The 144,179-nt window shown below is 40.4% G+C and overlaps 1 protein-coding gene across 6 annotated transcripts; it reads right to left on the reverse strand.

Moving 5' to 3' along the window:
* Window positions 1-3,343: 3,343 nt before the first annotated feature.
* Window positions 3,344-104,569, reverse strand: LOC139155651 (calcium-transporting ATPase type 2C member 1-like). 6 transcript variants are annotated; one of them, XM_070730869.1, is made up of 10 exons: window positions 104,266-104,568; window positions 103,524-103,708; window positions 59,621-59,731; window positions 57,484-57,600; window positions 48,206-48,295; window positions 39,440-39,475; window positions 36,182-36,243; window positions 24,086-24,194; window positions 23,017-23,172; window positions 3,344-7,089 (listed from the first exon to the last, which is right to left on the reverse strand). In XM_070730869.1, the coding sequence occupies exons 2-10, from the start codon at window positions 103,527-103,529 to the stop codon at window positions 7,042-7,044; spliced, it is 735 nt and encodes a 244-aa protein (XP_070586970.1). In that variant the 5' UTR covers window positions 103,530-103,708; window positions 104,266-104,568; the 3' UTR covers window positions 3,344-7,041. The 6 variants fall into 6 exon arrangements, with proteins under 6 accessions (XP_070586970.1, XP_070586968.1, XP_070586971.1 ...); XM_070730867.1 differs by lacking the exon at window positions 3,344-7,089 and adding an exon at window positions 10,997-12,805; XM_070730870.1 differs by lacking the exon at window positions 3,344-7,089 and adding an exon at window positions 17,417-17,459 and having other exon boundaries at window positions 104,266-104,567.
* Window positions 104,570-144,179: the final 39,610 nt, after the last annotated feature.

Below are 144,179 nucleotides of genomic sequence, written 5' to 3' on the forward strand. Positions count from 1 at the left end.
ATTCAACAACAGATAAGTTACTCAAATATATGCATGTAGTGAAAGAAAACCTTAATTGATAATAAGTAATTAAATATATCTATGTGCATATAAAGAACACTACTGTAATTGAATATGTTTTATATGTTGTTTAAGTTTATATGTTCATTTATCTGTTTTTGTTTCTTTTCTTTTTCTTTTCTTTTAATATGTATATACTCAATAAAGATTATTTTTTTAAAAACGGGTAAGTTATTCAGATCCATCTACTTATTAGTTGGTTTATAAAATTACATAATTCCAGTCATTTCTTCCAGTCTGTGTGGGATAATAGGAGGTTAATTGTTTTTTATGTTATGCTAAATCATGTTTTATTGTTTTTACAGTTTTAGATAGTTATTTTGGTTAAGCCAGTTTTACCACCTGTCCCAAGTTTTATAGAATTCAGTTTCATCCTTACCTTGGAGTTCCAAAGACATTTTGGTCAATTCCGCGCACTCTAGTACTTTATTGACAAAATTTAAAATAGATAAGTCTTCTGTCTAAAGATGCCCAAAAGAAAAACCTCCGGGTTTAGTGGAATAGTTTGTGATGATATTTGTTCAAGACAATTTTTTATTTTTATCCAAAAGTTTTTCACTCTGGGACACATCCACCACAAGTGATAGTAAGTTCCTATACCTTTTTTTTTTTTTTGCATTTCTAACAGTTTGGTGAGTGTTTTGGAAACATTCTGGCCAGTCATGCCGGAGGAAGATGCCATCGATAAAACATTTTATGCAGGTTATCCTTATAAGATGTTGCCAACATTAGTTTGTAATTTATGTTCTAAATTTTCCCCCATTCAATTAAATTTATTGAGTACCCAAAGTTTTGGGCCTATGCAATCATTGTGCCTTTTACCTCTTCACTATCATATCATATTGGAGGAGAAAGCTGTATAATTTAGATATCAATTTTTCATCCGTACCTAAGAAGATCCTACCCAGGTTACTGGTTTTTTTGAAATCCAATATTTAGTTTCATCCTCTTTGAATTTTGATTGCATCTGCAGGTAGTGCCACTAATCAAGGTTAATTCCTTTTTCCTTGAGCGTTTGTTTGGATATCAACTCATCATATTAATCTAAAAAGTGATCATATGTTACTATTTATTGGGATCTAAAACATTCGGATATATGATTGCTTTTGTTACTGATATCCATTTGGGGACTTTATGATAGTGATGCTTTTTTATTTTTATCCATGTATCCCACAGGCTTTTCCTTATGTAATATTGCTGAATGTAGGTGCATATTTTATAGTTTTCTCCCCATAGGAAGGCATGCCAACCAATTTGCAAGTCGAACCCTTCTAAAGTTAGTAGCCTTCTATGATTCCACAGATTGAAAACATAGAATTTATTAACTTTGAATAAAATCAAATCAGATAGTGATTATAAATAACTATTTTCATATTCAAATTTAACTTAACATTGATTTACGAAAGACTTAGTGCTATTTATAAACTTAAGATTGTATGGTTTATTTTGGAAATGTTTGGAATCTATTCAAGAAAGAAAATATTACATAAGTGGTATTACACACCCGTTCAACTTGCACACTTTCAGCAGAATGTTAAAGGTATCTGTTGGCATGGGTGCCAAGATAAAGGAGTGTTTATGCATATGCTCTGGGAATGCCCAGTGGTGCAGAAATTTTGGCAAAAAGTGCAAGAGGATATTAATAGGATATTAAATATAAGATGGACGATTACTAAAGAAATGGCAGTATTAGTAAAAAGTAGTGAGATGGGAGAATACAGAGAAATAAAACAAGCAGCGATAGAAAGCGCTCAGGCGGTAATAGTCTTGGGGTGGAAAGATGCGACAAAATGGACAATGCAAAATTGGTATAGGTATATGATGGACCACATTCAATTCAAGATTATGGATAAAAGGATGAATTTGATTAATGAAACTGATTTGCAACAGCTGATGGGGCGATGGGACAAGGTAAGACGATATATGGCAAGTAGGATCCGAGACCAAGCTATAAGAAACAAGTTGGAATCACTCTATAATATGTAAAGAAATATTTCACTCTTGGGTTTAAATGATTCATACAAGAAATACCCCCAACTGGTGGTGGGGTATGATTGATTGTCTGGTGGTAAGATCACTGAGCACATGTATATGTTATATGTGTGTTTTATATTATAAAAATCAATAAAAATATTAATATTTTTTTAAAAAATTCTGATACCCTGTATCTCATTGTTACCTCTAATCCTGTTTAATAAAATTTCTTGAGTTGTTATAAAAAGTAGGGGTGATAATGGGTGTCCTTGGTGGACCCCTTTGTTTATATGGAATTTTTCTGTAAAGTCATTGTTTACCATCACTCTAGTGGCTTGTTGTGAATATATGTTTTGCATAATCTTTATAAAATTGTTTCCGAAGTCTAATTTTTGGATTAATTTTAAGAGATATTGCTAATTAACATTATCGAAGGCCTTTTGTGCATCTAGGACGCCAATGCTATTTTTTTGCCTGGGTGTACATCACAGTATTCTAAAATGTCTAGAACTGTTCTGGTAGTTTTTAATTTGACGATGTGGAAGAAACCCATTTCGATCTTGGTTAATAATTTTGTTTAGAATTTTCTTTAATCTATCTGCCATGATTGTCATTAGCATTTTATAATCTGCATTTAATAATGATATAGCCTATAATTTTGTATTTTATCTCGTTATGTTTCATTCTTCGGGATAATTGTTATGTAAGATTTCCTCGAAGTGTCTGGTATATCTGCTTGGTGAAACGTTTCATTATACAATTCTAATAGTACGGGTTCAAAAATGTGATTTAACTTTTTATAAAATTCGCCCGGAAAGCCGTCTGGGCCTGGTGATTTATTATTCTTCTGATTATTAAGAGCTTGTGTGTACTTCCTGAATGGTTATTTCACTGTTTATTGTTATTCTACCTTGATCACTGATTAGCAAAGAGTTGCTTTCCGATAAATAACTCATTATTTTCGTTATGTTGACCTGTTCTTGTGTGTATAACCCATTGTAGTAATCATATATTATCTCCCCCCCTTCTGTGTATTGTAATGTACCCTGCTTATCTACAAACTGATGGATTATTTTTTCACTTCTGCTTTTTTTATTTTTTGGGGCTAGCCATCTGCTTGGCTTATTAGCTGATTCGAAGTAGGTTTGTCTAGCTTGTTTTATCTTTCTAGCATGTTACTGTTGGTGGGTCATGTTCATTTTATGTCTAGCATCCATCAGGGAGTATATGGTTTTTTTATTTTGAGGATCCCGTTGTAATGATGTTTCTAATTTTGTAATTGTATTTAAATTATAATTATATTCTTTCCTTTCTTCTTTTAGTTTTTTTGCAGTGTATGAAATAGTTATTCCTCTAATGTATGCTTTGAGGGTATCCCAAATTATTTGTATCTTTGTAGATTGTTTTTTATTTACTGTTAGAAAAAAATCTGTCTCTTTTTTAATCAGATCAATATATTTTTTGTCTGTGATTAATTTTGTATTAAAAGTTCATCTTCTGAAACTTTTCATTTCTACAAGGAAGGTGATATGGAGTTGATTGTGGTCTGCCCAATGATTCGGTTCAATTTCTATGGTTTTTATTTTATGGCTTAATCCTTTATCAATCCATGCCATATCGATCCTTGAAAATGAGTTATGTGGGATTGAGTGAAATGTAAATTGTTTTGGTTTTGGGTGTCTACTTCGCCATATGTCTAGTAGGTCCAATTAGTCTGTTAAATTGTTAAATGTTTCAGGGAGGGTTGGTCTTTTCTTTTTTTGTTTACCCGTTATTTTATGGTCCATTTTTGGATTGATTATTCCATTGAAGTCCCACACTAAACAAAAGTTCTTCTGGTCTATATTTGCTAATTTCTCATGTAAGTTTTTAAAGAATTTTTTTTGCTTTTGGTTCGGAGCATAAATATTAGCTATTGTCATTTTCTCTCCCATAAATTCAAATTCAAATTCCACAACTATATATCTTCCTTTCATGTCTTTAAGTATTTCTTTAGGATTAAGTTCTTTTTTGACATATGTGGCTATCCCTCTTTTTTTTCTCATCTAATGATGTGTATAATTCGCCTAGCTTGTCATATTCTAACATTTTTCTGTGGGTTTGTTTTATATGTGTCTCTTGGATGCAGATTATGTTAGCCTTTTGAGATAATAATTTTGAGATTTTCTTTCTTTTGTAGGGACTATTTAACCCATTAATATATTTATTGAAAATAACTTTAGTTCATGTTGCATTTCTGTTGTAAAAAATTAACAATTTGTTGTTGTTTCTTTACTTGTTTAGTGCTGCCGCTGTCTGAAATCTGGTTCTTGTTCCTTTTCCTTGTTTAATTTCTCTTCCGATTCTCTGCTCACCCTCTCTCTCTCCTCGTTTATTTGTCTTGAGTCATAATCTTCTTCTTTGCTCGATTCTATTCTGTCTCCACTTTCTGATTCTAGTTCTAATCTTGCAACCTGTTCACGCACTTCTTGAGCTTGTTCTTTATTCTCAACTTTAATCCTTCTTCCTTTCAAGGTGATTGTCATACCCTCTGGTATATTCCATCTGAAATTTATTCCTTTTTTATTTAGCAGTTTTGCCAGGGGTTTGTACTCTCTTCGTTTCTCCTGGACTCTCCTAGGGATTTGTTTCAAGATGTAAAGTTCTGTGCCCTTATATGTAAGTTTCCCTTCTCTGGAGGCTACGTATACTTTATCCCTTATGTTCTTCCTTAGGAATCTTAAATTGACAAAGTTTTTAGAATACAAACTAATTATGCCAGAAGACACCATCTCCCTAGAGAGGTCCATTTAAGATTCCTAAGGATCCTATGAACAAATTCTATATGAACAAAACAAACTAGCCACAAAACAAACCCTTACAGAAAAAGATATTTTACAAATCACATTGAAATTTAGAGCAGATAAAACCAAATACGGATTCCAAAATATTAATGATCTAGATAAAATCTTAAAAGTATCCAATCAGATTCAGATTTACTTTTTCTACAGCACTTCTCTAGACGTCTCTTCTGGCGCTTCATCACCCGGAGTTCCTCGGTGAACCAAGGAGCTATCCGGGGTCTGTTGCCACAGAGAGGTTGCAGCGGCACAATCCAGTCAATAGCCTCTGCTGCTGCCGTGTTCCAGGCCCTAGCGAGTGACTCTGCCGAACTGTGTACGAGCAAATCCGGTAAAACCCCAAGTGCCCTCTGAAAGCCCTCTGGGTCCACCAGGTGCCTGGGGTAGAACGACCTAGTTGGTTCCACCTTCCTATGGGGGAGTATGGAAGCCTTGAAGTCAAGCCAAAGCAGAAAATGGTCTGACCATGACAAAGGCAAGATATCTAAACCCCTTAATCTCAGACCATCACTAAACTGCTCCAAGACAAATACCAAGTCGGGAGTGTGACCCCCCTCGTGAGTCAGATCCTGAACTACTTGGGTCAGGTCCATGGCTGCCATGGCGGCCATGAACTCTGTGCTAACGCAGAGGATTCACCAAGTGACGGTAAATTGAAATCTCCCAAGATAATAAGTTTGGGGAATTCCACCGCCAGCCCAGCTACCTCCTTGAACAATACAGGCAGGGCTTTTGACATGCAGCTGGGAGGCAAGTACATGAGCAACAAGCCCACCTAAACCCGTAGATCCAACTTCAAAAAGAGGGACTCACAACCCGCAATCTCTGGAGCAGCGAGTGTGCATGGGCCGAAGGTCTTCTTGGCTATAATAGCCACTCCTCCCCCCCCGTTCCCTGGGATCGTGGCTGGTGCCATACCTGAAACTCAGCTGGGCACATCTCAGAGAGAGAAACTCCTCCCTCGGGGCTCAGCCAGGTCTCAGTCACACATACCAGGTCGGCCTCCCCACCCAGGATTAAATCCTGGATGAGGAAAGCTTTATTTACAACCGACCTGGCATTCAGTAGCAACAGCCTAAGCCTAGGGTCCAGATTTTGCTTGTCACCAGGACCCCAGGCTGAGCTCATGGAGCCAGAACAAGGGATTGCTTTCAGACAGCGAGCCCTCATTCCCTGGGAGCAGCCTACCCCATGTCTCCCACCATATCTGCCTCTCCCCAGCAAGACCGGAATATTCTGGCCCTCTGCCACCCCAGAGATGGGCTCCCCCATTCCTCTGCATTGCCAAGTAAACTGACCCTTCCATTCATAGAATTTATCTCATTCATTTCATACATATTCTCAATCCAGTCCCAGACATCCATCTCTAAAATAACTCCTCTATAAATTAATTAAAAAATACAACAATAAAAAGCACCATTCTATAAACAACCAGCCACTCACTCCATTCTCACCATTCTTATTCCTCATCCCATCCATATATCATAAAAACCCCACCCCAGTTAAACTAACTAAAACCCACCCATTAAACTAATCTGAAATTCAGTTAGCACTGGATAAAAGTATGCACACACATAATTTTGATACGGAGAGATGGTAAAGTTCTTGGGTAGTGTCTTTGCTGTAAATAGTCCCATCTAGGAAAGGAGAAAATTCTCAGACAGGTATGTAATATTCTAAATCTAATATAGATCAAGTGTTCTTTAAAACATCCTTTAAAATTCATTAAAATGGAAAAAAGTACAAAAAGTTAGAGAATCTGACAAAACAGGCCACTGCCATATTATAGTCCCCCAGCGAGCCTGTTAAAAGGTGGTAATAATCACAGTCTGCTCCAAAGCTCCAATTACAAAGAATGCTGAATCCTTGAGATGTCTGGCTAACAATAGAGGGAAGACTCCTCTCCGGCCTGCCCTCACTGGCAGCTCTCCCTGGCTTCTCAGCCAAGTCTTCTCGGTCCTCATATCCTCGACACTCCATGGCGTCTCCGCCAGCCTTTTTCATAGGCTGGCTCAGATGTATTTCCATCTCGTCCTCTGTGGACTCTGGCCCCGCCTCCGTCGACCCCTCTCACTAGTCAGTCTGGCAATGTCGTCTCCACGATTCCAAGCTCTCGCCACTCTCCTCAATCAGGAACCTGGCAGAAGCAGTGTTTCCGTCTGGTTTTCTATAGACGTAGATGTTCCTGATGATTGGAGAATGGCCAGTGTTGTGCCTATCCACAAGAATGGCAGTAGAGAAGAAGCTAGTAACTACAGGCCAGTTAGCTTGACATTAATTATAGTTAAAATGATGGAGACTCTACTCAAAAAGAGGATAAATCAACACTTAAAAACCAATATTATTGGACCCAAACCAGCATGGCTTTACTGAGGGCAAATCATTTCAGACTAATCTCATTGATTTCTTTGACTATGTCACAAAGATGTTGGGTGAAGGCGGTGCCATAGATATTGCCTATCTGGACTTCAGCAAAGCCTTTGATATGGTTCCACATAAAGAGCTGATAGATAAATTAGTGATGATTGGACTTAATCCCTGGATAGTTCAGTGGATTTGCAGCTGGCTGAAGTGCAGATATTAGAGGGTTGTTGTTAATGGTGAGTATTCTGAGCAGAGACTGGTTACATGTGGTGTGCCAGAAGGGTCTGTTCTGAGTCATATTCTTTTAAATATGTTTGTGAGCGACATAGGGGAAAGTTTGGTAGGGAAGGTATGCCTATTTGCTGATGACTCTAAAGTGTGCAATAGGGTTGATATTCCTGGAGGCATCTGTAATATGGCAAAGTCTGCGGAGAGGGGCGGCATACAAATCCAATTTAAAATAATAATAATAATAATAATAATAATAATAATAATAATAATAATGATAATAAATGATTTAGCATTACTAAATACGTGGTCAAAGGAATGGAAACTGCAGCTTAATGTTTCCAAATGTAAAATAATGCACTTGGGCAAAAGGAATCCTCAATCTGAGTATTGTATTGTCAGTTCTGTGTTAGCAAAAACTTCAGAAGAGAAGGATTTAGGGGTAGTGATTTCTGACAGTCTCAAAATGGGTGAGCGATGCGGTCAGGTGGTAGGGAAAGCAAGTAGAATGTTTGGCTGCATAGCTAGAGGTATAAGCAGGAAGAGGGCGATTGCTTTGGTGAGACCACATTTGGAATACTGTGTTCAGTTCTGGAGACCTCACCTACAAAAAGATATTGATAAAATTGAACGGGTCCAAAGACGGGCTACAAAAATGGTGGAAGGTCTTAAGCATAAAACTTATCAGGAAAGACTTAATGAACTCAATCTGTATAGTCTGGAGGACAGAAGGGAAAGGGGGGACATGATCGAAGCATTTAAATATGCTAAATGGTTAAATAAGGTTCAGGAAGGAAGTGTTTTTAATAGGAAAGTGAACACAAAAACAAGGGGGCACAATCTGAGGTTAGTTGAGGGAAAGATCAAGAGCAACATGAGAAAATATTTTACTGTAAGAGTAGTAGATGCTTGGAACAAACTTACAGCAGACTTGGTTGGTAAATCCACAGTAATTTAATTTAAACGTGCCTGGGATAAACATCCTAAGATAAAATACAGGAAATAGTATAAGGGCAGACTAGATGGACCATGAGGTCTTTTTCTGCCATCAATCTTCTATGTTTCTATGATTATTTTTCCTGAGGAAACTTTCCAGGGCTAATATGAAAATTAATGGGGTTAATGGGCAACCTTGGTATACTCCTTTTTTGATATCTATTTTCTCTGTCATATCATTATTTATTAATAATTTTGCAGTTTGCTCGCAATAGGAAAGGGTCCCTCGACCAAACAATGTCGGTTGGCGGGACCTAGGGGTAGAGCCTTCTCTGTGGGAGCCCCGGTCCTCTGGAATCAACTCCCCCCAGAGATTCGCACTTCCCCCTCCCTCCTTGACTTCCGAAAGAGCTTAAAAACTCATCTTTGCTGCCAGGCTTGGGACTTTTTAGATCTTCCCCTGACCACCGAATGCCTTAAGTATGACTGCTGAATGTTTGGTTAATAAGTTAATTGTTTGGTTAATCTTTTCTTTTAATTGTTTTTAAATTGTAGTATTAATTGGATTACATTATTGTTCTGTTTTTACATATGCTATGAGCCGCCCCGAGTCCTCGGAGAGGGGCGGCATGCAAATCCAATTAAATAAATAAATAAATAAATAGCTCTGATTAATCCTATGAATTTTTCACCAAACTGAATATTTTCTAGTTGTATTATAAAATATTGTCAGTGGGGATAGTTGAAAGCTTCTTGGGCATCAACAAAAATGATTGCTAATAGGGAGAGGGGTGTGGTCAACTGTCACAGTGCCATAGAGTTCCCCTGCTCTTGCAGGGGGGATTCCTGAATCCCCATCGCCTGGGAGTGCTGATTCTTTTTGAATCATCCCAGATCCTCCCTGAAGGGGAGTTGAAGAAGGGGACTTGGCAGGCAATCCATTTTGTGGTCGGCATACCCCTCGGAGAGTCTGCCTGGAACCTCCAGCGGCTTCGGTCACCTTAGCCATGGCAACTATGTAACAGAAAGAATTGAATCAAAAATTGGAAGTCATCTGGTAAGAAAAATACTGTAAGTTTTGTGCTGGAAGAGGAAGAGAAAGAGAGCACTTGGAATAAGGTGAGCTATTTTGCCGGAGGGAAAAACCTTTTTAAGAACTGTTCTTTTGGATTTGTGAGTTAAAGATAAAGAGAAGACGAGGGAAGTGGGTAATCAACATTGGAAATGTTCAATTGTTACTGAAAAGACTTGGAAAATTACAGCTCAACCCCGCGTCTATGCTTTATTTTTGTTTGGGACTTACAATGTGGATTTTAAAATAACCTTTTAAAAAAGGAAGCTTAAAATCTTTCTCTGTTTCTAAAATAAATATAAAAGGAATTTGGTCTTTAAATGGTGGTGCCATCTTCTGGTGAAATACTTATTCTGTGAGATGTGAATTGAGATTTGTCTAGTTGTGGATTGTGAAAAAAAGACTAGATGTGACCCTAGAGAAAGAAACCAGCTGGAGTGTTGACATGTAACAGGTGATAAAAGAAAAAAAAAATGAAAGAAAACATTGTGAATGCTGAATTTGAACTTTGAATGAACCTTGAAAAAAAACATAAAGCTACTTTATACTAAAAATGACAATGATTGGTGCAGAACAAATGATGGAAGTGATGTGTTAGGCTGTTGAAAAACTTCATGTTTAGCTGGAAAAGTTGCTTCCGCAGAAGAGATGGAAATGCAGAAGACAAGAGATTTATACAATATCTTCATAGAAGTATTAAAGAATATAAACTTTCAGTAAGGGGCTGTATTGAGCCTATAATTGGAATAAGTGAATTACAGGAAGCTGTGGATTTAAAGGAAACTTTCAGCAATGGGGGCAACAAAGTGATTAAATTAAACTGGAGAAGTAAATGTTACAGAATTGGATCAACAGATGATGGAAACAGAAGGAACCTGTGGAGATGGAAACAATGTTAAGATTGAAATTGGACAGATTACTACAAATTATGTGGATTGTCTAGCTTCAACTAATGATACAGTAGAGGAAACTGATGAGGGTGAAATAATAAAGAAATCTGAAAATGGTCTGGCTAATTAATGAGCTAATGGTCACATCTTACAATGTGTATGAGTATATTGATATATTTCAGCCTTAATAAAAAAGGGGAGAAGATGTGAGCAGAGGCACGGGAATTGGCAGGTTATGAAAGAAATTAAAATTAAAATAGAAATTAAAAAGAAAAGGAAAAATGGAGGGTTGATAAAGTCTGCTTACTTAAAGAGGAGAGGAAGAAAGAAGGGAAAGGGAATAAAAAGCTGGTAAAAAAGACAAAAAAGAAAGTTATTAATTTAAAACAGAAAGTTGTTGATTTTAAACAAGGGCATCAGCAGTTTAAGAAGGGTTGATTAGCTTTAGGAGGGTTGATAGTAATTTTTTAGAAATAGTTTTGAATTCGTGTTTAATATTAGTAGTGGTATTAAATTTGGTAAACTTATAAAGTGATATGTAGGAGTATTATAAATGAAATTTATTGAAATTTATTAATGAGACATAAAAGGATATATTGATAAGTAATAATAATGGTTAGAAGACATTGATGTTTATTTTTCTTTTTTGTTATTGTTTTTATTATTATTACATATGATTGCAGAGGGAAATTTTAAATGTTAATGGATTGAATGTTAATTGGGACTGGAGTAAATAAAGATATTTAAAGTTACTGATAAAGTGTACTATTAAAAGGAAGATGAAAAAGGTTTTTTGATTGGATGATATGAATTAATAAGTATTAATGGGTTGAATGTTAATTAGATTAGGAGTTAAATTTAAATTTGTAATTAGTAAACATATATTACTAAGAGGGAGTGGGGAAAGTTTAAATGCATTTGATTCTATTTGTTCTTTTTAGTGGTTAATAATAATGGTTATATAAGAGTTATTAGCTTTTTCAGAAAAATGTATAGAGAGAACAAAGAGGCACTATGGCTTAACATTTGACAGGTTAGAAATATTGTTTGTATTAAACACATGAAGGAATATTAATGGTGAAATATTAGAAACTAATTGGCATATCTGTATGATAAAATTAGAAACTTGGCAGCAAAGAGAAGTTATAGATAAATTAAGAACTTTTTTTGAGATTATATATGATGTACTAATACTATATTGCCTTTATTGTACCAAAAACAGATGGTACACTGCATTGTATGGATGTATTTGGAGAGGGGGGAAAATTAACACCTACCCCACCCTGCAAAAAGAGTGCTAATTGTTTGTCTATGTGTGTATTGTAATATTCAAGTGTATTCAATATTATTCTAGTATTGTTTCTTACATTTCTGCATGGTAGAAAACCCTTTTGATCCAAATGTATAACCTGATTAAGAATTTTTAAAAATCTTTCCAGCACAATCAATGTAAGCATTTTATAAATCGGTGTTTAATAGGGAAATCGGTCTATAGTTTTGGATTTGTTGTCTGCTTGTTTCCAGGACTCGGGTAGTTCCCCTTTCTCTAATATCTCATTCAATAAGTATAACATTGTTGATTCTAGTGGGCCTTGTAGGTTTTTATAAATTTCAAAGGGGATACTATCCAGTCTTTTGTTGTTCTTTTGTTTACCTATGGCATTTCTCAGTTCGATTAACATTATTTTATCATCTAACATTTTCCTATCCTCCTCCAGAATGATTGGTAGATTACTTCTTTGATTACTTCTTCTTTTAATACTCTGTTTGTAAACTTCTGTTTAGAAGGTTTGAATTATTTTTTTCCTGTAATCTTTCTCTGTATTTCTCCATTTTGATCTTGTAGAGCTTCTATAGTTCTATATACTTTTTCCTTTACAGGTTTATGGGCAAGCCACCTCCCAGGTTTATTGGCCGATTCAAAATAATTCTGTTTTTCTGCAACTTTTAATTTTCTAGCCAATTCCTCCTGTGTTATGAAATTAATTTTATGCCTAATAATGTTTAAGTCCTTAGAGTCCTTAGGGACTTCTATGTTGGAGTCCTTAGGGTCTTCTTGTAATGTCTTTTCTAGCTTATGCAATTCTATTGTTAATGTATCTAATTTGATTTTCCTTTGTTTATTGCGTTTGGCCAAGTAAGCAATAGAAAGTCCTCTTATATATGCCTTTGCGGTGACCCATAAATTTCTTAAGGTTGTACTTTTGTTATTAATAATTTGGAAAAAGATATTTAGTTCTTTCTCCATTAATTTAAAATAATATTTTCCCTTGACTATTGTTTGATTTAACATCCATCTTAATTTTGTTTTCCTACTTGGTTCCTTTCATTTTAACCAAAAAAGATTATGATCAGCCCAGGCATCTGAAAGAATTTCAATCTTGGCTAAGTAGTTCAAGAAGTCCACATTTGCCCAAACCATATCGATCCTGGACCATGATCTGTGTGGAAACGAAAAAAAGGTATATTGCATACTATTAGGATTAGATTAAATTTTATTGTCATCAGATCAAAGGCTGCCGATAGATGTTTTCTTGCTTTTTCTTTTGTGGCACCTTTATAATCTTTTTTTTCTCTCAATGACAGTGTTGAAATCCCCTATTATTAATAGCTTTCCCCACTGTATTCCTGTTGGTTCTTTGTGAAGATTAGCAAAAAATACTGATTGATTAATAGATGGAGCATAACTGCTATCATGATTGGTTTGTTTCCATTATTTATTTGTATTATTAATATTCTACCATCCTTGTATATAGAAGTTTTGGGTTCAATTTCTGTTTAATATACAGTGATCCCTCGAGTTTCGCGTCCTCGAGCATCGCGAAAGGGCTATATCGCGAGTTTTCAACCCGGAAGTAAACTCCACCATCTGCGCATGCGTGCCCTCCCACGCATGCGTAGATGGTGGAGTTTCCCCGCCGGGCAGAGGCTTCCCTGGGTCTTCCCCCTCTTGCCCCGGTAAGACCCCAGCGGCGGCGCGAGCAACGGCATGGGCTGGCGGGCGGCACGCGCGCGGGAAACCCCAGCTCCGCTTCCCAGCTGGGAAGCGGAGCCGGCAACAGCGTGGGCGGGCGGGCAGCGCGCGCGAGCTTGGGGACACCCCACCTCCGCCTCCCAGCTGGGAAGCGGAGCTAGGGTGTCCCCACGCGCGCGCGCGTTGCTGGGGAAAGCGCGCGCGCTTGGGGACACCCCACCTCCACCTCCCAGCTGGGAAGCGGAGCTAGGGTGTCCCCACCGCGCGCGCGTTGCTGGGGAAAGCGCGCGCGCTTGGGGACACCCCACCTCCGCCTCCCAGCTGGGAAGCGGAGCTGGGGTGTCCCCAAGCGCGCGCGCACCCCAGGCGCGAGCAACGGGGTGGGCGGGCGAAGGGCGGGCGGCAGTGGAAGTAAAAACACCATCTGCGCATGCGCAGATGGTGTTTTTACTTCCGCACCGCTACTTCGCTAAAAATCGATCATCGCGTGGGGTCCTGGAACTGAACCCTCGCGATGATCGAGGGATCACTGTATACTGTTATTCCTCATTTTTTAAGTAAGGATGATGCTGTAAATAATTTACCCAACTTTGGAAATTCCAAGATTTGGTTATGTTCCTTTTTAATATGAGTTTCCTGTAGACAGGTGATATCAGCATTTTGTTTTAGTAGTTTATGATTTTTCTTTTTGAGGATAATTAAGTCCATTTATATTTAAGGATAGTAACCTTACTTCCTCTACATGCGAGTCAATTTTTAACTTCCTTGGTTTCTCTCTCTTTGCCCCAGTCTGCGCTCTTGTTGTCGGTCCTTCCCTGCCATGGTTATCTGATACCATCCTATTTCTAATCTCTTTATTCAGTAGATTCTCTTCAGAGCTTATTTCCTCCAGATTTTCCATTTCTTTTTTTTATTTTTCCTTACTTTCTTGTTCTTCTGACCCTTTCATGTACAGTGATCCCCCGGTTATTGCGTCCCCGACCATTGCGAACAGGGTAATTTGCGATTTTTCAACCCGGAAGTCAAAACACCATCTGCGCATTCGTGCCCTTTTTTCTATGGGCACGCATGCGTAGATGGTGCCCGGCAGATCAGCTGCTGGGCGGCTTCCCTGGGTCTTCCCCCTCTTGCTGGCGGGAGGGCGAGCAGCAGGACTCAGCTCCAAAGCGGCCAGAGCGAGCGCGGACAAGCCGTTCGCTGGCGCTAGCTCTCGCCTGCCTGCCCGCTAGCGAGGAGCCGCCTGCCTGCCCGCTAGCGAGGAGCCGAAAATTGGGGGCGGCGCGGCTGTTTTAAAACGTCCCCGCCGACATGGGGGGCTCGCTAGCACACCCCCGAACCCCCAACCTGGGTTTGGGGGTGTGCTAGCGAGCCCCCCATGTCGGCGGGGACGTTTTAAAACACCCGCGTGACTTTCCAATGAGTCCCGAAGACAAACGCGTTGTCTTCGGGACTCATTGGAAAGTCGCGCGGGTGTTTTAAAACGTCCCCGCCGACATGGGGGGCTCGCTAGCACCCCCCCGAACCCTCAACCCGGGTTAGGGGGGTGCTAGCGAGCCCCCCATGTCGGCGGGGACGTTTTAAAACACCCGCGCCGCCCCCAATCTTCGGCTCCTCGCTAGCGCTGCGGAAGTAAAAACACCATCTGCACATGCGCAGATGGTGTTTTTACTTCCGCAGCGCTACTTCGCGAAAACCCGCTCATTGCGGGGGGTCCTGGAACGGAACCCTCGCAACGAGCGGGCGATCACTGTATTTTTGGAAGAAATCTCTAGTGTTGTCTACTGATGTGATTCTAAACTTTTTGTCCTTAAAAGGTATTGCTATTTATTTATTTATTTATTTATTTATTTATTTATTTATTTATTTATTTATTTATTTATTTATTTATTGGATTTGTATGCCGCCCCTCTCCGGAGACTCGGGGCGGCTAACAGCAACAATAAAGCAGTGTACAATAGTAGTCTGATGTTAGAAACAATTAAAAACCCATTAATATAAAAAACCAAACATACATACATACATACATACCATGCATAGAATTGTAAAGGCCTAGGGGGAAGAGGGTCTCAATTCCCCCATGTCTGACGGCAGAGGTGGGTTTTAAGCAGCTTACGAAAGGCAAGGAGGGTGGGGGCAATTCTAATCTTTGGGGGGAGTTGGTTCCAGAGGGCCGGGGCCGCCACAGAGAAGGCTCTTCCCCTGGGTCCCGCCAAGCGACATTCTTTAGTTGACGGGACCCGGAGAAGATCCACTCTGTGGGACCTAACTGGTCGCTGGGATTCGTGCAGCAGAAGGCGGTCCCTGAGATAATCTGGTCCGGTGCCATGAAGGGCTTTATAGGTCATAACCAACACTTTGAATTGTGATCGGCAACTGATCGGCAATCAATGCAGACTGCGGAGTGTTGGTGTAACATGGGCATATTTGGGAAAGCCCATGATTGCTCTCGCAGCTGCATTCTGCACGATCTGAAGTTTCCGAACATTTTTCAAAGGTAGCCCCATGTAGAGAGCATTACAGTAGTCACGTTTTGAGGTGATGAGGGCATGAGTGACTGTGAGCAGTGACTCCCGGTCCAAGTAGGGTCGCAACTGGTGCACAAGGCGAACCTGGGCAAACGCCCCCCTCGCCACAGCTGAAAGATGTTTCTCTAATGTGAGCTGTGGGTCGAGGAGGACGCCCAAGTTGCGAACCTTCTCTGAGGGGGCCAGTGATTCTCCCCCTAGGGTAATGGACGGACAGATGGAATTGTCCTTGGGTAGGTAAGACCCACAGCCACTCCGTCTTGTCTGGGTTGAGCTTAAGTTTGTTGACACTCATCCAGGCCCCAACATCCTCCATGCACCGGCTCATCACTTCCACTGCTTCGTTGGCTGGACATGGGGTGGAGATGTATAACTGGGTATCATCGGCGTATTGATGATACCTCACCCCATGCCCTTGGATGATCTCACCCAGTGGTTTCATGTAGATATTAAATAGTAGGGGGGAGAGGACTGATCCCTGAGGCACCCCACAAGGGAGAGACCTAGAGGTCGACCTCTGACCCCCCACTAACATCGACTGCGACCGACCAGAGAGGTATGAGGAGAACCACTGAAGAACAGTGCCTCCCACTCCCAACCCCTCCAGCCGGTGCAGAAGGATATCATGGTCGATGGTATCGAAAGCCGCTGAGAGGTCAAGAAGCACCAGGACAGAGGACAAGCCCCTGTCTTGGGCCCGCCAGAGATCATCCATCAACGCGACCAAAGCAGTTTCCGTGCTGTAGCCGGGCCTGAATCCAGACTGTTGAGGACCTAGATAATCAGCTTCTTCCAAGGACCGCTGGAGCTGAAATGCCACCACATTCTCGACAACCTTCCCCATAAAGGGAAGGTTGGATACTGGACGGTAGTTATTGAGTACAGCTGGGTCCAGGGAAGGCTTCTTGAGGAGGGGGCGCACAAGTGCCTCCTTATAAGGGGCCGGAAAGGACCCACTCCCCAAGGAAGCGTTGACAATCACCCGGACCCAGCTCCGCGTCACCTCTCGACTGGCCGAAACCAACCAAGAGGGACATGGATCCAGTAGACAGGTGGCAGAACACACAGCTCTAATGGCCCTGTCCACTTCCTTAGGTGTCACCAAGTCAAACTCCTCCCAGACAGATGGACAAAGATGTTTAGCCCCAGTCACCTCGACTGACTCGTTGTCAGTCGACTCTGTTTTACAATTGGAGTCGAGGTCCGCTCGAATCCGAGCAATTTTATCAGCGAAAAACATGTTAAAATCCTGAAGGAAATCCTATGCCTGTTCAATTTGGTAGATAAGAAGTGGTATGTATGGTCATCCATTTTCTCTTAGGCATCGTGGTACTTGTCTGAGTATGAATATCTCCTTTCCCATGTAAATAATGGTGTTTTTCCTCGATAGGTTCTAAATTTCATCTCTAATTATTATCTTGGTGAATCTAATATGTACTCTTTTTCTAACTTTTTCCTTCTTGCATAGCTGGTATGGAGTCTGTAAATGTCATCCAAGTGATTATTTCTTGGGGTGTCTTATTCATTATCCCAGCAACTGTTTCAGCCATGACGTCCAATAAGCTCTCTTCTTTAGTTTCTGTTATGTTTTGAAATCTTTAAAAAGAAGGGTGATTTTTTGAGTTCAAAGTTTAAAATGGCCTCTTCAAGGTTTCTGTTCACAAAATCTGTTTTATTCTCTTTTTAAAAAAATTAAAAATAAACTTTATTTATAACACACAAAATACAAACAACAAAACACACACACATAAAATAAACATTAAAATAAACAGACAATTTGTGACCTGCCTATTATACAATTCTAAATATGCTTATTTTCTATTACGCGGATTATATTTACATAATATACATCAAGTCTTAGCAAAGATGTTATTGTTGTATATCTTTTTCTTTGTTTTCCTTCTGAGCCCGATCCTCTGACATTTACTCTCCACATTATCTGACATTTATTAACTCTCTAATTTTCCTTTTTTTACTTTTTTCTGTGCAATCATAAAATCTACCCCAACAGTTAGTATACTCCTGTTCATCTATATTTTTTATTTTTTTAAACTATCCATTTCTGCACACATTGTAATCTTTTTGATTATATCTTCTTCAACAGGCATATTTTCATTTTTCCAATATTGTGTGAGCACTATTCTCACTGCTGTCATTATATGAAGGATTAAAAACAATTGGTTTTTTTCAAAATTTTCATGGGCTATACCTAACAAAAAAAATTCAGGTTCCTTTTCTGTTTTTCTCTCTAGTATTTCTTCTAATCATGTTTGAATTTCCCCCCAGTATCTCTTAATTTTCTCGCAATCCACCACATGTGATAATATGATCCAAATTTTTTATTACATCTCCAATATCTAAGTGAACGCTTTTTGTCTATTTTAGTTAATTGCGTGGGAGTTATATGCCATCTAAAATACATCTTATACCAATTTTTTTTAATAATTTGTGGCTAATGTTATCTTTTTGTTTCTACTCTACATCTGTTGCCATTCATTTAAAGTAATGGAATAGCCAAAATCCTGGGCCCCCTTAATCATATTTTCCTTCATTTTATAATTTAATAAATAACAATACAATTTTTTAATTAGTTTCTCCTCGGGACCCAATAATATTTTGTCTAATACTACCTTTGTTTCAATACCTTCCCCCTCTCTTTATCTTTTTCTAGTCTTGATTTTATCTGCAAATATTCCCACCATTCCAGGTAAGCCCTTTCCTCTTTCAGTTCTATTCTAGATTTTCAAATCCCTTCATCATTCATCTCTTTTTTGTATGTTATTACCTTACCAACCTTTCTGAAATTTGGGTGGGTAATTGCATCTAGGGGTGAAAACCAGTTTGAAATGTCTCTGTATTTTTGTTTTTTAATCCTTAAAAATAGCGTGGGATGGTTAGAAATGATGAAGTTATGGGGGATGTTTTTATTAAGTCTCCAGCATTTGGATGTCTTGTTCATTACCCAGGTTATGAATAAATGATCCTGAGAATAAAAATAATAGTGCTTTGAAAAAAGAGTGAGTGATTATATGTAGAAAAGCCAAGGTTGGTTGATTTAGACCAATTATAGTTATTATTAAGCTAGTTGACTTGTGGTTGATAGTGCAATATTTTTTTTAATATCATAATGGGTTGTTGCTGCAGTAGCAGCGAATATAGTTGTTATTGATCCTAAAATAAGGCAAGTTGTGGTTATGGCCTTGTTGTTGCAGTAGGTTGAGTAGAGTCGGATTAGAAAAAATACTCCTGCCACAACTATTGTACTAGAGTGCAATAGGGCTGATACTGGGGTTGGACCTTCTATGGCTGAAGGAAGTCATGGGTGAAGGCCAAATTGTGCGGATTTGCCCATGGCTGTGGCTAATAGGCCTATTATTGGAATAATAGTTATTGTTTCATGTTGGAAGATAAGTTCTTGTATATTAATGGATGATGAGGTTATTAATCAAAGGGTAGTTATAAGGCCGATATCTCCAATACAGTTATAGGTAATGGCTTGAAGTGCAGCTGTGTTAGCATCTGGGTGTCCAGATCATCACCCAATAAGGAGAAAAGATATAATTCCTAAGCCTTCTAAGCCGATGAAAAGTTGGTATATATTGTTTGCTGAAATAATGATTAACATAGCAATTAGGAAGATTAATAGATATTTGATGGATTTATTGTTAAATGTGTCTGAGATTATGTATCACATGGAAAATTCTGTATTAGATCATGTGATGAATAGGGCAACTGGTAAGGATATAAGGGATAAGGTATCTAATGTAATAGAAATATTAATGTTTTCTGTTATATCAATTAATGGTGAAAATGATATTGTAAGTTCTTTATTATTAAGGAGGGAGTTAGTGGGAATTAAACTTAAAATAATAGTATTATAAGGTTGTTTTTGGTATCTTGTATTGTTGGTGATTGTGTGATTAGTAGAATTAGGGATAGAATGATGGTAAGTATAATTGTTGGAGAAATAAGGTCCATATTAATCATTCATCTCTTTTTTGTATGTTATTACTTTACCAACCTTTCTGAAATTTGGGTGGGTAATTGCATCTAGGGGTGAAAACCAGTTTGAAATGCCTCTGTTTGTTTTTTAATCCTTAACCAAACAAACAACAGAGTTCCTTATAAAGTGTATGGTAAAATAGCGATGAGCTAAATGTTTCTTATCCCACAAAAAGGAGTGCCAACCGGCTTGTAGATCGTGTTTGTTTGTTTGTTTGTTTAATCAGATTTGTATGCCGCCCCTCTCCGCAGACTCGGGGCGGCTCACAGCAATAGCAATACAATGTAAGACAAATCCAATATTTAAATTACTTTAAAAAACACCACAAATTAAAACCAATCATACACACTAGCGTACCATGCATAAATTTTATAAGCCTGGGGAAGGAACATGTCAATTCCCCCATGCCTGACGACAGAGGTGGGTTTTAAGGAGCTTACGAAAGACTAGGAGGGTGGGGGCAACTCTGATATCCGGGGGGAGTTGGTTCCAAGGGGTCGGGGCCGCCACAGAGAAGGCTCTTCCCCTGGGTCCCACCAAACGACATTGTTTAGTTGACGGGACCCGGAGAAGGCCAACTCTGTGGGATCTAACTGGTCGCTGGGATTCGTGCGGCAGAAGGCGGTCCCGGAGATATTCTGGTCCAGTGCCATGAAGGGCTTTATAGGTCATAACCAACACTTTGAATTGTGACCGGAAACTGATCGGCAACCAATGCAGACTGCGGAGTGTTGGTGTGACATGGGCAAATTTAGGAAAGCCCATGATAGCTCTCGCAGCTGCATTCTGCACGATCGGAAGTTTCCGAACACTTTTCAAAGGTAGCCCCATGTAGAGAGCATTACAGTAGTCGAGCCTCAAGGTGATGAGGGCATGAGTGACTGTGAGCAGTGACTCCCGGTCCAAATAGGGCCGCAACTGGTGCACCAGGCGAACCTGGGCAAACGCCCCCCTCGCCACAGCTGAAAGATGTTTCTCTAATGTGAGCTGTGGATCGAGGAGGACGCCCAAGTTGTGAACCCTCTCTGAGGGGGTTAGTGACTCCCCCCCCCAGGGTGATGGACGGACAGATGGAATTGTCCTTGGGAGGCAAAACCCACAGCCACTCCGTCTTAGCCGGGTTGAGCTTGAGTCTGTTGACACCCATCCAGACCCCAACAGCCTCCAGGCACCGGCACATCACTTCCACTGCTTCACCGACTGGACAAGGGGTGGAGATGTAAAGCTGGGTATCATCTGCATACTGATGATACCTCACCCCATGCCCTTGGATGATCTCACCCAGCCGTTTCATGTAGATATTAAATAGTAGGGGAGAGAGGACCGACCCCTGAGGCACCCCACAAGGGAGTAACCTAGAGGTCGACCTCTGACCCCCCACTAACACTGACTGCGACCGACCAGAGAGGTAGGAAGAGAACCACTGAAGGACAGTTCCTCCCACTCCCAACCCCTCCAGCCGGCGCAGAAGGATACCATGGTCGATGGTATCGAAAGCCGCTGTGTTCTTCTAATATTAAAATTCTATTGTTTTCTAATATCATTCAATTCCTCACCCACAGGAGAACTGCAGCATTATAATATCCTCACCAGTCTGGTAACCCAAAACCATCTTTGCCATTTGATTCTTGCAAGTATTTGAGTCTTATTCTAGGTCTTTTATATTGCCAGATAAATTTATTCATTAATTTATTTAAATTTAGAAAATAGTCTTGGTTCAATTTAATCAGAATTGCCTGAAATAAAAACAAAATTTTAGGTAATATATTCATTTTAATTGCTGCAATTCTTCCCATAAAGGAGAGTTGCAGCCTTGCCCAATTGTCTAAGCCTGTTTTAAGTTTTGCATTTAGTATATCATAGTTAGCCTTTTTTTAGAGTTATGTTTCTGGCAATTAAATTTATTCCCAAATATTTTATCAATTTTGTAATTTGAATGTTTAATTTATTCATTAATTTCTTCTTCTGATCTTCTTGCATAGTGTTAAGAATCATTTTAGTTTTATCCTTATTTATTTTAAGTCCTGCCATTTCTCAACGAAGTCTAATTTTAATCCTCTTATGTTCCTTCATCTTTTTTATTCTTTGCTCATCAGAGTACCTTGAATTGATTCCATCCTTTCATCAAGCCTTCCAGCTCTATCATCTACTTTTCTGATGTCTTCTTTCATGTCGCCTATACTCCCTGTCATGATCTCATAGTTTCTGTCAATCAGCTCCTGCATCCTGAACATCATTTCTTGTAATGTTGTCGGTGATGTTTGTATATTAGAGGCTCAAACAACTTTGTCCCCCAAGACACTCTCAATATTAAGCTGGTTTGATGGAGTTGAGGGTGGGGCTGATGCAGGGTTTCCCACCCCATGATTTAGTTTGAATGGATGAGGTCAAAGTAGACATTTTGAAAGCATTCCAAATACTATCCCACTGTACCATACGCAGACTATTCAAGTTCTTATAATTTTAACTTCAGATCTTTGTTTAAATCCCACAGTCAAACCTTTTATTATTTATGCTGTCTTTATTTGATCTCTTTTCAAATCAACACTTTCTATATTTCCAAAAGTCCAAAAAAGCTATTTCTAATACTTATTACCATCTTCCTATTAAATCCAATTTAATTTAATATAAATTCATATTATTAAATGCAATTTAATTTATACAATTTATATTTAATAGAAATTATTTCTACCTAACCCACCAGAATTCAAAGGGTAATTATCAATCACAATTAAACATTCTATAGTCTGTAGATTATTTCTTGTATTCTATATAGATAGATATAAGTATTAATATGCTTTTTTTAAATAAATGTATGAATATATTTAATATAAAATCAATAATTTAGATATGTATTTATAACAGATACAACCCCGGAGACTCCGAAGACTGCTCCACACCGGCATGTCATCAAACTGGAAGTCCCATAAATATATACGTATTTCAATTGCCCCGATTCCATCTTAATTAAAATAAATATATTTGATAAAAAAGTTGTGAACAATTCATTTTTAATACTTTCAATAACTTACAGACAACTGAAAGTATTCATATTTTCTAGTAGACAAAGTAAAGAAACATTTAAAAATACATATTCTATCTCTGATTTATTTTTTTAGAATTGTTTTAATAACTTTTGAAGAAAACTACCTTGGCTTTTCCACATCGAACAAGTGTTCCCATAAAAGCAATATTGCTTCTTGATGTGAGATCTCCATTCATAGCAGCGGATTGGGGAGAAGTGCATTTAGAACATGGAGTTGTCTCACCTGTCAAACTCGATTCATCAATGGAGAGATCAATTGCCTTTGAGTGGAAACAGATAAAATTAAAAATATATATTATGCATTCTACTTTTTTTGAATGGTGGGGGCTGTATTCAAGAGTTTGAAACAACTGTTCTGTTAGGGCACAGGTCTTCAAACTTGGCGACTTTAAGACTTGTGGACTTCAACTCCCAGAATTCTCCAGCCAGCTATCCTGGCTGGAGAATTCTGGGAGTTGAAGTCCACAAGTCTTAAAGTCGCCAAGATTGAAGACCTCTGTGTTAGGGGATGGAGCATGTTAAGCGAAATTGAGATGTTAGAAAGTTCTTTCATTTGAAGTGCCCAATGTTGTACTTATATTAAATGCTCCAGGGTAACTTACTTTAGTTTCATTTCCTCTACTTTATATTATTAATAAATCATACCATAGAAACAACAGAAAAACACAAATTCTATCTTTGAAAGTTTTTGACTTTCACTTTTTCATTTACAAATACATAATAAATGCTATTAGGAAATTCACAATAAGTTATCTCTTTAAGTTGATTGAATAAAATTCAAAGAATCTAGCTGGACTTCTTAGATTGATAGTGAAATCTCTACAAATATTCTGCCTTGAAATATAAATTGTATCTTTTAAAAATAATCAACAATTAACTCATCTAAATACTCTAAATTAAAACCTTAGATAAGTATCATCACTGTTCCCCAACTATTTACAAGTATAATCACATTTGATATTTCTAGGGTCACTTAAAACCACTAGATGAAAATGGAATAGAAGTGGATTATCAACAATCACAAAAGGAGTATAAGTTGTTTCTACAATAGGATTACTTACACTTTTACTTGATAGAACATTATAGTATCCAGCTGTTAAAATTATGAGTGCACATTCTTAGAAATTTAAAGAGAAGTCAGTTCTATTATTAACTAAGTCATTGACTTCTTACCTCAAATAAGCGCAAATCTGCAGGAACTCTGTCTCCCACTGATAGGCAGACAGTATCTCCAGGAACTAAGTCTCTTGCAAGTGTATGTTCTACCCTTCCTTCTCGGACACTGGAGAGACATAAATAGATAAAAATCTAATATATGTGAAGAAATATATTATTTCTTCACATTTAGTTTAAGATAAATGAAACAGCTAAATAAGACCACAACATACATTATTCTGATCCTGTTGATATTCTAAAAAGCCCTAAAGGTATCTTGATCTACAGAACGAGAGGAGAAGTGGGAAGCATTTTAGATTAGGCCCCTACTAGTTTTCCAGTGAGTAGGAGGGGAAGAATACTTTCAATTGGCAAGATTTTGAAAATATAACTTTACAGTAAGAATAGTTACCTATGGCTTCTTCACTGGGTTACCTCTAAGGGCTAATAAGACTTGACTATTTTCCAAAGCTTTGAGTTAACATGTTTGGAACATGTCAGATACATTTGCATGTCTAGGTGTTGTTGACCAGATTTAGCATTTTGTTCTCGCCCCCCCCCCCTTTAAAAAAAACATTTCTACTTATATTGCATTTTCTACCTTGTTTAGTTTTATTTTTTTAATAATTAAATTTTATTATATAGACACTCAAAACATTACACGGGGCAAAACCCGAACTCAGAACAATCTACATACATACATACGTACGTACATTCATACATACATACATACATATATATACCGCTAGCTGATGAGGCCAAAATAAGGCCGAAATAGATCTATCCTAGTCTCCCTTAATTTTCAAATTCAGCAAAAAAACCCATGTAACACATATAGATAGAATTGTCGGCTATCAATAAAATTAACTGACTTGGAAATGGCCCTGGGTTGGGCCAAGAGGCAAATAAGGAGCTGTGATGTTCCTTCAATACACCAGGGTGATTCGACACAAAAATATGTAACCCTTCCCTGGTGCAGAGCTGAAAGGATTGGATACTGTAGCCTAGAGGATAATTCTCTGCCTTACAAGGCAAAGGTTGCAGGTTCAAGTCCCAGTGGGTATGGCTAGCTGATGAGGGCAAAATAAGGCCAAAATAGATCTATCCTAGTCTCCCTTAATTTTCAAATTCAGCAAAAAAACCATGTAACATATATATAAAGCGGGCGAGTGTGCAGCAAGTCTGTATAATGGTACTATGTACATTTTCTATTGCCTATTTTAAATAAAATTAATAATTATTGATTGAAAAGAAAAAAAGAAGAGTAATAATCTTAATTAGTATAAATATCAATTTTCCAAATTTCCATTATACATTATCACCAGGTAATTTTTCTTTATACTTTAATAACTTAATATGCTGTGATGATTTGGCCTTTTCTCTTGCCAGCAGTAGAATAAGTCCCAATAGTTATAAAATATAGATTCTTCTTTGTTTTTGAGTTCTAATGTTAGTTTGTCCGTCTGCATAGTATATGATTTTCTTCAAAATCTGCTCCTCCTATGGTGTTCCTTCATTTTTCCATATTTGTGCGTAAGCTATTCTGGCCGCAGTTGTTATATGGATGACTAAATATAGCTGGGCTTTATCCAGATGTTGGCAAAAGATTCCAAGGAAACACTCTGGAGTTTTTTCTAGTTTTATACCCAAAATTTCATCAAACCAATTTCCTATTTTTCCCCAATAGGTTTTGATCTTTTCACACTCCCACTATAAGTGATAGTACATACCATATTCTTTTTTACATTTCCAGCAATTAGAGGACTGTTTTTTGTCTATCTTGGCTAATTTGGCGGGTGTCATGTGTCACCTATACAACATTTTTTTCCCAGTTCTCTTTCTAAGTTGTGGCTAGTGTCAATTTATAGTTCCTGTCCCAGATTGATTGCCATTCCTCTGATTTTATCTCATTTAAAGTTTTGGTTCCATTTTTCTTTATTTACTTTTATTTTTGTTGTTTCTAATTTTGGGGTCAGTAGGTAGCAATAACATTTCTTAATTAATTTTTCAGATGTCCCTAATAGTATTTTGTCCAATATCTTTTCTTTTTCAATTCCTGGATCTTTCTTTACTTTGATATATCTTGTTTTGATCTGGAGGTAATTTTAAGCATTCTCTAATTCTATTCTTCTTTTTTATACAGTGATACCTCATCTTACAAACACCTCGTCATACAAACTTTTCGAGATACAAACCTGGGGTTTAAGATTTTTTTTGCCTCTTCTTACAAACTATTTTCACCTTACAAACCCACCACCATTGCTGGGATGCCCCGCCTCCGGACTTCCGTTGCCAGCGAAGCACCCATTTTTGCACTGCTGGGATTCCCCTGAGGCTCCCCTAAATGAAAACTTACGTGTTTTTATGATGCTACACAGAGGTCTGAAGGTGGGGTTTCGAGGACTTCGGTGTTTTTGCGATGCTGTGATTTCACTGATGCTCCCTTCGCTGGGAAACCCCACCTCCGGACATCCGTTGCCAGCGAAGTGCCCGTTTTTGCGATGCTGGGATTCCCCTGCTGGGATTCCCCTGCAGCATTGCAAAAACACAGAAGTCCGGAGGTGGGGTTTTCCATGGAGGGGAACCTCAGGGGAATCCCACCAGTGCAAAAACGGGCGCTTCGGCTGGCAAAAGGCGTGATTTTTGGGCTTGCACGCATTAATTGCTTTTCCATTGATTCCTATGGGAAACATTGTTTCATCTTTCATCTTTCACCTTAAGAACCTCGTCCCAGAACCAATTAAGTTTGTAAGACAAGGTATCACTGTATTTCCATTTTCTTTTACCATATTTTTGTATCTTATTATTTTACCCATTTTCCCTAAATTTGGGTGTAAAAACGCATCTAGTGGTGCGAACCAAATTGGAATCCCCCTATAAGTCTGTTTTCTAATTTTTAACCATACATTTAGGATTGAATTTCTAATCAGATGGTTTAGTAAAATATTTGTGTATTTTGGGTCTTTTGTCCCACAAATATGAATGCCATCCTGACTGGAGATTGTGGCCTTCTAAATCTAGCAATCTAGTGTTGTCTAATTGTATCCATTCCTTGACCCAAGCTAAGACTGATGCGTTATAATACTCCTTCCAGTTAGGTAGGCCCAATCCGCCATCTTCTTTAGTTTCAGATATTTTAGCCAAATTCTGGGTCTCTTGTTTTGCCATATGAATTTGTTAACGAGTCTATTTAAATTTGTAAAATAGTCTTGATTTAATTTAATGGGTATTGTTTGAAATAGAAAGAGAATTTTGGAGAAAATATTCATTTTAATCATAACAATCCTTCCCATAAATGAGAGTTGTAGCTTCCCCCATTTCCTTAAATCTTTTTTAATTTTTTAATTTAATTTGTCATAGTTGTCCTCTTTTAGATTTATGGAGTTGGCTATTAAATTGATCCCCAGATATTTTAATCTCTTTATTAATTGGATGTTTAATTTTGTAGTTAATCTTTCTTTTTGTTCCTCGTTCATATTTTTGACTATCATTTTAGTTTTATGTTTATTAATTTTTAATCCTGCCACCTTTCCAAATTCCTCTAAGGTATATAATAGTTTTAGGCCTGATTCTAGAGGTTCTTCAAGAATAAAAACAAGGTCATAGGCGAAGGCCTGTAGTTTATATGTTTCCTTTTTACTTTTCAGCCCCTTTATCTCTTTGTTATTTCTAACTATTCTAGTAAGAACTTCTAAAGTTAGAATAAAAAGAAGAGGTGAAAGAGGGAAGCCTTGTCTTGTTCCTTTTTTAATGCCAATTTTAGGTGTTACATCTCCATTTATTATAACATATGCGAATTGTTCAGTATAAATAGCTCTAATTGCTCCCAAAAATTTATGTCCAAAATCCATGAAATCTAATTGTTTGAGCATAAAGTCCCATAAAACGTTGTCGAATGCTTTTTGGGCATCTATGAAAATTAAAGCAATTTGTTTTTCACTGTGGCATTCATAATATTCTAAGGCATCGATAATAATTCTTAAATTTTGTCTTCTAGGTAAAAACCCATTTTGGTCCATATGTATAAAGTTGTTTAAGTATCCCTTGACTCTATTTGCCAGTAAGGAACTAATAATTTTGTAGTCAATATTCAGAAGTGAGATAGGTCTATAGTTAGCTATCAAAGTCTTTTTTGCCACTAGGGCCAAATTTGCATCTTTCCAAGATATAGGTATTTTACCTTCTTCTAACACTGTCTTGTAAACCTCCAGTAGCATCCTCCAACATTTCTTTATAAAATTCTATTGGGAGACAGTCTAGCCCTGAAGCTTTATTGTTTTTTTGCATCTTAATTGTTTTTCTTAATTCTGTTAATGAGATCTTTTTATTTAATAATTCTTTAGTTTCTTCCGGTACTTTTGGGAGATTGGCCAGTTTGAAGATAGTTTGGGTAATTTGCTCCTGTTCTTGCTTATCTCAATTAATGATATTTCCATATAGTTTGTTATAAAAGTTCCAAGCAATCTGTTTTTTCCCACCTAAATCATGACAAGGTTCTGCTTCAGTTTTAAGACAGTTAATCTTTTTTTTTCTTTCTGTTTATAAGCTGATTAGCCAATCATTTACTGGTTTATTTGAGTTTTCACAGTAATGTTATTTACTACTTTTAATTTGTTGAGCAAGGTTTTCCTTATCTATTAAATTTAATTTATGTTTTATTAAAAGCATCTGTTGTTTTATGTCTTCATTCTGTGGTTGCTTTTGTAACTCCTCTTCAGGTTTTTTATACTTTACTTCTAAATTTTCTTTCTTTTCCCTTTTCATTGTATAAAATAATATAATTATATATAGTAATCAATAATAAATAGTGAATATGTCAAGAGTAAATGTATCAATAGTAGTAAAGATAATCAAAATTAATCAGAAATAATCAAAAATCTTTTGATAATATAGTATGATCAAATCAATTATTAAATTATTAAATCAATTCATTAAATTCAAGAGCAGTCAAGATAAAGTCAACTAATTAACTTATCAGTCATTTAGTAATTACCTAATCAATTGCTTATTAAAGTTTCAATTCTTTCAGTTCTTACAGTTCATAGTCCAGATCAATAAATAATGGTAGATCACAGAAGATTACAGAGGGTAGAAAGAGTTCTAGAAGAATCTTTGTCTATTTAAACTTCCTTGTAGGAAGTCTCAGTTTTTCTCTATACAGTTTCAATCTTGCATGTCTTCTGTTGAGATATCCACAAATGTCCACAAATATCACAAATTCAAAAGAAAAAGTCAATCTAAAGTAAGTTAACCACTATTTACCATCCACTTGCTTCGTCAACAGGAAAATTTATTATCTTTTTTTTCTTTGAAAAACTGCCCGATCTTCTTAATGTTATTGCAAATTACTAGAAAGTTTTTTTAAAAAATCCTGTTGTTCTCAGTTTGCTTGCTGCTTCCAGAGGGGAAAAGATGGCAACTTCCTCCCTCCTCCCTCACAAATCTCTTTCAGCAAATAGACATGCCACAAGGGCTCTGTTTTCAAAGAACTCACCGCCACTCTCTATACCAGTAGCAATTAAAATCCCGGTGAGTATTCTTGTCAGATCTTGCTGTCACGATCGCCCCGCCAACTTAATGCTCATAAATCCTCCAGCTGAGAGCACATTCAGGCCGCCATTATGCTCTCCTCTCTTAGGCACTTGATCTTTCTGGGGAATTCCCTGGTCTGCCAATTGGGCTACCGTCCCAAAATCGGCTAACAGCACTCCCCTTTCTTCCGATCCCTTCTCATGGGATCTACGGCTTCTGGAAAGCTGATCGAACCTCTGAAAGTGTCAGTGTTTTGCGGAGCTCAGCTCCACACCGTCAACTCGGCCCCGCAGCTGGCTCCACCCCCCCTACTTTGTTTAGTTTTATGTAAACTACCCAGAGTCAGTCTGGGGTTATATAAGTGATGTGCCGGTGTGTGGAGGCTGTTAGGCTTTGGATGGGTGCCAACAGGCTCAAATTTAACCCCGACAAGACGGAGTGGCTATGAGTACTGCCTCCCAAGGACAATTCCATCTGTCCATCCATCACCCGGGGCAGGACTTTTGACCCCCTCAGAGAGGGTCCACAACTTGGGCATCCTCCTCGATCCACAACTGACCTTAGAACATCATTTTGGCTGTGGCGAGGGGGCGTTTGCACAGGTTCCGCTGGTGCACCAGTTGTGACCCTAACTAGATATGGAGTCTTTGCTCTTGGTCACTCATGCCCTTATCACCTTGAGGTTAGACTATTGCAATGCTCTCTACATGGGACTCCCTTTGAAAAGCATCTGGAAACTACAAATTGTGCAAAATGCAGCCGCGTGAGCAGTCATGGGCTTGCCCAGACACATGCATATCTCTCCAATACTCTGCGATCTGCACTGACTGCCAATTGGTTTCTGGACTCAATTCAAAGTGTTGGTTATGACTTATAAAGCTCTACATGGCATGGGACCCTCCAAGACCGCCTTCTGACACATGAATCCCAGTGACCCGTCATGTCCCACAGAGTCAGCCTTCTCCAGATTCATCAACTAGAAAATGTCATTTGGCGGGACCTAGGGGGAGAGCCTTCTCTGTGGGGCCCTGGCCCTCTGGAATCAGCTCTCCCCAGAGGAAAGCCAGGGGGCGGGGAGGAAAGCGGGTCTGCAATTGGCCCCTTTCTTTCTCGCCTTTAGGGAGAGGAACTGTTGCTGCTCTGCCATAGGGCAGCAACAGTTTCTATCCCTAAAGGTGGCAAAGAAAGGGGCCAATTGCAGGCCCACTTTCCTACCTGCCCACTGGCTTTCCTCTTCCTCCTTGCCATCACCAGACACTCAGCAGCAGAGTAGACAGGAGGTTCGGGAGCTTATTATATAGATCGGTAAAATCTTGTATGCTGCCGCGGGCCGGATAAATGGCCTCAGCGGGCCGTAGTTTGGGGACCGCTGGGCTAGATAGTATTGCTCAACAGCCCCAGGTCTGCTGGCAAAGCCAGATTTTCATGGCTTTCTGGAAGGCTAGGAGGATGGGCAGGGCCGCCATCAGGAATTTTGGGGCCCCATACAGCCTAAGTGTCTGCCCCCCTCCCGCCATTTTAAAACTACTTTTTTAAAGTTTTTAAGAAGATGTTAGATAATCATCTGAAAATAGCTGTAAATAAAACCCGATGTTCCCAGAATTAACTTTATTCATAAGATTATGATAGCAACAACTTGACCTTAGTTTTACTGGAACTATAGAATAATCATATAATAACCGCTGATGTTACAGGCCGTATAACTATATAAAGAAGGAACTGTGAGGATAACAGTTCAAAAGGGTCGGGGGTGGTGTTTGTTATGTTGTGTTGTTTTGTTGCTTGTCTTATAAAATGCAAATACAAAATTTAAACAAACAAATAAGTATATTGTAAAATGATCTTATTTTTTTAATGTTTACATAACTACTTTTTTTAAAAAAAAATCATCTGTCTGAAGTAGTGTAGGATTCCTGTCTAAGCAGGGGGTTAGACTAGAAGACCTCCAAGGTGCCTTCCCACTGTTATTCTATTCTAATTATCCAGGGGGTTGTGTAGTTATCAGTGGTATTAAAATAGGAGCTGTTAAAAAAAACCCAAATACAATTTCATATTGCTTCACATCTCAATATCCTTTTCGATCTAGTTTTTACGCCCATCTGTGAACGCAGGTCTGAACGAGCCCATGGTATCCAAGTTAATTTCAAAGTACACTGCTCAAAAAAAAGTGAAGGGAATACTTAAACAACACAATATAAACTCCAAGTTGTCAATCAGCGTTGCTTCCTAAGTGGACAGTTTGATTTCACAGAAGTTTGATTTACTTGGAGTTATATTGTGTTGTTTAAGTGTTTCCTTTATTTTTTTGAGCAGTGTAGATAGAGCAGGAGGTCTCCAATCTTGTCGACTTTAATACTTGCGGACTTCAACTCCTAGAGTTCCTCAGCCAGCGAAGCTGCCTGGGGAACTCTGGGAGTTGAAGTCCGCAAGTCTTAAAGTCGCCAAGGTTGGAGACCCTCTGATAATACAGGGATTCTATCGTTGTATAAGTCAGTGTTTCCCAACCTTTTTTGAGCCGCAGCACATTATTCATATTTTCAAAATCCTGGGGAACATTGAAAGGGGGGGGGGCGGGCTAAAGAAAAGTTTGGACAAAAAAACCCTCTCTCTTCTGCACTTTCGCTCTATTTCTCCCTCTTTCTCTCTTTTCCTTCCTTCCCTTCTTTCTCTCTATCCCTCTTTCTTTCTTTCTTTCTTCCTCTCTTTTTTGCTCTCTTTCTCTCTCCCTCCTTCCCTTCCTGTCTTTCTCTCTCCCTTGCTCTCTCTCTCTCTCTCTGTCTCCCTTGCTATCTCTTTCTTGCTTTTCTCTCTCTCTCTTTCACTGTCTTGCTATATGTCTCTTTCTTTCTCTTTGCCTCTCTTGCTATCTCTCTTTCTTTCTCTCTCTTTCTCTCTCTCTGTCTCTCTTTCTTTCTTTCTCTCTCTCTCTCTGCCTCTCTTGCTAAGTCTCTCTTTTTCTCTTGCTATGTCTCTTTCTTTTTCTCTCTCTCTGCCTCTCTTGCTATGTCTCTCTTTCTCTCTCTCTTTCTCTATCTCTCTTTCTCTGCCTCTCTTGCTTTCTTTCTTGCTCTCTCTCTCTCTCTGCCTCTCTTGCTAAGTCTCTCTTTTTCTCTTGCTATGTCTCTCTTTCTCTGCCTCTCTTGCTGTCTTTCTTTCTTGCTCTGTCTCTTTCTCTGCCTCTCTTGCTATGTCTCTCTTTCTCTCTCTCTCTCTGCCTCTCTTATATGTCTCTCTTTCTTTCTCTCTCTCTCTCAGCTGACTGCAAGCGGGAGCCCTGACGGCGGCAGCTGGACGTGCTGCTGGACACCGTATATGCCAGGCCCGCAGCGCCAGCATGTACGACGTCCAGCAGCACGTCCAACCGCCACGTCAGGGCTCCCACTTGCAGTCAGCTGAGAGAGAGAGAGAGAGCGCTCCCTCTAGCCGCCGCCTGGAGCTCTCTCTCGCCGCCGCCATCTCCCCGCGACTGCCTGCGGCCGCTGCAGCCACCCCCCCTCCTACTGCCAGTGCCCTCCCACCGGGCCACAAAGGACACTTGCCGCCGACGCCAGGAAAGTTCCAGCTGGGCGGGGCGCTGCCGGTACTTTCGTCCTGGGGCTCCCGCTCGCAGCTGTCCCCCGGCTTCTGCTCGATGCTGCGGTTTTCGGCGCTCTCCTGCTGGGCCCCAAAGAAGGAAGGCGGGAAAAAGGCGCGAAGAATGACGCTCTCCTTCTTCCTGCCTTCTTTCTTTGGGGCCCAGCAGGAGAGCGCCGAAAACTGCAGCATCGAGCAGGAGCGCACCGGTTGGGAAACGCTGGTATAAGTTACAACCGGGTTCTGAAGACCAGCCCCACACGACAACAAACCTCCCTTCTTTTGCTTTGGGAAGGCGCCTCGAGTTTCCCTCACGTCCATTCATCAGGGTTATTTTTCTTTTACCGAAGGGAAGCTCTGATTGACGGCGTTAATGTGGGGGCCCTCTAATCACCGGGCCCGGTACGGGGCTCCCTGTAGTACCCGTCTATTGGCGGCCCTGAGGATGGGGTTGGTACAGATCTCTGGGGGTAGCTTGTACCAGAGCTGGAGCCGCCACAGAGAAGGGCCTCCCACATGGCCCTGCCAGCCAATTCTGTCTAGATGATGGGACCTGGAGAAGGCCAATCCTGTGGGCCCTAGTCAGCCATCTCTATCATTCTGTTTCAATCTCCTGCTTGAGCAGGGGGGTCAGACCAGGTGGCCTCTGAGGTCTCCTCCACCTCTATCATTCTGTAACAGTCTCCTGCATGAGAAGGAGGTCAGACTATATGGCCTCTGAGATCCCTTCCACCTCTATCATTCTGTATCAGTCTCCTGCATGAGAAGGGGATCACTATATGGCCTCTGAGATCCCTTCCACCTCTATCATTCTGTAACAGTCTCCTGCGTGAGAAGGGGGTCAGACTAGAACTGGTGTGTGTGTGTGTGTGTGTGTGTGTGTGTATGAAAGAGCAAACTGTCCCATTCTTTCCTTCCCAAAGTAGCATTTTGTTAGGACCGTTCTGATTGGATGGTGGCCAAGTGTCCCATGTGGGCAAAAAGCTGTGGCTGAATGTGGATTTTTGTGACGAAAGGGCTGGGGTGAATAGCTAGGGGCCTTTTGGCGAGGGAGATAATGCAGCGGTCGATCAGCTGCTGCGGAAGAAAGAGCTTCATCTAACTGGTGGAGGCAAAAAGTCCCATCCCCTCCTAAGCCAGTTATAATCTTTGACTAGCCTTTGTATATACTTTGGGATAAAATTTGCTTGATTTGATATACTAAACATCTTCCCTTTTAGATGTTATTTGTTCCAGTCCAAGTAGAAATTGAGATTGAACTTCATCAATATGAACAGAAATAAAAATGCCAACTATTTTTTTCCTTTATTAAAATTCCTTTGAAATTTGCATCATGAATGTAGAATATTAAAAAGATAATTTGTTTTTAGCCCAATGATTTTTTCATATCTATATTTTGCCAAATATTTTAATGAACTCTATTGTATAGATTTAAAACTATGGTCAGGTGCCATCTTATGGAATCTCTATACAGATAATTGTTATAATGGACTTGATAAATTTGGAGCTGGAACAGAAGATGCAGGAGAATTTGAAGTGGGAGTAGAAGATGCAGGAGAACAAGATGGATTTGAAATATATAAAGATAAAATTATTGGATGTGGAAATAAAAATAATTTTAGAATTAAGAAAGAATTAAATGGGGGATATGTTATATATTTTTTGATGGTGTATCTTGCTCCACCACATGCTGAGGTGGAGCAAGAGAAATTTGGGGGTAAAACTATAGAAACTTCTGAAAAAGGTTTGATGAATAAAGATATTAATGCCCATGTTTTAAATGATGAGTATATTAAGATAAGCACTATTAAAAGAAGATGTGAGCAAGGATATCAGATTTTGCCAACCCAAAAATTAAAGAGAAGGAAATTTGCAAAGACGAGATCTTTAAAGGGGATTTTTTTATTTAAAGAAGAAAAGGGTGAGGAAGTGGAAGAAGAAGAAGAAGAAGAAGAAGAAGAAGAAGAAGAAGAAGAAGAAGAAGAAGAAGAAGAAAGCGATATAAAAAGATGGACGAGAAAGACATTAATCACAGAGAGGAGAAAGGGGTTTTGAAAAAGGTTGATTGAATTTAGAATATTTTATAATACTTTACAATAGTTTCTTTATTTTAGTAATTTTATTTTTATTTTTTAGTATTAATAGATTGATGAATTTTGATAAAATTTATAAATAAAATGAAATATATTGAGGTGATTTAAGTAGGTTTGATTAAGATAACTAAGGTTTGTTCAATTTGGGGATGAGGTACATAGATTTGAAGATTAAAAATATTTGTTCTTATTGTCTAGCTTTAATTTACCAAGAGGGGTCAGATGAAATATAATAATGGCATAATAATAAGTAATGAATTTATATGTTTGTATTTGTCTGTTTTTTATATTATCTAATTGATAAAATTAGGTATAATGGCTTCTAGTCTGTTTTGAAATTTGTACCAAGAGGAAAGAGGGCACTATGGCTTTGATATTAAGTTGATTAGATGCTAAAGATATTGATTTTTATTGTAGTTTAAGAAATATTAATGATGGACTTAATTAGAACTTAATGGAGTTTATCTGGATGATGAAATTAGAAAGAATGGGATAAGGGTGTGTGAATTAAATAGATGGGATTTAATTAATGCATAATTTGATTATATAAGATGTAGTAACTCAACAATATTTTATTGTAACAAAAAAGAAGGTATATTGTTTTCTGTATCTCATGATGTGGATTAAAAAAAAATACTTGGGAAAAAAAACCCCAAAGGGTCAGTTATCATCTGGTGGCATAATGACATAAGAACATAAAAACCACTTCTCATAATTTATTTTCAAAAAATATTTCATACTATTCTTCTCTGTAATCTTCAAATGGGATTACATTTTAAATTAAATTGAAATCATCAAAATAATTACTGCTAAACAGAAGCCAATTATAGATCACAGGTTCAGCCATTTTGCATAATATGATGTGCATTTTCAGACATGTCACATACATCTAAAACCAGAATAAGTTACTCTTTACCAATGACATCCTGGAGGTACAAGTTTACTCAATTCTTCAAGAGATTTTTCAGAACGATATTCCTGCAAATACAAAGCATAAAATTAAAGACCAGACTTTGGTATATACACAAAATTTGTGAATGTCTGTCCTTCCATAATTGGTATTTTCCATATATGCAAAATTATGTGCAAAATCTGGTATTTTCCACATATGCAAAATTATTAACTGATTTTCCCATCTAAAGGTCAGGATTAAATTTTCAGCACAAAATTTAATTGTTGTAGTACAGTAGTCCCTCGCTATACCGTGCTTCACCTACTGCGGCTTCACTTCATCGCGGGTTTCTGAGGAAGTCGATCGGCAGATTTAAACAGCCCGCCAAACTCGATCGGCAGGTTTTTTTAAAAAAAATAAAAAATCTAAAATTGTAAATACTGTACAGTATTTAAATACTGTATCTAAAATAAATACTGTGTGGGAAGGGTTCATAAACACTTAAAACAATGAAAACTTACCAAACAATTACAATATAAATACTTAAATAAGTACTATCAGTCGATAAATTCCCCATCGTGGATTTCACCTATCGCGGCCAGGTCTGGAACGTAACACCAGCGATAGGTGAGGGACTACTGTAGACCTTCCCAGGTCAGCCTAATCATCGGACAGCATGACTTTCTCATGGCAGCTGGCTGTCTTCTTTGGAGCAATGTGACTGGTTATAAAGTGAACTGCCCAGCTCATTCCATATAACTTACTCTGATTCCTCCACTCCAGAAAGCTCTTCCACAATTTGGGTAAAGGGGACAGTAAAATGCATCACTGAATTCTATTACCACTTCCAAAAGATCAGACATGATTCATTTTAATTACTTGACAAGAACTATGGGCAGTGTTAGCATTTCATGGCATAATCAAGAAATGACATCCACAAGTTTCATGTAGTACTAGTATCCTGTGTACTAGTATTCTTATACAGCGGATATTACTACAAACTGTATTACATGCTATTACAAAAGTGACATCTATTGATTATCAAGTGTTGATAAACATCATACTACATTTGATTCAACTATGAAAATAAAAATATGTTGCATTAAAAAACTGCTATAGGTGAATCTGGAAGAATTTCTCATGGGAAAAAGAGAATAACCCTAAGTTCTGAGGATTAGTCTCTCAATTCCCAAATATTCTCGTTGTTAAATTTTGTTATCCAATTTTGGGCTAGAATGAAACCTCTGAGAACCCAACCTATATTTTTCACTTTTAATTAGAATGTAATTTTTCAGTCCTGTTATAACTTTGAACGATCATTAAATGATATGAAACTCAAAAAATTAAAATATTGTTCAAAAGTTTATTTATTTCAATAGTGCAACTTAAAAGTGAAACTAATATATGAGACTCATTACATGCAAAGCAAGATAGTTCAAGCAAGATTTGTCATAGCATTAGCATTAACAATAACAGTTAGACTTATATACCGCTTCACAGTTTACAAAGTCAGCATATTGCCCCCAACAATCTGGGTCCTCATTTTACCCATTTCGGAAAGATGGAAGGCTGAGTCAATCTGAGTCATAATTGTGATGATTATGGAGTACAGTTTATGAAACCCCAAATCAACAATCTCAGAAAATTAGATTACGTGCAATCAAAAAACAAAGATTGTATATAGAACAATATCAGATCTCTGAAAAGCATGCATATGAACTCAGTACTTGGTTTGGGCCCCTTTTGTAGCAATTACTGCCTCAATGCAGCATGGTATGGAAGTTATCAGTTTGTGGTATTGCGGAAGTATTATGAAAGAACAGGATACTTCAGCTCTTCTGCATTGTTCAGTTTCTCTTGGCAATGCCCCATAGATTCTCTATGGAGTTCAGATTAGGCAAGTTTGCAGGCCAATCAAGCACAGTAATCCCATGGTCATTGAACCAGGTTTTTGTGCTTTTGACAGTGTGGGCAGGTGTCAAATCTGCTGGAAAATGAAGTCAGCATTCCCATAAAGCTTGTCTGTGGAAGGAAGCATGAAATGCTCCAAAATCTCCTGGTACATGGCTGCATTGACCCTGGACTTAATGAAGCACAGTGGACCAACACCATCAGATGACATGGCTCCCCAAATCAACACAGTGGAAATTTCACACTGGGCTTCAAGCATCTTGCCATGTTTGCCTATCCATTCTTCCTCCATACCCCGAGTCCTTGGTTTCCAAATGAGATGCAAAAGTTGCTCTTATCAGAAAAGAGGATTTTGGACCACTGACCAACAGACCAGGTGTGTTTTTCTTTAGCCTAGGTAAGATGCTTCTGATGATGTTAGCTGTTCAGGAATGGCTTAACAATAGGAATATGACATTTGAACTCCATGACCAGGATCTGTCTATATGTGGTAGCTCTTGATGCACTGACTCCAGCCTCAGTCCACTCCTTGTGAAAGTCCCCAACACTTTTGAATGGCCTGTTCCTGACAATCCTCTCTAGACTGTGGTCACCCCTGCTGCTTGTGCAACTTTTTCTTTCACACTTTTCCCTTATCCCTTCCACATAACTTTCCATTAATATGCTTTGATATAGCACTTTGGGAACATCCAATTTAGTTTGCAAATACCTTTTGAGGCTTTCTTGCCTTATGGAGGTTGTCAATGATGGTTTTCTGCACAACTGTCAGGTCAACAGTCTTTCCCATGATTGTGATTCCTACTGAACCAGACTAAAAGACTATTTAAAGCCGCTCCGAGTCTTCGGAGAAAGGCGGCATACAAGTCTAATAAATTATTATTATTATTGTTATTGTTGTTATTATTATTGTTGTTGTTGTTGTTGGCTCAGGAATCCTTTGCCGGTGTTATGGCTCAATTAGCTGATTAGAGTGGGACATTTTGAGCCTGAAATATTGCACCTTTTCACAATATTCTAATTTTCTAAGATTGTGAATTTGGGGTTTTCATGATCCCAAATCATCATAATTATGACAAATTATCACAATTATGACAAATTACGGCTTGAACTATCTTGCTTTGCATGTAAGAAGTCTCTCTCATGTATTAGTTTCACCTTTTAATTTGCATTACTGAAACAAATGAACCTTTGCACAATATTCTAATTTTTCTAGTTTTACCTGTATGTATATTTGAAATATAAAACACATTAAAGAGAAGGAAAAAGGAAAAGAATCAATGTATAAATACACTCTTAATTGTCTTAATTGCCATAAAAATTGTAAATACATAACAAATAGCGACTGGAAAGAACCAAATGAGAAATTCTTACCTGAACGAAGGCAACTGTAACAACAATAAGTATTGCCTGTTTGAAAGATAATAAATGCTATTTATAATATATATTTTAGAATCAAAGTAAATATGCAAATTAAATACTATCCAGAAGATATTAGGAACCAAATTTAAAAGCAGGTAACTTCAGTTACAATTTCAGTTGTTATTCTATTATTACTGAATCAAGTGAAAAATTAATTATATTGTCATTACGTAAAAGAACAGAAAATGTAATGAATTAATTCTGGAATCTTTTAGACTATATCATTATTCACATACTTAAAAAAAAGTGTCTTAGACATCACCATTTCAAATATATTTGAGTTTTCCCCAAAGACAAAGTTGGGGACACATCATTAATGGTTGTACACTATGAAAACCAAAAACATTTTTCAAGATTTTGTTTGCCAATATTCAGACGGAGTTTGGAAAGAAAAGGGAAAAAAAACCCTGAACAAATGAAAAGCATGAAAATTTTCTCCTTTTATACCACCTATTTAAGCTAAATTACAGTATAATTTAAATTCCAAAAATTGCTACTAATGCAAAACAATCACACATGAACCATTCCATGATGATTCCAGATAATCTGTTCAGACTGAATAGGAATAGGCAAAATTATTAAGGGAGAGGCAAAATAAGTAAAAATTAAGGACATTGGTATCTACCCATGCCAACTAAGAGAAGGAAAGGAAAGGAAAGGAAAGGGAGATTATAAGAAGATGAGGAAAACTGGTTGGACAGCCATGCCAATGTCCTTAGCTTCAGTTATATCATAACCAATTCTCTTTCTAAATTTTCTATAGCTGCTGCTAAAATCTTTGGGTAGATAGAAAAAGAAAAGTGCTTGGAAAAGTAGAAGCCCATCAATTGGAAGCTACATATATGAAGCCATAGTAAAGAAGGCAGAACGCAGGATGCAGGACTGGAAACATTTGACCAGAATGGACCTGGGGGGCTTTGGTTCCCATGGAACCAAGCCGGATCCTCCCTGAAGGGGAGGTGATACAGGAGACGCTGCCAGGGGGGCTGGTTTGGGGTCGGCATACCACACCAGTTGAATCAGTTTGTCTTGCACCGGCAGTGGGTGAAATCAGCTGTGCTGCTGTGCCTAAGCTGATGAAGCCGAGGCGACACCACAACGAAAGGATTTTAAAGTAAGCTGGAAGTCATCTGGAGAGAGAGGAATTAAGAAACGTGCTGGAGTGAGAGGAACCGAGCTTAAGAAAGGTCCTGGTGAGTGATTCGGCCAACTGGAGCTTGGATTGATTTTCTTGATTTTTAAATGGGAACAAAAGCTTGGGGGGGAAATGGAGAGGAAGCAGCTAATTGGCAATTAGATACAATAGCAAAAAGCTTCTGGAAAGACAATAAAAGCCCAAGATTGAGGATTTTAAATTTTATTTATCGGATTACTGAAGTATTTTTATGAATTTTAGCAAATTGGTTTTAATCAGCTGAGAAAATTCAGTTTTTATTATATAAATAAGTTTAAAATACTTGTTGTGGAATTAATAAGATTGCCACCTGCTGGTTGGGGGAGAACACAGGAGAAGATTTGTTGGACATACAATCTGCTTTTCGATCTTGGCTCCTGGAACACCTTATCTATGCTGATTGTGAATGTGAATTTTCTTAATTATTTCCATCTGGAGACTACAACATCTTGAAGAGATGTATATTATTCTACAAGAATTATTTTATAGAACTGCAGAAACATGTAGATATTACAGATTTTATTTACAGCACAGAAATTGAATTGAGAAAGGGGACTAAACATTTTAACCCCGCTGTTCGGTTCGGGTTGTATGTGACCTGAAGCGAAGTTTGAGACCCTGTAAAAATTTCCCCTGCATATCTGAAACTTGAAATTACATGACTTTGTGTTATTTGAGGAGTTCTTTCTATGAGTATTATTTTTTGGGGGGGCTGCTTAGTTTTTGCAGGGCGAAAAAACGTAGACTTGTTCTATTCCCGGGTCTATTTGACCCAGACTAAAAAAGGTTGATTTTAGCCACTTAATTTTTTTTGAATACTTTTTGCATTGGTTTACTAATTTGAACTTTCCTGATCACAACTAAATGAAAAATGAAATAAAAAAAATGTTTGTTTATTTTGCTCAGAAAAGCCCCCCCACCCGCTGTGTGTAATTTTGTTCATTTACCGTATTTTTCGCTCCATAAGACGCAGTTTTTTTCCTCCCAAAGTAGGATGAAAAATCAGCCCCGTCTTATGGAGCGAAGATGCAGGCAGGGAGGGGGGGGAGGCTGCGAACTCGGAAGCGCCATCCCGCCGGCTGGCTGGCTAGCAGCTGCCTGGACCCCTCCCTCCCGGAGGAGGGTCTCCCTCCGCACCACCAGCGGCGCTCCCCCCGCCAGCCAGCCAGCCAAGCCCCGCGCCCGCCGGAACCGGCTCCTCGCTCTCCCCCCGCCGCCCGCCACGTTTGCAGGTGGGGAGGGTCAGGTGGCCCGTCAAGGCCAGGAGGGATGCCGCTGCCCCCCCTTCCCTCTCTCCGCCCGCTGCTGCACCTCCTTGATGCCGAGAGGAAATGCCGGCAAAGGTTTTTCTCAGCGGAGGCCGGCGAAGGTGATATTCAATGTCGGGGGCGCACGGGCGGTTGCGCGCGCTCCCTATCTCCCTGCTAGCCCACTCGGAATATTCAAAATAAGAAAAGCCTTTGCCGGCGAAGGTTTTTCTTATTTTGAATATTCCGAGTGGGCTAGCAGGGAGATAGGGAGCGCGTGCAACCGCCCGTGCGCCCCCGACATTGAATATCACCTTTGCCACCGGCCCCGCCTCTCCTACAACCCCCTTGCTGAGAGCCTGGGACGAAAGTGCTCTCGGCAAAGGTGAGGCGGGCAGGGCGTGCGCACGTCACCGCTGAGAAGAACGGAGAGAGAACGAGAGTGAGTGAGAGCAACAGACAGCAAGATAGAGAGAAAGTGAGAAAGAGAGAGTGAGAGAAAGGGGGGGAGAGAAAGAGATAGCAAGAGAGAGAGAACAAGAGAAAGAAAGAGCGTGAGAAAGAAAACAAGAGAGAAAGAGTGAGAGAGAGAGAAAGCAAAAGAGACAGAAAGAAAACAAGAGAGAGAAAGTGAGAAGAGAGAGAAAGAGGGGGAGAGAGAGAGAAAGAGAGAGGGGGAGAGAGAGAAAGAGAGGGAGAGGGAGAAAGAGAGTGGGAGAGGGGGGAAAGATAGCAAGAGAGGGAGAGAAAGAGAGAGGGAAAGGGGGGAGAGATAGCAAGAGATGGAGAGAGAGAAAGAGAGAGGGAAAGGGGGAGAGAGGGGGGAGAGAAAGAGAGAGGGAGGGAGAGAGAGGAGATAAAGGAAGAGGAGAGAGAGAAAGGAAGAGAAAGAAAGAAAGAGGGATAGAAAGAGAGAGAGAGAGTGAGAGATGCTCAGTGAGCCTTTCTTTGAAGTTGCCTTTCTTTCTTTCTTTTTCTCTCTTGCTCTCTTGCTCTTTCATTCTTTTTTCTTTCTCTTGCTTTCTTTTTTTCTCTTGCTTTCTCTCCTTCCTTCCATTTCTTTCATTCCCCCTCTCTCAATCTGCTTGCCGGCGCATATACATAGAAACATAGAAACATAAAAGACACACCAGTTGCGGCCCTACTTGGACAGGGAGTCATTGCTCACAGTCGCTCATGCCCTCATCACCTTGAGGTTCGACTACAGCAACCACCTCTACATGGGACTACCTTTGAAAAGTGTTTGGAAACTTCAGATCATGCAGAATGTGGCCGCGAGAGCTTTCGTGGGGCTTCCCACATTCGCCCACGTCTCTGCCGATCAGTTTCCAGTCACAATTCTAAGTGTTGGTAATGACCTTTAAAGCCCTATCTGGCATCGGACCACAATACCTCCGGAACCGCCTTCTGCCGCACAAATCCCAGCAGCCGATAAGGTCCCACACAGTTGGCCTTCTCCAGGTCCTGTCGACTAAACAATGTCATTTGGCGGTCCCCCGGGGAAGAGCCTTCTCTGTGGCCGTCCCGGCCCTCTGGAATCAACTCCCCCCAGAGATTAGAACTGCCCCCACCCTCTTTGTCTTTTGCAAATTACTTAAGACCCACCTGTATCGCCAGGCATGGGAGAATTGAGACATCTCCCCCAGGCTTTTATAGTTTTATGTATGGTATGCATGTGTTGCATGATTTTTAAATGATGGGTTTTTAAGATGTTTTTTTTGTAATAGTAGATTTGTTTACATTGTAACACGGTTATTATTGTTGTTGTGAGCCGCCCCGAGTCTTCGGAGAGGGGCGGCATACAAATCTAATAAATTATTATTATATTATTATTAAAGGTACCAAAATTAATAGAGAAATTTATAAAACCCAAGCTTTTGCGGATGACTTGGTATTCTTCCTCAAAGAACCAAAATCATCAATAACCAATCTGTTAAAGGAATTAGAACTATTCGGGAAGGCCGCAGGCTTAAAATTTAATAAAGATAATACTAAATTCTTACCAAAAATTGCACTCAAGCACAGATAAAGGAACTAGTAAAAATTTCAGGATTGCAAGCAATAAAGAGAATTAAATACCAGCTGGCTTACAGCTAGATACTCATTGTTAAAAGAAGATAATTATATAAAATTACATCGCAACACAAAAGAAGACCTAGAAAAATGGGGTAAAATACAATTATCGCTCCTTGGCAGAATTGCAATTATAAAATCTAATATTCTTCCCCGATGGCTTTACCTATTCCAAATGGCTCCAATTAAATTAGAAAAAAAAATCTTCAAAAAAATTAATAGAGCTATATCAAAGTTTATATGGGCAGGGAGAAAGCCAAGAATTAAATATAAAAATCTGGGGGACAAACAAGAGGCGGTGGGCTTTGGTCTATCTGATCTTGAAACTTACTATTATTCAGCCAGCCTATTATGGATTAAGGATTGGATCACACTAAATAATCAAAGAATTCTCAAACTAGGAGGTTATAATTTACAAGAAGGATGGCATGCCCACCTATCAAATCAATATCAAACACACACAATTTCAACAACATGCAATAAGAAGTACCTTATTGGAGGAAAATTAAAAATAAACACTTTATAGAAATACCAAGGTGGTTATCCACCATGGAAACCTTGAAATACCCAAATGTCCTAGGAAAAACTAAAGTGAGAACATATGACGAACTATTAGATAAGGAAGGTAAGCTTAAATCTAGACAAACTTTAGAAGCTGAAGGGAAACATATAGATTGGTTTCCATATAGACAATTTCAAAAAAGATATAAAATTGATTCTGAAGAATATGGAATAAGTCCTAAATTAAATATAATAGACAAAATCTTATTAGGCCCACCCACTAAATTTATAACAAAGATGTACAATTATTTAATACAATTTGACAACTTAGAAGAAACTGTAAATATGAAGCTGGGGGCTGCCCCCTGGAGCCGGGGTGATGGGCCCGGGCTCGGCCTACTCAGCCCTGAACTCCACCTCCTCCCCCGCCACCATGCTGGCCAGCAAAGCATCAAGGCTTCTGAGGTGAGCTGCGCGGCGGGAGGCAGAGCCAAAGGGAGGGTGCGGAGCTAAGGGGAGGGCGCGTCGGCCAGCAAAGCTGGCTTTCCAGGAAAGTGGTGCGCTTTTCAAACACGCTGCATTCCTGCACCGCTTTCATGGGCAGGGGTGTGAGGGGGAGGCGGCCACCTCCCGTCCCACGGCACCAGGCCCAAGCCCTGCACCGGCCAGCAAAGCTGGCTGCCCGGGAAAGCCGTGCTCCGGCCAGCAAAGCCGGCTGCCCGCCGGAGAAGTGGAGAGAAAGAAAGAAAAGAGAAGGGAAAGAGAGGGAGGGAAAGAGAAATGGAGAAGAAGGAAGGAGGGAGAGGAGGGAGGGAAGAAAGAGAGAGAAGAGGGAGAAATAGGGAGAGGGAGAGAGAAAGGGAGGAAGAGAGAAATATAAAGGGAGGGAGGGAGAAAAAGAGGGAGGGAGGGGAAGAGGGAAGAGGGGAATGAAGAGAAAGAGAAAAAAGTGGAAGGAAGAGAGAAGGAAAGAAAAGAAGGGAGGGAGGAAGAGAGAGAGAGGGAGAGGGAGGGAAAGAGGGAAGAGAGGAAGGAAGAAAGAGAAAAAAGTAGAAGGAAGAGAGAAGGAAAGAAAAGAAGGGGGAGAGAGAGAGAGAGAGAAGAAAATCAAAATCTAGTTTGAAACTAACTCAACTATTTAAGTGGCATTTTGATACTTAGTTGCCCCATTCTGAGGTCACTGTTACAGACACACAGTATTTTATTTTGAAATTCTCTGAGGCAAAATATGGTGGGTTTTTTAAAAACCAAAATATCTTTACTGCAGATTAAGATCAGCAAAACAATATCAATCATCCAATTTCTTAATATGCTTTAATTTTCATGTTTCTCAGCTGCGTAAAAAGCTTTGGTAACTTATAATTAAAAAGAAAAATAACAAATATCAAAAGAAAAATGCAGGCTACTGAAATACAACATGGTTTCTTCCCTTTGGCAAGAGTGGTAGAAATTTGAGGAGGGATGATTGATTATTAAATATAGAATGATGGTAAAAGATATATTTAGATGTTGTTTAATATTAGGATGTATTAATTCGTAAAATTGGATTAGAATTTTAGAACTATACAGAATTACATAGGTAAAATTAATGGAAGATACATAGGATGAATAAGGGTTTTATGATACGTACTGTATGATTTTATGAGTTTGCATTATGAATTTAAAATATACTTGGAAATGTAGAAGATTGATGAAAGTTAATAATAGTAAATGCTAGATGCCTGAAAATTAATTGAGCTTGGAAATATTGAATGAAATTATAGAAAAGTAAATATGGAAATATATTAATTTATGCATTGGTGTTCAGATAGATTTTCATAGTATTACTAGATTACTATAATACTATGATAAATATTTAAGAAATTAAGATATTAAAGCATGGATTTATTAATAGTTGTAGTTTTGGTTTTGCTGGTTGTTTTAGTTTTAATAGTAATAGATTTTGGCTTTGTTTTATTATTAATTTATTTTAATAAAAAAAGAAGGGAATTTTTAATCAATTAATTAGACTTCTGTGCCGCCCAGTCCCAAAGGGACTGCCGCTCAGACACTATACTTTTCCGCCCACACCGGAAAAAAATTAGAGGGAACACTGCCCATGGTGTAACATCCCTGGTTTTGGTTTGGCTCTGAGTTTGTGGTCTGGCTATGTGTTTATGGTGTTTATCAGTTTGCTTTGTGTATGTGTTGGAGGGGGGTGTAGCAGTTGGAGATGCTGCCATGGTTTGGCTTCTGGGTTGTGGTTGTATTTTGTCTGTGGGGTGGGTATGGGTTTTGTTCTGATTTCAGGCTGATTCGTATAATACTTGGAATAAAGGAATCCTCAATGAATCTCATTGTAAAACATATCCTCTTTATTTTCTCCTTACTTTTCAACTCTGCACGCAGTTTTCTTTCCTCATCATTATTATCTCAGCAATTAAGTAGATAAGCTTGGAAGTAGCATGAAAGACATTCCACAAGTCATTCTAAAATTTATGGCTAATTAAGGCTAGCCAGGAGTCATAAAGAAAAAAATAATAAATCACACATCATGCTTACGCTTCGGAGCAAGTTTTGGGACGCAGCCATTATTTTTTGCAAGATTGAACAAATTCAGCGTCTCTTCCATTTCACACCCGGATGTGACATAATTCATGAATTAATTACTCTCTAATATCTCCACCCTCTTTCTTCTCTGAGTTTCTGCAACTTTCGAAAATGAGCATCCCTCCATTTGTTGTCTCCCCCATTTGAGTCACTCAAACTCATCTCTATATCATTAGCTCCATGGTCTACACTAACACTGCTAACTGTCAGTAGAGCAGGGAGATTTATGATCTCTAAATCCCAGTCATCCTCCAAATCTGAAAACTCCTCATGCTGCAAGGGAGTACACACAACAGGTTTGGGTCTGGTGAGAGTGATTGGTGGTGGTGTCCTGTGTTGTTCTGGGTCTGGTGCCAGTTTTTATGGCTGGGATTTGTTTGTTGATTAGGACTAGTTTCCAGAAGTCTGGTAGGCTGGAGGTATCATCGCATTTATTCATGTTGTGAGGGTGTTTCTCTACTTCAATGGCTTCCATAATTATTCTTTTGTTGGAGTGTTCAGTTTTGGAAATTTAGTTCTTTCAAAATCAATTTCCTGTCCCGTTGTTTTGAGATGTTGGAAAAGGGAGGAAGTTTTTTTCTTTTTTTCTGACTGCGTTCTTGTGTTCTGTGATGTGTGCATTTATTCTCCTATTAGTTCGTCCAATATATGTGGTTGGGCAGATTGTGGATGGTGTTTCATAGCCTCCTTGGTTTTCTAGTTGAATCTTGTCTTTGGGTTTCTTAAGATGTTGGCTATTTTTTGGTCAGTGCCAAAGGCTGTCTTGATATTATGTTTGTGGAGAATTTTGGTGATTTTATCTGTGGTGTCTTTGATGTAAGGGAGGAGGCCGATACCGTTCTCCTGTTCTGCATCTCGGATCTTGGGAGGTGTTTTGGATTAGGTTGGTGATTGTGTTTCCTTGGAATCCGTTGGAAATTAATACGTTTGTGAGACTCTGTAATTCAGTTTTCAGGTGGTCTTTGTCAGCTAGGCGTTTGGTTCTGGAGATGAGGACCTGAAACAGTGGTCCTCTAAATGTTTACTACAACTACATTTTTCATTATTGATAATCATTGGCCATGATAGATAATGTTGAAGGAAGTTTATCATAGATTCTATACCTTTCATTTAAATGCAAAATGATAATCTTACCACAGTGATACTGACGGCATCATCAAATTGATGCATTATAACACTGATGACTGCAGAAGCCAGGAGGAGCATAATCAGAGGATTTTTAAACTATAGAGAAAAGGAGAGAAAAATCAGAAATATTTTGGAATAATAAGAAAAATTCTTTTTTCTATTACATCGTAAATGATGGTAGCTTTATAGGAACAATGTACCAGAAAATAATCCCAAGACATAATGCCTCAAAAGAGGGGGCCTTAAGTGATATTATTAAAATGTAACTTTGCTGGACTTTAATATATTTTATTAATCAAATGTAATTAATACATTTCTAAATACAATATTTCCAAAAATGTTTTAAGCAGGTAGTCCCCAACTTACAAGAGTTTATTTAGCTCAAAGTTATAATGGCACTGAAATCGTGACTTATGACAGTTTTTCACACTTAACAGCATTAAAGCATCTTCATCGTTACATAATCAAAAGTCTGATACTTGGCAAAAAAACTCATGACAGTTGCAATGTTCTGGAGTTATGTGATCACTTTTTGTGACTTGTAACAAGAAAAATCAATGCACTTAATAATCATGTTACTAACTTTAAAACTGCAGTGATTAATCAACAATTGTGGCAAGAAAGGTTGTAAAATGGGGCAACATTCCCTTAAATGTTTCTCTTAGCAACAAAAAAATTGGGCTCAATTGTATTCATAAGTCAAGGACAACTTGTACGCACTTTTGTTATTAATCAGAATTTCATGTAGAAATATACAGTGGGAGAAAAAGTATTTAGTCGGACACCAAGTTCTCCCACTCAAAAAGATGAGAGAGGCCTGTAATTGACATCATAATTAGAGCTCAACCATGAGAGACAACATGAGAAAACACATCCAGAAAATCACATTGTCTGATTTTTAACGAATTTATTTGCAAATTATGGTGGGAAATAAGTATTTGGTCACCTACCAAGAAACAAGATTTCTGGTTCTCACATACCTGTAACTTCTTCTTTAAGAGGCTCCTCTGTCCTTCACTCATTACCTGTAGTAATGGCACCTGTTTGAACTGGTTATCAATATAAAAGTCACCTGTCCACAACCTCAAACAGTCACGCTCCAAACTCCACTATGGTGAAGACCAAAGAGCTGCCGAAGGACACCAGGAACAAAATTATAGCCCTGAACCAGACTGGGAAGACTGAATCTGCAATAGGCAAGCAGCTTGGTGTGAAGAAATCAGCTCTGGGAGCAATAATTAGAAAATAAAAGATATACAAGACCACTGATAATCTCCCTTGATCTGAGACTACACGCAACATCTCATCCCGTGGAGTCAAAATGATCACAAGAATGGTGAGAAAACGGGGGAACCACACGGGGGAACCTAGTGAATGACCTGCAGAGAGCTGGGACCAACGTAATAAAGACTACCATCAGTAACACACTATGCCGCCAGGAACTCAAGATTCTGCAGTGCCAGATGTGTTCCCCTGCTTAAGCCAGTACATGTCCGGGCCCGTCTGAAGTTTGCTAGAGAGCATTTGGATGATCCAGAAGAGTTTTGGGAGAATGTCATATGGTCAGATGAAACCAAAGTAGAACTGTTTGGTAGAAACACAACTCATCATATTTGGAGAAAGAATGCAGAGTTACATCCAAAGAACACCATACCTACTGTGAAGCATGGGGGTGGCAACATCATGCTTTCAGGGACCAGGACGACTGATCCATGTACATGAAAGAATGAAGGGGGCCACATATTGTGAGATTTTGAGTGCAAACCTCCTTCCATCAGCAAGGGCACTGAAGATGAAACGTGGCTGGGTCTTTCAGCATGACAATGATCCCAAGCACACGGCCAGGGCAACGAAGGAGTGGCTTTGTAAGAAGCATGTCAAGGTCCTGGAGTGGCCTAGCCAGTCTCCAGATCTCAACCCTATAGAAAACCTTTGGAGGGAGTTGAAAGTCCGTGTTGCCCAGCGACAGTCCCAAAACATCACTGCTCTTGAGGAGATCTGCATGGAGGAATGGGCCAACATACCAGCAACAGTGTGTGGCAACCTTGTGAAGACTTACAGAAAATGTTTGACCTCTGTCATTGCCAACAAGGGATATATAACAAAGTATTGAGATGAACTTTTGTTATTGACCAAATACTTATTTTCAACCATAATTTGTAAATAAATTCATTAAAAATCAGACTGTGATTTTCTGTATGTGTTTTCTCATGTTGTCTCTCATGGTTGAGGTCTACTTATGATGCCAATTACAGGCCTCTCTCATCTTTTTAAGTGGGAGAACTTGCACAATTGGTGTCTGACTAAATACCTTTCCCCCCCACTGTAATTATAAAAAATATCTGGTAAATATTTATTTACTGTATATACTCGACTGTAAGTCGACCCGATTATAAGCCAAGGCACCTATTTTTGCCACAAAAACTGGGAAAACTTATTGACTCGAGTATAAGCCAAGGTTGGAAAATGCAGTGGCTACTGATAACTTTTAAAAATGGAAACCAATAAAATTACATCAATTGAGGCATCAGTAGATTAAATGTTTTAGAATATATATTTCAAAGAAAACCAGTAAACTAGCTTTGTAAGCTTAAAAGAGGGTAAACAGGTATATGTCCCCCCAAGGCAGGTATAGAAAAAAAATGCAAGTACTCAATCCCCCACTGCTCCTGCTGATTGTTAGGGTTAGGGTACCTGGCCTCTCCTTGCCTCAAAGAGATACAATTTCCCTATCTATTTAATATTACTGAACATCCAAAATATACTTTTTAATTCTATGTATATATGCCATGTGTGTACATACACAGGCACACAAAAATATATATTATCTACTATATAAATTGTATGTGTATATACATAGAGAGAGAGAGAGAGAGGTATTGTAAAATTATATACATTCAACCTCACTTACTGTGATAGGAAAAACAAACCCAGAGTACACTTTCTGCCACACATTTAACCATAACTAGAACATTACACATACCTTCAGATTTACTTCTCTAGCTTGCACATAACTGTTAGAACTAGGAAATGTCATGGATTGAATAAAATGTGGTGATTCTCACTTAACAATGCTTTTGCTTAACAACCAAAATTTTGGGCTCAACTGTGGTTTTTCTTTTTCTAGGTTTTTCTTTCTTTCTTTCTCTTTTTTCTTTCTTTCTGTCTCTCCCTTCTTTCTTTTTTCCTTCTTCCCTCCCCCCTTTCTTTTTCTGTCTGACAGTCTTCCTTCCTTCCTTCCTTCCTCCCTTCCTTCCTTCATCTTTCCTTCTTCCGTCCCTTCCCTCCCTGCTTTCCTTTTTTTGTCTGTCTTCCTTTCTTCCTTCCTACCTACCATCTTTCATTGTCTGTCTCTCTTCCTTCCTACCATTTTTTTCTGTCTGCCTGCCTGCCTGTCTTCCTACCATCTTTCTTTTTTTCTTCCTTCCTTCCTAACATTTCTTCCTTCCTTCCTTCCTTCCTAACATTCCTTCCTTCCCTCCCTCCCTCCCTCCCTCCCTCCTTCCTTCCTTCCTATCTGTCTTTCTTCCTTCCTAGCATCTTTCTTTCCCCGCCCCCTCACCTCAGGTAAATTACAGTCAATACTGTACAGGTTTTTATTTAAGGTTACAAAGCAAATGAAGAATCATTTTGAGTACAGTAATACCTCATGATACGAACTTAATTGGTGCAAGGAGGAGGTTCGTAAGACGAAACATTGTTTCCCATAGGAAACAAAAAACCAAAAAACCCCCCGCAAAAAAACGGCTTTCGGCGACTGCTGGGAAGCCGCACGGCTGTTTTAAAAGGTGACAGCCAGCCTGGGGGGCTTGCTGGCAAGCCCCCCAGGCCGGCTGCGACCTTTTAAAACACCCGTGCCGCTTCGCAGCTGTCTCCCGAAGCTGAACGCTAAAGCCGAACTTCCGCGTTCGGCTTCGGGAGAAAGCTGCGAAGCGGCGCGGGTGTTTTAAAAGGTCGCAGCCGGCCTGGGGGGCTTGCCAGCACCCCCCCGAACCCGGGATTGGGGTTCGCGGGGGTGCTGGCAAGCCCCCCAGGCCGGCTGCGACCTTTTAAAACACCCGCGCCGCTTCGCAGCTGTCTCCTCCTCCATTCGGAAATGAGATGGAGAAGACCTGGGGGATGGGCATGAGATAAAACGTTTAGGAGGTATGGAAATAAACTCCAACTGAAGGCCCCATTCCACAGTAGCAACAGGGGGGATAGATCCTTCTGTGAGCACCATTGGTGGAATTTGGACCAGGTATGGTCGTGAATCCTGTTGGTGGACACTCTTCTGGCTTTTAGGATTATTTCTACAGTGTCCGGGTCGTATCCTCACAGGTCTAAGTTGTGCTGGATAATAGCCAAGCAGTGAGGTGGAACCACTCCGGATCTGGATGGAGAGAGGCCCCTTGCTGCAACATATCCTCTGAAACGGGGAGTCGCCAGGGGTCCTGGATGGACAGACGTTGTAGATCCGCGAACCATGGCTGGCGTGGCCAGTGAGGGGCTGTCAGAATCACCTGGGCCTTCTCGAGGATGATCTTGTGGATCACATCTGGAAGAATTGGAATTGGAGGGAAGGCGTAAAGTAGCCCTCGAGGCCAAGGGATTCTGAGTGCATTTGTCGCCTCCGCTCCCGGGAATGGGAAACTGGAGTAGAATCGAGGGAGTTGAGCATTGGCCTCGGTCACAAATAGGTCTAGCGATGGGTGACCGAACCTGAGGCAGATTTGCTGAAACAGAGCCGGATGAAGGCTCCACTCTCCTGGGTCTAGAGTCGACCAGGAGAGCCAATCTGCTTGTACATTGAGGATTCCCGATATGTGGTCGGCCTTTAACGACTGAAGATGCCTCTCTGCCCAGAGACCCAACTTCAGGGCTTCTCTCATCAGGACTTGGACCTGGTGCCCCCTTGTCTGCAAATATGACTCTTTGTGGCTATATTGTCTGTGAGAATCAGAACATGTTGATTGATGATATGCGGTTTGAATTGTTTGAGGGCCAAAGACACTGCTCTCAATTCCAGCCAGTTGATAGGTCTGGAAGCCTCCTCCGCTGACCACGTGCCTTGGGCTATCAGGCCCTGGGCATGGGCTCCCCAGCCCAATAAGCTGGCATCCGTAGTGATGGTGAATTGGTCTGGACACCTGAAGGGGGATCCCTTGTCCAAAGCGGGGGAGGTCCACCACGTAAGGGATCTTAAAACTGTGGATGGGATGGTGATGAGGCGTGTCGAGTTGCTGTTCCCCGATCTCTGGAACGGTAACAGAAGCCATTGGAGATCCCCGGCGTGAAGACGGGCCCAGGGGATAATGCCAATGCAGGATACTATCTTTCCCAGTAGAGAAGACAGGGTAACGATGGAAGTCCTTCTCTGAGATCGTATTTGGGAAATGAGCTCCTTAATACTGACTTTTCTCTCAGTAGAGAGAAAAACCTTAGAGAGATCTGAGTTATTGATGGCCCCCAGGTGTTGAATAGAAGTAGATGGATGGAGCTGACTTTTTTTGAGATTAATGGAGAAACCATGATCCTGTAGGATAGACATGGTAATGTTGAGGTCTGAGCAGGTGCCCTCTTTAGAGGGCCCATTAATTAATATGTCATCCAAATAGCATAAAATATGAATGGGCGTGGCTCGAATGTGAGCTGCCAGGGCTCTTAGGAGCTTAGTAAAGACTCGAGGAGCCGAGGAGACCCTGAAGGGCATGGCCCTATATTGATAGTGCTTGCCCTGGAAGGCGAAGCGTAGAAATTTCCTGTGACCTTTGGCAATGGGAATATGAAGATAGGCTTCCGTGAGATCCAAGGAGACCATAACGTCCCCAGGATGGATAGCAGTTAAAATGGATGACAAAGAATGCATCTTGAATTTCCTATATTTAATAAACTGGTTCAATTTTTTAAGGTCCAGGATGGCTCTCCATCCTCCAGATGTCTTAGGGACCATGAAGAGGATGGAGTAGAAGCCCAGACCTCTTTGGGAAAATGGAACAGGTTGGATAGCCCTGATAGACAACAAATGTTGAATAGCCTCCTCCATTCGGAAATGAGATGGAGAAGACCTGGGGGATGGGCATGAGATAAAACGTTTAGGAGGTATGGAAATAAACTCCAACTGAAGGCCCCATTCCACAGTAGCAATAACCCAGGGATCCTTACAGAAATGGCGCCATCTGGAGGAGAACCAAGCCAGGTGCCCCCCTATGGGAGTGGAATGAAGCTCACCATCTGGACTTTCTGGAAGCTCTGGTCGAGGAGGAACCTCTTTGGTAACGGGATCCTCTACCCCTGGAGTTTCTGCCAGCTTGGGAGCGAAAACGAGGGGAATACTGACCTGAGTTTCTTTGGAAAGTGAACCCTTGATCCTCTTGACGATTGGGACTTCGAAAGGGTTGAGTTTTGATGGACTTCTTGTTGGTGGACCCCAAAACTTTCTTTTTGTCAGCGGTTTCAGTGAGAAGGGAGTCCAGGAGGTCGCCAAGTAGGTGATCGCGCTTCAAAGGACACATGGCCAGCTGCCATTTTTGCCCCACTCCCGCCTGCCAAGGGCGCAGCCATAGAAGGCTTCTGGCCGTTGTTGAGGCTGCTACTGACCTGGCTGCAAATCTTGATGATTGCAGGGTAGCATCAGCTACATATTGGGCCACTGCAAAAACTTTGTTAAAATGCTGTTGGCCTCGTAGATCATCAGGGGGGATGTGCTGCTGGAGCTGTTGAAGCCATAAAAGCATAGCTCTAGAAAAGAAAGATGCTGCTGCTGCACTCTTGGTAGCCAAGGTATCCGCGAAGAAACATCTTTAGAGCATTTGCTCTAGGCGTTTGTCTTCGGGTTTTAAAACCTCCTCTGCTTCACCCGGCATAGCAGCCGCAGAGTGTAGTCTTAACAGGTTCATCGGGTTTAGGGCAGACAAGAAGAAATTCATAAGAAGGGGAAAGCTTATATAATTTCTTGTCCTTGGTTGTGGGGTTGAAGCCAAAGGCTGGGTAGTCCCACTGCTTGAGCAGAGCATCTTTAAACAATTTGCACATTGGAATGACTTCTTTGTCTTTCTGTTTCTCCATGAAGTATGGTAGACTTTCCTCAGGAGGATCTGTGGAAGGAGCAGACTGTTTATCTTGCCAGGCTAAGTCTGTAGAAACTCTTGCTTTAAATAGAAGAGATTTGAAAAGTTGGAATAGAAAGATCGTAGCTGGGGCTGGAATCTTAATTTGAGATTCCTCATCTTCTGACAGGCGATGAAATGGGTCATCATTTTCCTCTACGTCCATGTCCTCATTCTCATCCTGGGAAGAATCCGAATCTTCATTAATTGGAAGTCTGTAGGATGAGAGGGAACTCACGGGCCGGGGGGCTCGTGGAAGGGGATGAGAGTGAGAAGGCACATTGATATCCGAGAGCTTGGCATCAATGGCTTTAGACGAGGCAGAAAACATAGACTGAAACTCTGGAGGCAGATTAGTAATGGTTGCAGATAAAGAAAGAGATTCCCTGAAGGCCTGGGATGGGTCTGGCTCAGAGAGATCTTCCATAATGTCTGGCTCCTCTGGACCTAAGCCCCATAAGTTAAGTTGGGGTCTGTTTAGGTTTGGCTCATCCAGAGAGAGCACAGGGACCCCAGAGGGAGGCAGGTTAGAAGCCTCTGGGGGGTCAGGGCTAATGTGCACTTGGGCCTGCACCTTTGAACGTTTAGCTGATTTTTCATGGATTCTCTGCAAGGCTAGGTCCCTTCTCTTCTCAGCCCTGGTGGGTCTAGCCATTGCAGGGACTCCCGAGGAAGAGGAGGAAGAGGCCTGGGGGATATTATCAATTTCATCACCAGTAGGCCTAACCTCTCTGGGACCTTTAGATGTGCCTCTCTTGGGAAACAGAGCCCTGGCCTGAACAAATTACAGGGACAAGACTTGAGCCAAAATCTGATGGGAGAAGCTTCTAGGGCAATGTTCCCAAGAGGAAGGGGCCCCTGCTCCTAGGCCCAGGAGCGTCTGCAACTCACAGTCAATCTGGTCGGTACCAGAGTTCATGCCAGGGAGTGCAGAAGGGCAGGCCTCGCTAACCTTAATCAAAAAGTAAACCAAGGCACACTGGGCAGGCCTCGCTAACCTTAATCAAAAAGTAAACCAAGGCACACTGGTTTGGAGGCCTAGCCAGGGAGAAAAGCCCTGAGGGACTCAAAGCTTACTCCAGGGCCAAGTGGTGGACTTACTGGCACCAGATGGGACGCGCGTGGGCGATCTGCAAGGGCCGACAATTACTGGGCGCTGAGGGCCTTCGTGCCAAAATCAACCGCTCCGAGATTTTAAAAACGGAGGGGAGTCTAAAGTCCGGGGGACAATCAAGGGAAGCTTGCTACAGTCCCACTCCGCAGGAGGGAAAAAAGCCCTTTTTTTCCTTTTTAAATCAATCCTTAGCTTGCCAGTAAACCTCCTGGCCGAGTAGATTTACTAGTAAATACAATCCGGCAGCAGCGTGAGCAGGGCGTTTGCAAAAAAACCTGCAGGAGCCGCGCCGCGGCTTCTCCCTCGGCACCGAACCCAGTAAAGCTGGCACACAACCAAGGCAAGCTCTAAAGTAAAAGGCAATAATAAATTTTACTTATCTGATAGAAAGAAGATGAAGGGAAGGTGATTTGCGAGAGGAACGAGCCACCACGAGTCCTGCTGGATCGCAGGACTGAGCGAATTCTGGGGAAGGGGCGGATCCAGCAGGCCTTTTAAAGACTAGGCTCGGATCTCGACGGATTGGACAGCAAGCAACTCACGTGACTGCTGGACCCGCTCTCTCAGTACAGAGAAAGTGAGGAGTGCAGATGCAGCAGCGCAAGGAAAATAAGGAGAGCCAAGACTGATAATCCCGGAAGTGACTGCCACCGGTCAGCTGAAGCTGCACACAGCTTCATTTCCATCAGAAGAATGGTCCCATGCCCTGGTGGGTCCAGCCTACTCCTGCTGCCGGCGCTCGGGCCATTGCAGTGCCCGAGTGCTGTCCGTAACTTGAATATAAGCTGAGGTCAGATTTTTCAGCGCATTTTTGGTTTTGAAAAACTCACCCTATACTCAAGTATGTATGGTAAATAAGTTTTGAATGAAGAGAAGAAAAATTTAAAGAATCCAATCCTAAAGTAATCTGAGTAGTGGGTGGAAAGTTTGGAAGATTAAATCAACTGGAATACATTTCTCTATTTACCACCATCTTACTACCACACCATTAGCTGATTTTGATCCCATCATTTCTTAGCTTGCATGAAGGTAGTGTAATTCATTTGGGTACTTAAAATAATAAAAGTGTTATTGGATCTTACCTGAGACATATATTTTTTCCATAGTGGTTCATCTTCAGTAATATCAAATTCATTCCAACCATGAAATGCCCTTCTATGGCAAACTTCACAATTTTTCAAGCCATTCTGAATATTAGCCTACGATAGATAGATAGATTAGATAGATAGATAGATAGATAGATAGATAGATAGATAGATAGATAGATAGATAGATATTTTAAGAGATGTATTTAATTTACATACTCATGTGAATTTTTCTTTCTGTACAATCAAACAGTAAAATCCCATATAAGCCATATTATGTGAATACTGTACCTGGGTAAAACCCTTTTATCTAATCTTGTTTCACAATTGTGTACTTTAAGAATCCACACCCTTCCTCATCCCCTGCCCAGCCCCCAAAGGACAATCACAATGCTGATCTGGCCCTCAATGAAATAGAGATTGACATTTCTGTACTACAGGGTATGACATTTACAGGCCACCTGAGGGCTCCTTGAAAAGGAAAAGTGGCAAAAATAGGAATGACTTACATCCTCCTGATAGCATTGTCATTGATTTTGTTTATGGGAAGTTTGTGAGGAAAATAACAAATAGTGATCACATGATCTTGTAATGGCTGCAACTTTAAGACTGGTCTCCCTCCTATAGTGTCATTATAATTTTGAATGGTTACTGAACAAGTGATCATAACCCGAGAATTCCTAAAGTTATATATCACTATAAAATCTGAATATATTGCACCTCTCTAGTCTTATAGGAAGAATATGATCCTGGATCAACAATATATGCAACAATAAAGATGCATATATTGTTCCAGGTAAAAGTCCAAGTATTTGGAAGATACATTGCAAGTCTCCTTTGTCTTTAATCTTCACTGTAAGTCTTTTCATTTCTGCACAGTCCATAATCTTCCTTAGTACTTCTATTTCTGTAGATATTCCATCCAACTTCCAATTTTGTGTGTATACACAATTCTAGCAGCAATCACTATGTGTACTATTAAATATATTTCTTCTTTATTAATTTTTTCTCCCAAGATGCCTAACAAGAATATTTCAGGTTTTAAATCAATAATTTGCTTTAATATCTTCTCAATCTATATTTGGACCTCTATCTAATTTTTTTTTTGTTTCTGTGCAAGTCCACTACATATGATAAAGGGAGCTAGGTGTAAGATTACACTTCCAGCATTTCATTGATTTATTCTTAAACATTTTTGCTAATCTTTCTGGAGACATATGTCATCTATAAAACATCTTTAAATGCTGTTGCCATCATCGTTTTATAGTTCCTTTCTCATAGATGCTGCCCACATATTCATCTCTATTGTATGTCCTATGTACCTCATCCATTTTATCATTGTCTCTTTCACTTCAATGAACAACAATTATACAATTTATTTATTAGCTTTTCATCTAGTCTCAGTAAAATTTCATCCAGTTTTGTTATTACCAAATTAATTCCATCTTTTTCATATCTTGCTTGTAACTATATATTCATATACCAATCTATTTTTATGCCTTCATTCTATAATGCTGTTGCAGATTTAAATTTTATTTGTCTTCAATAAAATATCATTGTATTTCGGAATGTAGTTCCAATCTATTCTACTTGGGTGTGTCAACGTCTCTATTATCGATATCCAGTATGGTCCTCAAGGCTGGGTGTAATTCATTTGTCCCTCGTTGAATTTTTCCAAGTTGGCTAAGGCAAGTCAGCCATGGCAAGACAGCTGTGGCAAGTCAGTGGCAGCAAATTATTCCATTTCATAAACCAGGCCTTTCCATTCCTAGATAGTTTCAACAGTCCAAACTAACTATAGTTATAGATCGACAGTATCAAATCTCTATGTCAAGCTGAACAAATCTCTATATCAAGCAAAATTCTTCTAGTAAGACTAAAACCACTTCTCATAAAAACTCAAAATAGATCTGCTTTGTTTATAAATTTAAAGTTTAATCTAAATGTACAAATCAGTATTTACCAATCAACTATAAAGATATAATCTTTAACAATTTTTAGCAAACCAAAGTACTATTTGAACATCATAAAGAAATAGACTAACTAACAAATCATTAACTGATCAGACATATGAACTTAACAAATACTCAAGAATGTTAAGAAAATGCTCTTATATATTCACGTTGTTATTTACCTGAAGAATGCTTGCTATTTCATTGACTGGTAATTCACTTGCTTTTTTGGAAGTTAGAACAGGAATCATTATTTCTTTTTCATCCTTAGGCAGCTGTTGAAAATGTACAACCTAAAAAACAATGAGCTATCCATATCACCAGATACCATAGTTCAGCTGCTCCAGTAAGTTACAAAAAAAAGGTCTAGCAAAACAAAAATTACAATCAACAATCAACACTTTAGAGCATTAAAAATACATTTTTCTATATTGAGTAAATTGTCAATATATTTTTTAAAAATTAAATCATATTAAAATTTTATTTTATTTGAAAATAGTTTTTATTTAAATTCTTTAAAAACATAACAACCAAAAATAGACAAACATATTTACAAAATACAAAAAAGAAAACAACAACGACACCATAACATATAACAATCAATGTATAATTTACATCATCATGTGAGGAAGGAAAATGTAATTCCTTCTATTGTTAAATATTTCATGTTCTGGTAAATACAGCCGGTATCCACTATCAATCATTTTGGTAATCCATATTCTATCTATAGTAATTTATTTCCTAGCCGCCTTCTATGCACTCTTTATTGAGTATTTAATTTCTTAAAGATCTTTATTTCCATATATCTATTATACACATATCGTACCAGATTTGTTATACCAATGAAAGAAAAATGAATTGTTATTGTCATGTTTTAATTTAAACTTTCTTTCCTTCTCTTGAACCAATCGTAAAAAGAATTCCAGTTTTTATAATAAACGGAGTCTTCTTTATTTTTTAATTTAAGGGTTAACACGTCTGCTTCTGCGCAATCCATAATTGTTTTAAAGATCAGTGAGTCATCTAGTAAGTTAGGTTGCTTCCAACATTGAGCTACCTCCATTCTAGTTGCTGTCAATATATGTATCATTAAATAGTAATTATCTTTATCTAATTTCTGATCTATAATTCCTAAGAGGAACTCTTCGGGTCTTCTGTTTACTTTAATTTTAAGTATATCCATTATCTTTTCCTTCTAAAGGAGAAGGGAGGGTGGGAGGGGAATATTTCTCTTTTATTACAATTAAAAGTGGTTGAAAGTGGAGCTCAGTAGTGTGGGAACGCAATCAAGAGAATGTGCCTCATAATTGGACAAGGGTTTTTCTTGTCTTCCCCCCTTTTGGTGGGGGGAGCACAGGGGGAGGCATGACAGGGGTAAGGAAGGGGAAAAAAACTAAACCAAGGGCAAAACAAGAGGGGGGAAGGGTTATTTTGGTATATTATGATTGAGTTTAAGATAATGGTTTTAAATGTGAATGGTTTGGGATCAGATTTGAAAGTTTTAGGATATTAAGGATCGCTAAGCAACATAAGGTGGATATTATGATTTTGACAGAAACACCTAAAAGACAGGGAGGAAGGAATAAATTGATTAATGATAGAAATTGGAAATGGGTATATGAATCTAGAGGAACGCAAAATAGTAGAGGTACGGCAATTCTTATTCATCAGAGGGTTCCTTTCAAAGAGGTTGGGAGTTCAGAAAGATAGAGAAGGAAGGTGGTTATTTGTTAAAGGAAAATTAATCAAAAGAAGTTGACATTAGCAGTAATTTATGCCCCAAATGGGGAGTAGGGGAATTAGAAATGAAATTAAACTTATTTGCAGATGATGAAATTATATTGACCCAGATCCCGAGGAAGATTATTAAAGGTGTAAGAATTATTTTACAAGAGTTTAAACAGGAATCGGGACTGTTAATATGGAAAAATCAGAGATTATGTGTTTAAATACAGGTCCAAGAGAGCAGATGGAAATTAGGAAAGAATCAGGGTTGAAATTAGGACTAAAAAAATTAAATATTTGGGAATTTGGTTATTGAGAAACCCAGCAAAAATTGAGGAGGTGAATTATAGATTAATATGGAGAAAAATGTTGAAACAGATGAGGAGCTGGAAAGAGAAAAGGCTAAGGAGAATCTCTAAAATAAGAGCTTTAAAAATGATGATAGTTCCCAAAATGATATGCCTATTTCAGGTGTTGTCAGGGGGGCTATCAACATTTAAGTTTAAAGAGTGGGACAAAAACTTAATTCCTGGATTGAAGAAGATAGGAGACCAAGAATAAGGAAAAAGTGGTTAATTGTGAATGAAAAAGAGGGAGGATGGGGAGTTCCTTGTTTGGAGCTGTATAGGGAAGCTTTTCAAATGGAAAGGTTAATGGAGTTGCAACTATGTGAAAACAAATGGGTGAAATTGAAAAAACAGATAAAGGGGATGAAGGATATAAAATTAATTTTTACAAAGTGGAATAGGAGCAACTTAAGTAAATTAATAGGTCCCATGAAAAGGACTATGGAAATTTGGAAAAAATGGCAGGGAAAAACAGGATTATATAAATCTAAACTGTCATCGCTTTATGTAATAAATAGAGATAATGAAACAAATTTGAATAGGGTTATAGGAGAGTTGAAGGGAAGAGGGAAACTAAGACAGAACAGTTATATGAGAAGGATGGCAGGCCAAGTAGAAATCATATAGAATGATGGTTAGGTAAGGAAAGATGGCTACAAATAAATGCAATATGTAAATATCACAATGAAAGGGAGAATAAAGAAGTAGTATTGAGGGAGGAGACAGGGTTAGAGAAAATAATAAGAGAAAAAAGTGAGGGTATAAAGGTGCAAGCAACCAATATATATAAGTTGTTAGTGCAGTCAGATGGGGACACAATTAAAGGATTGACTAAATGGTGGCAAAATGAGATGCAAGTAGAGGTACAAGAGATGGAAAATACAGTAGAAAATATAAGGAAAATTAAGAATTGGGGAAATGAGAAGGAAAATATTACATAAGTGGTATTATACTCCCGTTCAACTCGCAGACTTCCAGCAGAAGGTCAGGGGTAATTGTTGGCACGGGTGTCAAGATAAAGGAGTATTTATGCATATGATTTGGGAATGCCCCATAGTGCAGGAGTTTTGGCAAAAAGTGAAAGAGGACATTAATAGAATGTTAAATATACAATGGACAATCACTAAGGAAATGGCAGTATTAGTTAAAAGTAATGCGATTGGAGAATTTAGAGAAATAAAACAAGCAGCAATAGAAAGCACTCAGGCAGTAATAGTTTTGGGTTGGAAGGATGTGACAAAATGGACAATGCAAAATTGGTATAGGTACATGGTGGACCATATTCAATTTGAAATGATGGATAAAAGGATAAATTTGGATAATGAGACTGAATTGAGACAACTGATGGGACAGTGGGACAAGGTGAGAAGATATATGACGAGTAGAATCCGAGACCAAGCTACAAGAAATAAATTGGAATCACTCTATAATATCTAAATAGATATATTGCTCTTGGGTCAAAGTGGGTTATATAAGAAACACCCCCGATTTGGTGGTGGGGTATGTGTGTGTGTCGGGGTAGTGGACACTTTTCACTAAGCACTGTTTTATGTTGTGTGTATATTAAACTTGCTAAAAATCAATAAAAATATATTTTTTAAAAAAGTATATCCATTATCCATTTTTGTATCTTAATCCAAAATTCTTAAAATTGTATTTTATATACATTTACAATAACATAAATTATACATACATTCTAATTAGCAATTAGTATATTTTTTTTTAAAAAGTGATCAATTTAATGCATGATACAAAAAGTTTTTTTCCCTTATCAATGCATTTTATATTTTCAAAAATAGATTGGTCTATCTTTTAACTTGAATGTTGTAAAGCTCCTACCTAGGGCAAGGAGCTAGAAGACCTATGAGGTCCTTTCCAACCCTATTATTTTATTATCTATGACAACATGGGGAAATTTGTTTGCCAGGAGATAATTAATGGATCTTCCTGGAGATAAATCTAAGCATTTTTGAACTGGTTAACAGTTAACTAGTTAAATTCATTGAATTTTTTTGACTTCCAGTGGCCGCTTGAAGTACAGCAGCTGTAGGGAGGGGATCTCTTGCTTTTTCCTTTGTTTTCTGAGATCCTTCGAGAAACAGATAGTCTGGAGGGTGAAGCGGGTAAAGAGGGGACAACCAGGCATTGGTGGTTTAAAGGCATTTCTCCCCCCCCCCGACACAAAGGGCACCCTTTCTATTGGGACTCAAAGGCGTCCATTGCTGCTGATCAGCATGGCGGACCCGAAGCTTTGACAGCCACGAAAAGAGGAAGCAACCCAGATTGACAGATAACCCATTTATTGTAAGCTGTAAGGTGAAGTTTTGTATTTTGTATTTTTGGAACATTTTACATAACTTAATAATCTAATAATTGAAAGAACTATAATAGATACAACTGATGGATTCTGAAAGAAAACCGGACCAGGTGATGGGTAGAAGGGACCCAAACACTACTTAAGCGGCGATAGTGAGTGGTGTGAGAAAGACAACACTCCGATCATTTTGAGAGGAGTTGTGTAGAAACCTGGTCCGGATGATTATGTTTCTTGTTCCCTCAGAATCCAGGAATTTAGTCGTTGGATCTGACTTGACCGAATGAGCTGAGGATTTACTTTGATTGATTGGGCAGCTCAGATCAAACTTTGGGACTGATTGACTGTGATTGAGATTGGATTGTGATCTCCCTCTGGTTTATTTTACTTGGCGGATTGCTATCGGGCCACTAATCACTATATCAGAGGGGAAGTGTGGTGAACCAGGAGAAAGACAAATTGGAACCTAAACTTCATGACTCCCTGAGCCAGTCAGAGAAGATTCAGATAGACGTGCTGACAGACGCCGAGTCCCCCTGCAGATCTGGAGGAGCACCAATCCCCCCCCCCGCGATCGATATAGAAAGGCAACAGGGATCGAGGAGGTGGCGTACAGAATTTGTTTGTGAATACAGTGAAGAGCCAAGAGCAGAAGGTTGGGGGACCTAGTGTGTAGCTGGTGGAGATTTTGGGTTCTGATTGTGCCTTAGACTGTTAGCTTATTTTCGGTTTTGGCTTCTTCATCTTTTATTTCCTTACCAAGTGACCCAAAACCAATCTGGAAGTGACGCAATGAGAGCATCGCCTCAAGAAATCATAGAGAAACCATAGAGAAACCACAGAGACTATAGACCACAGAAATCACAGATCATAGAGACAACAGACCATAGACTATAGAACATAGAGACTGATAATTAGAGAAAGACTAAAGCAACACCAACTAGGAAAAGCCTTTTGAACTTTTTTTTTCTCCAACAGTCAGATAAGAGAACTTAACTGGACTGATCCTTAAAAGAAATTCAAAAAAACCAGCAAACTAGCAAACGAAATAGGAAGATTAATTGAAATTATAAGATTAATTAGAGTGGGTATATCAATTTTGAATTAAATACACTTTTCTTGTTCCCCTCATATTTATTCCTGATTCTTTCTCTTTCTTTCCCCTTAACTTTTTCCCTGTTTCCTTTTTTCCCCTTTCACTCTCTCTTCTTTATTTCTATTAAAAATATATACATACATATTGTACTGGATAGTTAAAAGCCTTAAGAAACTTAAAAACCTAACATATTTTATAGGATTTATATCTATATCTATATTTAATATTTATATTTACATCTATATTCTAATGCTTAGTATTTAGACTTGTATTTATTACTATAGTTAATTAAATATCAAATGTTTAGAATTATTAATTAATAAATTACTGTGATTTTGATTGTACTAATAGAAGTAATACCTTTATTTTAGCTCTCCCTTTTCTCTCTCTTACTTTTCTTCCCTCCCTCCCTTTTTCTGGATTAGATTGTAAGTTTATAGCAAATCATATAATAACGGGAATTGTATGTATTTAGATATTTAAATTATTTTTATTATTAGAAGGTATCTGTCATTAGAGAACTAATACATTTATACAGATATATAAACTAATTCCTATAACTAACAGATCAGAAATTTTCATATGGTTATTTGGAACAGAATATTTAAAATACTTAAAAAACAAGATCAGATTCTAAGACAGATGGCTAGTTATCATCTGAAGGGTAACAAAAAATAAGCAGCAGCAACCTCTACAAGTGTTTCCTCTCTTGCAGTTCAGCAGCAAATTGATGAGATGCTGGGGGCAGAAAAAGAAAAGACCGGTGCAACCCTTATGCAAAACATGAATAACACCCTGAATATGATGCAGGAGATGATGGTGAAATTATAAGACTTAATAACCAGCAATCACATAGAATTGAAAGCGGATATTGCTGGACTGGAAAATCGACTAGAAACAACTCAGGCTGCTACACAAAAAATGAACTATACATAATAAAAGTAGAGAAAAGGACTGAGCAGAATGAAAAAAAAATAGATTATCTAGATCAAAAACTCAATGATACCAATAAAGATCTCAAAAATTCCTTAATTCATCTCGAGATGGAGAGGTCCGTCTACTTTTTAAGATTTCAAAATATAGTAGAATCAGAGGGGGGAATATATAAGGGAAATCAGGCTCACAATTGTTGCAGGTATTCTACAAAAAAATCATGAAGAGGTGATTAACGAGATTGATGAGGTGTACAGAATACAAACTAATTATGCTCGAAAGCATCATTTCCCCAGTGAGGTACACCTAAGATTCTCAAGGAAAAAAAAAAAAGAGATAAAGTTTACGCAGCATCCAGAGAAGGCAAACTAACCTACAAGGGTACAGAACGTAACATCCTGAAACAAATTCCCAGGAGAATTTGGGAAGGTAGAAGGGATTATAAATCACTGGCTAAATTATTAAATAAAAAAGGAATTAACTTTAGATGGACTATACCCGAGGGAATAATAATTATCCTAGAAGGTAGGAGGATTAAAGTAGAGAATACAGAACAAGCACAAGAAGTTTATGAGCAAGTTGCTGGGTTGGAGATAGAATTGGAAAGTGGAGACAGAATAGAGTCAAGCAAAGATGAGGATTACTAATCAAGACAAGTAAACAAGGAAGGGGAAGAGGAGAGGAGAGAATCGGAGGAAGAGACAAACAAGGAAAGGGAAGAGGGAACAAGAACCAGATCTCGGACAACAGCAGCAGTAAACAAATAAAGAAGTTTGAACAAACTTTTATTTTCTTTCTAGATTAAAATGCAACATGAAATAAAATTATTCTCGATAAATATCAATGGACTTAATAACCCTTAGAAGCATAGATTTTTTTTTCAAAATTATTAATCCAAAAAGCCCAAATAGTCTGTATTTAAGAGATACATATAAGACAAACCCATAGAAAAATGTTAGAATCCCAAAAACTAGGTAAACTATTTGCATCATTAGACGATAAAAAGAAAAGAGGAGTAGCCACATATGTTAAAAAAAGAATTAAAACCTAAGGAAATACTCAGATACGAAAGGCAGATTCATAGTAACTGAAATTGAATTCATGGGAGACAAATTGATATTAGTTAACATTTATGCCCCTAATCAAAAACAAAAAACCTTTTTCAAAAATTTGCATGAAAAATTGGTCCATATAAACCCGAAAAATATCTGTGTAATTGGGGACTACAATGGAATAATAAACCCAAAAATAAATCATGGAGTAGGTGGGAAACATAAAACGAAGAGACCCACTCTCCCTGATACCTTTAATAAGTTGGCAGAAGAACTAGATTTAATAGACATATGACGAAGTAGACATCTGGAAATTAAACAATTTACATTTCATTCTATACCACACAACTCCTTTTCAAGAATTGATATGGCATGGATCAACAAAGGATTCTGCCATAAAATAAAAACTGTAAAAATCAAACCAAACCACTGGACTAATCATAACTCCTTCTTATTACTTTCCAAGGAGAAAAGAAAAGTTTTAGAGGATGGACTTTCAATACGAAATTACTCTCTGCTGAAAATTATATTGATTTGATTTTAAAAGTGAAAGAATTATTTCTAGTGGAAAATAAAAAACAACCTACAAAAACACTTATAATATGGGACACTCTTAAGGCATACATCACAGGAATAAAAATATCATATATATATTTAATATATAATGTTAAATATATAAGATATATATTTTATATAAAATATATAAAATATACATACATATATCAAATATCTAAGGAGAAGGGCAGCATAAAAATCAAATAAATAAATAAATACAGCAAAAAAATTTAAAAAGAAAGAATATAACAATAACCTAAACAAAATTTAAAACTTAGAAACATCTTTACAGCAAGAACCCCAAAACAAGAAAACTTTATATTCTCTGATGGATGCTAAACATAGAGTTAATCTTATTGATCAACAAGAATATGCAAGAAATATAAGACAAGCCAGACAAACTTATTTCAAATCAGCAAATAAGCCAAGTAGATGGTTGTCCCAAAAAATTAAAAGGAAAAAAGTGACAAAATTATCCATCATCTAAAAGATAAGCAGGGCACATTACAACCCACTGAACAGGAGAAAAAAAGATAATTTACGAGTATTACAAAGAATTATATATGCAAGAACAGGTTGATATAACGAAAATAACAAACTATCTATCAGAGAGTAACTTCCCATCATTAGAGGAACAAGATAGGAAAGCAAAAAACAAAAAGTTAACAATACAGGAATTACAACAAGCATTAAAAAGTCAGAAGAATAACAAGTCACCGGGCCCAGATGGTTTTCCGGGGGAATTTTACAAAAAACTAAATCAAATATTTGAACCTATACTCCCTTGAACTATATAACGAAACATTTAAAAAAGCAGAAATACCTGATACCTGGAAAGAATCTTATATCATAATTATTCCAAAGAATGAGATAGAAAGAGATAAAATTCAAAATTATAGGCCCATATCATTATTAAACGCAGATTATAAAATTCTAATGACATTTTTTGCGGATAGATTAAAGAAAGTTTTGAATAAAATTATAAATCAAGATCAAAATGGCTTTCTCCCATATCGCCAAATTAAAAATTGTACCAGAACTGTTTTAGACATCTTGAATATTGCGACGCACATCCTGGGAAAAAAGTAGCATTGGCCTTTTTGGACGCACAAAAGGCTTTCGATAACGTCAACTGGCAATATCTTCTAGAACTGATTCAAAAATTAGATTTTGGGAACAACTTTAAAAATATCATGCAAAATATATATTTCATTGCAAACAGCCAGCGGGATGATAAACAATGATTTGACAGACAAATTTTCTATTAACAAAGGGGTCCGCCAAGGATGTCCATTATCACCCCTACTCTTTATAACAGTGCAAGAAATACTGTTAAATAAAATAAGGAATAACAATGAGATAAAGGGTATTAGAATTAAAGATCTAGAATATAAAGTTCAGGTATATGCAGATGACATGGTATGTTTTTTAAAAGATCCATTAGAATCAGGTACAAAGTTACTTAGGGAAATAGAGAAATTTGGGGAGTTTTCTGGGCTAAAAATTAATAAACAAAAAAACTAAAATTATGACCAAAAATATGATTCCAAAAAATGAAAAAGAATTGGAAAATATTTTGGATTTGCAAATAACAAAAAAGATTAAATATTTGGGATTACTCATAACAAACAAGGTGTCATTTATTAAGAGATAACTACAATAAATTAGGTCAAGAAACAAAAAAAACCCTTACAATTATTTACAATTATTCTTTCTTGGAAGAATCGCCACAATAAGAATGAATATTCTCCCAAAATATTTGTATCTGTTCCAAATAGCCCCCATATATTTAGATTCAAAATATTTTAGGGAATTGAAAAATATCATCTCAAAATTTGTATGGCAAAAGACTAAACCGAGAATGAAACTAAAATATGTTCAAGATAACAAACGAAAAGGGGGACTAGGTCTTCCTGATTTTAAATGTTACTATGTTACCCCGTCTTTAATATGGATTAAAGATTGGATCAAACTTCGGAACAAAAGATTATTAACACTTGAAGGCCACAACTTACAAATAGAATGGCATGCCCACTTGTGGAAGGATGAAAATAAAACACAAAATATATTCAACAAACATTTAATTAGAAAATCCCTATTAAGAACATGGCAAGAAATTAAGAGGAAATATTAAATCATAATTCCCCTCTGGCTCTCTACAATGGAGGCCATCATCTACCCCAACCTAGTTGATCCGACAAAATCGTTGATCTATAAAGATATACTATACCCAGATGGACGTTTAAAATCCAGAGAAGAACTAGAAATTCAATATAAAAAAATGGACTGGTGGACCTATACCCAAATTAGATCCAGATACAACTAGGACATAAGTGGGGTAGGCATAGAAAAATCCTTTAATCGACTAGATAAAATTTTTATAGGACCAGACAGGAAATATATAATGATGATATACAATTATCTCCTGGAAAATGATTACCCAGAAGAAATAGTAAAAGGACCCATGCTTCCATGGGCCAAAACTGTAGGTCGTAACATTCATTTAATAGAATGGGAGGAAACATGGAATATTTATGAGTCCTCAAAGAGGGGCGGCATACAAATCTAATTATTAATAATAATAATAATAATAATAATAATAATAATAATAATAATTTATTTCTTTGTACTCCTATAGATGTAAATGCTATTATTATTATTATTATTATTATTATTATTATTATTATTATTATTATTTCAATACAACACAGCAAACGAGATCACTATGCTGGATTTCGTATTTCATCACCAGTCGGGCACTTCCCAAGCACCTAGCACTGCGTGATGTAGTGGTGAATTATGTTTGCCGATCCCAGTAAAGCGGCCTTTTGCAATTGACAGATGGAGATTTTGTCAATTCCGATGGCTTTCAAGTGTCCGCTAAGATCCTTTTGCACTGCGTCCAGCGTGCCAAGTACCACTGGGATCACTTTCACTGGCTTATACCAGAGTCGTTGCAGCTCGATTTTTAAATCTTCATATTTCACCAATTTCTCTGGCTGCTTCTCCTCAATTCTGCTGTCCCCTGGGATTGCGATGTCGATGATCCATACTTTCTTTTTCTCCACAATCAGGATGTCTGGTGTGTTATACTTCAGAATTCGGTCAGTCTGAAGTCGGAATTCCCAAAGTAGTTTTGCTTGCTCATTTTCTACCACTTTTTCGGGCTTATGATCCCACCAGTTCTTTGCCACTGGTAAATGGTAGTTCTGGCACAAGTTCCAGTGGATCATCTGTGCCACAGCATCATGTCTATGCTTGTAGTCAGTCTGTGCGATCTTTTTGCAGCAGCTGAGTATGTAATCGATTGTTTCATCTGTTTCTTTACAGTCTGCACTTTGGATCGTCTGTTGATTTTTCAATTCTGGCTTTAACAGCATTTGTTCTTGTGGCCTGTTCTTGTGCCGCCAGTATTAGTCCGTCTCCTTTTTGAGTGTTCCACTTGTAAGCCATGACCAGGTCTTTTCTTTATCCACTTTGCCTTCAATCTTCTCCAAGAACTGGCCATGCAGCTACAGCGGCGAGAACGTCCCCCTTGATCTCATCTCACCCGAAGTAAAAGAAGGCCTGCTGAAAGCCGAGCCGGGCACAACACAAGCACACATACATGCACAAACCTGCCTCCTCCTCCTCTTTGAGTTGCCGGCTCCCGTTTTCTGAATAGGGATTAAATGGGAGTCCAGGGTCAGAGGGTGGAGGCTTGTCAGGCGAGTCCTCCATGGGGAGAGAAGAGGGAGGGTGAAAGAGGGAAAAAGAGAGAGAGAGAAGTAGAGAGAAAGAAAGAAAAGAGAAAGAGAAGGGGGAAAGAGGGAGGGAAAGAGAAATGGAGAGGAAGGAATGAGGGAGGGAAGGAAGGGGGAGAGAGGGGGAGACAGAAATGGAGGGAGGAAGAGAGAGAGCAAGAGAGTGAGAGAGAGAAAGAGAGAGAAAGAAAGCAAGAGAGAGAGAAAAAGAAAGCAAGAGAGAAAGAGAGAAAGAGAGAGAAAGAAAGAGAGCAAGAGAGAGAAAGAGAGTAACAGAGAGAGAGAGAGAGAAAGAGAGAGAGAGAGAGAGAAAAGGAGAGGAAGGAAGGAGGTAGAGAAGGAAGGAAGGAAGGAGAAATGGAGGGAAAAGGAAGGACGGAAGGAAAGAAGGGAGGAAGAAGAAATGGAGGGAACAAGGAAGTAAGGAAGAATGAAATGAATGGAAGGAAGGACTTTTTGGGGGGAGGGTGTAAATTTTTTAACTTTTTTTTTCTCAACATACATTCAAACAATACAGTGTACTATCTAATTTTCCATGAATAAAATGTGATATTTTGTTAGTAACTAATATCAATCATCAAAAAAGTTGCAAAAGTTTGTTTTTCTAATGTTGTCATCCAGGTACATACTTTTCTTTTAATTAAATTCCCTCCCTAATGTTCCTTCAAAAAGTACAACACCAATTATATTTCTAACTTATTAACCATTATGCCAAAGTGCTTCCTTCCTTCTTTCTTTATACATTTTTCTATAAACCAAGAAAACTTTGTATAGCCAATCAGATGTTAACAAAAGAAAATTAAAAACAAAACATAAACATATATGAATTTCAGACTTCTTCCCCCCCTCTAAATAGTATGTTCCCATTTTGTTTTTTACTTTAAAATAAGGTATGTGCAATGTGCATAGGGATTTGTTCATAGTTTTTTTTTAATAGTCCGGCCCTCCAACAGTTTGAGGGACAGTGAACTGGCCTCCTGTGTAAAAAGTTTGGGGACCCTAGTGAAAAGTTTCACCTGGACATTGCCACAAAGGAAAAACAGTATCATGACAGTCTGAATCCATCAACGCTGATTGTTGCTGGATACAGAAGACAGATGCATTACTACAAACGAAAATCAGCAGCAAAACAGTTTCAGCTCTGCTGAACTTATGCAGTGTTTTGGAAACATTATGTGATTAAATACATTAGAGTCATTAAAAGTTAATTTTATATTTCTCAAAATTCATATCTGACACAATCATTCTGATGTTATATCTGCGTTCATTGATGGGGTCTAACATAATCACCAAAGTTTTTTAAAAAGCAAACTTTTGAATAAAGTTCTTATCCTGTATTTTCTATTCAATTCTTTCATTTATTTCAATTAAGAGAGTTTCAAGAAAAAAGTTCCGTTTTATTCACAATTTATAGTTACATTAAAAACAAAATTCAATTGTTATTGCAAGCAGTCTAGAGAACCATATCAAATGTTCTGAATAAATAAACATTATTATTCTATAATCATGTGAAATCAGGAATGTTATAGCAATAACAGTGACAATTTGGATAGAGTACAAGCAGTAACCAGGAATCATCACACAGAATATACAGATATGTGGAGGAACTAATACCTTTATACATATCATATACTACAAGGTCTGTTCTCCAAGCTTGTAGTTAGTTTCCAAATGTTTCATTTCCAGGCTAGATTACATCTTCAGCAGGGTTTAGGGCAGTGATGGTGAAAACCTTTTTGGTTCGACTGCCAAAAGGGTGTGTATCAGCGTGCTAGCATGCGTGCATGTGCATAAACAGCACAACAGGCAAGCTCAGAGAATGAATATTCTCACTTATCTTTTCAGTTTCTTCAATATATGACTAGAATATTTTTATGAGTGAATGCAAATATCATAGGACTTTTTGTGGAACTTACTTTGAAAAATATCTAGAAAGGAGGTGAATGAGAGGGGATATGACAATAAAATTAAACCCTAGATATATCAAAATTAGGTGTTGAACACCTCTTTTCATATGCTGAGCACGTACAGCAGTCACATGGGTTTGCTCGCTGTCCTATACAATCAGGACCGAGTCTTGTCTTTAAAAAAGATTGCTTGATCCGCCCCTTCCCAGAATTCATGAATCCGCAGACTTGGCTCGATGGTGGTGGTTCAAAGGATGCTCTTCTCTCGGTTGGAAGAAAGCAAGGTTAAGTAAGAGATAGAAAAAAGGTGTAACATAGGGAGGGAAGTGACTGCTGTACCCGCTCAGCATATGAGAAGAGGCGTTCAGGTAAGTGTCCAACGCTTATTCTCCATACTGAGGAGCGGGTCCACCAGTCACATGGGACATACCCAATAGATGTGTCCCTAGGGAGGGAGTAGTTCAAGTGTCATGAGAGATAACTGCCTGAAGGACTCTCCGGCCAAAAGCTGCGTCTACTGAGGCGTAGGAGTTGATCTTGTAGTGCTGGACCAAGTGGCAGCTTTGCAGACTTCTTCCAGGGGAGCTTGGGTAGCCCAAACTGCTGATATGGCTGCACTCCTAGTAGAAGGAGCCGTAATGCCTCTTGGAATGGGCAGGGAGGCAGATTCGTAAGCCTTGGCAATTGCCCCTCATATCCAACGGCTTAAGATGGTGGATCTCAAGGACGTGGGTGATAGGCCATGAATAAGGTTTCAGATCTGCGAAAGGCCTTGGTTTGTTGAATGTATATGAGCAGCGCTCTACTGAGGTCTAACGTGTGCCATCTGATGGAGAGATGGTGGTCTGGATTTGTACAGAAGGAGGGTAAGATGATGTCTTGTGTTCTGTGAAACATGGAACTAACCTTTGGGAGGAAGGTGGGATACAAGCAGAAGACCACCTTGCCCGGGTGGAACTGGCATAGATCTTGCCAGATGGAGAGGGCTGCCAGTTCCAATATCCCTCTGGCGGAGGTGATGGCCAGCAGGAAGGATACCTTGTATGACAGGTGACGGAGAGAAGCTGCTCTAAACGGTTCATATGGAGCGTGTGTGAGTGAAGTCAGGACCCGAGGTAAGTCCTAGGTAGGATATCTGTCGACAGTGGGAGGCCTGAGGTTTGAAATACCTTTCAATAACTCTTGAATTTCCAGGAAATTTCAGAGTGGCTCTCTGCAAGGTCCGCTAAGGACCAAGGATAAAGCTGCAAGATGTCTGCGAATGGTATTGACTGAAAGTCCTTGATGGAACCCCTTCCATCAAGGACTGCAGATGGGAAAGAGATTCTCCTGAAGACACCACCCGTGGAACTTAAACCAGGTATGGTCGTATATTCGGTTAGTAGAGATTCTTCTGGATATTAATACGACCTTGATGGCATCTGGATCGTAGCCTTGTAAGTCTAGATCACGCCGAATAACCGCCAAAAAGTCAGGTGGAACCACCCCAGGTCTGGATGATGAGAGGCACCCTGCTGCAGAATATCCCCCGAAATGGGGAGTCGCCAAGGGGCCTCAACGGAGAAATGCTGAAGCTCCGTGAACCAGGCGCGACGTGGCCAGAGTGGAGCCACTACAATCACCTGGGGTTCTTTGAGTATGACTTTGTGGATCAAGTCTGGAATTATCAGATTATGCATGCGTCACAGACAGCTCTAGAAGTACCTGCAAGAGCTCTGATATGAGAAATTGAAAAAAGTGGAAAATCTCTCCCAAAACATCATAAATCTCTCTTGAAGATAAGCAGAGTTGTATAGCAATTATAGAAGTTCAAAGAAAATCTAAGATTTGCAGCTCTAAGGGAAGACGGACCTTCTTTCGCTATCACAAAGTGACTACAATAAATCTTAACAAAGAGAAAAAATGGCGGAAGGAGCATATCCTAGCCTCGAAAAAATTAAAACGAAACTAGATAAATTACTTCCGATAGTTGGATGCTTTGAACAAAGATTTCAATGAGTGAAGGGGGTGCTTGAAAATCTTTCCCAAGATATTAAAATAGTTAAAAAAGGAGCAGATGAACCGGCTAGAAAAATTCAGAAATTAGAGCAACAAGTTAAAAGCCAAGCCGAGGGTTGTAAGCAATATAATATGGGCTTATCAATCTGGAGGATCGTCAAAAGAGAAGAAATTTACGTCTGCGTGGTTTTAGACCAGTTTTTGCTCCAGGATTGAAATTAGCTGAAACACTTTTTGATTGGATGAAAACGAATGGAGTTCAAATTGTTTTTGATTACATGGAACACATTCATTGGGGCATTCCACGTAGAAACCCGGAGAGGCAAAGAGACATTGTTATGGCCTTGGCCAGAGAGAAGAAAGCTGAAATGATCTACAAGTATTTGAAAAGTTGTGCCGGCCTTAATCAAGATGGAAATGAGATAAGAGTCCTCAGAGATCTCTCCTGGGAAACTTTGAAAGCGAGAGCTGCTTTACGCCCAATCTCAAGCCATTTATATCAAAGTGGAGTAAAGTTTACCTGGACTTTCCCCACTGCTATTTTGGTGTTCCAGGAAAATAAGATGTTCAAAGCACGATCATTGGAGGAGGGGAAGGTACTATTGAACCAACTGGTTATTGAGTTTGGAGAAGGCGGAGCAGATGGAGAGTCACAAGAAGCATAAGGAGGAGAAAGCAAAGCAGTTGGAGAATCACAAGGAGCAGAAGGAGGAGAAGATTATTACAGCGTTCATGGTACCCCAGATGAGGAGGAAAGGCAAAGGGAGGAGCAGTTGAAGGAGTTGCTAGAGCAGGTGGAGGCCATTAGAAAGAAGCAGAAGAGAAAACCAAGAACCCAGCACTGTTGCCTCCTTTTGGAGATGTTTCCGGAAACTATTGTTAATTTTTATTCTCTTTGGGGGGGAGATGGGAAAAAAGTAAAAGAAGGTATCATTCAATGGTTAATTAAAGGAGGGTGGGAGGTGTTTTTCCCCCCCAAATATATTAAAAAGTGGTTGCAAGTGGACCTCAGCAATGTAGGAACGTAATCAGCAGAGGTGTTTCATGATTGGACAAAGGTTTTTCTTGTCCTCCCCCTTCTTAGCAGGGCGAGCATGGGGGGAGGCACTTTGGGGGGGTGATTGGGGTGAGGAAGGGGAAAATAAGTAAACCAAGAGCAAAACAAGAGGGTGAAAGGGTTATTTTTGTATATTATGAGTGAGTGTATTATAATGGTTTTAAATGTGAATGGTTTGGGATTGGATTTGAAACATTTTAGGATATTGACGATGGCTAAGCAAAATAAGGTGGACATTATGATTTTGACAAAAAAGCATAAAAGATGGAGAGGAAGGGATAAATTGGTTAATGATAGAAATTGGAAATGGGTATATGAATCTCGAGGAATGCAAAAAGTAGAGGTACTGCGATTCTTATTCATCAGAGGCTTTTATTTGAAAAGGTTGGATTTCCGAAAGATAGAGAAGGGAGGTGATTATTTGTTAAAGGGAAAATAAATAAAAAGAAATTGACATTGGTGACAATTTATGCCCCGAATGCAAAAACAAAACAATTTATAATAAACACAAAGAGGAAGTTGGATAACTTTATGGAGGGCTCAAAGTTTTTGGCAGGAGATTTCAATATGCAATTAACAAATGGGATCAGAAATAGCAGGATGTTACATTTAAATAGACTTAATATGGTGGATCTCCACGCAGATATACCAAATAGAGGTACTTATTATTCAGCAAGATATCATACATTTAGTTGCACTGACTATATATTAATGAATAGGGTGGGCAATAGATATAAAAAGTATTTGATTGTCAGATCATGCCCCACTATTGGCAGAATTAGAAATAGATCAGGAATGTAATTAAAGAATTTGGAGATATAATACAGTCGTAACTTCTAATGAACAAGATAAAGATAAACTGCAGACAGTTATGTGAATATTTTAGAATTAATGATGTAGGCGATATTCAACAATCAATTGTTTGGGATGCATGTAAGGCTTATATGAGGGGACAATGTATATGTATGGAAGTAAATATCAGAAAGAGGTGGGGTTGAGAAAGGGAGAGTAAGATAAGGAAAATAGATTTGATACAAGGGCAGTTGAGATTAATTAAGAGCAGGGAATGTAATATCCAATTGAAATTGAAAAGGAAACAATTGAAGGTGTATGATGAGATCCAATAGAATAAGATGAGAATGACAATGCAACAAAAAATATTGAGCTCGGGGACAAAATCAATGCAACAAATGGCAAGATATTTGAAGAAGAGGAAAGAAAAAGCATGTATATTAGCATTGAGAGACCCTAGTAGAGAGGTTAGATATAGTAAAGAGCAGCTAGAGAAGATAATGAAAAAATATTATGGGGATTTGTATAAAGAGGAGCAGGAGTCCTTAATATTGGGAAAATAGTAAGTGAAGAAGATAAACAAATATTGAACGCAAAAATTACACAAGATGAAATTGAGTAATTAAAGGGTTAAAACAAGCCAAAGCACCAGGCCTGGATGGGTTTACAGGAGAATTTTATAAAACGTATATGAATGAATTGTTGCCACATTTGGGGAAACTGATTAATAATATAGTGATACCTTGTCTTATGAACTTAATTGGTTCCAGGACAAGGTTCGTAAGGTGAAAAGTTTGTAAGACGAAACAATGTTTCCCAGAGGAATCAATGGAAAAGCGATTAATGCGTGCAAGCCCAAAAGTCACCCCTTTTGCCAGCCGAAGCGCCCGTTTTCGCACTGGTGGGATTCCCCTGAGGCCCCCCTCTATGAGAAACCCCACCTCCAGATTTTGCGATGCTGCAGGGGAATCCCACCAGGGGAATCCCACCAGCACGAAAACGGGCGTTTCAGCTGGCAAAGGAAGTCTGGAGGTGGGTTTTCCCAGCGAGGGAACCCTCAGCAAAATCGCAGTATTTGTCAGCGTTGCCAGCCGAAGCACCTATCCTGAGGTGGGGCATCCCAGTGACGGCAGCAGGTTCGTAAGGTGAAAATAGTTCGGAAGAAGAGGCAAAAGAATCTTAAACCCTGGGTTCGTATTTCGAAAAGTTCGTATGACGAGGGGTTCGTAAGACAAGGTATTACTGTATATTGTTAACTCATTATATCCCGCAGACCTGGAAGATTTCAGAGATTGTTAACATCTCAAAGATCAATCGGGATTTAAGGGAGCCTGGGTCCTACTGTCCTATTAGTTTGGCAAATCAAGATTATAAAATCTTTATAAAGGTATTGGCAAATAGACTTGAAAATATCTTACCAAAATTAATTGAAGAGGTTTGTGAAGGGTAGGAAGATAAGCGAACCAATTAGAAATGTAATAAATGTAATGCACCATGCTACTGTTACTAAAAGGAAAGTGTGAATTTTGAAATTAGATGTCTATAAAGCTTTTGATAACCATAGCTATTTATATAAATTATGTAAGGAATTAAATATGAGGGACAAATTTTATGGAATTATAAAAGAGGTTTATAAAGGGAATGAAGCATATATAAGGGTAAATGGACAAAGAATACAGAGAATTAAAATTCTAATTGGTACCAAGCAGGGATGCCCTTTATCTTCAATGTTATTTGTAATAGCAATAAGATAATTAGCTAATAAGATAAGACGAGATAATACTTGGGTAGGATATAAAATAGGGGAATTAGAAATGAAATTAAACCTATCTGCAGATGATGCAATTATATTGACCCAGCCCCCGATGGAGATGATTAAAGGTATAAGAAATATTTTGCAAGAGTTTAAACAGGAATCGGGATTATCGGTCAATATGAAAAAACTACGTGTTTAAATACAGGTCCAAGAAAGCAGATAGAAATTAGGAAAGAATCAGGATTGAAATTAGGACTAAAGAAAATTAAATACTTGGGAATTTGGTTGAGAAATCCAGCGGAAATTGAGGAGGTGAATTATAGACAAATATGGAGGAAAATGTTGAAACAGATGAGGAGATAGAAAGAGAAAAAGCTAAGGAGAATGGCTAAAATAAGAGCATTAAAAATGATGATAGTTCCCAAAATGATGTACCTGTTTCAGGTATTGCCAGGGGATTTATTAGCATCAAAGTTTAGGGAGTGGGATAAAAAACTTAACTATTGGGTTGAAGAAGATAAGAGACAAAGAGTAAGAAAATGTGGTTAATAGCTAATGAAAAAGAGGGTGGATGGAGAATTCCTTGTTTGGAGTTGTATAGAGAAGCATTTAAAATTGAAAGATTAATGGAGTTGCAATTATTTGAAAATAAATGGGTGAAATTGGAAAAAGAGATAAATGGGATGAAGAATAGAGAATTAATTTTTATAAGGTGGAATAGGAGCGATCTAGAGAAATTAATAGGTCCCATGAAAGGGATTATGGAAATCTGGAAAAAATGGCAGGGGAAAATAGGATTATATAAATCAAAACTGTCAACGTTATATGTAATATAATAAGGTTATAGGAGAGTTGAAGAGGGATAACTAAGATAGAACAGTTATATGAGAAGAATGGGAGGCCAAGTAGAAATTGTATAGAATGGTGGTTGGGTAAGGGAAGATGGCTACAAATAAATGCAATATGTAAATATCTGAATGAAAGGGATAATAAAGAAGCACTATTTAGGGAACAGATAGAATTAGAGAAAATAATAAGAGAAAAAAGTGAGGGTACCAAGGCGCAAGCAAGTAATATATATAAGATGTTAGTGCAGTCATACAGGGATGTGATCCAAGGATTGACTAAATGGTGGCAAAGTGAAATACAAGTAGATGTGCAAGAGATGAAAAATATAGTGGAGAATATAAAGAAAACTAAGAATACAAGGATTAGGGAAATGAGAAGGAAAATATTACATAAGTGGTATTACACACCCGTTCACGTTGCATATTTTCAGCAGAATGTTAAAGGTATCTGTTGGCATGGGTGCCAAGATAAAGGAGTGTTCATGCATATGCTTTGGGAATGCCCGGGAGTGCAGAATTTTTGGCAAAAAGTGAAAGAGGATATTAATAGGATGTTAAATATACAATGGATAATTATTAAGGAAATGCAGTATTAGTTAAAAGCAATGCGATTGGAGAATTTAGAGAAATAAAACAAGCAGTGATAGAAAGCGCTCAGGCGGTAATAGTCTTGAGTTGGAAGGATGCGACAAAATGGACAACGTAAAATTGGTACCGGTACATGATGGACCATATTCAATTTGAGATTATGGATAAAAGAATGAATTTGGTTAATGAAACTGATTTGTGACAACTGATGGGACAATGGGAGAAGGTAAGACGATATATGGCGAGTAAAATCCGAGACCAAGCTACAAGGAATAAATTGGAATCACTCTATAATATGTAAACAGATTACTTTGCTCTTGTTTAAAATGGTATATACAAGAAACACCCCCGATTTGGTGGTGGGGTGTGAATGCTTGTCTGGTGGTGGGCACTACTCACAAAGCACCTGTTTTATGATGTGTGTGTGTTCATATTTTTAAAAATCATAAAAATATTAAATAAAAAAAAGTCTGGAATTATCGGGATTGGGGGGAAGGCATAGAGTAGATCCTGAGGCCAGGGAGTTCTGAGGGCGTTGACAGTCTCCACTCCTAGAGATGGGAACATGGAGTAGAATCGAGGGAGTTGAGTGTTGTCGGCGGTCACAAATAGGTCTAGCGACGGGAGATCAAACTTGAGGCAGATCTGTTGAAATAGACCCAGGGCTTTGCAGGAGAGCCAGTCTGCCTGAAGGTTGAGAACCCCTGAGATGTAGTCGGACGTCAGGGATTGGAGATATCTTTCCGCCCAGAGGCCCAGTTTTAGCACTTTCTGCATTAGGGCTTTGGAACAAGTACCCCCTGGTGGCAGATGTGGCTCTTCATGGCCATGTTGTCCGTCAAGATCAGGACATGTTGGTTCCTGATGGGTTGTCTGAATTGCTTGAGAGCAAGGAAGATCACCCTCATCTGTAGCCAATTGATCGGCCGGGAGGCCTCCTCCACTGACCATGTGCCCTGTGCTATCAAACCTGTAGCAAGGGCTCCCCAACCCAACAGGTTAGCGTCTGTGGTGATGATGAATTGGTCTGGAATCCTGAAGAGGGACCTCTTGTCCAGGGCTGAGGAGAGCCACCATGACAGGGATCTCAAGATGGTTGGCGGAATGGTGATGTTGCGTGAAGAGTTGCTGGTCCCCGACCTCTGGAAGAGTAACAGAAGCCATTGGAGGTCTCTGGAATGGGGGCGTGCCCAGGGAATGACCCTGATGCAAGATACCATCTCCCCAAGGAGGAAAGAGAGAGTGGGAATAGGAACTTTCTTTTGAAATTTGACTTGGGAAATGAGAAATGGGAAATGGTCTTCCTTTTAAGAGAGGAAAACTTTATTTGGACGGAATCTATCACTGTTCCCAAATGTTGGAGAGTAGTGGATGGAATGAGATGGCTTTTAGCTATATTAATTGAAAAGTCAAGCTCTTGTAAGATTGACATGGAGGTCCAGAGATCTGAAAGGGTACCCTATCTGGATGGACTGTGAATTAATATGTCATCCAAATAGCATTGTATTATCAATTGGAATAGCTCGAATATGAGTTGCTAGGGAACCTAGGAGTTTGGTAAAAACATGGGGGGTAGAAGACAGACCAAAGGCATGGCTCTGTATTGATAGTGTCTGCCTTGAAAGGCAAAACAGAGGAATTGCCTAAGACCCTTGAGAATAGGAATATGGAGATATGCTTCCGTAAGGTCAAGGGAAGCCATGAAATCCCCTGGATGGATACATGCAAGAATGGAAGCAAGGGAGTGCATCTTAAACTTTCTGTACCTCGTGTAATTATTTAAGAGTTTCAAGTCCAGAATTGCTCTCCATCCTCCTGATGTCTTAGGGACCACAAAGAGGATGAAGAAGAAGCCCAGACCTCTTTGAGAAGAGGGGACTGGCTGGATGGCTCTAATAGATAAGATATGAAGAATAGCTTCCTCCATGCAGAGGTAGGCTGCTGGAAATCTGGGGGACAGGCAAGAAATGAAGTGCTTGGGAGGTAAGGCTAGAAATTCTAATTAGAGACCCCATTGGATGGTAAATAGGACCCAAGGATCATGGGAGTACTGGCGCCAGGCTGAGGAGAATCAGGCCAGGCGCCCCCCAATGGGTTTGTTAGTTGTGCTACCATCTGGTTCTTTTGGTAGATTTGGTAGATGTGGTGTTGAAGTTGCTGCAACCAGAGAAGCATAGCGTTTGTGAAGAATGAGGCTGCTGCTGTGGATTTTATGGCCCAGGAATCAGCGAAGAAACTTTTCTTGAGCATCTGCTCCAGACATTTGTCTTCTGGTTTCAGGACCTCCTCCACCTCACCTGGCATAGCCGTTGAGTGGAGGATCTTGATTAGTTCATCCACCTTAGGAAAGAAAAGGAGCTCTTCATAAGAAGGTGAGACTTTAAAAAGTTTCTTGTCCCTAGAAGAGGGATTAGATCCCGAAATGGGATGGTCCCATTGTTTGAGTAAGGCCTCTCTAAACAGTTTTAGCATAGGGATGACATTGGTGTCTTCCTGCTCCTCCATGAAGAATGGGCAGCTTTCCTCTTGAGGAGTGGAGGTGGATGGGGTAGGCTGGTCTTGAGCAGTTAGACCCGTAGCCACTCTAGCTTTCTATAGTAAAGATCTGAATAACTGGGGGGGGGAGGGGAAATGGTGGAGGAAGAAGGAACTTTGATTTGAGACTCCTCGTCCTCAGAGAGGCCTTGAAAAAGGTCATCCCTATCCTCCTAATTTTCGTCATCCTCGTTGTCCTCTTCAGATGAGGAGGAATCTGAATCCTGGACTGGAGGCCTATAGGTTGAGAAGGAACTCAGTGGCCTAGTCCTACGGGTTTGGAGACGAGGATGGGAAGGGCACATTGAGGGCCATAAACTTGGCATCAATGGCTTAAGACAAGACAGAAAACATGGGTTGGAATTCAGGAGGTAGGTTAGTCAGACATAGAGAAAGATTTGAATCTACACTGTAGGCCTCGGCTGGGCCTGACACTGGGGGATTCTCTACACCAGTGATGGCGAACCTATGACACGCATGTCAGCACTGACACGCGTAGCCATTTTCGGTGACACGCAGCTGGAGAAATGGGGAGCTTTAGGGCAGCGGTCCCCAAACTACGGCCCGCTGAGGCCATTTACCCGCCCCCCAGCAATGTACGAGATTTTACCATAAGCTCCCGAATCTCCCCTCCACTCTGCTGCTGAGCGTCTGGCGGCGGCAAGGAAGAAAGCCAGGGGGCGGGGAGGAAAGCACCCTATGGCAGAGCAGCAGCAGTTCCTCTCCCTGAAGGCGAGAAAGAAATTGGCCAATTGCAGGCCCGCTTTCCTCCCTGCCCCCTGGCTTTCCTCCTCCTCCTCCTCCAGACGCTCAGCTGCAGACTGTCTTGGTCCCTCCAGTGCCGCTTTTTTGCTTCTTCGCCGTCCCGCAGGAAGCCTGGAAGCCCTGCAAGAGCGGCTGGAGGGGGCCGTAAGCAAGCCATCAGGACCCCCGCGCACTAACTTGTTGACGGCCAAGCTCAAAAGATTGTCCATCACTGCTCTACACTAATCTCTGACCCTACTGGACCTATACCCCAGAGATTTAGCTAGGTTAGGCTCACCCAGTGCGAGGATTTGGTCACCTGGGGAGGCAGATCAGGCAGATCTGTGGGCTCAGGTGAACTGACATGAACTTGGGCCTGTACTCTCAGGCATTTGGCTGACTGTTCATGAAGTTTTTGAAAGATTTTATCATGTCTTGTCTCAGCTCTAGTGGGCCTTGTTATGTTAGGTGCCCCTAGAGATGAGGAGGCCTGAGAGATTGGCTCTATTTCATCCCCAAGAGGCCTAGATTCCTGTGGTCCTTTGCTAGAGGTGTTTTTCCTGGGGCTTCTGGAAGCCATGGCCTGGATTAATAAGGCTGGAGGCTGAGCCAACTAAGGGAGAAGCACAAAAAAAGAATAAAATCCCCAAGAGCAAGGGCCCAAGTTCCTTGGCCCAGGAGCGTCTGCAATCCAGAGACAATTTGAAGTGACTCCATATATGTGTCAATGAGTACAGACTGGCTAGGCCTTTGTGATTAATCACCACTTGGATGCAGTGTTCCCTCTAAGGTGAGTTGTGCGCTATAGCGCAGGAGATTTGAGATGTCTGCCCACGAGTTTCCAATTCCAGCGCGGAGGTCTGACCTCTGTGCTGGAATTGGCAATTAGAATAAGGTTATCAGACCTTGATCATTTGTCCCGACTCCAAAATGCAGTGTGACTTTAAAACTCACTGGATTGGATTTCCACCCTCGAGAGAAAGAGACAAAAGCCCAGCCGGTTAATTTCCCCCCTCCCTCCAACTCCAAAATGCGGCGTGATTTTAAAACTGACTGGATTGGATTTCCACCCTCGAGAGAAAGAGACAAAAGCCCAGCCGGCTAATTTCCCCCCTCCCTCCAACTCCAAAATGCGGCGTGATTTTAAAACTGACTGGATTGGATTTCCACCGTGGGGAAGGAGCGGGGAAGAAAGAAGGAGAGAAAAGTATGGCTTTTTCTAATTGGATATTGTATTTTTTAAATTCTCATTGAAGGCATTTGTAATTGCTTCTAAATGATGTTGGTTTTGCTTTCGCAAAAAAAAAAAAAATCAAAACAACCTCCTTAGGTGCAAGTCAGCTGAAAGTTCTAGTGAGACTGAAGGTAGATAATTCATTAACAATCAAGGCATGTCAAACTGATCTGTGTTTCCTGAACTAGATACTGGATATTGGATATTAGATGTAGAAGTTGTTTATGGTTATTCCCAGTTTCTGGAAGTATTGGCTACAAGGTGGGAAGATGTTCCTCTAAAGCAGCGTTTCCCAACCGGTGTGTCGCGGCACACTAGTGTGCCGCGAGACACGGCCAAGTGTGCCGCGAAGTGACTAGGGAAGCTCCAGCTGGGCGGGGCGCTGCCGGTGCCGACCTTGAGCTCCCGCTCGCAGCTGTCCCCCGGCTCCTGCTCGATGCCGCGGTTTTCGGCGCTCTCCTGCTGGGCCCCAAAGAAGGAAGGCAGGAAGAAGGAGAGCTTCATTCTTCGCGCCTTTTTCCCGCCTTCCTTCTTTGGGGCCCAGCAGGAGAGCGCCAGAAACCGCGGCATCAGGCAGGAGCCGGGGGACAGTTGCGAGTGGGAGCCCCGGCAGCGCCCCGCCCAGCTGGAGCTTCCCTGGCGTTGGCGGCAAGTGTCCTTTGTGGCCCGGCGGGAGGGCACTGGCAGTGGGAGCAGGGGGGAGGGGTGGTGGCTGCAGCGGCTGCAGGCAGTCGCGGGGAGATGGCAGCGGCGAGAGGGAGCTCCAGGCGGCGGCGAGAGGGAGCTCTCTCTCTCTCTCAGCTGACTGCAAGCGGGAGCCCTGACGGTGGCGGTTGGACGTGCTGCTGGACGTCGTACATGCTGGCGCTGCGGGCCTGGCATATACGGTGTCCAGCAGCACGTCCAGCTGCCGCCGTCAGGGCTCCCGCTTGCAGTCAGCTGAGAGAGAGAGAGAAAGAAAGAGAGAAAGAGAGACATAGCAAGAGAGGCAGAGAAAGAGAGACAGAGCGAGAAAGAGAGACAGCAAGAGAGGCAGAGAAAGAGAGAGAAAGAGAGAGAGAAAGAGAGACATAGCAAGAGGCAGAGAGAGAGAAAAAGAAAGAGACATAACAAGAGAAAAAGAGAGACTTAGCAAGAGAGGCAGAGAGAGAGAGAAAGAGAAAGAAAGAGAGACATAGCAAGAGACAGAGAGAGAGAAAGAGAGAAAGAGAGAAAGAAAGAGAGATAGCAAGAGAGGCAAAGAGAAAGAAAGAGACATATAGAAAAAGACAGTGAAAGAGAGAGAGAGAGCAAGAAAGAAAGAAAAAAGCAAGAAAGAGATAGCAAGAGAGAGAGCGAGCAAGGGAGAGAGAAAGACATAGAGGAAGGGAAGGAGGGAGAGAGAAAGAGAGCAAAAAAGAGAGGAAGAAAAAAAGAGGGATGGAGAGAAAGGGAAGGAAGGAAAAGAGAGAAAGAGGGAGAAATAGAGCGAAAGGGAGGAAGAGAGAGGGGGTTTTTGTCCAAACTTTTCTTTAGCCCCCCCCCCCCCCCGCTCCCCCCTTTCAATGTTCCCCAGGATTTTGAAAATATGAATAATGTGCCGCGGCTCAAAAAAGGTTGGGAAACACTGCTCTAAAGAGATGTCTCTTGTGGCTTGTACAGGTATTTTTAAATGTGAAACATTTTCTAACAACCAAGATGGAAGGGATCTTGGAGGACTTCTAGTCCAACCCCCTGCTTAGGTAGAAAACCCTACAGGCAAGTATCCAACATGTTCTTTAAAAGTTCCAGTGTTTGAGCATTCACAACTTCTAGAGGCAAGTAGTTCCATGGATTAATTGTTCTCACATTCACTCCTTGCTTCTAAGTTGCTTCTCTCCTTGATTAGTTTCCACCCACTGCTTCTTGTCCTACAGGTGCTCTGGAGAATAACTTGACTCCCCCTTTGTGGCAGCCTCTTATTTACATTGTAAATAAGCTGTCTCAGACAGTTCTCTTAAAACAGAACTCTTATAAAATTGAACATTAAGTAATATCCTAATATACATTTCGAAACTTTGAACTAGAGGAATCAGCAAATGTATGATACTTTAGTGACTGGACAGATATTTAGCAAGATATTTAATAAATTCCACTGCTGGTTGGCATTTATAGCCAAAGAAACATGCAAACAATTGTAACCTTCTGTTAAAATGAAGCCTTCTGTGAACATAATACAGTGATCCCCGAGTTTCGCGATCTCAATCTTTGCGAAATGCTATATCGCGATTTTTCCACCCGATGACGTCACTCCCTTCCTTTCTCATCTTTCTTTCTCTCTCTCTTTCTCTCTCTTGCTTCTTCCTCTCTCACACTCTCTTCCTCCCTCTCTCATCTCTTTCTTTCCTTCTCTCTCTTTCTCTATCTCTCCCCCTCTTGCTCTCGAGCGGCAAGCGAGCAGCCGGGCGGGCGGGTGAACGGGCAAGCGGAGCGGCCGGGCGGGCGGGTGAACGGGCAAGCGGAGTGGCCGGGCGGGTGGGCGAACGGGCAAGCGGAGCGGCCGGGCGGGCGAACGGGCAAGCGAGCAGCCGGGTGGGCGGGCGAACGGGCAAGCGGAGCGGCCGGGTGGGTGGGTGAACGGGCAAGCGAGCAGCCGGGCGGGCGGGTGAACAGGCAAGCGGAGCGGCCAAGCGGGCGGGTAAACGGGCAAGCGAGCGGCTGGGCGGGCGGGTGAATGGGCAAGCGAGCAGCCGGGCGAGCGGGGTGAACGGGCAAGCGAGCGGCTGGACGGGCGGGTGAATGGGCAAGCGAGCAGCCGGGCGGGCGGGCAAACGGGCAAGCGGAGCAGCCGGGCGGGCAGGTGAACGGGCAAGCGAGCAGCCGGGCGGGCGGGCGAACGGGCAAGCGGAGCGGCCGGGCGGGCGGGTGAACGGGCAAGCGAGCAGCCGGGCGGGCAGGTGAACGGGCAAGCGGCAAGCGATCTTGGGGTTTCCCCTTTGCCTGGGTGGCGGGAAGACCCAGGGAAGGTTCCTTCGGCCGCCCAACAGCTGATCTGCTCCGCAGCGCGGCAGCAGCGAGGAGCCGAAGATGGGGTTTCCCCGTTGCCTGGGAAACCCCATCTTCGGCTCCTCGCTGCTGCCGCGCTGCGGAGCAGATCAGCTGTTGGGCGGCCGAAGGAACCTTCCCTGGGTCTTCCCCGCCGCCCACACGCAAACTCCACCATCTGCGCATGTGCGGCCATGGAAAAAGGCGCGCACATGCGCAGATGGTGTTTTTACTTCCGCACCACTACATCCCGAAAAATCGATTATCGCGAGGGGTCTTGGAACGGAACCCTCACGATAATCGGGGGCGGGGGATCACTGTATACTAGTTGGGAGCAAATATACCTTTGTATTTCCACTCAAAAATTAGTTTGATTAACAAAGAAAATAAAAACAATGTTTTATCATGGTTAACATGGTTTCTTGATGGTAAAAGATATATTTAGGCAGGGGTCCCCAAACTTTTTACACAAGGGCCAGTTCACTGTCCCTCAGACTGCTGGAGGGCCGGACTATAAAAAAAACTATGAACAAATCCCAATGCACACTGCACATACCTTATTTTAAAGTAAAAAACAAAATGGGAATGTACTATTTAGGGGGGGAAGAAATCTGAAATTCATATATGTTTATGTTTTGTTTTTAATTTAATTTTGTTGTTTAATATTAGGATGTATTAATTTGTAAAATTGGATTAGAATTTTAGAACTATATAGAATTACATAGGTAAAATTAATGGAAGATACATAGGGTAAATAAGGGGTTTATGATATGTAGTATATGGTTTTATGAGTTTGCATTATGAATTTTAAATATACTTGGAAATGTAGAGGATTGATGAAAGTTAATAATAGTAAATGCTAAGTGCCTGAAAAGTAATTGAGCTTGGAAATATTGAATGAAATTATAGAAAAGTAAATATGGAAATGTATTAATTGATGCATTGGTGTTCAGATAGATTTTCGTAGTATCACTAGATTACTATAATACTATGATAAATATTTAAGAAATGAAAATTTTAAAGCATGGATTTATTAATAGTTGTGTTTTTAGTTTTGCTGGTCTTTTTAGTTTTAATAGTAATAGATTTTGGCTTTGTTTTATTATTAATTTCTTTTAATAAAAAAGAAGGGAATTTTTATTATATATATATATATATTTGTTTTCGTAGATTTTCACGGGTATATGTATGTAGATTGTTCTGAGTTCGGGTTTTGCCCTGTGTAATATTATGACGGTCTTGGTATATTCGGGTTTCTTCCCGTGTAGGATTTGGAAATTTCTGGCGACGTTTCGACGAGGTCCCACTCATCATCTTCAGGCTGGTGTTTCTGTCCTTGTGCTAAGGCGAACACTGCGAGACCTGAGCTGCCTTCCTTCTATAAATACTGGTGGCTGGGTGTGGTTTGATGGCTCAGCAATTGCCTGCTGTGTAGAAACTTCCTGGTGAGTCAGTGGGGTAACATCAGCTACATCAACGATCCCAGATGTAAGATATATACAAATATATTACCTCTACAGGGAGGATACCTTCTTGCTGACCAGGACCTACGAGAAACTCGAGGTCCAAAGAGCTACCATCCTATGTGACCTCAAATTTCTACGCAACTGCCGAGACAGAAACTTGATCCGCAAATGCTGCCAACTAAAATTCCATTCTATAACCCCATCCACTGAACGGATCCTGAAAAGAACTGAATTAGCCCTAATCAGAAATGAACTCCACAGAAAAAGATTCCTACTAGACCAAACCAACAAAGACTTACTCAGTCTTCACCTCAAACTCAGCAACAGAATCCACCCAATACTCTGGGACAAATCCAAACAACTAGCCCTCTGGAGAGCTGAAACAGAAACCTCCCTCAATACAGACTTACACACCAGGAAACTCCACAATTTGGAAAAACACCAGAAGCCCAAACCCTTTCCACAGCAACTCATGAAGCATACAGTACATAATATATCGGACAGGACCCTCACCACAGCAGAAACCAACGTCCTCTCCAAAGGATTCAACTTTGCAGTCGCCCCCAAACACATCCCCACTGAAAACATCATATGCGGAGTTGAAGCCACCCTAACCAAAATCAACCAAGATGAAGCCAACAAAATCAGACTCGAAGTCACCAATGTCCTCTGCTCCAGCATTCCACCCAGAAGCAACTTACATAAAGATGAACAAAAAGCACTCACCAACTTGAGGAAAGACAATAACATAATCATCCTCCCAGCAGACAAAGGCAATGCCACTGTGGTGATGAACACATCTGACTACCAAGACAAGCTATCCAACCTACTCCAAGACCCCGCTTACAAACCTCTAAGCACAGATCCTACCACCTACCTGGAAAAAACCACCAAATCCAAAATAAAAGCTTCTCCCATCAGTGAAGAAATCCAGCAAAGAATCATCCCCAGAGAAAAATCATCCAGGTGCCCCAAGCTCTATGGCCTCCCCAAGATACACAAAGAAGGAACACCACTCAGACCCATAGTCAGCTCCATAGGCTCACCCCTACAGAATCTTGCCAAATTTCTTGCCAAACAACTCCAGCCCTATGCAGAATCCATGTCTCATGTACAAAACTCATTCCACTTCATAGAAATCATAAAGGAACAAAACCTACAATCCAGTGACTTTCTCGTAAGCTTCGATGTCATATCTCTCTTCACCCAAGTGCCTATCAAAGAAGCCCTGACAGCCATCCAAAACAAATACAACCCCCCGAAGCACATCTTAGATCTGACCAACCACTGCCTGATGAATACATACTTCATCCACAATGGACAAAGATACAAACAGATAGTAGGAACCCCCGTGGGATCACCCGTCACCCGTCATCGCAAACTTATACATGGAATATTTTGAAACCCACGCCTTGGACAAATCTGAATACAAACCCAAGCTCTGGCTTAGATATGTAGATGACACCTTCGTAATTTGGCCACACGGGAAAGAAAAACTGGACAGCTTTCTCACACAGCTCAACAGCCTACACCCCAAAATACAATTCACCATGGAAATAGAAACCAACAACAAACTTCCCTTCCTGGATGTCCTAATCTACAAAAAACCCGATGGCTCCCTAGGACATACCGTCTACCAGAAGAAGACACACACCAACCGCTACTTGAATGCAAAATCCCACAACCACCCTGCACAGATCAATTCCGTAGCCAAGACCCTCATTTCCAGAACCAAACGCCTAGCCGACAAAGACCACCTGGAACCTGAATTACACAGTCTCACAAATGTATTAATTTCCAATGGATTTCAAAGAGAGGCAATCAACAACTTAGTCCAAAAAGAGACACCCCCCAAGAACCAAGACACAGAACAGAACAATGGCACCGCCCTCCTCCCTTACATCAAAGGCACCACAGATAAAATCAGTAAAATTCTCCGCAAACACAACAATAAGACAGCCTTTGGTACAGATAAAAAAATAGCCAACATCCTAAGAAACCCGAAAGACAATATCCAACTAGAAAACCAGGGAGTTTATCAAATACCGTGTAAAATTTGCCCAGCCACATATATTGGACAAACTAACAGGAGAGTAAATGCACGTGTTGCAGAACATAAGAATGCATTAAAGAAAAAAGAAAAAACCTCCTCCCTTTTCCAACACTTCAAACCTACAGGACATGAAATTGATTTTGACAGTACCAAATTAATTTCCAAAACAGAACACTACAGCAAAAGAATAATCATGGAAGCCATCGAGATAGAAAAACATCCCCAAAATATGAACAAGCGGGATGATACCTCCCGCTTACCAGACATCTGGAAACCAGCCCTCAAACTTATCCCAGCCATAGAAACCAGACTCAGAACACACATTGTAAAACAATCAAGTAGCCTGCAAGCTCCAACTACTCAGGATATCACGCCTAATCCACAACCATTAACTACTCAGCATACCTCAGCTACATCAACGACCCCAGATGTTACCCCACTGACTCACCAGGAAGTTTCTACACAGCAGGCAATTGCTGAGCCATCAAACCACACCCAGCCACCAGTATTTATAGAAGGAAGGCAGCTCAGGTCTCGCAGTGTTCGCCTTAGGCCAAGGACAGAAACACCAGCCTGAAGATGACGAGTGAGACCTCGTCGAAATGTCGCCAGAAATTTCCAAATCTTACACGGGAAGGAACCCGAATATACCAAGACCGTCATATATATGTATGTATGTATGTATGTATGTATGTATGTATGTATGTATATATATATTTGTTTTCGTAGATTTTCACGGGTATATGTATGTAGATTGTTCTGAGTTCGGGTTTTGCCCCGTGTAATATTTTGAGTGTCTATGCGACGTTTCGGTCACATTCACCATCATCAGGCTGAAGTTTTGAGCTTCGTGCTGTTGTAAATATGGAATGTTTGCAACTGCCATTTCTTCCTTATATGTAGTGTTAGGGGTGGAGATTTGGTTTGAATGTAGCAAATAGATTGGGTGACTATGTTTTAGTGATTTGATTGGTTGGTGGAATCACAATCACTTGAAGGATTGACATGGTGATTATTATGAAATGGTTTTTTGTTTAAGGCTAGTTTCCAAATCTCTGGTAGGTGGGATGTATCATCCCTTTTGTTCATGCAGAGGGGGTGTTTCTCAATCTCTATAGCTTCCATAGTAATTCTTCTATATAAATTTTCTGTTTTGGAAAGTAATTTAGTTTTTTCAAAGTCAATTTCGTGCCCTGTTTTTTTAATGTGCTGGACAAGGGAGGAAGTCTTTTCTTCTTTTTTAACTGCATTCTTATGTTCTGCAATGCGTGCGCTCACTCTTCAATTGGTTTGTCCAATGTATGTGGCTGCACATGTTTTGCAAGGGATTTCATAGATTCCTTGGTGTTCTAGTCGGATTTTATCTTTTGGGTTCCTTAGGATGTTTGATATTTTTTGGTTAGTGACAAATGAAGTTTTGATATTATGTTTGTGCAGAATTTTACTAATTTTGTCTGTGGTGCCCTTGATGTAAGAGAGGAGGGTGGTACCATTATCCTGTTCTTGATCTTGATTTTTGGGGGGTGTCTCTTTTTTGATTAGGTTTGTGATTGTTTTCCTTTCAAATCCATTAGAAATTAATACATCTTTAAGTTTGTTCAATTCAGTTTTTAAGTGCTCATGGTCAGCTAGGCGTTTGGTTCTCGTGATGAGAGTTTTGGCTACTGAGGTGATCTGTGCGGGGTGGTGGTGGGAGTGTGCATTTAAATAACGGTTGGTATGGGTCTTCTTTTGGTAGATGGTGTGTTCTAGGGTGCCATTGGGTATTTTATAGATTAGTACATCCAGAAAGGGAAGTTGATCATTGGTTTCTGTTTCCATAGTAAATTGTATTTTGGGGTGTAGGCTATTGAGATGTGTGAGGAAATTGTCTAGTTTTTCCCTTCCATGTGGCCAAATTACAAAAGTATCATCAACATATCTCAGCCAAAGTTTAGGTTTGTGTTTAGATTGCTTTAATGCATTATTTTTGAAATATTCCATATAGAGGTTGGCGATGACAGGTGAGAGGGGTGATCCCATGGGGGCTCCCTCTATCTGTTTATATCTTTGTTCATTATAGATGAAGTATGTATTAGTCAGACAGTGGTTGGTTAGATCTAAGATATATTTGGGGGGCTTGTGTTTGTTTTGGATAGCTGTTAAGGCTTCTTTAATAGGTATTTGGGTGAAAAGGGATACGACATCAAAACTCACAAGTAGGTCACCAGGTTGTAGGTTTTGTTTTTTAATTATTTGTATAAAGTGGAATGAATTTTGTACATATGAGGTGATAGTTTCTGTATAGGGTTGAAGATATTTGGCTAAAAATTTGGCAAGATTTTGTAGAGGGGAGCCTATGGAGCTGACTATTGGCCTGAGAGGTATTCCTGTATTTTTGGAAGGCCATAGAGTTTTGGATATATGGAAGATTTTTCTCTGGGGATGATTCTTTGTTGGATTTCTTCACTGATGGGAGAGGCTTTTATTTTGGATTTGGTGGTTTTTTCTAGATAGGTGGTAGGATCTGTGTTTAGAAGTTTGTAGGCAGGGTTTTGTAGTAGGATGGAAAGTTTTTCTTTGTAGTCTGATGTGTTCATCACTACTGTGGAGTTTCCTTTATCGGCTGGGAGGATGATTATATCGTTGTCTTTCTTCAAATTGATAAGTGCATCTCGTTCCTCCTTTTGTATGTTGCTTCTAGGATACCACCCTAGGTACCACCCTCCTCCCTTACATCAAGGGCACCACAGACAAAATTAGTAAAATTCTGCACAAACATAATATCAAAACTTCATTTGTCACTAACCAAAAAATATCAAACATCCTAAGGAACCCAAAAGATAAAATCCGACTAGAACACCAAGGAATCTATGAAATCCCTTGCAAAAGTTCGGGTTTGGCGTTCGGCTTCGGGAGACAGCTGGGAAGCCGTGCGGCTGTTTTAAAAGGTGACAGCCGGGCTGGGCGGCTTCCCAGCACCCCCCCGAACCCCGAACTTTTGCCGAACTTCCGGGTTTGGGGTTCGGGAGGTTGCTGGGAAGCCCCCCAGGCCGGCTGTCACCTTTTAAAACAGCCGCGCGGCTTCCCAGCTGTCTCCGAACGCCGAACGCGGAAGTTTGGGTTTGTCGTTCGGCTTCGGGAGACATCTGGAAAGCCGCGCGGCTGTTTTAAAAGGTGACAGCCGGGCTGGGGGGCTTCCCAGCACCCGCCCGAACCCTGAACTTTTGCCGAACCTCTGGGTTCGGGAGGTTGCTGGGAAGCCCCCCAGGCCAGCTGTCACCTTTTAAAACAGCCGCGCAGCTTCCCAGCAGTCGCCGAACGCCGAACGCGGAAGTTCGGGTTTGGCGTTCGGCTTCGGGAAGCTGCTGGGAAGCCGCGTGGCTGTTTTAAAAGGTGACAGCCGGCCTGGGGGGCTTCCCAGCAACCTCCCGAACCCCGAACTTTTGCCGAACTTCCGGGTTCGGGAGGTTGCTGGGAAGCCCCCCAGGCCGGCTGTCACCTTTTAAAACAGCCGCGCGGCTTCCCAGCAGTCGCCGAACGCTGTTTTTTTGCGGGGGGGTTTTTTGGTTGCACGGATTAATTGACTTTACATTGTTTCCTATGGGAAACAATGTTTCATCTTACGAACCTTTCGTCTTACGAACCTCCCCCTGGAGCCAATTAGGTTCGTAAGAGGAGGTATGACTGTATATATATATATATATATGTGTGTGTGTGTGTGTGTGTGTGTTTTCGTAGATTTTCACGGGTACAGGTATGACGGTCTTGGAATATTCGGGTTACTTCCCGTGTAGGATTTGGAAATTTCTGGCGACGTTTCAATGAGGTCCAACTCGTCATCTTCAGGCTGGTGTTTCTGTCCTTGTTCTAGGGCGAACACAGCGAGACCTGAGCTGGGTGTGGTTTGATGGCTCAGCAATTGCCTGCTGTGTAGAAACTTCCTGGTGAGTCAGTGGGGTAGCATCTGGGGTCGTTGATGTAGCTGAGGTATGCTGATTAGTTAATGGTTGTTGATTAGGCATGATATCCTGAGTAGTTGGAGCTTGCAGGCTACTTGATTGTTTTGCAATGTGTGTTCTGAGTCTTATATATATAAAATTTATTTATTTATTTTGGACTTCTATGCCGCCCAGTCCCAAAGGGACTGCCGCTCAGACACTATACTTTTCCGCCCACACCGAAAAAAAATTAGAGGGAACACTGCTTGGAGGCGAGAGGCCTAGCGGATGAGCGGAATCCTGAGTGACTCACGGCAAGCTCTGGGCCTGCGGTGGACTTTTTGGTGCCAAACGGGTGCGTGTAGAGCATCCTTTGAGCCACCGCCATCGATCCAAGTCTACAGATTTGTGAATTCTGGGAAGGGGGCGGATCCAGCAATCTTTTTTAAAGACAAGGCTTGGTCCTGATTGGATACGACAGCGAGCAATCCCACGTGACTGCTGGACCCACTCCTCAGTATAGAGAAAGACGTAATCACCCAGGAGATGGCCTTCAGAGGCAGTCACACTACTGTCAATATTGAAAGCCATTTAACTCTATGTCTTCCATGAATTGGTACCAACTTTGGCATTACACCTTATAAGAGCTGGGTGGTACAGTGGTTAGAATACAGCACTGCAGGCTACTTCAGCTAACTGCTAGCTGTAGTTCAGCAGTTCAAATCTCACCACCGGCTCAAGGCTGACTCAGCCTTCCATCTTCTGAGGTGGGTAAAATGAGGGCCCAGATTGTTGGGGGCAATATGCTGATTCTTAAACCGCTTAAGAAAAAAAAGCACTATGAAGCGGTATATAAGTCTAAATGCTATTGCTAATTCTAAATGCTAATAACAAATTCTAAGGTTTAATTATACTTTTTGTAAAAAACCCAAATCCTTACATTCCTTAAATTAAAGGATTACTGATAGGAGAGATTTGATAGATTTGACTGGTTGGTGTCACAGAAGGACAGATATGGGATAACGGTGCTCTTTGGAACATCACAAAACCCAGCTGATATCTGCTTTTCAGGAAATCCTATGGGGTCAAAGCCACCCTTGAGGGGTGGTGAAAAAAGGAAGGATGCTTTGTAAATCACAAGGAAACAACAATTTCCTCACTTGATCCAAAGAATCCCTCTTGATCAGCAGCAGAGATATGGCCATTTTGGCAAGATTGGAGACAAGAAGATTATGTGCTGGAGTGCTTTTTGGATAAAGGATTGAAACTGGATGAGACAACTTTCAACTTCTATATTACAGATCTAAACACACAGAAAATATTTTTTTAAAGACACTCCAAAATGCTAAGAAAGCAGCGAATTAACACAGAGAGAAAATTATAGACCCCAAGGTGAAACAAACTTTTAATGTAAGTCTTTCTATTCTTTCAGTTAATTAAATGTCACAAGAGAATTAGATCAGATGATACAATCATATCTTTAAAGACCATTAAAACAGCTCAGCAAGCCAGGAGCTATTTCACGTGATAGCTATTTCACGTGATCAATAAATTAACCATTCAGATGACAGATCCAATCAGATTTTAATTTCATCAAGATTTCATCAAAATAACAAAATATGCATTGTGATTGAACAACAGCTTTGCATCTTTTCTTTTTTGTGTATATGATATCACATAGCACATACAAAAAGCCATTATGAGTTTGCAATACATATTTTACTTTTATTCTCCCCTGAAAGCCAATGTATTTAGAATAGAAGATCAATAAATGCTAATCTGCACAATGTACGTAATAACTGCAACTACTCTTTATCAAATTACTTTAAAAGAAATCTTTTAAATAAAATATATTATCTTCTCAAATTAAATTTGTTTTTTGTCATGTATGTCCTATTTTTTATAACTGTATTAGCAAACTGTAATTCTATAATTTAATATTACAAATCATACCGTACTTAAAATTTTCTACTACAACAGATAAACTTATTCAATATTAATGAAACATACAAGTGTTCATATTGTGATGCATATTCCTTTCTAGATAGCTTGATCTACCTAGGAATGTCATTGAACCAAGAGCAATACTATACAGCAATTGTTTCTAAATTGTCACATATATTAGATCTGTGTACAAACATGAATCTTCAGAGGTGAACGTATCTTTCTACATTCTAAACACGTGTTTTAAAAAATTACAAAAACACAGAGAAATCAAAATGTACAAAATTCCATATCAATCTCTGTAATTTTGCACTATCCTCAATACTAAAAATAACAAATACCTTATAAATAAATATACAAATGTTCATGGTTTCCTCATAAAACAGCAGATTATGAAATAAATTAAGCAGGTCTACACTGAATATGGATCATAATATTATTATTAATATTATGGCATTTCTGCCTGTGAGTGTCTTATTTTGTCCAAATTTTTAAGTAGTATACGTCATAGTATAGGAAACTTACAATAAAATTTAATGCTTCATAAGAAGAGACAGAGTTTTTATGTGAATTATAGATTCAGAAACTAAACTGGATCTTATATATCGTATATACTCGAGTATAAGCCGAGTTTTTTAGCCCCAAAAATGGGCTGAAAAACACAGCCTCGGCTTATACTCGGGTCATTGACAAAGTCACCACACGAGGGCGCCATTGCTTGAGCCAGAGCGAGGAGGCACCAGCTTTTGTCCCCTCTCGCACACCGTAGTTCCTCTCCCTAGCTCAAGCAAAGAAGGCAGCCATTTGCAATGGTGAGTCGGATTAAAAAGGCCCCCTGCTGTCAGATTCTCCTCCCCCTCCTTTGAAAGGATTTAAACTGTTTAAAAAATGGTATTTTGTGGTAGTTGCTGTCCTTGCTTGGATAGGATCTAATAATGTGTTATGAGGCAGAGCTAGACAGGAATTCTTTTTCTATCTGTCTATCTTTCTATCTATCTATTTTTCTATCTATCTATCTATCTATCTGTATCTATTTCTTTCTTTCTATCTATCTATCTATCTATCTATCTATTTTTCTATCTGTCTGTCTGTCTATCTTTCTATCTATATCTATCTGTCTATCTATCTATCTATCATCTATCTATCTATCTATCTATCTGTATCTATTTCTATCTATCTATTTTTCTATCTAACTATTTTTCTTTCTATCTATCTATCTATCTATCTATTTTTCTATCTGTCTGTCTGTCTGTCTGTCTATCTTTCTATCTATATCTATCTATCTATCTATCTATTTATTTCTATCTATCTATCTGTCTGTCTGTCTGTCTGTCTATCTATCTTTCTATCTATATCTATCTATCTATCTATCTATCTATCTATCTATCTATCTATCTATCTATTGGTTTTCTATGCTGATAACCTCACAGCAGCTAATGCTGAAGCTCTTCTTTGGATACACTTATTTGTTTGTTTGTTTGTTTGTTTATTTATTTAATTGGATTTGTATGCAATCCCTCTCCAAGGACTCAGGGTGGCTCACAGCATATATAAAAACAGAACAATAATGTAAATCCAATTAATGATGAGAAGGAATCCAGTTTTGAAGGATTTTAACTCTTAGGTTTTAGCTTTGTTCCTGATCGAGCTACTTTTTTTACTTTTTAATTTATTGTTAATATTGTTAATTTGTTTACCCTCTTTTAAATTTACAGAGCTAGTTTACTGGTTTTCTTTAAAATAAATATTCTAAAACATGTCTCAATTAATGTAATTTTATTGTTTTCCATTTTTATAAGTTACCAGTAGCCACTGCATTTTCTAACCTCGGCTTATACTCGGGTCAATACGTTTTCCCAGTTTTTGTGGCAAAAATTGGTGCCTCGGCTTATACTCGGGTCGGCTTATACTCGAGTATATACGGTATATGATTAAATTCCAAAAGATGAAAATCATAAATTGTTATGAGTGCTAACTACTTAGTAATTTATATGATAGTTACATAAATTATTTGGTTGTCGGAAATAATACAGACAGGTAGACATACAGGGTTTCTCCTAAAGTAGGACACTGCTGAAAATAAGGCCAAGACCGATTTTTTGGGTGGGCATAAATATATGCTCTCCCCCCAAAATAAACCCTAGTAAAGTGATGGCCATGGCCAGCACAGAAGGAACCCCTTTCATTCCCTGGTCCCTGGTCACCAACCATAGCCCGCTGATCAAGCAAGGACTGAGAATTCTGTCTCTCTGGGTTCCTGGAGATATTTCCAGCGTACTCTTGCTAGCCCCAGCTCTGCCCCCAGCACTAGGCAACCTTGCAGAGAGGGCCCCACTATTCTGCAGCTCATCTTGTGATTATGGAGCAAGTGGAAGCCATGGCTTGCGTTCCACAGGTGTTGCTTAGGCTCCTGCCACAATGAGGCAGAAAGTCATGCAGCCCATTGGAATTGTCTCTCTCTCTCTCACACACACACACACACACATACACAGTTGCTGCTGCTTGGAAAAAGGACAGGCGATTGTGGAAAGCATGTGCTTATGATAGAAGCAAAGTGCAGCCTATCCCTTTCAAGCAATTGTGTGTGTGTGTGAGAGAGACAGAGAGAGGGGGGGGGGAGAGAGAGAAAGACTGTTCTGGACCTGGGCTGGGATCAGCTGACTGTTCCAAATAATAAAAGTTTTACAGGCTGATAATTTTCAAAATAGCATTTCTTTTATTCCTTCCACTTTGGATCTCGTCATTACAACTCCAGCACGGATAAATGCATTCAACTCTTACAAACTAAATTACAAAGTTATAAGTCTTTCTAATTAACAAGCTGTCTACTTCAAAACATCTTCTTATCTCTAAGTCAGGTTCATGCTGTTAAAAAGCAGTTTATCATGCAATAGAAAAACTCACTTATTTGGAGAGATGACATAAAACACCATCTTGGTTTTCTATCATTTTGAAGAAAGCGTTCTTCTCTTTCATTGAATTCCGGAAGTGATGTAATTAATTAATTAATTTACACACTCTGAAATAGCACATTAAACCCCCCCCCCCCCCCCCCCCCAAATTTCATCCTTTCTTTTCTGCAACCTTCTGAACTTTGGATTTAATCAAGGACTGTCTTCTAAGCTTCCACCATCAGAAGAGACATGACTGCATACTTTTGTCGGACGGCTGTTTTGTTTCACTTTCCTCGCTAGCTTCCCCCACATCTCTTAAATCAGGATAATTGACAGCTTCTATGTCATCTCCACCTTCTGAATCTCAGAATTCTAAAGCTGACAAGGAACACACACAACAGAGAGAGAGATGAAGGAGGGAAGTAAAAGTATTGCAGGCAACGCTGTTTTGAGTTTCTTCTCCATCATTTCTCTTTGTCTGTCACACACACACACTTGATGAAAACAGCAGAGGGCAGAGTGGGTAGTAGCAGTATTGGGGTCTGCTGAGACTTACCGGCCGTTCAGAAGCTAAGGAAAAAAGCGGCAAGCAGTGGCTTCTCTGCTCCATCTCTGTCTCCGGCTCTCGAGCAAAGCGGTGATGGGGAGAAAACTCGCTGGCTGCCTGAGGAAGCCAATCTGACAGTCAAACCTCTTGCCAGGTGCAGCAGCAGAAGCAGCCAGCGAGCAAACCTTTTGGGTAGTGGGGTGGGAGAATGCACCTAAGACACAGCACCAGGACAAAGAAACTGCTGTGGGCAGGGAGCACTGGCTATGGCTGGGCCAGCTGAACTGCATCTGTCGTGGCTGCCCGGTGACTCACTGTTGAGTGTCTGGGGAAAAGTAAGCGGGAGAATGGGAGTACAAGCAAGGGTACTGTGAGGTTGCCCTCCTCAGGAAGAGGCTGGCTCAGTCACTGTCCCATCTGGTCACTACCAAGGCAGAGGGGCTTCCTGGGCATGCTGATGGATGCTCCGGTCAGTCAGTGCTCAGGTGGGGAGGCCACAGAGAAACTGGAGTAGAGAGGAGCAGGGGGGAAGGGGAGGCCTCCAATGACCATCACTACACTCGCAGAGCAGCCGCTGCCTTAGCTGGAATTTGGAAGCCATAGAACCGGAGTTTGGAGGAGAGAAAAAGACTTCTGCTGCTTTCTTTGTATGCAGCCAAAAGTAGAAGCAGCGAAAGTCCTTCTTTCTCTTCCCCAAACTCCAGCTCTATGGCTTCCAAACCCCAGCCAGGGCAGCAGCTTTTGTTTCCAGCGAGTGCACTTCCCCCTCTATGGTGACAGCTGGAGCTGGAGGTATAACTAGAACTTAATAGACCGCCAAGAGATGCCATGGAGCGGCCAGACTCCAGTAAGGCATGTGATTCGTGCCCCACCCCACTTCCTACACCCTGAAACTACTAAAATCCGTCCAATAATAAGGCCAATGCCATACTTCAAGGGTCAAAAAAATATAAGACATGCTTTTATTTTCAGGGAACACGGTACATACATTTATACATACATCAAGAAAACTTTTTGGTAATTTTATTTTTTAATCATCAAGAATAAGAGTTCCTCTTCCATTTATTTGTTCTGCTTCTTTAAGAGGTTAGATCAGGGATAGACAATTAATTTTCCCCAAAACCCATATACTAGTGATGGCGAACTTTTTTTCCCTCGGGCCAAATAGTGTGTGCGCATGCTATCACTCGCGTGTGCGTGTCCACATCCATAATCAAAGCCCCCACTCACCCCAACCCACTGCGCACTTACCCCAGCCCACTGTAGGACCTCCACACTCCATTACCTGACTTCCAGTGGGCATGATAGACCCCTTTTTCACTATCCTCAGGCTCCAGAGGTTTCTTGGAGCTTGGGGAGGGCAGAAAATCTCCCCCGACACCACAGAGGTCAAAATTGCCTTCCCAGAGCTTCCATATGAGTAAAAAATTAGCACACACTTGCATGCTGGAGCTAGCTAGGGCTATGGCTCACGTGCAAGCAGCTATTGCTCCACATGCCAACTGTGGCATGCGTGCCATAGGTTCACCATCACAGCCATATACCATATATACCCTGTTGCTGCCCCACTGCCCCACCCTCAATGCTTCACTTTTGCCCTTGTCACTTACATTCTGCAGACTAGATAGCAACAGCTTAAGAGCTGGATGCCTAGATCTGGCCGAGAGAGTGACAAAAAAGTTGCTAAAATTACAGAATAGTAAGAGATTGAAATATATTTACCAAAATATACTGCATATACTGTATCTGCTTACTGTTGGATACCCTCCTTAGTAGACTGAATGGGAAGCTACATTTGATTAAGAAAGCTAGAACTATTCTCAGATTTTTTTAAAAAAATTCCTAATGTAATTTAGTATTAATTTTATCAGGTGCCTTAAATATAAACACACAATACATCTGTTATTTCAGTTTCTCTGATATTCTGTTTTTCTAATATTTGGTCATGCTGAATGGATCAGACTAAAAATATGGAAAAATATGTAGGGAATCAGGTTGAAAAACATTGCATTATTCTGTATTACTATGCATTTCAAAACTTTAATGATAGAGTTGATGACGATAGAGTTTCTCTTTGAACAACTTCATTTCAACTTTGTTCAAGTAAAAGAGAGTTTATTTCAATGAACAAATTATAAAGATAGAATTGTTTTCTACAATAAGCATTACTACCAAATAATGGAATAATTAGTGTAGTAGATCTGGAGGGGACAGGGTTATCTCTTCCTTTAATGTGAATTTTCACATTAATTTGGTGTTATTATTAAAATACAAATCTTCTTTTTGTATTAATATTAGAGTAATAATGATATATGAAGCTAACTGATATTTCTGGAGCTTGGTTGGACTAAACCAATTAGTGTAGAATTAGCCATGAGATTAGTGAGAAGACAGTAATTTCAAACTGGTGGATGTTATTCCCATATAATTATTTTCAATTTTATTGAAAATGCTTTTAACATCTTGAATTCCTCAAGGATTTCCAGTTAAAGAAAGGAACCGATATACAAGATGAGATTAAGACACTTGGGCAAAGAATTTCTAATGACCTAGGTTTAGTACAGAAAAGAAAAACTCCATTTCTATTTTCAAAGTTTTGAGACTAGAATTCAAAATACATAAAGATTTTAATTAATTTAAATAGAATTTTAATCATATTCAAACTTTTCTTGAACAACAAATATATAACAGAAGTCTTTAATCTTTTCCTAACCAATAACAACCACTAGATGTGATCTATAACTGATCACACTTGATTATTTTAAATAAACCACAACAAAAGAAGCTATATAACAAAACTGTGGTTCAGACAAAGCACTAGATTTTATGAATTTAAGGCAGAACTTCTACAAAATAGAGATCCAATAGTCTTTTATCCAACACTAGGTAGAGTCTATAGCAAGCAAGCGTATGTCTCAAGAATCACCTGAAGACAGATTATACAAAATGTAATTGATATGTTTTTGTTTCTTTAAGACAGTTATACTGTTTTCTCCCACAATCACAAAATAAACTCCATCCCCAAAATATTTACCTTCATTTTCCCATTGAAACAGCACTTGGGTTGATGGCTACAAAGACTTTAATGACAGCAACAAGCAGCCCAATGGTTGTGATTGAGCAGAAAAGTGCAGAGACCCCTATATTCCAGGAAGATGCTGTGTTCCCACTGACCTCAAACACAGCAACATCGGTGAGAACAGGGTAAATGATGAAACGCTAGCAAAAGAAAGGGAGATAAAGACATAGGAAACAGAAAAGCTTCTGCTTATTCTGGCCATTCTTTCCCATCATCAGGAAGGCAGAAAGCTCCCCCTCCCCCCAAGGTTTCAAAGGGAAACGCTCTGCAACCCAGCAGCTCCGCAAACAGACAGACTCTTGGGAGAACCACCCACGGGGACCTATGGCTGAATTTCAAGCCTTCTCGGGAACGCGGAGAATCCTCCCTTCTCCCGTGAGCTCCTTAGGGATCGCTCTCCTTTCTTGACACCTGTCACCCGCTGCCCTCCATTCCCAGCGACCGCCAGCTATTCGGCGTCCTGTTCGTTGCTAGAGGCTAGGCCGGACACCCACCTGGAAGGCGGACAAGAGAAATCTGCTGAGAAAGAAAATTTCCCAAAGATGAAAGCAGAAGGGATGGCTGCGGGCATGCAATAAGATCTCTCGCGAGCCTTTTAGCTTTTTTCACCAGAAGAAAGGAGGAGCCACTGGCATCCGTCCCTCCTCTTATAGGCCATTCTTCAATTGCCCCATCCCTGCTACGCCTCAGAACCTACCTTGTGCCCCTCTTGCAAGCTGTCGGCCGCTCTGCTCAGGGAAAGATTCCTTTATAACTGCCTCGACTCGGGTCCTTGCCAGCGCAGCAGCAATAGTGCCGACAATCCAAACGCATCCCCGTGTCTCCCTACCGAGTCGGGTTCGTTCGGTCCTCCTCTCAGACCCCGGTTCACTTTCGCTACCAGTCACGGGCACGGAGCGGAAGGGTTTAGAAGAATAAGCGCAAGGCAGGGCCCTCGGAGGACGCAGGACCCGGAGCGGACGTGCGCATGCGCAGGGAAGAACCGGGCGCTGCCAGACAGATCCAATCGACGAATCCGTTTCTTCGGCGCCGTGGTTGTTGATCAACGTTTCTTTTCCTTCGCTCCCCTCGCCATGCCTCTCGTTAAAGGAGGAGGCGGGATGAAAGGGCTTGGAGAAGTTCCTGGTTTGGCCAGGACTGGCTTGGTATTCGGAGAGACATCCGCTGTTATAATTATTATGTATACATAAATGTTAGCAGTTAAAAAATTATTAGTATGTACGTATACCTAAATAGTATTATTAATATTATTTTTATTATGTTGTTTATAAAGTAAATTGACTCAGACAGACTTAGTGCCAAAAAAGCACTAAGAGTTGTTAGCCTAATCTTGCGTAGCTTCTTTTGCAATATTAAATTGCTAATCAGAGCATACAAAACATTTGCCAGACCAATCCTCAATACAGCTCACCTGTCTGGAACCTGCACTACATATTGGACATTTATATAATTTAAAATGTCATCAAAAAAGCACAACAAAGAATATTCTTTCTGTGCCAACTCAGGAAGCACAAATTGTCCAACCAGTTCTACAGAGGAATCACTGAGTCTGTCATCTGCACCTCTATAACTCTCTGGTTTGGTTTGAACTGCAGAAAAAAAACAATTGCTGCCACCCTGCCTTCCATTGAGGTCCTGTATACTGCATGAGTCAAAAAGAGAGCAGTGAAAATATTTACTGATACTTTGCATCCTGGACATAAACTGTTTCAACTCTACCCTCAAAACATTGCTACACTGCATACCACGGCAATTAGAGACAAGAACAGTTTTCTCCCCAACACAATCACTGCTAAACAATTCCTTCAACACTGTCAAACAATGTACCTAGTCTGCACTACTATTACTAGTAGTTTTTTCTCATCATTCCTATCACCCGTCTCCTCCCACTTATAACTGTATGAGTGTAACCTGTTGTTTGTATTCTTAAGATTTGACCCCTATGACAATCATTAAGTGTACTTCAGGATTCTTCACTAAGGTATCTTTTTCTTTTATGTACACTGAGAGCATATGCACTAAGGACAAATTCCTTATGTGTCCAATCATACTTGGCCAATAAAGAATTCTATTCTATTCTATTAATATATTGAGAGAGTCCAGAAATATTTCACAAGAAGAGTTCACTCCTCTACTCACAACCGAATAACTTATTCCACCAGACTTGAAATTTTGGGTTTAGATTAACTTAAAACTATGTTTGTTTGTTTATGTTTATGTTTATTTAGATTTGTATGCCGCCCCTCTCCGCAGACTCGGGGCGGCTTATAACAAAGTGCAAAAAGACAATTTATAACAAATCTAAATTTCTACTAAAAACATTTAAAAACCCCATTTCTAAACACACATACATACACACACACCATTCATAAATTGTATATGCCCGGGGGAGATGTCACAGTTCCCCCATGCCTGGCGACACAGGTGGGTATTAAGGAGCTTGCGAAAGGCAAGGAGAGTAGGGGCAGTTCTAATCTCCGGGGGGAGTTGGTTCCAGAGGGTCGGGGCCGCCACAGAGAAGGCTCTTCCCCTGGGGCCCGCCAACCGACATTGTTTAGTTGACGGGACCCGGAGAAGGCCCACTCTGTGGGACCTAATTGGTCGCTGGGATTCGTGCGGCAGCAGGCGGTCTCGGAGATATTCTGGTCCAGTGCCATGAAGGGCTTTAAAGGTCATAACCAACACTTTGAATTGTGACCGGAAGTTGATCGGCAGCCAATGCAGACTGTGGAGTGTTGGTAAAACATGGGCATACCTAGGTAGGCCCATGACTGCTCTCGCAGCTGCATTCTGCACGATCTGAAGTTTCCGAACACTTTTCAAAGGTAGCCCCATGTAGAGAGCATTACAGTAGTCGAACCTCGAGGTGATGAGGGCATGAGTGACTGTGAGTAGCGAGTCCCGATCCAGATAGGGCCGCAACTGGTGCACCAGGCGAACCTGGGCAAACGCCCCCCTCGCCACAGCTGAAAGATGGTTCATGTAGATATTAAATAGCAGGGGGGAGAGGACCGACCCCTGAGGCACCCCACAAGGGAGAGACCTCGGAGTCGACTTCTGTCCCCCCACTAACACCGACTGCGACCGACCGGAGAGGTAGGAGGAGAACCACTGAAGAACAGTGCCCCCCACCCCCAACCCCTCCAACCGGTGCAGAAGGATACCATGGTCGATGGTATCGAAAACCGCTGAGAGGTCAAGAAGCACCAGGACAAAGGATAAACCCCTGTCCCGGGCCCGCCAGAGATCATCCATCAACGCGACCAAAGCAGTTTCCGTGCTGTAACCGGGCCTGAAACCCGACGGCTGGGGACCTAGATAATCGGCTTCTTTCAAGGATCGCTGGAGCTGGAGTGCCACCACTTTCTCGACAACCTTCCCCATAAAGGGAAGGTTGGAGACTGGCCGGTAGTTGTTAAGTACGGCTGGGTCCAGGGAAGGCTTCTTGAGGAGGGGGCGCACGAGCGCCTCTTTATAGGATGATGGAAAGGATCCCCTCCCCAAGGAAGCGTTGATAATCTCCTGGACCCAGCTCCGTGTCACCTCTCTGCTGGCCGAAACCAGCCAGGAGGGACACGGATCCAGTAAACAGGTGGCGGAACTCACAGCTCCAATGGCCTTGTCCACTTCATCAGGTGTCACCAGATCAAACTCTTCCCAGACAGATGGACAAGTACGGGCCCCAGTCACCTCAACTGACTTGTTGTCAGCCGACTCTGTTTTCCAATTGGAGTCGAGATCCGCCCGGATCTGATGTCAACTTCGATCTGATCTTAATGTACAATAAAATCATCTGCCATAATGTCCTACCGGTCAATGAATACCTCAGCTTCAACCACTGTTACACATGCGCAAACAAAAGATTCAAACTCAATGTAAACTGCTCAATACCCAACTACAGAAAATTCGACTTCAGCAACAGAGTGATAAATGCCTGGAATGCACTACCTGATAGTGTGGTTTCTTCCCCAAACCCCAAAAATTTTAAGCATAGACTGTGTCCAGACCTCACCCCAGTCCTAAGAAGTCTGTAAGGGGTGTGCATAAGCACATCACTGTGCCTACAGTTCTTGTTATATTGTCCAAATTTATACAGCGATACCTCTACCTAAGAATGCCTCTACTAATAAAGTTTTCTAGACAACAACGGAGTGTTCAAGATTTTTTTGCCTCTTCTCAAGAACCATTTTCCACTTATGAACATGAGCCTCCGAAACTGTAGCCGGAAAAGGCAGGGAGAAACCCCTGTGGGGCCTCTCCAGGAATCTCCTGGGAGGAAACAGGGCCTCCACTCTCCCTGCGGTTTCCCAGTCACATGCATTATCTGCTTTTACATTGATTCCTATGGGAAAAATTGCTTCTTCTTACAAATTTTCTACTTAAGAACCTGATCATGGAACAAATTAAGTTCGTAAGTAGAGGTACCACGGTACCTCTTGCTTTTGCTTTTGTTTATGTTTATATCATACCAGTGGTAGACGTTTTGACAAATAAATAAAACATTAAAATAAACAATACAATGTTTACCAAGCACTTATGTATGTTGAAGAAAAAACTTTTCATAAAATTAGATTTTTAAAAATTCCAAAGGTGCACCTGCCTATTACTTACCTTTGATTGAAAATGGTGCTTTTAAGAAAGAAGATCATAGAATGGCAGGGTTGACTTGGCTTAATGCAGTGAGGAACAAATAGGCAGTGGTCAGGGCCCTGGATAACATTTCGTTTAATCAGAATCACTTCTTGAATTTTCCTCACTGACTGGATAATAACTCATGAGTTGCCCCAGAGTGGGGGGGAGTGGAAATTTAAAGGGAAGGAGTTTTATGTCTGAGCAGGATGAAAAGTGAGAATTTTGATATTTTGTATGAGAAGAGTTAATGAGTTATGTTGATAGTTAATCTATAGAAAACTCATAGAAATTTCTAAAAGTTCCAAAAATTTGGAGAGGAAAAAAAACACCCCTTTTTTAACATTACCACTCTCTTGGAAGAAATGCATTCCACTGCCCCCAACTTTTTCTAACTGAAATGTGTGAGACAAAAAGGGAGAAATGCATGTGCATATAATAAATCTGTTATTAGTGCAAAATTTTGTTTTGAAAAATTTCTATGTGTCTATATTCCCCCCCAACTTACTGATTTATTTATTTATTTATTTTATTTATTTATTTACTTTGTCCAATACACAATGAGGGTTTTAGTGGGTATATATCAATATACACATAGTAAAATATATGATGAAGGTTATAGAGGAGATACTCATAGTAAAATATATCTAAGAAATAATAGAAAAGAAGATACAGTATAGGAATAAAATATATCAATGAAAGAATAGAAGAAGAGATATAGGAATAGAGGAAAGGTATAGGAGATATAGGAGAGCAACAGGACGGGACGGAAGGCACTCTAGTGCACTTGTACTCGCCCCTTACTGACCTCTTAGGAATCTGGATAGGTCAACCGTAGATAATCTAAGGGTAAAGTGTTGGGGGCTTGGGGATGACACTATGGAGTCCGGTAATGAGTTCCATGCTTCGACAACTCGGTTACTGAAGTCATATTTTTTACAGTCAAGTTTGGAGCGGTTAATATTAAGTTTAAATCTGTTGTGTGCTCTTGTGTTGTTGTGTTTGAAGCTGAAGTAGTCGCCGACAGGCAGGACGTTGCAGCATATGATCTTGTGGGCAATACTTAGATCTTGTTTAAGGCGTCTTAGTTCTAAACTTTCTAGGCCCAGGATTGAAAGTCTAGTCTCATAGGGTATTCTATTTCGAGTAGAGGAGTGAAGGGCTCTTCTGGTGAAGTATCTTTGGACATTTTCAAGGGTGTTAATGTCTGAGATGCGATATGGGTTCCAAACAGATGAGCTGTATTCGAGGATGGGTCTGGCAAAAGTTTTGTAAGCTCTGATAAGTAGTGTGAGATTGCCAGAGCAGAAGCTACGTAGGATTAGGTTTACAACTCTTGAAGCCTTCTTGGCTATATTGTTGCAGTGGGCTTTGGCACTTAAATCTTTTGTTATTAGTATACCAAGGTCTTTAACCAAGTGGGGATTATCTGTGATAATTTGATTATTCAGTTCGTATTTGGAGTTCAGATTTTTCTTCCCAATGTGTAGGACAGAGCATTTGCTAGTTGAGATTTGGAGTTGCCATGTGTTAGACCACTCAGAAACAGCGTCAAGGTCTTTTTGGAGAGTAGTTGTGTTATCGGTGGTGTTGAAGAGTTTTACATCATCGGCGAAGAGGACACAGTTGCTTGTGATGTAATCGCAAAGGTCATTGATGTAGAGAATGAAGAGTGTTGGTCCCAGTACACTACCTTGGGGAACACCGCTTTTAACTGGGACGGGGGTGGATATGGTGCTTCCTATTTTGACCACTTGTTGTCTGTTTGACAGGAATGCTGTAATCCATCTGTGGAGGGATCCTGAGATGTCATAGGATTTGAGTTTTAGGAGTAGTTTGTCGTGGACCACTGAATCAAAGGCTTTGCAGAAGTCAATATAAATTGCATCTGTAGATTTCCCTTGATCTAGATGAGTTGTCCATATATTTTTGCAGTGAAGGAGCTGCAGGTTGCAGGATAGTTTTTTTCTGAAACCAAATTGTTTGTTAGAGAGCAAATTATTAGTTTCTAAATGGAGAGTAATTGATTTGTTTATAATTGATTCCATGACTTTGCATGGGACGCAGCATAGTGAAATTGGTCTGTAGTTATCTGCAAGAGGGGGGTCTCCTTTTTTGAAGATGGGGATGACCATTGCTTTCGACCATAGCTTACGAAGTGTGCTGGTTCTGAAGGATTTTTCAAAAATTATGTTTAGTGCTTCAGCTATGGCAGAAGAGAGCTTTTTTAGGAAGTATGCACATAGACCATCTGGTCCGACTGATAGAGAAGGTTTAAGGTCACGTAATGCTTTTTCAACTTGGTCTTCAGTGAAGTCTACTTGGGTTAAGTCGTTGAGGGAATTTGAGGTGTGATTGATGAAATTGGGGGATGAGCCATTGCTGTTAACAAAGACAGAGCCAAAGAAAGAGTTGAAGAGGTTGGCTTTGGATGAATCATCATGGTATTCTTTGTTGTTGGGTCCTTTGAGAGGTGGGATTCGTCTAGAGTCTTTGAGTTTATTGTTGACAAAGTTGTAGAAAGCTCTATTAGATTTGGTGCGTAGGAGGTTTTCCTCTTGTTTGCTGTAGTAGTTAAGGCATTCTGCTTTTATTTGATTGAAAATGCTTTTATATCGGCTTTTGAAGTTGGAAACTTGTCCTTTTCTGTTTTTCCTCCAGAGAGATTTTTTTTCTTGTTTGTAATTTTCTCATTGAGATGGGGAGGTTATTTTTTTTTTGTTTATGGTACATGTTAGAGGTACATGAGGTCTGATGATAATTTTCATTTCGAGTAGGAATGTGTTGTAGAGGTCATCAGTAGTTTAGCATTCAGAGAATAGAGTTTTCCAGTTTAATGTTGAGAGGTGGGCTTCAATGAGTTCGTAGTTCGCTTTTTTGAAATTGAATTTTGGTGTTGTATTATTTTGGTGGTCCATAGTGTGGCTTAAGTTGAGACTGAAGTTTATCATGCTGTGGTCGCTGTTGGAAAATGGTTCTGTTATTTGTAAGCCATATATTGTACTTTTGCTGTTACAGAAGATGAGATCCAGACAGTTATCAAGTCTGGTATTTTTAGTTACTAGTTGGTCGAGTCCCAGATGGGTGACGGTATTATATATAGTAGAATGGATGGGTTCCGTGCTGCATTCATTTAAGGACCAGTTGATGTGTGGTAGGTTGAGGTCTCCGAGGAAGATAATGGGGTATGGGCAGTTGGTTGCCCACGTTAGTAATGTGGATAATTTGTTAGCATGTTCGATGTCGTAGTCCGGGGCTCTGTAGCAGAGTAAGAAGCAAATTGTGGTATTTAGGGATAAATCACAGACAATAGTTTCAGGTACCAATAAATCCTGTGCAACTTTGAAGATTTTTAGGTTCAGCAATTTTTTGTAAAATATAGCTACTCCGCCTCCTCTGCAGGATTCATGGTCTGAGCGGAAAACATGGTAGTTTTTTGATGTGATAATGGAGTCTGGGTAGGAAGCATTTAGCCATGTTTCGCATATAAAAATTATATCAAAATTGGAGGTGTCAAGTAGAAGGAGGAATTCAGATATCTTGTTGACTAAACTTCTAGCATTTAATAGTTTACATTTCAGATTGGTCTTGTGTTGGGGATTGGTTTTGGGGTGGTTAGAGGAAGTAAGGGGCACGCTTTCCTATTCTTGGTTTGAGGTGGTAGGGTTGTCCATTTGTTGTTGTGGGATGGTGGTCTGGCAGGTGTCAGTTTGATGTTGTGAGATGGTAGGTTGAAAGTTAGACCGGAAGATGTGGGGAGAATTATGGGTTTTGGGTTTGATGCTTTCTGTGCGGTAATCTATGTAAAGGTTTGTTTCACCAAGTTCATAGCGTCTCTTGAGTTCTGCCCGTAGTTCGCGAGAGCAAATACGTTGGAGGAGAGAAAGATCTGGTCTGGATCTGAGTTTGTTGAAGGACTTGTTATTTCTGGTAATGTGGTTAATGGTCTTGATGAATTGCTGTTTTATTTGTTCAGTTTTGCATACTACTTTGCAGAAGCGGGGAGCTATTGAAACATCAGAAAATATAGAGAATATAGAAACCCCCCACGTCAAGTCAGCAACCTGTTTTGGAGGTGAGGTGTCCCTGCTTCTGGAGACTTTGAATTTGGCGTTGTTCGCGGCAGTGGTGAGCTGTTTGGCCGCGAACACGCCTGGAGCCGGACTGACAGACGCGGCAGAATGGCGGCTGCTGTTTACAGCTGAGCTGTGTTGTGCTGTCGGGAGGGAGTCGGAGGCACCGGACAGCCCGTTTGCAGCTCGTTTGCAGCCCGGAGGCTCGGAGGGTGAACATTTGCTGCGTGGGACGATTGCTTCCCATTGCTCTTCTGTCTTCTTCGCTGTCTCCTTTGCTGTAAAGACTGTCAGACCGATCAGCTGGGAAGCGGTAATGGCGGCGGCTAATTAGAACTCAGCCGCCCCCCCCCCGCTGCATGTTGCCTTCCTCTGTTGCCGCGCTCGATAGGATGAGGAGATTTGGAGGCTGGAGAGAGAGCACCCTCAATAAGACCTTGATGCCCTGCGGCTCTGGAATGTCTTTCGGGTGGTTTTTGTTGGGGAATATTACCGAGACTGAGCACCAAGATTGAACAAGGCTGGACCCTTCAGTGCTAAATCTGTTCCCGGGACGCTGTGGCGCCAAATGGTGGGGGCGCCCATCGTCGGGGGGACTATTGAAACGGAGGCCATGGTGCAGACCTGGAGTCGGAGAGACTATTGTGAGGGGAGATGCCACCCAGGAAGAACAGCGGGCATTGGAGGGCAATTGAAACAAACGACAGGAAAAAGGAGGAACATAGGGTTGAGGAAGTTGGGGGAAATGATAACTAGACCATGTGGACTTGGACTGGGGATGCTGGTCAGGAGTCAGGGCCAGCACTTTGGTGATCTTTTTCCCCAGAAACCTGGAAAATTGCTAAGTGGACAATCATATAAACCCTTAAGAAGCCATTTACCTAGACTTTGGTACCACCTCTCTATTGACTATTTAAGAACTGCTGACTGACTCCTTTTTCTATATTTTTCTATATTTTTAATACATCTTTTAATACATCTTAATACATTTTATTCTTAGCTATTTTTATATTTTTATATTTCTATCTGTTTTAATATTTAACTAATTAATTAATTAACTGGGAATTGCATTTTTACACATTTAAACTGTTATCAATTTAATCTATTTTTAGTATTGGGGGTTCTAAATTTAAATGGATGACTGGGACAGAATTACCTGTGTGCATGAGCTGAATGGCTGGTATGATTGGGATGACTGGGGTGGGAGGGGTTACGGTATGGATGAGATGAATGGTAAGAGTATGAATGGTAGATTTGGCCCACCTGACGCCCAAGAGGCGGGAGGAGTGGGGCACCGATCTCTGGGGTGGCAGAGGGTTGGAATATTCCTGTGTTGCTCGGGAGAGGCAGATATGGCGGGGGCCACGGAGTTAGCCATTCCAGGAGAACGAGGGACCGTTGCTTAATAACGATCCCTTGTTCTGGCTCCGTGAGCCCAATCTTGGGTACTGGTGATGAGTGCAACTCTGGCCCTGGGCTCAGGTTGCTGCTGCTTAGTGCCAGGTCGGTGGTAAATAAAGCTCTCCTCATCCGGGATCTGATCCTGGATGAGGAGGCCGACCTGGCATGTATTACTGAAACCTGGCTGGGCCCAGAGGGAGGTGTTCTTCTCTCTGAAATTTGCCCAGCTGGGTTTCAGATATGGCATCAACCTCGACCCCAGGGAAGGGGGGGAGGAGTGGCTATTATAGCCAGGGAGTGCCTTTGCCTACGTGGACTCATTGCTCCGGAAATTGCGGGTTGTGAGTCTCTCTTGATGATGTTGGACTTAGGGGTTCAGGTGGGCTTATTTCTCACGTACCTGCCTCCCAGCTGCGTGTCAAAAGCCCTGCCTGTGCTACTCGAGGAGGTAGCCGGGTTGGCGGTGGAGTTCCCCAGACTTATTGTCTTGGGGGACTTCAACCTGCCGTCACTCGGCAAAACCTCTGACTCAAGTAGTACAGGGTCCGACTCATGAGGGGGGGCACGCACCTGACATGGTATTCCTTTTCGAGCAATTGAGTAATGGTCTGAGACTAAGGGGCTTAGAAGCAGTGCCTTTGTCATGGTCAGACCATTTTCTACTACGGCTTGACTTCCTGGCTCCAATCCATCCCCGCAGGGAGGCGGAACCAATGAAGATGTTCCGCCCCAGACGCCTGATGGACCCAGAGGGCTTTCAGACGGCGCTTGGGGTTATTCCAGAGGCACTCATCCACAGTTCGGCGGAGTCTCTTGCGGAGGCCTGGAATACGGCTGCTGCGGAGGCTCTCGACCGGATTGTGCCTTTGCGACCTCTCCGTGGCGCTAGACCCCGTAGAGCCCCATGATTCAACGAGGAGCTCCGGGAGTTGAAACGCCAAAAGAGACGTCTAGAGAAGCGATGGAGGAAGAGTAGGTCTGAATCTGATCGAACACTTGTAAGAGCTTTTATTAAGACTTACAAAGTGGCGCTCAAGGCGGCAAGATGCGCGTACCATGCCGCCTTGATTGCATCAGCGGAATCCCGCCCGGCCGCTCTGTTTAGGGTGACCTGCTCCCTTCGTAACCAGGGGGGAGTTGGGGAGCCCTTGCAGAGTAGTGCCGAGGAGTTTAACACGTTTTTCGCTGATAAAGTCGCTCAGATCCGGGCCGACCTCGACTCCAATTGTAAAACAGAGTCGACTGACAATGAGTCAGTCGAGGTGACTGGGCCACGTACTTGTCCACCTGTGTGGGAAGAGTTTGATCTGGTGACACCTGATGAAGTGGACAAGGCCATTGGAGCTGTGAGTTCCACCACCTGTCTACTGGATCCGTGTCCCTCCTGGTTGGTCTCGGCCGGCAGGGAGGTGACACGGAACTGGGCCCAGGAGATTACCAATGCTTCCTTGGGGAGGGGAGTTTTTCCAACACTCTATAAAGAAGCGCTTGTGCGCCCCCTCCTCAAGAAGCCTTCCCTGGACCCAGCCGTACTTAACAACTATCGTCCAGTCTCCAACCTTCCCTTTATGGGGAAGGTTGTCAAGAAGGTGGTGGCACTCCAGCTCCAGCGGTCCTTGGAAGAAGCCGATTATCTAGGTCCCCAGCAGTCGGGCTTCAGGCCCGGTTACAGCACGGAAACCGCTTTGGTCGCGTTGATGGATGATCTCTGGCGGGCCCGGGACAGGGGTTTATCCTCTGTCCTGGTGCTCCTCGATCTCTCAGCAGCTTTCGATACCATCGACCATGGTATCCTTCTGCACCGGTTGGAGGGGTTGGGGGTGGGAGGCACTGTGCTTCAGTGGTTCTCCTCCTACCTCTCTGGCCGGTCGCAGTCGGTGTTAGTGGGGGGTCAGAGGTCGACTCCGAGGTCTCTCCCTTGTGGAGTACCTCAGGGGTCGGTCCTCTCCCCCTTGCTATTTAACATCTACATGAAACCGCTGGGTGAGATCATCCAAGGACATGGGGTGAGGTATCATCAATATGCCGATGATACCCAGCTTTACATCTCCACCCCATGCCCAGTCAATGAAGCGGTAGAAGTGATGTGCCGGTGCCTGGAGGCTGTTGGGGCCTGGATGGGTGTCAACAGACTCAAGCTCAACCCGGATAAGACGGAGTGGCTGTGGGTTTTGCCTCCCAAGGACAATCCCATCTGTCCGTCCGTTACCCTGGGGGGGGAATTATTGACCCCCTCAGAGAGGGTCCGCAACTTGGGCGTCCTCCTCGATCCACAGCTCACATTAGAGAACCATCTTTCAGCTGTGGCGAGGGGGGCGTTTGCCCAGGTTCGCCTGGTGCACCAGTTGCAGCCCTATCTGGACCGGGACTCATTGCTCACAGTCACTCATGCCTTCATCACCTCGAGGTTCGACTACTGGGGCTACCTTTGAAAAGTGTTCGGAAACTTCAGATCGTGCAGAATGCAGCTCCGAGAGCAGTCATGGGCTTACCCAGGTATGCCCATGTTTCACCATCACTCCGCAGTCTGCACTGGCTGCCGATCAGTTTCCAGTCACAATTCAAAGTGTTGGTTATGACCTTTAAAGCCCTTCATGGCATCGGACCAGAATATCTCCGAGACCGCCTCCTGCCGCACGAATCCCAGCGACCGATTAGGTCCCACAGAGTGGGCCTCCTCCGGGTCCCGTCAACTAAACAATGTCGGTTGGCGGGCCCCAGGGGGAGAGCCTTCTCTGTGGCGGCACCAACTCTCTGGAACCAACTCCCCCCGGAGATCAGAACTGCCCCTACTCTTCCTGCCTTCCGTAAACTCCTCAAAACCCACCTTTGCCGTCAGGCATGGGGAAACTAAACATCTCCCCCTGGGCACGTTGAATTTATACATGGTATGCTTGTGTGTGTATATGTTAGTATATGGGTTTTTTAAATTTTTAAACATTTTAATTAATTGGATTATGTATTGGATTGTTTTTCACTTGTTGTGAGCCACCCCGAGTCTTCGGAGAGGGGCGGCATACAAATCCAAATAATAAATAAATAAATAAATAAATAAATAAATATTGAGCCATCGTTATACTTGTGCTCAGGTCCAATTCTGGTAAGTTCCAAAATGTCTTCTTGGGCGAATCTTTGTGCATGTGAGTGATGTTGGTGGATGATATTTCTTATTCTTGTTATATCTGATTCATGACTTTCATCAAGACCAAAGAGGATAGCATTCTGGCGTTTTTGTTCACGTTCCATGGCATCCTTGACTAGGGTAGAGATATCAGTGGTAGCATTAGTGGGTTTTTGGAGTATTGCAAGTGGTTGAGGTTGAGGTTTTGGTGGTGGAGTGGTGAGTGGTATTTTGTTGGGTGGATTCAGTGTTTGGATATTTTTCTCTATGGATGAGAGTCTTGATTCAATACTTTCTTTGAATTCTTGTTGTGTTTTGAGAAGTCTTGGTTCAATACTTTCTATTAATGTTTTTTGGGTTTTGATGGCTTCTTTTAAGGTATTAATCTCATCAGACAAGCTGCTAAATATATTTAGCTTGGGGGCGCAGGATGAGTACATATAAAGAAATGAAGAGTTTGCTTTTAGGAAGGTGTCAATATGTTTAGAAATATTGAAGCAGCTTTTGTGAGCAGACTGATTGCAAGTCTGGCATTTTATGAAACCATCATGATCATTGATAATGTCTTTGCATTTAAAGCATTGATAGCTGTGATTATCAATTGTTGCTTGTTCTTTTTGTTCTTGTTGTTGTATATTCTTTTTGATTGGCATTTCTGCTTTGATTTGAGCTGTTCTGTGCCAGCGTCTGTCTACCAGGGTGTGTGTGTGTGTGTGTGTGTGTGTGTGTGTTAGTGCTTCAGGAAAGTCTTTCGGTTACCCTGCCTGAGTTTCTGGCTTCCTGCTCAGTGGGCCTCTTTATGACTTTATAGCGTGTTGAGGGAGGGGCAATTAGGAGTTTGTAACTTTAAGAGAGAGGCAAGTAGTTGAAACAGGCAAGAACAATGGCTTTCAAATGCCCAGTAAACCCCCCTCTTCCTTCACAGCCAGCACCTAGTAGTTTAAGCTTGCCTTATTAGCCCAAATGGTGTTTGAGAAGGTGATTTAGAAGATTTTTCAGTCTCCCTTTGAATGGAGCGTTTACAGGTCCTTTTATTGTTAACAGGACTCCTAGTGCTTGTTCAAACTAAGGGTTTCTCTCTTGGTTATTCACTTGGCTTACAAGCTTCAGGTGGCTCCAAGCCTTGGTTGATAGTTCGGCTAATGGCAGGGTAAGCTTGGTTCTGCAGGGGGTTTGGGCAATGGCAAAAAGTTTGATGGTGCTAGGGTGCTGGAGGTCCTGGGTGCTGGGCAGATTGAGGCTTTGTGGTGTTCAATGGGCAGTAGGGATCAATCACTTACGGTTTGATGTTTTGCCTTTGTCTTGCCTTGTTTCCTCGTGGATGTCTTGCCTTTGTCTTGCCTTGTTTCCTCGTGGAACTTTTCTCTTTTCTCTGCTCTGCTCTGTTCTGCTCTGCTCTCCCAGAAATGTTGATCAAAAATGTATTTAAAATATTTATATTCAATAAAATTACTTTTTAAAAGAAAGAAAGAAAAGAAAGAAAGAAAAGGAAGGCAAGGAGCTACCTCTGCTCTGCTCTGCTCTCTCCTAAAATGAGATCCTTTCTCAAGGAATTATTTTCTATTCTCCCTTCCCTAGATTACGAAACATCTGAATTATGCTTCTGGGTGATTGCTTTGGAGATTTTTCTTTCTTTCTTGGTAAAGTCTATGATTTTTTTTCTTTATTCAAAGATCCAGGGGATATAATTAACATTAACTGCTAGATAGCATGTTCAAGATACTGTAAATCTCATTTTAGCCTTTGAAATTGTATCTGAACCGGGCATGTGTTTTCTAACTCTTTTGATCATTTTTTTCTGCTTAACTCTTTTGCCTGAGAAGCGAGGGGCACAGTGCATCCATCTCTTCTTTCACACACACACACACACACACACACACACAGAGGCACACAGTAGTACAATGACCAATAACTGAAAACGAATAAAAGAAAGAAATTTAGAACTAAGGAAAATTTCCTGATTGTGAGGCTAATTAATCAATGGGATGATTGTGTCCAGAAGCTGTAGTTGCTTCATTATTGAAAGTTTTTAAGAGCAAGCTATAAGATATTCAGGCAAACCCTGCCTAAGTTGCTCCTCTCTACCCTGGAAAAGAGAAGAGAGGAGAAGAGCAGAGAAGAGAAGAGAGGAGAAGATTCAACGAGGAATCCAAAACATACTGAACAAAGGTAAGACATCAAACCGTAAGTGATTGATCCCTGATGCCCATTGAACACCACAAAGCCTCAATCTGCCCAGCACACCTCAGGACCTTCAGCCCCAGCAAATCAAGCCCTGCGCACCTTAGCACCTTCAAAATTCTTGCCATCAGCTGGAACCCCCTGCAGAACCCAGCTTACCTTGCCACCAGCTGAGCTATCAACCAAGGCTTAGAGCCACCTGAAGTTTGTAAGCCAAGAGAGAGACCAGGGAGCGAGGTGAATAACCCTTAAAATGTTACCGGAGTGTGTGTGAGAGCTACCTAGCTATAAACAGCCCTCCAAGCTTCTATCCTTTGCAAAACAGACCAAGCCATAATCTTTTGAACAGCACCAGGAGTCCTGTTAACAACAAAAGGACCTGTAAGCACTCAATTCAAAAAGGAAAGTAAACAAAGGCCAAAGTAAAAATAGAGGGGTGAAAGTAAAGAGCGAATTCCAGGAGATCCAAAAACCATCTAAACAGAGATTTAACTAAACAAAGGCTGCAATCACCTTCTCCGCAAACACCCTAATCACCATAGTCAGTGTCATCAGAAATGGTGATAGGAGAAGCGTAAGTGCTGCTATCATTAATAATAATAATAATAATTTATTAGATTTGTATGCCGCCCCTCTCCGAAGACTCGGGGCAGCTCACAACAGTAATAAAAAGCAGTATAGCAATAGAACAAATCTAATCATAAAAAGATATATAAAACTCCAACAATTAAAAATCATACAGCACATACATACCAAACATAAAATATAAAAGCCTGGGGGAGATGTCTTAATTCCCCCATGCCTGGCAATATAGGTGGGTCTTGAGTAATTTGCAAAAGACAAGGAGGGTGGGGGCTGTCCTAATCTCCGGGGGGAGTTGATTCCATAGGGCCAGGGCCACCACAAAGAAGGCTCTTCTCCTGGGGCGCGCCAAATGACATTGTTTAGTCGATGGGACCTGGAGAAGGCCAACTCTGTGGGACCTTATCAGCCGCTGGGATTCGTGCGGTAGAAGGCGGTTCCGGAGGTATTCTGGTCCAATGCCATGTAGAGCTTTAAAGGTCATTACCAACACTTTGAATTGTGACCGGAAACTGATCGGCAGCCAGTGCAGGCCACGGAGTGTTGTAGAAACATGGGTGAATCTGGGAAGCCCCACGATAGTTTCCAAACACTTTTCAAAGGTAACCCCATGTAGAGAGTGTTGCAGTAATCGAACCTCGAGATGATAAGGGCATGAGCGACTGTGAGCAATGACTCCCTGTTCAAGTAGGGCCGCAACTGGTGCACCAAGTGAACCTGGGCAAATGCCCTCCTCGCCACAGCTGAAAGATGGTGTTCCAATGTTAGCTGTGGATCGAGGAGGACACCCAAGTTGCGAACCCTCTCTGAGGGGGTCAATAATCCCCCCCCAGGATAATGGACGGACAGATGGAATTGTCCTTAAGAGGCAAAACCCCCAGCTACTCCGTCTTGTCTGGATTGAGTTTGAGCTTGTTGACACCCATCCAGACCCCAACAGCCTCCAGGCACCGGCACATCACTTCCACTGCTTTGTTGACTGGACATGGGGTGGAGATGTAGAACTGGGTATCATCAGCATATTGATGATACCTCACCTCATGCCCTTGGATGATCTCACTCAGCGGTTTCATGTAGATATTAAATAGCAGGGGGGGGAGGACCAACCCCTGAGGCACCCCACAAGGGAGAGACCTAGAGGTCGACTTCTGACCCCCCACTAACACCGACTGCGACCGACCGGAAAGGTAGGAGGAGAACCACTGAAGAACAGTGCCTCCCACTCCCACTCCCAACCCCTCCAGCCGGTGCAGAGGGATACCATGGTTGATGATATTGAAAGCCGCTGAGAGGTCAAGAAACACCAGGACAGAGGAAAAGCCCCTGTCCCAGGCCCGCCAGAGATCATCCATCAACGTGACCAAAACAGTTTCCATGCTGTAGCCGGGCCTGAAACCAGACTGCTGAAGGCCTAGATAATCGGCCCACATTGGGTCTCTGCATCAGCTTTTGGAACTAGCAAAAAGCAAAAAGCCAAGGACTCTTGAATCGCAAGCTCTACTCTCAAAGATTTTCCCCTCACATACATTTTTTAACTGTCACCATTATAGAGAAATACAAATTCCTCCCAACCTCACCCACAGATCTATTAACATTTCAAAGGGGTATCCAGGCTTTCAAAGCCCCAGCCAATCCTCTGCAGTAAAAATTCCTTTGCTTAATTTTATTGCTTTCCCCACCACTCACCATACCATAAAACAATAAAGCTACAAATCATTGTCCCTGAGCTGCAGATCAGTTATGCCAAGTAAAAAGCCACAAAATCTTCATTCAAAAGATTCAAGCAATAACTCATGCTTTATATGCAAAGACACTATAAATGATTCTGACAAATACATCAAATGTCAAACCTGCAATAATTCTGCTCACCACTCTTGCCTAAACATAAATAACTAGATAGCCACCTTTCTCCCTGGGAACTGTTCATTTTTTTACCTCTGTGTTAACTGTACCCCAAAATTAGAGATCCTCAACAACGTGTCTGAAGATAACAATACATTGGAAATTACTTCCAAAATACATCAAACAGTCATGGAAACCATAGAACCACGCCTACTATCCATGGAAAAAAATCCAAACAAAACCTCAAAACCTTATCCCCTCTACCTCTACAACTCCACCTCCACATGACTACACCCCAACAAGCCCACCTCAACCACCACCCATAACTCAAGGACAGTCCAACTCTTCCCCAGACATCCCCACTCTTGTCAAAGATGCAATGGAGTGTGAACATAAACACCGGAACGCATTTATTCGGCCTTGAAGAAAATGATGAATCTGATATAACAAAAATAAAGAACATTATCCGCCAACAACAATCTCATTCAATTTCCCCAGATGATATATTAGAAGTCTCAAGAAACAGACCAGAGCATAAGTTCAGTGATGGCTTGGTGACACCACGATTCTGCAGAGTTGTCTGTAAAAATGATATCTACAAAACAGCTTTTCATCAAGACCATTAATTTCATAGCCAGAAATAACACCACATACAACAAACTCAGATCCAGGCCAGACCTTTCATTCCTTCAACGCATCCGCTCCTGTGAACTAAGGGCAGAACTAAAGAGACACCTTGACCTAGGTAAAACCAACTTATACATAGATTTCCACAACAAATGCATCAAATCCAGGACCCACAACCCTCCCTACTTCTTCCAGCCTAACTCTTCTCATCAATCAGCCTACATTTCCCAACTGACCATCCCACAACAACAAACTGATACCTTCCAACAAATCGCACTACTACTACAACAACAAAATGGCATCCAAAACACCACTAACAAGGACTAAGAAAGTGTGCCCCTTATTACCTCTAACCAACCCAAAACCTACTCCCAACACAAAACCAATCTCAAATGCAAATTATTAAATGTCAGAAGTATAGTCAACAAGATGTCTGAATTCCTCCTTCTTCAAGACTCCTCAGTCTTTGATATTATCTTTGTCTGTGAGACGTGGCTCAATGTATCCTACCCAGACTCAATTATTACAACAAGGAACTATCTTGTCTCTTGATCTGACCATGAATCCCGCAGAGGAGGTGGGGTAGCTATATTCTACAAAAAATCTCTAAACCTAAAAAACATCAAAGTTGCACAAGACCTATCACTCCCTGAAACTATTATCTGTGATCTATCCCTAAATACCACAATTCGCTTCTTACTCTGCTACAGAGCTCCGGACTATGACATTGCACATGCAAACAAATTATCTGCTGTACTAATGTGAGCTACCCACTGCCCACACCCCATCATCTTCCTTGGAGAGCTCAACCTACCACACATTAACTGGACCTTAAATGAATGTAGCATGGAACCCACCCATTCTACTATACATAACACCATCACCAGCCTGGAACTTGACCAACTGGTAACTAGCAATACTAGACTAGACAATTGTCTGGATGTCATCTTTTGCAACAGCAAAAGTGCAATATATGGTTTACAAATAAAAGAACCATTTCCCAACAGCGACCACAACATGATAAACTTTAATCTCAATCTAAGCCACACTAAGATCCACCCAACTAATGCGACACTGATTTAATGTCCAGATTTATGCTTTTGCATTTTTACATTGAAAAATAAGTTGCATATATTTGGGAAATATCTTTTTACTTATATAAGTTACTTTAAGGACTATTGATACACTTTCTTAACTCTTCTTAATTCCTTTCTTTTTTTCTTTTTCTCTTTTAGATATATAATACAAAGGTGGTTTTTTTTACATTTTCTCTTAATTTTGAATAATTGCATAATTGATACTTTTTAACTTAATTTTTATCTTTTTCTAATTTTGAATTATATTTTAACATTTAAATATATTAAGTACTTTTACTCTATTTACTAAAGCATATATTAAGTTAAACAGTTAAGATTATAATAATTGACTATACAGTGGTACCTCAAGATACGAACCCTTCATCTTACGAACAACTCATGATATGAACCCGGGGTCCAGAAAAATTTTGCCTCTTCTTACGAACTTTTTTCGAGTTACGAACCGGCGTTCGGAGACTGCTGGGAAGCCGCGCGGCTGTTTTAAAAGGTGACAGCCGGGCGGTGGGGCTTCCCAGAAGCCTCCCGAATGCCGGTTCGTAACTCGAACAAAGTTCGTAAGAAGAGGCAAAATTTTGCTGAACCCCGGGTTCGGTTCGGGAGGTTGCTGGGAAGCCCCCCAGGCCGGCTGCGACCTTTTAAAACACCCGCGCCGCTTCCCAGCTGTCTCCCGAAGCCGAACGCAGAAGTTCGGCTTTAGCGTTCAGCTTCAGGAGACAGCTGGGAAGCGGCACGGGTGTTTTAAAAGGTCGCAGCCGGCCTGGGGGGCTTGCCAGCACCCCCTGAACCCCGAACCCAGGTTCGGGGGGGTGCTGGCAAGCCCCCCAGGCCGGCTGCGACCTTTCAAAACACCCGCGCCGCTTCCCAGCTGTCTCCCGAAGCCGAACGCGGAAGTTCGGCTTTAGCGTTCGGCTTCAGGAGACAGCTGGGAAGCGGCGCGGGTGTTTTAAAAGGTCGCAGCCGGCCTGGGGGGCTTGCCAGCACCCCCGCGAACCCCGAACCCGGGTTTGGGGGGGTGCTGGCAAGCCCCCCAGGCCGGCTGCGACCTTTTAAAACACCCGCGCCGCTTCACAGCTGTCTCCTGAAGCCGAACGCGGAAGTTCGGCTTTAGCGTTCGGCTTCAGGAGACAGCTGCGAAGCGGCGCGGGTGTTTTAAAAGGTCACAGCCGGCCTGGGAGACTTGCCAGCACCCCCTGAACCCCGAACCCGGGTTTGGGGGGGTGCTGAGAAGCCCCCCAGGCCGGCTGTCACCTTTTAAAACAGCCGCGCGGCTTCCCAGCAGTCGCCGAAAGCCGATTTTTTGCGGGGGTTTTTTTGGTTGCACGGATTAATTGACTTTACATTGTTTCCTTTCATCTTACGAACCTCCTCCTTGCACCAATTAAGTTCGTATCATGAGGTATTACTGTATAATGTTATAAAATATTAAGCAATTTAGAAATAGAGTTTTTTCTTCTTCTTTTTCTGACTTTGTAAGTTTGTTAAGTTGATGCCATTTTGGAAGCAGATAAATTTTACAGGTTTTAGAAGACTCAGAAAATTACCCAAGATGTCTACCACATCCACTATCATAAAAACTTCTAAAAAACAGACTACAACTCCATCCATTACTCCACAAGGGTCTCCTTCACAATCATCATCTCCACTACCACAAAGAACAATAGCAAGTATATTGGGCAAGGAGAAAGAAAAGGAAAAGGAAAAGACCCAGACGCAGCCAACTCTACAGACCATCCAGGACTTTTTGGCCCTCCTTCAAATCTCAATTGATGCTAACAGAGATGATGCCTGTGAAGAAGCTAAAAACATTATGAAGACATAAAAGCAGAAATGGGTGATCTGAAGGTTGAACTAGGAGATCTGAAAGTTGAACTAAGGAATGTGAAGGGAAGTGTGCAAGCAATGGACGGGAAAATCGAAGAGATACAACAAAATTTAAAAGAAAATGAACAAAGGATGAAAATGGTTGAACATAAAATGGAGAAAGCAGAACAGAAAATGGATGAATTTGAGGATCATAGTAATGTGATAAATCGAGGCTTCGATGAAGCCATTACTCATTTAGAACTACAACGAGCCTCACACGGGTTGAGGTTCCAAAACGTAATTGAAGAAAAAGATGAAAATCTGGGTTCAAAAATGGCGGAGATAATAGGGGAGATCTTACAGATGGACCCACAAGAAGTAATAAAAGAAATTGATGAAATTTACAGAGTCCAAACTAGTTACGCCAGAAAACATAACCTATCGAGAGAGGTGAATATCAAATTCATCAGGAAGACTATAAGAGACGATATTTTAAAATGGTCAAGAAATGAAAATTTAAATTACAAAGAAAAAGAGATTATAATATTAAAACAAGTGCCAAGAAGAGTACGGGAAAGTTGCAGGGAATTTTACTTTCTAACAAGAATTGTAATTAAAGAAAATATAATTTTCCGTTGGCTTATTCCAGAAGGCCTTTCTTTCTATTGGCAAGGATCCAGAATAAAATTAGAGACTGCCAATGAAGCTAGAGCTTTTTATGAACAATGTGGCCTGTTTAGGCATGATCAACCTTATAAAGAAATTAGAGAAAGAGAAAAGGGGCAGGGGGCAACCTCCAAGGAGAGGGAGGAGGCTCAAGGTGCCAAGAAAAAACAACCACAAACACAAGAATTGGTGTTAAGAACCCAAAGAAACAAAAAAATACTACAAATAGACATGTATTCGGATGTCAAAATCTTTTCTGTAAACGTAAATGGATTAAATAATCCAAGAAAAAGGAAGTTTATTTTCTAAACTTAAAAAGCAAACAGTGCAAATTATAATCCTACAAGAAGTCCATATTAAAAACTCAAATAGAACTTTATTATACAACTCAAAACTAGGTAATATGTTTAGTAGTTTAGCCAGGAAAAAAAAAACAGGCATAGCAGTCTATATTGACGAAATGATTGAGGTTAAACAACTTTATAGCGACCAAGAGGGTAGAATTCTAATTTTGCAAGTAAACTTAGAAACAGGACCTCTCACTATTATATCGACCTATGCGCCAAATGAAAAGCAAAAAATATTTTACAAAAAATTACATGAAAAAATATTAGAGTTATCTATTGAAAATATGATTATAGTTGGAGATTTTAATGCAATAGCTAATAGTCAAATGGATTATTCAGGTAAAAAGAAAGATAAGAAAAAGAAAACAATTTTACCACCAACATTTTGGAAAATGACTTCCGAGTTATTATTGCAAGATACCTAGCGTGATCGCCACCAACAAATAAACAATACACCTTTTACTCAAATCCCCACAAAAATTGGACTAGAATAGATATGGCATGGATTTCAACTCATATTTCGGAATATATTTTGAGTATTGAAATTGAAACAAATAATTGGGCAGACCACAATCCATTAACAATTACTTGGAAAGGAAATAAAAAACAGAGTTATTGGCGAATGAATAGAAACATTTTACGAGATCCTCAATATAAAGATTGGATAGAAAAAGAATTAGAATTTTTTTAAACCTAAATAAAAATACAGATACCTCACCACAAAATTTATGGGATGCAACAAAAGCATATACATGCGGACTGACAATATCTTATACTGCAAAAAAAATAAAGAGAAAAAACATCAACTTCAACCATTAGAGACAGAATTAAAAACCTTAGAAATAGCATCACAAAGTAATCAGGGAGACAATATGAATAAAAGGAAAAGGGAGTTAGTTAAATATAAAATAAACTTAATAGAATAAGAACAGCTAGCAGAAAAAATTAAATGGGCCAAACAGAAATATTTTGAACATGCTAATAAACCAGGCCACTGGTTAGCATTTAAACTAAGGAATCAAAGAGAGGCTAGAATAATAAAAAAAATTTAGAAGACAGTAAAGGTACACTTAGACATAGAGATGATGAAAAGAAGGAGATAGTATTAGAATTTTATAAAAAACTATATCAAAAAGAAGATACAAATGAAGAGAAGGCCTTTGAATTTTTAAGCTCAATAGACTTACTTTATTTAACAGAAGAATAACAACAGAAACTCAATGCTCCTTTTACAATGGCTGAATTACAACAAGTACTTAAGAGTCAAAAAAATAATAAGGCTACTGGCCCTGATGCCATACCGGTGGAATTCTATAAGTTAAATAGCAACATACTTATAACAAATATGTTAGAGATCTTTAATAATATAATCTTAGAAGAATAACAACAGAAACTCAATGCTCCTTTTACAATGGCTGAATTACAACAAGTACTTAAGAGTCAAAAAAATAATAAGGCTACTGGCCCTGATGCCTTACCGGTGGAATTCTATAAGTTAAATAGCAACATACTTATAACAAATATGTTAGAGATCTTTAATAATATAATCTTAGATGGTAAAACCCCCAAAACTTGGTCAGAAGCTTTAATACCTTTAATACATAAACCAGATACCGAGAAGGAAAAAATTCAAAACTATAGACCAATTTCATTATTAAATGTAGACTACAAAATTTTTACCTCAATATATGCTTACAGACTAAAAAAACATTATGACTGGAATAATACATGAAGATCAAAATGTTTTTTTACCGGACAGGCAGATTAAAAATAACTTGAGGACAATTATAAACACATTAGCATACTATGAACAACACCCAGAAAAACAAATGGCATTAATATTTTTAGACGCAAAAAAAACATTTGACAATGTTGACTGGTCCTTTATGAAACTACAACTGAATAAAATGAATTTTGGAACTAAATTTTTCAATATAATTGACACTATATATTCTACTCAAACAGCCAAAATTATTCTTAACAATGACCAAACAGAAAAGTTTGAAATACAAAGAGGAGTCAGACAAGGTTGCCCTATTTCACCATTGTTATTTATCTTAACATTAGAAACTTTATTGACAAAAGTAAGAATAGATAAAAACATTAAAGGTTTAGAAATTTAAAAAAGAAACATACAAATTTCAGGCTTTTGCAGATAACGTGGTCTTTATATTAGAAGACCCCTTAATCTCAATATCAAAATTAATAGATTCAATAGAAGAATATGGAAGAGTAGCCGGTCTGAAAATTAATAAAAATAAGACACAAATATTAACTAAAAATATGACAGACCTTCAGATAAAGCAACTAGAAATAAAATCAAATATGAAGATAACTAAGAAAGTAAAATACTTAGGTATCTGGATATCAGCAAAATCCACGTCGTTAAAAGAAGATAATTATACAAAACTTTTAAAGCAAATTAAAAAGGACCTAGTAACTTGGAACAACTTGCAACTATCATTATTAGGTAGAATTTCTACAATTAAGATAAACATCTTACCCAAAGTTCTGTTTTTATTTCAAGTAATCACCATAAACCCAGGAAGAGACTTTTTTAAAGAATTAACGAGGATAACAAAAAAAATTATATGGCAAGATAAAAAACCTAGAATAAAACAGGGTGCATTAGAAGATGTAAAGGAAAGAGGAGGCCTTGCCCTCCCAAATTGGAAGTTGTATTACCAAGCAGCAGCTTTAACTTGGATTAAAGAGTGGCTTACTTTACAAAATAGAAGGTTATTAAATTTAGAAGGTCACGACTTAATGTTAGGGTGGCATGCTTTCATATGGTACGAAAAGTACAAAACACATTCTTATTTCAAGAGACATATAATTAGAAAGGCACTTATAGAAGGTCTGGAATTACATAAAAAAGATCATTTCTTAGTCATGCCAGAATGGATATCTCTGATTGAAGCTATAAGTCCCCCAAACCTAATACAAGAAGGTAAAACGTGGAAATATAGGGACCTAGTAGACAATCGGTGGAATTTAAAAACGAGGCAGGAATTACTGGAAGTAGATGTCGCAATAGACTGGTGGCAATACGCACAGATTAAGTATAGGTTTCATAAAGATAAAAAAACATATATACTTAGAAAAGATAATAATATTTTATGTAAACTATTAACAACAAACCAAGGAAAATTGATTGGGAAAACATACAAATTTTTAATTAATTGTAAAACTAAAGGTTGGATATTAAAAGATAATATGATTAGCTGGTGCAGAAACTTAAATAAAGAAATAGATTTAAACACTTGGGAAAGGGTGTGGACATATAACTGGAAAATAATAAAGTCAACCTCTTTTAAAGAAAACCAAATTAAAATATTTTATAGATGGCATTTACCAACTAATAAAATTTAAAAAATGTTTCAAACTAAATTGCCTAATTGTAGGAAATGTAAAACAGAAATAGGCACTTACTATCATACTTGGTGGACTTGCTCCAAAGCAAAAGAATACTGGAATTTTCTAGAAAGATGTTTAAGAGAAATAACACAGCAAGAAATTAAGAAAACACCAGATTTTTTCTTATTAGGTATATCAAACAACAAATATAAAAAAGATATATATTATTTAATAGTTCATATATTAGTAGCCGCCAGGATAGTTTTTGCTCAAAAATGGAAGGAAATGGAGGTTCCAAAAGAAGAAGAAATACTTAAGAAAGTCTTAGAATGCGCTGAGCTCGATATGATGATGAGGCGGTTAAACAATCAAGAAGATTCAGAATTTTACGATATTTGGCAGAAGATATATACTTGGTGGGATAAAAAGAAAAAGATATAAGTTTGTTGATATATTATTTTAAAAAATTGAACTTAATAGAAAAAATATATTAGATTGTGATTTTTTTATAATACAAATGTGATAATTTTTTCTCTTATCTTCTTTACTTGTGTTTGATTTAATTTGCAAATTAAGAATTTCTATATAATTTCATATATTTTTAGATGTGATTTTATGTAGTGTGTTAGAACAGATATTTTTACATATTCTTGAGATGGTCTTAAATAATAACAAGATCTTTTTTCTTTTAGTACAATGAAGACTTCTATTTTAAGCAGAGCAATTGTAGCTCCATTTAATGTTATATGTTGTGTTTGTCTTGTTTGTCTATGAAAAAAATAAAAATACTTAAAAAAAAGAATGATAGAGGTGGAGGAGACCTCAGAGGCCATATAGTTGGACCCCCTTCTCACGCAGGGGACTGTTACAGAACGATAGAAGTGGAAGAGATCTCAGAGGCCATATGGTCTGACCCCCTCCTCATGTAGGAGACTGATACAGAATGATAGAGATGGAGGAGACCTCAGAGGCCATATAGTCCAACCCCCTTCGCATGGAGGAGACTGTTACAGAATGATAGAGATGGAGGAGACCTCAGAGGCCATATAGTCTGACCCCCTTCACATGCAAGAGACTGTTACAGCATGATAGAGAGGGGGTGGACCTCAGAAGCCACCTAGTCTGACCCCCCTGCTCAAGCAGGAGATTGAAAGAGAATGATAGAGATGGAGAGGATCTCAGAGGCCATCTAGTCTGACCCTCTTCGCAAGCAGGATTTCTGGGCTGCTAAATTGGCTGGTGGAACTCCCTGCCTCACCATATGCTAACCCTTAAAAAGCTAATTTGGGTAGCCAATCAGAGGGGTGGGAGAGAGAGCTAGGTAGCATCCTCTTAGCAAAGGTCAGAAGTTAAGTTACTGGTTATTGTCTAGGGCACCTTTATGACCTGGTCGTCATGGTAACGTGTGGAATTTTTATGATGTGTGGAGCACTTATAAGAAAAGAAAGTGTTTGCTGAGAGAGGCAAAAACTCTGAGGCCTCAGCTGTGGGGGTAGAAGGCCACCCCCGCCCCCCATCCATACACATTTAACAAGAGTTGGAAGGGACCTTGAAGTCATCCAGTCCCACCCTGCCCTTCCACCCATACACATTTGACAAATTCTGAGCTGCTAAATTGCCCTGGGGAAATCTCTGCTCTTAGTATTGCCCACAAAATCATATGCTGCAACATCCTACCTGTCAATGACTACTTCAGCTTCAACCGCAATAACACAAGAGCACGCAACAGGTTCAAACTTAATATCAACCGCTCCAAACTTGACTGTAAAATATATGACTTTAGCAATCGAGTTGTTGAAGCATAGAACTCATTACCAGACTCCGTGGTGTCAACCCCCAACCCGTAACATTTTTCCCTTAGACTGTCCATGATTGACCTCACCAGGTTCCTTAGAGGTCAGTAAGGGGCGAGCATAAGTGCACCAGTGTGCCTTCTGTCCCCTGTCCAATTGTCTCTCTTATATTATATATATCTTTTCTTCCATTCATATATCTTTTCCTCTATTCTTCATTGACGTATTCTATTCTCATATCTCTTCTTCTATCCTTTCCCTGATATTTTGTACTGCATGTTTTCATTCTCTTTAACTTTCAATTTGTATTGGACAAAATAAATACATAAAAATAAATAAATTGCTCTGGGGAAATCACTGCTACATGGTCCTCTATGAAACTCCCTTTGCATTTCTCTCTCTCTCTCTCTCTCTTTCCAGGGTCCCTTCCAACTCTTGTTAATTTGTACAGGTGGAGGGTGGGAGGGTGGGAACAGATGACTTCCAAGGTTCTTTCCAACACTTGTTATTTTGTATGGGAATCTGTAGAGGTCACCGACTTGAGCAGGGGGTTGGACTACATGACCTCTGATGTCTCCTCAAACTCTGTTGTTCTGTAGAAATCTCCTGCTTGAGAAGGAGGTTGGACTAGATGACCTCTGTGGTCCTGTCCATCTTTCAGATTCTGTAGAAATCTTCTTGAGAAGGGAGTTGGACTGGATGATCTTTATGATTATAGATGATGTCCTTAAGGCCCCATCCAATTCTGTAAGGGTCTCCTGCTTGAGAAGGGGGTTGGACTAGATGCCCTCTAGTTTGTTTTGTTAAAACCGCTTGTTCCTTTTGCATTAGCCTCCATGCATCATAAAAATTCTATAGATCACGATGACGACCAGGTCATAAAGAGGCCCTAGACAGTAACCAGTAACTTCACTTCTGTCCTTTGCTAAGAGGATGCTACCTAGCTCTCTCTCCCACCCCTCTTTTGTGAGGAATACTCTGATTGGCTTCCCAAGCTAGCTTTTTAAGGTTTAGGTTTAGGTTTATTGGATTTATATGCCGCCCCTCTCCGCAAACTCGGGGCGGCTCACAACAATAATAAAAAACAGTACAGTACACAATACCAAATCCAATGCCCACCCATCCGGTTCCAATTTAAATTAATAATCTCATAAAAAACAGTATATATAAAAAACAGGCACACAGTCAATCAATCAACAAAACAACATGGGCAAGGGGGAGGTGTTTTAGTTCCTGACGGCAAAGGTGGGTCTTAAGGAGTTTACGAAAGGCAGGGAGGGTGGGGGCAATCCTAATCTCAGGGGGGAGCTGCTGGTTCCAGAGGGTCGGGGCCCCCACAGAGAAGGCTCTTCCCCTGGGTCCCGCCAGACGACATTGTTTAGTCGACGGGACCCGGAGAAGGCCAACTCTGTGGGACCTAACCGGTCGCTGGGATTCGTGCGGCAGGAGGCGGTCCCGAAGATATTCTGGTCCGGTGCCATGAAGGGCTTTATAGGTCATAACCAACACTTTGAATTGTGACCGGAAACTGATCGGCAGCCAATGCAGACTGCGGAGTGTTGGAGTGATATGGGCATACTTGGAGAAGCCCATAATTGCTCTCGTAGCTGCATTCTGCACGATCTGCAGTTTCCGAACACTTTTCAAAGGTAGCCCCATGTAGAGAGCGTTACAGTAGTCGAGCCTCGAGGTGATGAGGGCATGAGTGACTGTGAGCAATGACTCCCTGTCCAAATACGGCCGCAACTGGCACACCAGGCGAACCTGGGCAAACGCCCCCCTCGCCACAGCTGAAAGGTGTTTTTCTAATGTGAGCTGTGGATCGAGGAGGACGCCCAAGTTGCGGACCCTCTCTGAGGGGGTCAATAATTCCCCCCCCCAGGGTAATGGACGGACAGATAGAATTGTCCTTGGGAGGCAAAACCCACAGCCACTCCGTCTTGTCTGGGTTGAGTTTGAGTTTGTTGACACCCATCCAGGCCCCAACAGCCTCCAGGCACCGGCACATCACTTCCACTGCTTCGTTGACTGGACATGAGGTGGAGATGTACAACTGGGTATCATCGGCATATTGATGATACCTCACCCCATGCCCTTGGATGATCTCACCCAGCGGTTTCATGTAGATATTAAATAGCAGGGGGGAGAAGACCGACCCCTGAGGCACCCCACAAGGGAGAAACCTCGGGGTCGACCTCTGACCCCCCACTAACACCGACTGCGACCGACCGAAGAGGTAGGAGGAGAACCACTGAAGAACAGTGCCTCCCACTCCCAACCCCTCCAGCCGGTGCAGAAGGATACCATGGTCGATGGTATCGAAAGCCGCTGAGAGGTCAAGGAGCACCAGGACAGAGGACAAGCCCCTGTCCCGGGCCCGCCAGAGATCATCCATCAACGTGACCAAAGCAGTTTCCGTGCTGTATCCGGGGCTGAATCCAGACTGCTGAGGACCTAGATAATCGGCTTCATCCAAGGACCGCTGGAGTTGAAGTGCCACCACCTTCTCGACAACCTTCCCCATGAAGGGAAGGTTGGAGACGGGATGGTAGTTATTAAGCACAGCTGGGTCCAGGGAAGGCTTCTTGAGGAGGGGGCGCACAACCGCCTCCTTATAAAGGGGCGGAAAGGACCCCCAACCCAAGGAGGCGTTGACAATCTCCTGGACCCAGCTCCGTGTCACCCCTCGACTGGCCGAAATCAGCCAAGAGGGACACGGATCCAGTAAACAGGTGGCGGAACTCACAGCTCCAATGGCCTTGTCCACTTCATCAGGTGTCACCAAGTCAAACTCCTCCCAGACAGATGGACAAAGACGTTTAGCCCCAGTCACCTCGACTGACTCATTGTCAGTCGACTCTGTTTCACAATTGGAGTCGAAGTCCGCTCGGATCCGGGCGATTTTATCAGCAAAATACGTGTTAAAATCCTCGGCACTACTCTGCAAGGGCTCCCCAACTCCCCTCTGATTAAGAAGGGAGTGGGTCACCCTAAACAGAGCAGCCGGGCGGGATTCCGCTGATGCAATCAAGGCGGCATGATACGCGCATCTTGCCACCTTGAGCGCCACTTTGTAAGTCTTAATATGAGCTCTTACAAGTGTTCGATTGGATTCGGACTTACTCTTCCTCCATCGCTTCTCCAGACGTCTCTTCTGGCGCTTCAACACCCGGAGCTCCTCGTTGAACCATGGAGCTCTACGGGGTCTAGTGCCGCGGAGAGGTCGCAACGGCGCAATCTGGTCAATAGCCTCCCCTGCAGCCTTGTTCCAGGCCTCAGCAAGAGACTCTGCCGAACTGTGGACAAGTGTATCTGGAATAACCCCAAGCGCCATCTGGAAGCCTTCTGGATCCATCAGGCGTCTGAGGCGGAACCTCCTAATTGGTTCCGCCTCCCTGCAGGGAAGGATTGGAGCCAGGAAGTTAAGCCGCAGTAGGAAATGATCTGACCACGACAAAGGCAGCACTTCTAAGCCCCTTAATCTCAGATCATTACTCAGTTGCTCAGAGAGGAATATCATATCGGGTGCGTGCTCACCCTCGTGAGTCGGACCCTAAACTACTTGAGTCAGGTCCATGGCTGTCATGGTGGCCATGAACTCCTGTGCCAGTCCAGAGGAACCGCCGAGCGACGGCAGATTGAAGTCCCCCAGGACGATAAGTCCAGGGAACTCCACCGCCAGCCCGGCCAACTCCTCGAGCAGCACAGGCAGGGCTGTTGACACTCAGCTGGGAGGCAGGTACGTGAGTAACAAGCCCACCTGAACCCCTAAGTCCAACTTCACCAGGAGGGACTCACAACCCGCAACCTATGGAGCAATGAGCCTACGCAGGCCAAGACTCTCCCTGGCTATAATAGCCACTCCTCCCCCCCTTCCCTGGGGTCGAGGTTGGTGCCATACCCGAAACCCAGATGGGCAAATTTCAGTGAGAGGAACTCCTCCCTCCGGGCCCAGCCAGGTTTCGGTCACACAAGCCAGGTCGGCCTCCTCATCCAGGATCAGATCCCGGATGAGGAGAGCTTTATTTACCACCGACCTGGCATTGAGTAGCAAGAACTTGAGCCCAGGGCCAGAATTACACTCACCACCAGTGCTTTGAGTTAAGCTCATGGAGCCTGAAGAAGGGATCGCTACTAAGCAGTGATTCCTCCTTCCCCTGGAACGGCTAGCTCCATGGCTTCCGCCATACCTGCCTCTCCCCAGGATAAGCTTGTTGTGAGGCAGGGAGTTCCACCAGCCAATTTAGCAGCCCAGAAGCTTGACCAGGAGACCAATTCTCCTGCTTGTGAAGAGGGTCAGACTAGATGGCCTCTGAGGTCCCCTCCATCTCTATCATTCTGTTTCAATCTCCTGCTTGAGCTGGGGGTCAGGCTAGGTGGCCTCTGAGATGTCCTCCACCTCTATCATTCTGTAACAGTCTCCTGCATGAGAAGGGGGTCAGACTAGAACTGGGGTGTGTGTGCGTATGAAAGAATGAACTGTCCCATTCTTTCCTTCCCAAAGTAGCATTTTGTTACAACCGTTCTGATTGAATGGTGGTGAAGTGTCTCATGTGGCAAAAAGATTGCGACTGAATGTGGATTTTTGTGATGAAAGGGCTGGGGCGAATAGCTAGGGGCCTTTTGGCGAGCGAGATAATGCAGCGGCCAATCAGCTTCTGCGGAAGAAAGAGCTTCATCCAACTGGTGGAGGCAAAATGTCCTAAACCCGTTGTACATCTCCACCCCATGTCTAGTCAGTGGAAGTGATGTGCTGGTGCCTGGAGGTCGTTAGGGTCTAGATGGCTGTCAACAGGCTCAAACTCAATCTGGACAAGACGGAGTGGCTGTGGGTTTTGCCTCCCAAGGACAATTCCATCTGTCCGTCCATTATCCTGTGGGGGGGGGACTACTGACTCCCTCACAGAGAATTTGCAACTTGGGCGTCCTCCTCGATCCACAGCTAACATTAGAGTTCAATCTTTCAGTTGTGGCGAGGAGAGCGTTTGCCAAGGTTTGCCTGGTGCACCAGTTGCGGCCCTATTTGGATAAGGAGTCACTGCTCAGACTCACTCGTGCCCTCATCACCTCGAGGTTTGACTACTGCAATGCTCTCTACATGGGGCTACCTTTGAAAAGTGTTCAAAAACTTCAGATTGTTAAGAATGTGGTCATGAGAGCTATTATGGAGCTCCCTAGATTTGCCCTCATTTTGTCAATACTCTGCGGCCTGCACTGGTTACTGATTAGTTTCCGGTCACAATTCAAAGTGCTGGTAATGACCTATAAAGCCCTTCATGGCATCGGACCAGAATACCTTCCAAACCGCCTTCTGCTGCACAAATCCCAGCGACCAATTAGGTCCTACAGAGTTGGCCTTCTCTGGGTCTTGTCAACAAAACAATGCCGTCTAGCAGGCCCCACGGCCCCAACTCCATCCAGAGATTAGAACTGCCCCTCCTTGCCTTTCGTAAGCTATTAAAGACCCACCTATGTCATCAGGCATGGGGAAGCTGAGCCCCTGGGTTATATTATTTATGTATGGTATGAGTTTGTTGTATGGTTTTTAAATAATGGGTTTTAGATTTCTTTCAATGTATTAGATTTGTTACATTATTGTTATTATTGTGAGCTGCCCTGAATCTTCGGAGAGGGGTGGAATATAAATCTAATATATTATTATTATTGTTTTTTTAATTATTATTATTATTATTATTATTATTATTATTATTATTATTATTATTGTTATTATTATTCTGTGCCAATTGTCCTTTGAAGTCTGCCAGTCCAGATGACTTTTTCTGTCTCCCCAACGCAAACCATCATTGGCTGCCGAGGGGCTCATCTTATCAATCACAATGCAATTCCATCTACCTTTCAGAGGATTCAACAACATACCATGTACATCACACCTCCTCTCCTCCTCCAGACAAGATCACTGTTACCGTCTACTTTGCAGAAGCTTCTTGCCACATGGAAGTCGACACCAGCTTGTCCTTCTCTTTAATATCATTCACCACCTTTCATCACCTATTTCCTTGCCTTCCTTGAAACATCCTGAAACTTTGTGGAATCTTCCTCAAAGACTATCAAGGGAAGGATATACCTATTGTGGGGAGGGGAACCTTCCCTATTAATTTCCAGGACTTTTTTTTAAAAATATTTTATTGATTTTCTTAAAATAGACAGACACACATACAAACATTGAACACAAAATGGGGATACATTTTCCCCGCTTATCTTGAAAGTATAAATTCAAATACAGAAAAAGAATACATAATTAGATATATGTTGAATATTAAAAAAATTGCGTTAAGGTTTTTCACATTGTTACTAATATATATATAAAACCAAAATTTTTACTATATTTCTTATATATAAACTAATTCTTATATATAAACTAATTCTACCTTAGTCATTAAACAATAAATTTGAACTAATGTTAGTATTATTATTACCCAAGTAAAAACAAATACAAGTTAACTAAAAATAAATTGTATATCTTATTTTTTCTTATCTAACCATTTATAAACATTGTTCCATGCTTCATAAAACTTAGTATCTTCTTGATCATTTAAACGTCTTGTCATCATATCCATTTCAGCGCAATCTAATAATTTTGCTATAACTTCTTCTTCTTTGGGGATTTCCTCCCCCTTCCAATTTTGCGCATACGTGATTCTAGCCGCTGTAAATATGTGTATAATTAAATATAAAATTTCTTTCTTGTAGGTCTGGTTGGTAATTCCTAATAAATAAAATTCCGGGGTGTTTTCAACCTCCTGCTTTACCGTTTCTTTTATTATTTTCTCTATCATCTTCCAATATATTTTAGCTTTACCACATGTCCACCATTGATGGTAGTAGGTTCCTATTTCTTTCTTACATTTCCAACACAATGGAGAAGTTTTAGGGAACATTTTTGCTATTCTATTTGGTGGGAGATGCCATCTGTAAAACATTTTAATTTGGTTTTCTTTTAATGATACTGATTTGGTCATTTTCCAATTGTTGACCCAGACTTTTTCCCATGTATCTATGTCTATTTCTTTACCAATGTTTTTGCACCATCTTATCATATTATCTTTTAGGGTCAGTTCTATATTTTTATGTGCAATAAGGAATTTATAAATTTTCCCTATTGTTTTTGTTTGATTAAGAGTAATTAAATTGCTGAACAAATTTTTATTTTTGTTAAAAATATAAAGTATTTTATCTTTCTGGTATCTAGATTGAATCTGGGCATAATGCCACCAATCTATTGTTATCCCTTCATCTTGTAATGTAATCCTAGATTTTAATTTCATTTGGTCATTTAATAAATCTTTATATCGTATAATTTTTTTGTCTTTTGTAGATTTTGGGTGTATTATTGCTTCTAGAGGGGCAAGCCATTCTGGAATAGTTAAAAAGTGGTTTTTCCTTATGTCTTTCCAAACTTCTAGTAAATATTTCCTTAATGTATGTCTTTTAAAATATGAGTGATTTTTCTCCTTATCATACCATATGAAGGCATGCCATCCAAGCATAAGATCATACCCTTCTAAATTTAATATTCTTTTATTTTCTAGAGTAATCCAATCTCTAATCCATGTTAGGGCGGCCGCCTGATAATATAATTTCCAATTTGGAAGTCCAAATCCACCCCTTTCTTTGATATCTTCTAAACAATTTATTTTTATTCTTGCTTTCTTTCCTTGCCATAAAAACTTTTTAACTATATTTGTTAAATTTTTGAAGAAAGTACTCCCTGGGTTTATTGGGATTACCTGGAATAGAAATAAAATTTTAGGTAAGATATTCATCTTAATTGTTGCTACTCTTCCTAAAAAAGATATTTTCAAATTATTCCAAATTTCTAAATCTTTTTTAATTTCTGTCAATAATTTTAAATAGTTATCATTTTTTATAGTTATTGTTTTAGCTGTTAACCAAATTCCTAAATATTTTACTTTTTTAGCAATCTTTATTCCAGAGATATGTTCTAACTTGTTTTCTTGGATTTTACTCATATTTTAGTTAAAAATTGTGTTTTACTTTTATTTATCTTTAAACCTGCTACCTTTCCATAATGTTCTATTGTCTGCATTAATATTGGGACTGTCTTAATCGGTTCTTCAATTATAAAAGTTAAATCATCTGCAAAGGCTTGAACTTTGTACGTCTCGTCACCTACAGTTAGGCCTTTTATTTTAGGGTCTGTTCTTATTTTAATTAATAAAGTCTCCAAAGCCATAATAAATAGCAACGGTGATAAGGGACAGCCTTAGCGAACTCCCTTGTTTATCTCAAGTGTTGTTAATTGTTCATTATTCAATATTATGTTTGTTGTTTGTTTTAAGTAAATGGCATCTATTAAATTAACGAATTTTGAGCCAAATTTCATTTTATTTAATTGCATTTTTATAAATATCCAATTAAGATTATCAAAAGCTTTTTGAGCATCTAAGAACATTAAAGATAATGTTTTCCCTGGGTGTTGCTCATAATATTCTAACGTGTTTATGACAATTCTAAGATTATTTTTGATTTGTCTGCCTGGTAAAAAACCATTTTGATCTTGATGTATTATTCCATTTATAACTCTTTTAAGTCTGTCCGCATATATAGCAGTAAAGATCTTATAATCCACATTCAATAATGATATAGGCCTATAATTTTTAATTTTTTCTGGTGCCGTACCCTGCTTATGAATTAAGATTGTTAATGATTCTGTCCAAGATTTAGGAATTTTACCCTCAAGTCTACATTCATTGAAAATTTCTAACATATTATTTCTTATTGTTTCATTTTCTATTTTATACCATTCTGCCGGTATAGCATCTGGGCCAGTTGCTTTGTTGTTTTTTTGTTTTTTAATTATTATTAAAAGTTCTTCCATTGTTATTGGTCCATCCATAATATTCTGTTGATCTTCCGTTATTTGTGGTAATTTTGAATGTTCTAAGTAATTAAAAACTTCATCTTCACTAGTAATATCTTTTGTATATAGTTCTTTAAAAAAATTATTCACAATATCTGCTTTTCCTTCTGTGTCATATTTTATTATACTATCATTATCCTCTAGTTTTTTAATAAGTTTTGATTGCCTCTGTTTTCTAAGTTTATATGCTAACCATCTGCCTGGTTTGTTCGCGTGTTTGAAATAATGTTGTTTAGCTCTTTTTATCTTTTCAGCTATTTGATTTTGTTCTATCAATCTAATTTTATGTTTGATTACACTCATTTCTGTTTTCAAATCTCTATTCTTTATATGTTGTTGTGATAAAGATTCTAATTGTTTTAATTCATTTATTAATTGTTCATATTTTATTTTATTTTCCTTGTTATGTCTTGCTGTGTAGGATATCGTTAATCCTCTAATGTATGCTTTAGCTGTATCCCATAAATTTTGTGGAGTAGTATCTAAGTTTTTATTAATTTCAAAAAATATTTTTAATTCTTTTTCAATCCAATCCTTGTATTTCTTATCTTTCAAGATATTTCTATTCATCCGCCAATTAACCTGTTAATTTTTAGTTCTCATATGGACTACCACAGGATTATGATCGGCCCAAATGTTGACATCTATCTCGACCTCTTTTATTTGTTCAGCAATTATTTTTGAGGCCCATACTATGTCTATTCTTGTCCAAATTTTATGGGGGTTGGAGTAAAAAGTGTATTGTCTCTTGTGGGGATGTCTTTCCCTCCAAATGTCATTTAATAGTAATTCCACTTTCATTTTCTGGAAAGTACTAGGCAATAAGTTCTTACTTCTCTTCTTACTTTTGTTGTCCCCCCCCCCCCCGAGTGATCTAATTGTCTGTTTGTAATAGCATTAAAATCACCAATTATTAACATATTTTCAATATTTAACTCTGTTATTACTTGATGCAATTTTTTATAGAATGTTATTTGATCTTCATTAGGGGCATAAATCGAAACAATTACCAAAGGTCTAGGTTCAATGTCAACTTGTACAATCAAAATTCTACCTTCATCATCCTTATATATTTGTTTGGAATTTATAGTATTTTCAACATACATCACTACTCCTCTTTTTTTTTGATCTGCTAATGCAGCATACATTTTTCCAATTTTGGGATATAATAATAGTTTCTGATTACTTTTTTTTAATATGCACTTCTTGTAGTATTACTATTTGAACATTTTGATTTCTGATTTTGGAGAAAATTTGTTTTCTTTTCCTTGGTTCATTAAGTCCATTCACATTAACAGAAAAGATCTTTAAGTCTTTACTTGTTGTCATTTATTTGGTTTTTTAGTTTCGCGCTGAGGTTGAACTCTTCTAGCGCCTTGGTCCTGCTCTACTATCAGAGCTGCGGCCCCCATGTCCTGCACCTGCTGGATTGCTGGTTCTTTCACAGGTTGCTGTTGTGCTGGTTGCTGTTGGGCAGTTTGTTGGTTTGCTGATTGATCCAGGTGACTTATGCCACTGTTTTCAAAGAAATCCGTTGCTTGTTCCAAGTTTTCCAGCTTATATCTTCTGGAACGCCAGGTCAATGCTATCCCTTCTGGAATAAGCCAGCGAAAAGTTATATTTTCTTTGATCAAAATTCTGGTTAGGAAATGGTAATCTCTTCTACTTTCTCTGACACCTCTTGGGACTTGTTTTAATATTTTTATTTCAACTCCTTTATGTTGTAGTTTAGAAGTTCTTGCCCAATGCAGTATGTCATCTCACAAAGTCTTTCTTGCAAACTTGATATGGATCTCTCTCAGGAGATTGTGACGACGGATGTAGCTATTTGAAATTCTGAAAACTTCATCGATTTCTTTTAATATCTCTGTAGGGTCAACCTGGAGTATTCCTCCAATAGTTTCAGCCATAGTCATCTTTAAATCTTCATCTTTTTCTTCTATTATATTCTGAAATCGTAGCCCATACGAAGCACATTGCATCTCGAGGTGAGTGATTGATTCATCATATCTTCTGTATCGTGAGTCAGCTCTGCCTTCAAAGTAATCCATTCTCTTTTCAATTTTAACAGTCTTTTCTTCAACTTTTTTAACACGATCTTCACTTTCCTGTAGTTTGTTGCATTTCCTTCATCTGTGCCTTCACCTCTCCCATGTCTACTTTCAGGTCAGCCATCTCTGTTTTGAATTCCGCCAGGTCTGATTTTATGGCCTCTCTTTGTTGTGTTGCCTCATCCTTTATAGCCTCTCGTTGTTGGGCTGCGTCCTCTTGGGATTTAAACATAAAGTCCTGCATTGCTTTTAGAGTTTCTTGTATTGTTATCAGAGTGGGCTGCTGAGATTTTTCTTTGTCCTTCTCCTTGGTAGACATGGTTACAGATAAAACTTGATGCGTCGGGGAAGGATGAGGCGAACCTTGTGGAGAAGAAGTTGCAGCTGCTGCTTGTTTTTTAACTGTTTTAACATAGGTTGAAGTGCTTGACATTTTCAAATTTTGAAATTACTATCAGTTTGTATTAAGTGAAAGGAAGAAAACCACTATAAATCCCAAACTTGTTCAATAAACTTTATAACCAACTTCCCTTAGTAGATAGCAATATGTTATTACCTAGTAAAAACCACAAATATGTTAATCAAATTACTAATAAAATTCACTATAAATTTCCTTTTAACTTTAAATTTAAAAAACCGAAAAAAAGGATAAAGAGTATAATACTTTGTTTAAAGAAAAGAGATAAGAAAAAAAAAGGGGTGGATAAAAACAGAATGAAAACAGAATAAAACGAAAGAGAATATCTATTAAAGAGTAAAGGAAAAAAAAGGGTAAAAATATATCCAAGAACGTTAAGAGAAGGCAAATGTGAGTGGGGAGAGAAGAAGGAAAAAGGGAAGAAATAACAGAGAAAGGCTGTCTTGTGAGAGAGAGAAACAGCAGAGAGGGAAAAAAACCCGGGGTTTTTAATTTGGTTTAGTTAGGGTAGAGCAGAAAACCAAGGTTTGTTAACAATGCATATATTCTAAATCAATATACTTTTAAAAACAGCAATAGAACAGCAATACAAAAAGAGGAGAAAAAAGGAACTGATTTAAGGAACAAAATGTAGATATTATATACTTAAGATCTTCTTATAAATCAGATGGTCTTTGTTAATAAAGGATGTTGTAGATTCAGTGATGGCAGAAAATAAACTTCTATGTAGTTGTTTCAATATAGTTCCAATTTTCCAATGCAAATAAAAGTCAAATTTATGATTTTCTTCTATGTTAAAATGGAGTCAGTTGGTATTTCACAGTCAAAGAACAAATGCAGGCAAATTCTCCGTTGTTTAAGGCTTAAAATGGAGTCAGTTTATGCTTCACAATACCAGGCAGGTAAAAAGAGAGTCTTCGCAAATAATCCACAGGCAATCAGCAAGTAATCCAAAGGTAATAGTAATCCAAAAAACAAGCAAACCAAACAAAGCTAAATATGTTCTTGTAGCTTTAATAAATCAATTAATTTTATTTTCCATTTGTCTTCAAATTGATAGTTTATTTCATTTTGTCATTGTAAGAGAGAGCAAAAAAAAAGGAAAGCAGAAAAGTGTTCTTTATCCCTCCGCTGTTGAAGTTAGAGCCCGGGATACAATGTTTACTGGTGGTTTAGAAATCCCAAATTCTATTCATCTTTGGAAATTAAGTCTTTTTAAAAGTCATATCAAATTAGAATTGTTTTATTAATTCTTCAATATTTTTAGTAGTTCAAAAATTTAGAAATTCAAAGTTCAAGTTCAAAGTTATAAACGAAAGTGAAAAGAAATTAGATCCGGCTATTACTTGCGGTTGGATACAAGTTCTCAATAACTTTCCCTTTCGCCTTGTTGAAAAAAAAACACCTTTCACTTGTAACTTTTACAATGATCGAATCTTCTGTTTTTAGACATGAAACAAAAGGTTTTTACCTTGGGTTTTCTTGTTTGCTGTATTCCCTTTCGGTTAAAATATGCTGCAAATTGTCTTCACTTTCTTTTGTCTTTTCCTTGCTTCCCGCTGGGTTTGGAGAGATCGCACTGGCCGATCCTCTTGAGGGAGGATCGGTTCTCCCTTTTCCGAAGCTGCGGGGCAAACCGCTGTCTCTGGAGCTTCGGTGGCGGCTCCTCGGACAGAGGGGAGCCCCCTGTTCTAGGATCGGGCCATCCGGACCCGATCCGA

The sequence above is a fragment of the Erythrolamprus reginae genome, unplaced genomic scaffold (genome assembly GCF_031021105.1).
Source record: "Erythrolamprus reginae isolate rEryReg1 unplaced genomic scaffold, rEryReg1.hap1 H_39, whole genome shotgun sequence".
NCBI classification, from domain to species: domain Eukaryota; kingdom Metazoa; phylum Chordata; class Lepidosauria; order Squamata; family Dipsadidae; genus Erythrolamprus; species Erythrolamprus reginae.

Bases quoted from the DNA above. Each gene is read 5' to 3' on its own strand.
- LOC139155651 (XM_070730864.1), bottom strand. The intron at 48,296-57,483 runs GTAAGATCCAAT...TTTTCTCTATAG, and splicing joins GGAAAAAATATATGTCTCAG to TTTAAAAATCCTCTGATTAT. The intron at 39,476-48,205 runs GTAAGATTATCA...TCTTTCAAACAG, and splicing joins ATGCCGTCAGTATCACTGTG to GCAATACTTATTGTTGTTAC.